This window comes from Trichosurus vulpecula, chromosome 4 (genome assembly GCF_011100635.1).
Source record: "Trichosurus vulpecula isolate mTriVul1 chromosome 4, mTriVul1.pri, whole genome shotgun sequence".
NCBI classification, from domain to species: domain Eukaryota; kingdom Metazoa; phylum Chordata; class Mammalia; order Diprotodontia; family Phalangeridae; genus Trichosurus; species Trichosurus vulpecula.
The window spans coordinates 112,041,637-112,185,815 of NC_050576.1; the positions used below are offsets into that span (position 1 = coordinate 112,041,637).

The following is a 144,179-nucleotide window of genomic DNA, read 5'->3' on the forward strand; positions in this document are numbered from 1 at the left end:
GACTGATTCAGGAAAAAAAAAATGTGGCTAATGGTAGAAGATACTTTGAAATGCACAATCCTGGATAATCTTGAGGAATAGGGTAGAGGCAGCTAGGTAAAGCAGCGGGTAGAGCACTGACCCTGAGGTCAGGAAGACCTGAGTTCAGATCTAGTCTAAGACATTTACTAGCTGTGTGACCCTGGGCAAGTCACTTAACTCCTCTCTGCCTCAGTTTCCACATCTCTTAAGTGGAGATAATAATAAACCCTGCCTCACAGGGTTGTTGTGAGAACCAAATGAGGTAATATTAGTAAAGCACTCAGCACAGTATCTGGCACATAGTAGGTGCTTAGTAAATGTTTGTTGTTGTTGCTTAGTCATGTCTATCTCCTCATGACCCCATGGACTATATATAGCATGCTAGGCCCTTCTGTCCTCCACATAAATATATAATAAACAAGTTAATTAATAAATACATTACTGTATAATGAATGCTTATTTCCTTCCACTTAAGAAAGTTCAAGAAGGGGAAAAGGAGTAAGATTCAGAATGCAAATCATCTCTACCTTATACCTTAGGCCATGGAGTCCTATGATGAACAGAGCATAGTTAAAGCCTTTGTTTCCTTTATATATAAGTGGTTTGCATATTTCCATGATGTGATATGCCCTGGTCTTGTGGCAAAGGATGCATTTTATTAAAGATCACCTGAAGGATAACCTTTATCCCATGACCCTCATGAGCTGGTCACATCTGGCTCATGAAGAGTTTAAAACCCTAACAGCAGATACCCTCGAGATATTGGGCATTCCTTTTTGGATCAAGGTTACAAGTAATTTGTTTGACCACTGAGGGAGCTTTCTTAAAGCCTACTTGTACATGCTATCAAGTTAATGCTTCTCATCCCAGAAATACCAATGGGAGTGACCCATGCAAGACCTCAGCTCTGCGAGGCCATGTTAAATATCCATCCGAATTTTATACCGTTCTGGTGATTCTTTATATCTTCATGAAGTGCCCACTAAAATATAAAATCATCCCTGAAGGGCAAAGTATACCTTAAAGTAACCTAGACAAAAGTATTAACAGGTTATCAGATTTGCATGTTTTCACACGACACAGAGAAGGAACTAAAGGATGGGACACAGGATAGGTAAGTTTTGATGGACTTGGAAGGGGGTCAGTGTCTACAATGTTAACTTGGTTCAACAGATAATAGGGAAATGCTCGTATCCTGTACAAATTGGACATCTGACAGTAAGCAAACACAAACATGTTTGAATGCCATGTCCCTTATATAGTTTAACTAGCAGAGTCAGCTGTCAAATATACTGAATCTAATGACTGGGTGATGATGGAAGAGTAGCAATCTCTTTACAATTAGAAAGGAACAGATGTAAATACACGAGATGGTGTGTAGGATCATCCAGTGCCTAGGAAGGGAATAAATGACCCCCCTGATAACTAGTTATGCCAAGGGCCTGCTTTAATCTAAGGCATGAGTGAAGACCCCTTTCTCTCTCAAGAGGTATTGAGTTTGAAGTCTCCCCTCCTCTTTTTTCCTTCTATTCATCCTTAACTGACATCTTCCAGGCCCCAGCTCCCCAGCTATGACAGGACTTGTTTCTTTAGGTCTTCACTTTCCCTGGCTAATGGAGCACAAGGAGATGGAGTCTTTCCCCAGTTCCTGGGTCTCAGACTCCCCAGTTGGAAGGTCAGCACTCTGGAAGGTTAACATCCTACTAGAGTTTGAGGAAGTCTTGTTTCCTTTCACCCTGGTTTCTTAAATTTTTCTAGTTGTCATGTGCCAGATGCATTGTGGGAAAGTTGACATAGCTAAGTTTTTTTAAACCTCAATGTTTTATCTAAGGACTCAGGAAGGTTTGCACTTAATAAATACGTGAATTGAGATTATTTGCTGTGGTGAAGAAAACGTTGGGTATTAGTACGATAATCTTTAGAGCAGCTCGGCAGTGGAAAATTCTCATCTATTCTCCAGCTCCAATGAAGAAGATACTCCATAAATATTTGTAGAATTATCTTGCATTGGGCTTATCACTCTAGAAATAGGGACTGATGTTAGACTTTTTAGAAGAAGCTTATGGAAGAGAGTGTTTAGAGTCTGAAAGAAGTTGCCGGAAATATTCTATTCCTCAGCATTTCAAAGAATGAGAATAGACCTATATGGCAGGAAGAGTTTTTAGATACAGCATGTACTGGAACAAAAGAAGAGAGAGTATATATGACTTCTACGTTCCTCTTGTAGCTCAAAGGTTTCGAAACTCTTTGGGGCCCTTGGCCCTGGATCAATGACTTTTAACCTAATAAATACAACAAACACTTACTGAGGCCCTACTATGTGCATCCTTCTCTGCAGTCATCTGACTCTCCTTTATTTTGTAGTTCTGTGGAGATACGCCTTTCCTCTCATTAGACTATACACTCCTAAAGGTCAGAGTTTGATCAGCTTGCATGTGTTGTTGTTCAGTCACGTCCAACTCTTCATGACTCCATTTGGGGTTTTCTTGGCAAAGATACTGGAGTGTTCTGCCATTTTCTTCTCCAGCTCATTTTACAGATGAGGAAGCTGAGGTAAACAGGGTTAAGTGACTTGCCTAGGGTCACCCAGCTAGTAAGTGTCTGAGGCTGGATTTGAACACAGGAAGATGAGTCTTCCTGATTCCAGGCCTGGCACTCCATCCACTGCAACATCTAGCTGCCTCTTATTGAATTTTGATGGTTTGAATGTGCTGGGAAGGTTACAAAGATAAATGAAACACCCTCTTTGTCCTCAAAGAGCTAACATTCTACTAAGGAAGCTAAAACATGTACACAAATGGCTACAAGAAGAGCAAACAATCAGCAAGCATTTACCAAGTGCCTACTGTGTGCTAGGGATTATGCTAAGGCTACACAAACAACAATGAAACAGGCCCTGCCCTCAAGGATCTTAGAGTCTATTGGGAAAGAAAACATGCATATAACTAAGTAGATATAAGATATATTTTTTGTTGGAGAAGACACTAGCACCTGGAGGAAATCAGGAAAGGCTTCCTGGAGATTCTAGAAGGCATCACTTAAATGGAATTTTGAAGGAAATGGGGCTTTCTGAAAGGTGGGAATGGGGTGGGAGTATGTTCCAGGGGGACAGTGGAGAGGTGCGGAATATTATTAACACTGGAGCAAAAGCAAGTTTGGCTGGACTATAGAATATAGTAAAGGGAATAATATCGAGTAAGGTAGATAGGTAGTTTGGGACGCATTGTGAAAGGTTTTTGAAGATAAACAGAAGAGTGTATATCTGAGGCATTTGGCATAGAGCAGCATCATACTGAAATAGAAATAGATCTCTGCAGGGTGCATTTTGACTTAGAAAACCACAAATTTACATTATCTGTGTTGTATTGCATTTTTATTTATTTTGTTAAATGTCCCAGTTACATCTTAATCTGCATCTAGGAGTTTAGTATGGTAGAGAGAATACTGGAGTCAGGAAGATCTTAGCTTCAAAACCCCGTTCAGATACTTACTAGCTATGTGACACTGGACAAGTCATTTAACCTAATTCTTCATCTGTAAAGTGAAGGGGCTGGACTAGATAACCTCTAAGTTCTCTTCCAGCCTGAATTCCTCTGGTATGTTCCCAGGTATCCCCAAAATAGCAGTGAGGTGGTGCAGTAGATAGAATGTAAGGCCATGGAGTCAAGAAGACTCATCTTGAGTTCAAATCCTGCCTCAGACACTTACTAGTTATATGATGCTGGGCAAGTCACTTAACACTGTTTGCCTCAGTTTCCTCATCTGTAGAACAAGCTGGGGAGGAAATGGCAAAACACCCTAGTATTTTTACTAAGAAAACCCCAGATGGGGTCGCAAAGAGTCGGACAGTACTGAAAACAACCGAACAACAACATCCTTAGCATGGAAAGTCATATCCCTGGGCCTTCTTTTCAGTCTTCTCCAGACTTCCCTCCTGGCTCTCTGAACCTTCTCTCTCATGCATGCCACAGAAACCTCGTCACCCTGGAAGTTCACATCTCTCCTAGACTTCTCACACTGGAGTTACCCTCTGCCTCGGTGCCTTCTTCCTCTGATTGACTGGTTCTTTTCCAGACCTTCTGTTTTAAGGAGAACACTCTGGCTAGCCATGTCTTCATTCCTCTCCACATTCCACTGCAGACTTTCTCTTCCATGCCCCCCTGGATATTCCTCTCTCTCTCCCTTCTTTTTTTGTGTTGTTTTTCCCTATTAGAATGTAAGCTTCTTGACGGCAGAGACTGTCTTTCTGCCTCTATTTGTATGTCTAAAGTTCAGCACGGTAACTGACAAATAGTAATCACTTAGTAAATACCTGTGACTTATTGACTCCCCTCAGTATACCTAGCCTCCGCAATGGGAGATGCAGGAATCTAAGAGGGTGTTTGTTCTGTGTTTGGATCCAGAAAGGCCTCCTTTGGCGGAGGGGGGAGGAGCAGAGTTGAAGAAAGGAGGGTTATGAAAGGCTGCTTCTGCATCTAAGCTCCTTGAAGAGGACAAATCAAGGGCTCTATCCCTCAGGCCATCGGCCAGTGCTTCTTTCACCAGCACCCAATAAATAAGTACATGAGACAGCTGGTCAGAGAGGAGAGCTGCTGTCAGCTCTGTCCCTACAAGAGCAGAGCCTTGACTGCCTCATCTGAGCCTTGAACAGTGTTCTCCCATTCAAAGCCAGTATCATCCCCCCAAGGGAATATCCGAGGTACTTTTTAGGAAAGTTCCTTTTCCCTAAATAGCATAACTCCTCTGGAACAGATGATGTCACCACCAAAGAATCAAAAGGCTTATTCACAGGGAAGGGACTTTGGGGATCACCTAGTCCAAGCCCTTCCTTTTAGACAGGGAAAATGAGGCACAGACAAGATCACACAGAAAATAGAAGAGTCTGGATTTGAACCCAGGCACTCTGACTCCCAATCCAGGAAACTTTCGTATCCAAGAACAAGCCTCATCTGGCAACTCCAATTTCTAGTCCCAAGTGGTCTCGTTTGGAAGGAAGCCTCCGTTTCTCAGTGGCAATTCTTTCTCTACTCCTGCCTCTTACCAACTTACTATTCCCTCAAAATGGATCAGAAAAAAAATTCTTAGAGACTCTCATAGGAAACATGACAATTTCGGTTATACTTTGCTTGGGTTTGAGAAACCTGGGTCTGAGCTAGGTCTTCTTCTTTTTTTAAAATTAAGGTTTTTTATTTTTAGTTTACAACACTCAGTTCTGCATGTTTTTGAGTTTCAGATTTTCTTCCCCTCCCTCCTCCCCTCCCGCCCCAAGATGGCATGGAGTCTGATATATCTTCTACATATAGCTTCATATTAAACTTATTTACACAATAGTCAAGTTTTAAAAAAGAATTATGACCAATGGAATGAATCATGAGAAAGAAGAAACAAAACCAAAAAAAAAAAAAGAGAGAGCAAATAGTTTGCCTCAATCTGCATTCAGACTCCATAGTTCTTTCTCTGGATATAGATAGCTCTGTCCATCATGAGTCCTTTGGAGTTGTCTTTGAACCTTGTATTGCTGAGAAGAGCCAAGTCTATCAAAATTAGTCATCACAGAATCAATAAATCTATAGTTGTGTACAATGTTCTCCTGGTTCTGCTCCTGAGCTAGATCTTCTTACAGAAGTTTCCTCTTCTATTAAAAATCCTACTTTCTTTGAAGCCTTCTTTGGACACTCCCGGTCTACAATGGCCTCACCCTCTCTTGAATTCTATATGCTTCTTGTCCAGGTTGTTCATTTGGTGCTTAGAATAGAGTCAAGTATTTTTAGTAGCTGTTCATATCTCCCACAAATAGATTATAAGATCCTAAAGGATTATATATCTTTGGAATCTCTATAGGACCTATATCACAGTGCCTCAACTCATAGGTAATCAGGAAATAATCCTTGGTTAATAGGTAGTTACATAAGAAATATCCCTATGCATCAATTACTCAGTCACTAGTCATTTATTAAGCACCTACTATGTGTCAGGCACTTATAAGTAGACACTAAGTATCCTTAGTGCCTGTTTAAGAATTACTAACTATATTTCCCAGATGGAGAAACTGAGGTTCAGGCAGAGTAATGTACCATAATCACATAGCTTGTTAATCAGAGGTTCTTAATCTAGAGTTCATGGATATATATCTTTTAAACATTTTGATAACTGTGTTTCAATGTAATTGGTTCCTTTGTAATTTTGTATATCTTATTGTAAGCATTTAAAAAACATTATATTGAAAAGGAGTCTATAGGCTTCACTTGTCTGCGAAAGGGGTCCATGATATGAAAAAAAAAGATTAAAAAGTCTTGTAAATGGTGGGGCTAACTAAATCTTCTCTCTCTAGGTCCAATGCTTTTTCCCATTTTAATATAATTAGTTCCTTTCCCAGGAGACCTGTCTCAAGAGGTTTGTTCCCTGAGAGTCTGGCCTCTTCCTAGCTAGCACTGCACTCTTGTTTGCTCCACCGATACCAGAGATGGTAGCTCCTGTCATCCCTGTCCTGGGCTATAAATGCAGGCTCCTAAACCCAAGACAGGCTGCAGCTGCTGTTCCTAAGCTTGGAGACCAAATCAAAGTTGTTCTAGAAATAGAGTGAGGTGCAAGAAGTACATTGGAAAGAGAAAATGAGATTTGTATTTAAGTTTCATCATTCTTTGAAATTGTCTGTTGGGGTTAAGGAGGAGGAATGGGAAAATGTCACCAGCATCAGAGAGAAAAGAAGGTGGCCCAAAGCATTAGATGGGAATGGAATCCAGTGTCAGGGCTGATGGGAACAAGCCCCAGCTCAAGACTTTCCATGTAAATAAGCCAGATTGAGCCATTAGGAGAGGTTTCTCAGAAGCACGTGGAGATCTCAGATATGGGTCCCTTAAATCTCAAAACTTCATTGAAAGAGATAGCATCTTCCTTCATAGGTCCTTTGTAGTTAATTTGGGGATTTATGATAGTAAAAATTACTGATTTACTCAATGTTGTTCTTAAAATAATATTGCTGTTACTGTATACAGTGTTCTCTTGGTTCTGCTCATTTCACTCTTCATTATTTCATGCAAGTCCATCTAAGATCATAAAGTTCATCATTTCCTATGGCACAGTAGTATTCTATCACAATCATATACCACAACTTGTTTAGACATTCCCCAGTTAGTGGGCATCCCTGCGATTTCTAGTTCTTTGCCCCCACAAAGAGAGAACATATAACTTTTTTTTCCTTTTTCCCTAGTCACCTTTGGAAATAGACCTAGTTGTGGCATTGCTGAATCAGAGGATATAAATCCTCGGAACCATCCAAACTGGATTAATAGCTAATCCTATAATTATGAAGTCCCTGAGCAAATGGGTCAGATGGCCAGAAAATATTCAAACATGATTATTGAGGGACCTTTTTGTATTTTTTATGGGTTGTCATTCTCAACAGCATGAGGCTAACCTTGATCTATCCCCCAAAGATTTTAGAGGGTTTCAGATTTCAGAGAAGCTAGTTATTTTAAGGGAGGCTTTCGTCAGAGATGTTTCTAGGTTTCTGCACCCGGAGAGAGAGAGTGGGATAATTATTGGTAATGGCGGCAATGGTTCCTCACCTATCATTCCTTCCCTTCTGTCCATTGTCTAAGCAGAGGAGGTGGCAACTGGGAGACCAGCCAGAAGAACAGAGGGAGGCAATGGCAGCACCTCCTGATCCCTGATCTACAGCCAGGACTTAATTCAATTAATTATTTATTGGGCAATGGCTGTGTGCCCAGTACTTTGCCATACTTCGTATGATGGAGGATACAAAAGTATATTACATGTGAAATAATTAGAAAATAGTACAAGACAGCATGATCTGGGTGAAACAATAGGGGACTAAGTTCAGAAAAGTCTAAGTTCTAGTCCAAGGTCTGCCAAACTGTGTGAGTTTGGTCAAGTTGCCTCGGTTTCCTCATCTGTCAAATATATGGATAATAATGGTTTTCCTACCTACCCACTGCATTATTATGAAGCTTTAATAAGAAAAGGTATGCACAAGAGCTTTGAAAAGTATAAAGGACTATGCAAATGCAGGCAATTATAAAGTATTAAATTGACTATGACTAAGTATCTTAAGCTGCCTTAGCATCAGCACCCAGAAGAGGAAGGTGATATTGCCTCTATACTCTGCCTTGGTAAGACACTATCTGGAGCATTATGCCCAGTTATGGGCACCTCATTTTAAGGAGAACATTGATACACTGAAAGGCATTTCCAAAATGGTGACCAAGATGACGAAGAAATGGGACAAGCAAGGATTGTTCTGAAGGAACTGGGTTAGCCTGGAGAAGAGAAGGTTTGGGGCGAGAGAGGAACATAGATTTAGAGCTGGAATGGACCTCAGAGGTCATCTGGCCAAATTCCTTCCTTTTACAGATGAGGAAACTCAGTCCCATAAAGATTAAGTGATTTGCCCAAAGTCACCCATCTAGTAAATATCAGAGCCAGAATTTGAACTCCAGATCTATTTTCTTCTCTCTTCTGCCTTAACTTATCTCCATACCCAGACCAGATCTGGGATTTTAATCTTTGAATCCCTGGCTACCCTAATCTTCTGATGTTACTGGCCCATAAATACTCATCTCTAGGTAACTCTCATCATATAATTTCTCTGCTTTCGCTCCGGAGCTGCTGAATGTTGCTAGAGAAAATTAGGAAATTTACCTGCTACAAATTTATGATATGTGAATTCAACTGAGCCCTCACAGTCCTCCAGGTGTCCTGCTACTCTACTTTTACTCATTCCCACAGGGACTGTTCCAACCATTTTCTTCATTCCTTCTCAGTCCCCAACTGTCCTCACTCCCTCCCATCACATCCCATAATCAACACTCCACCACCCTCCCATAGTGACAGTTTTCATTTGAAAGGGTATCACATGCCAGTAGAAGCTGGTTGACCATTTATGAGTGAAGTTCTAGAGGGCAGTCTTGTTCAGGTAGAGGTTGAACCAGATGTTCTCTGAGTTACGGTCTGATTCTGTGATTTTTATAGTACTAAATAACTGCAAATAAAGCACATGTCTACCAATCAGGGAATGGCTAAAAAAAGTATGGTACGTGAATATGATGGAATGTCAAACACAAAGAATATAAAGAAACATTGGAAGACTTACAAGAGCTGATACAAAGTGAATTAAGTAGAACCAAGAAAACAATATACACAATGACTACAAAAAAAGTAAATGGAAAGAACAACAAAATCGAAATGTCTTTATAGAGGTTGAAGACCAGGTTTGTAGAAGAGTGCAATATAATATGTATAATGTGATATAATATCATATAATATGTGTAGATAAGACCGCAATATAATATGTATAATATGATGCAACATTGCAATGGAATATATGATAGAATATGATATAAAATAATGTAACAAAACATAATATAACATAACATGATATAGTATAGAATAGAATAGAATATACCATACCTGTTGATTTGTTTGTGATTTTTTTCTTGTTTATTTTTTGTTACAAAGAACAGCACTTGCAGAGAGGAGAGAATATAGCAGGGAATGAATGTGAAGCAAAACCAAGATGTTTGAAGACATATTTTTAAAAAATAATAATTGCTTTGTTGTTGTTTAGTCATTTCAGTTGTGTCTAACTCTTCACAACCCCATTTGGGTTGTTTTTTTTTTCTTTTTGGAGGCAATTGAGATTAAGTGACTTGTTCAGGGTCACACAGCTAGTAAGGGTCTGAGGTCAGATTTTAATTCAAGTCCTCCTAACTCCAGGGCTAGTACTCTATCTACTGTGCTGCCTTGCTGCCCCCACATCCCAATTTGGGGTCTTCTTGGCAAAGATATTGGAGTGGTTTGCCATTCCTTCTCCAGCTCATTTTACAGATGAGGAAACTGAGGCAAACAGGGTGAAGTGACTTGCCCAGAGTCACACAGCTAGTAAATGTCTGAGGCCATAATTGAATTCAGGAAGATGAGTCTTCCTGACTCCAGTCCTGGTACTCTATCTGCTGTGCCACCTCAATACCCAATAATTGCTTTAAGAAGTCATAAAGGGGCATGCATAATATAAGCTAGAAAGACTTCATGGAGAATGAGATTTGAATAGGATTTTAACTATGGGAGAGGATTTGGGAGAATAGGGGGTCAACAGGGCATGAGTAAGGGCAAAAAGATAGGCATGAGTATGATGTATGTGAGGAAAAGGAGTAGAAACCAGAAACCAGCCTGGCTAACACTCCAGCCTAAATGAAGCAATAATAAAAAAAATATAATAATCATAATAAGGCAACTACCTGGGTAATTTGGGAATGAGGGACTTTTTGCTTGTTTCATTTCTGTCTAATCCAGAGAGCGCCCCTGATAATAACAACTCTCATTTTGCCTTGCTTTCCAATTTACAAAGCTCTTACCTCACCACAACCCAGGGTACAAGTATTTTTGTCTCAATTTTGCAAATGAAAAAGTGAGCCTCAAAGGAGTTGAGTGATTTACCCACAGGCACACAGCTCATAAGTTTGAAGAGTTAGAATGCAAAGCCAGGTTTTCAGCCCAATGTTCAGTCCACCACAACACATTGCCTCTCTTTGTTCCTAACTGTTGGCTACAAACACCCTCAAGAGCAAGAGGTGAGTGTCATTTGGCCATTTGGGAAGGCCACCGAGTGAACTCTCTTCTTCCCTTTCTTCTCATTTTCCCCACCCTTCCCATCCTCTCCAGAATCCCAAGCTTCAACTCTGGAGGCAATGGGCCGAAAAGAAGAGGATGACTGCAGTTCTTGGAAGAAGCAGACGACCAACATCCGGAAAACTTTCATCTTCATGGAAGCACTTGGATCGTAAGTCCAAGAAAGATGGAATCATGAGGTTGGGCCAATCCAGTTAGGAGAGGGCAGGCACCATTCTGGGTCTGGCTGTGACTCTTTAGCAATTGGCAGGTACCCTATGGAACCTCAGGACTCAGAAAACTAAAGAAAACTCTCCCAATGAGCAAAATAGTCTTTGAAAGGGATTGGAAGGTTGGGATTATGGAGGAGGGGTGCCTTTGATGTCCCAAAGCAGTCCTTTCACTTGTTCTTTCTCTGATCCACTTCCCTAAATACCAGTCTTTCTTCCTGTATCACTATCTATCCCAGCCCTCTTATCTACACAGACAAAAGGAGTTGTCTATCAGCAAATGTAAGCTGGCCCAAATACAACCTTCAGATTGGGTTAAACCAAGCCTGATGATGGTTGAATGGTGGTATGTTTGAATTAATTTCCAAGTGGCTTAAATGAATTCCAAGGATGATTGTCATTAATGTAGATATGACCTTGTTCTATACCTACCATTGCATTATGCCATGGATTCAGTAATTGGGGTTATTTCAGGGGATATATCAGAACATTTTTAAGGTCTGAGTGTCAAACAGGGGGAGGAGGGACAGGCAAGGAGTTGGCAGATAAATGGGACAAGTGGGTAGGGAGAAAACAAGGGTAGTATCAGAAGGCACCAGGGTCTTCTCATCTATCCTTTCCTCCTCCTGCCCCCTGAATCTTCCAGTGAAACTCTCAGCTAAGAGAGATGAATCCTGTGAAGTTTCCTAAAATCTCCCAGGAATGTCCTCTAGGACTTCGTCAGAAGGCCACTGGCACTGAACAAGTTAACCCCTCAGCTACAGAAAGGGACTCCTGCAGGCACTCAAGCTGTCAGATTACTCACAGATCTGAATCAGCTCCCCTCCACCACCTCCACTCTCTCCCCTCATAGTGCTCTGGCTCAGTTGGAAAAAGATAAGACATCACGTGGGAGTCCAGGCTTGTTCCCCTTGATGATAATTGCTGGGCTGGGTGAGCCAGAGACAGTTCCTGTTCCCAGAGTCCTCACTTAAGTCAATCTGCTTCCTCCTCTGGGGAATCCAGCATGTACCTGACTGAGGCTGGTTCACACACTCCCCAGCCCTGCTTCCTATTGATGCCTCATGACTCCCTCTGGTCAGTCATTGGTTGGGGTAGCGGAGAACAGTAACAGGACTGCCTCTTCAGATAAGGCCTTTGGGGGTCACTCTCACCTAAGTATAGTTCTCCTCTGTCTCCTATCAGTGAGCCCCTTCCCTTTGACTATAGTGGGTAGCCATATACTTATTTCTGACAGAGAGGGATGAGGTACTATCCCCAAGATTAGATCTCTGCTTTCTTTTTTTTCTAAATAAATTTATTTTTTATTTTTAATTTACAACACTCAGTTCCACAAGTTTTTGCATTCCAAATTTTCTCTCCCTCCCTCTCCTCCTCCCTCCCTTCCAAGATGGCATGTAATCTACTGTAGGTTCTACATATACCTTCACATTGAACTTATTTACATAATAGTCCAGTTGTAAAGAAGAATTATAACCAATGGAATGAAGATCTCTGCTTTCCTGAGTTGTGTGGCTCCAAATTTAGGGCTCTGTATACAGAGTCTACAGGCAGTCGCTGGTGCAGGTTAACCTGGCATCTGTCCTCTGTCTAATAGCCAGTCTCCCCAGAGTGACATCAAAGTGAGGACCTCTTACTGGGAAGGAGAAAGAATAGGAGGCTAGATGGTCACAAGTGGATCCTAGAGGATTTGTTGATTTATTAAACCAAGAGAATGGGGGAGGGTAGATCCCATGGAGGCTTGCTCATCCCACCTGTTCTGAGCTCAGAATTAAGGTATTTGCTGAGGAGAGGCTGAGATCTCTGCTTGGCTTCCCCCACTCCGCCAGCTCACATCAGGAGCACAAGCTGGTCGATAAATGCGCTCCATTGCCTTCTGCATTAGACTGCAGACACCACAATGTTGCCGTGGAGAGAGGACTCAGAGAACTGTGATGCATGTAAAACAGGTGCCCTGATCAGGGATGGTAACAAAAGCTACTTCTGATCCAAAGGCTCTTCCCGAATTTCCCAACAAGGGATTGGTAAATAACCCTGGTCTCACATTTCATTCTCCTACAAAAATGGTGGCCAGAGACATGAAGGCCCTCAACTGGGCAATCCCATCCCTAGATTTTGGGGCCCAGCCCTGCCACTACCCTGTAGAAGGCCCTTCTTTTGGCACTTCAACCAAGAATGAGGAAAGAAAAGAGACTGCGGGTGGCGGGGTGTGGGGAGAAAGGGAAGGGGGAGGGGTAGCTCTGGAAGACTGGTCATGTGGAGAATTCCAGCCGGGGCTTTTCACTCACCACAGCCATTTAATCATGGCTTGTACATGACTTTGGCAGCTGAAACATGAGCGAGAGTCCCTAGCTTCATGGTCATACACAGCTCCTGCTTCCAAATCCAGAAGTCATTCATATCACCTGTACACACACATACACACACACACACACACACACACACACACACACAGACGCACACACGCATGCACGCACATGCACATGCACACTGAAAGCAGCCATGTGACAACTGAAGCTGAGACCAGAGGAGGGGAGTGGGGAGAATGCAGGGCAATGCAATGCTTAGACCCACTGGACCCACACAGCAGGCTCAGCGAGAAGAGCCAGAGACATCAGCAGCTGGCCATGCATCCAGAGAATCATCTTGGCTCCTGGATCACACAAGCAGGAGGAAGCCATGGCCTTCTGTCAGAGCAAAGGATTCAGCTCTGTATCCAGGGACCCATTCCTAAGAGAGTTTCAGTGAAACAAGCGACAAAAGCAGTTTTATTCTCCCTTGTCTTATCTCAGAAAGAAGCCATTTGCAGTGGATGAAGTACCAGCCCTGGAATCAGGAAGTCCTGAGTTCAAATCTGGCCTCAGACACTTACTAGCTATGTGACCCTGGGCAAGTCACTTAACCTCAATAGAAAGGAGGGAAGGAAACGAGAGAGAGAGAGAGAGAGAGAGAGAGAGAGAAGGAAGGAAGGAAGGAGGGAGGGAGGGAAGGAAGGAACTGTTTGCTATTATTGGCAGTGTGGTACAATGTGAAAAGAATGATGGTCTGTGCAGTCAGAAGACCTGAATTCAAATCCTGCCTCTTTCACTTACTTCCTCCTCCATATCTTTGTCTTTGTAATAAGGACATTGGACTAATGGGCCTTTCTAGCTCTAAACTTATAGTCCTATAAACACGTCAAGATCACAGAATCTAAAATTGGAAAGGATGTTAAAGGTCATACAATCCAACTACTTTGTTTTATTGTTGAAGACATAAAGGCCCAGAGAAGCCAATGGTTTGCCCAGGGTCATGGGGGATAACAAGCAGAAAAGTCAGGATTTGAACTCAGGTCTTCTGACTCCCAACCCAGTGGTCTTTCTACCATGCCGTACTAGCTTTCACATACACATCAGATCATCCCTGAGCAGGACAGACATTCTCTCAGCAAACACTGCAGAGGGAAATAGTCTACGCATCTACTGTATGATAACATTTACAGGAAGCAGTATATTAACTGCTGCTGCATTTATAATAGTTCCTGTAGGAAGGAAGCGTGGGGGTGGTATTTTGCATTCTGCATTCTCCCATAGCCTAATCAAATCTCCTTCAGAGAACTGAAGCCGGTGTTTTCCAGATCAGTGTCTTCCAAGGGCAGCTGAGGTTTGGCTTTAGGACATTTCCCAATGTGCTCCTAGAACTCAATCCCATGTTAGGGCATTTTCTGTGTGGAGAAGAGAATAGACCAACTCTTTGTGCACCAATAGGGAAGAAGTAAGACCAATGGCCAGAAGTCACAGAGGCGCAGCTTTAGATCAGAGGGTCATAGATCTGAAGCTGGAGCCATCTAGTTCAGGTTGCCTCCTTTTCTTTTCTTTTTTTTTAAACAGGTGAGAAAGCAGTTAAAGAGATTAAGTGACTTGCCCACAGTCCCAGTGGTAGGGAGCATTAAAGGCAAGATTTTAACCTAGGGCCTCTGAATGCAGAGTCACTTGGCTCTTTCTACTATACCACAAATGGACTCCCTTGTGAAGTAGTGAGTTCCCTCCGTGTCAGTGGGAGTATTCAAGCAGAAACTGGTTGACCATCCCTTAATAATTCTGTAGAGGGGATTTCCAAATTGGATATGAGGCTAGAGTAGCTTTTAAAGGTACCTTCCAAATGATGATTTTATAATTATATAAAAATATTTGCTAACAAAGCCACAGTTTTAACATGTTAATACAAAAAGAAAGAACACAATGGAACCCCTCGTCCCTCCTCATCCCAGCTTCCCAGCGGAGTAAAATGCCTATTTCCTAAACTTGACCTGGACCAGTTCAAGGCTGACATGAGTGCCTGCCTACTCTTGCTGGGTGACTGGAACTACTTCTAATGCTTTGTGACCTCTTAAGAACCAGACCTCAGTGAGATGTATGAGAATACAGCATTTCAAGTTTGGAAAGCCTCCTCCTGGCTTAGAAGTATTTGCTAATGGAGCCCAGTGGCTCTTCATTTACGTTTATGAATTAGTGTGTCAAAACACATTGTATACACACCTTTGTGGGTCCATTTCTCCCTTTTTCTTCGGGACTTGTTGATTCCCTCCCTGGGCTGCTTCAATTCTTTGCTTGCTTGGAAGTGGAAAGGACCTTTGTCCAACCTCTCCCCAAATCATAACCCTGTCTGCAATACCACCAGAGACAGGCAACACACACCCCTTTAAAGTAGCCCATTACATTTTTGAACAACTCCAATGGTTTGGAAGCATTTCCTTTGAAACAGAAAATCTCAGAATGGCAAGAGTCTTCAGATGCTATGAAGCCAACCTCCCACCCAATGTAAGAATCCCTTCTACGCCATCTCTGACATGTAGTCATCCAGACTCAACCTGAATACCTCCAACAAAGAGGAGTTCACCACTTCACAAGGCAGAATGTTCTATTTTCAAACAGTTGTAATAGTCAGAATGTTCTCCTTATGGTGAATCAAAAGCTGCCTTCCTATAAGTTAGATGGGTTAGAAGAATAACTGAGTATTAGCCTAAATTGAGTCTAATTGGTAACTGTGATTTCATTGGTCTGAGTATTCCTTTCATTGGTGCTGGTGACAACCCCACACACACACATCTTCTGATGCCATGCAACTAACTCTTTTCATGTTTTCCCATAAACCACTTAGAAAAGAACCTTACCCAATGTGCTGGAGGGCCTCCTCTTGTTTGTTTTTTTTTTTTTTTTTTTAGTATCACGCAGACCATCCATCTGTTTTCCATAATTCTTACTACATGACTAGTCTGCCTCCTTTTTCTGGTCATTCCAATCCTTGATAACAGCGCATATACCACTTTGGCACATGGCTGATTCTTGCATACACCCACCATGTTCCTTTCCATTGAACTTTTGGTTATTTGTAATTTTAGTTCTCCTAGGTTCATATTGTTCCATGATTGGCAGCCACATCACTGAAAGAATATTGGTATTAAAGAGAGGGGCAGTCTATGAAAGAGAACAACATTAGAACCAAAAATGAAAGAGGGATGGAGAAGGAAGGAAAATCTTCTAATGCTTTGCAAGGCCTGAATTAAGCTAAATGATTTTTTTAAGACTTTTGTTGTTTGAGATGATATCCACCCCATTAGCACAGGCATGTAGAACTAGCAACTGACCTGTAGTGGTCAGTCAACAAACATTTATTAATTGCTAACTATGGATCAGCCACTATGCTAAGTGCTAAGGACACAGCAAAAGATAAATGGTAGTCCCTGCCCTCAAGGAGCTTGGAGTCCAATGGAAAAGACAATATGAAAATTATTGCATATACAAGATACATATAGTGAAAATGGAAAGTAGCAAGCTCCCACTACCAATGCTCTATAACTTAGAGTCTCAGAGAGTTGCCTGAACACTAAGAAGTTAGTTGATTTTCCCATGATCATTCAACCAGGATGTGTCTGTGGCAGGACTTGAACCCAGATCTTCCTCTGAGATAAGATCTCTAACACCCATATAATGATGCTTCTGCCAGCCTGGCATAAATAACTATATATGATATTATATATAATATATCTTAATAAATATTAATAAATACTTATTGATTGGTTAATGTATAATCAAGAGGTATCTCTGTACCAAGTCATGGAAAGGGTACCACACTTGAAGAGCTTACCTGAAAGGAGAAATAAGCAGGGAGTAAAAAAGCGGGGGGGAGGCATTTACATGATAACTTTATTCTGTATTTAAAAGGAATAGCAAATTGCACATAATAGATTGGCAGTTTCATGTGCAATCATCTTTTTAGTATATTGTTATAGAAATGCTTATTTTATCCTATAAATTAAAAACAAAATTTAAAAATTAAAAAAAAGGAGGGGGATAGGGAAGGATGGAGCAAATCCTGGAGAAAGATCTGGGCACTTTCTATCTATTCAGCCCCGTGATATATTCTAAGGCATTCTTCTGGGTCAGAGACAAAACCCTTCTGTCCCACCTGGCAGCATCAGAGCCCTGTGGCCAGCCCTCCCACCCACCAATTATAGCCAGATTGCCTCCCAATTACTTTCTGAAAGTTGGAGGAGCAAAAGCGAGTCCCTGGCATTCATTCTGGACACAGGGGATGGTGTTTGTGGGTAGTGGTAATTAGAGCTGGAGTGAGCTGTTCAGTTTTGAGTGGAATGAAATGACAGCAAGGGGCACCCTGGGGGGTGCTAAGCACTCCAGATCTAATGGAACCACCTACGCAGTGGTAAACAAAGAGAAAGGCACTTTTGAAAAAGATTAAATCCCCAAACCAGCCCCCAAAGGAGGCTGAGGGCTAAACCCTAAGTCCCTAACAAAGGTACAGGTTTAAGAGCTTTCCCTTCTGGATACAATCCTGGATTTGCAGTCGGAAAGACCTGAGTTCAAATCTTGGGGCAGGGGGAGGTGGAAGGGGGAGACACTTATGGCTGTGTGACCCAAGCCAAATCACTTAAGATCTCTGTGCCTAAATCATAATTATCTTGTATTCATTTATCTATTTACATTTAGTTTCCCCCAGTAGGATGAGGGTAAGAGATCATTTGTTTGGTTTTAATTTTTGTATCCCTCTCACAGTGCCTGGCACCTAGTAAGTATATATAAATGCTTGTTGAATTAAATTCAATCGAATCATAGAGTCCTGGATTGTAAGAACCAGAAGGAACCCTAGAGATTATCTGGTTTAACCGCTTCCTTTTTTAGAGGAGGAAACTGACACTTTGATAGGGAGCAAGGAATTAACTCACCCACACAGCTAGCAAACAGCAAAAATAATGAAAGTCCAAACACAGGTGTTTATGTGAGTGTTAGAAAAGTACAAGAGTAAAACCACAGGACCCATCCAAGGCATCCCTGGGGTCAGGAGGGCCCCGTGTTCAAATCTGGCCTCAGACACTTCCTAGCCCTGTGACCCTGGGCGGGTCACTTAAGCCTGTTGGCCTCAGTTTTCTCATCTGTAAAATGAGCTGGAGAAGGAAATGGCAAAGCACGCCAGTATCTAGGCCAAGAAAACCCCAAATGGGGTCACAAAGAGTCAGACAGGATTGAAAAAGAAACTGCATAAATACCCTCCATTCATCCCTTGATGTCTCAGCTTTGATCCACCCCCAACACACACACACACACCCCAAAATGTAAACATTCTCCAGTCTCAATTCTTAGTCATCTGGGCTATCAAGCAATCATCACGCATTTATGCAGCCCTACTATGTGCTGGGATACAATGGCAGAAGTGAAATATTCCCCGCCCCCAAGGAACTTACTTTCTCCTGGAGGAGACAACATGTGCATATAATAATAGCAGCTCTCCTTTGTTTTACACTTTAAGGTTTGCAAAGCACTTAACACTTATCCTTGAAAACCCTAAAACAACCTTATGAGGTAAGTACTATTATTATCCCCGTTTTATAAGTGAGGAAACTAAGTCTGAGTGATTTTCCCAGGATCACATAGCTAATAAGTATCTGAGGTGGGATTCAAACTCAGATCTTCCTAACTCCAAACCTAATGCTCTATCAATCTTGTCACGTGGGTGCCACTGTTCATACAAATCACATACAAAACAGGCAAGAGGTAACCTCTCGGTAAATGGTCTTAAAGAGTTGTTATGGTGGGAAAATTCACACAGCCAACCTGGCAGCGATGAGCCTGTGACATCAGAGGACCTCAGATCAAATCCTGGCTCTGCCACTTGCTACCTGTGTGACCCTGGCTGAGCCATTTAATTTCTCTCACTTTCACTCAGTTTCTTCATCTGCAAGATGTGGGCGCTGGGCTTGGCAACCTCTGAGCTGGTCCTGCTTTCAATCTAGACTAGGGATTGTTTGGGGCGTTTTTGGTCCTTCAATTCCCAGTGCCTAACACACACAGTGCCTGGTACCGTAATAGGCACTTAATAGATGCTTGTTGACTGATTAATTGATTGGAAGACTTTGCACTATGGGAGGATCTATTAGAGTTTGTAATCCACTAGCATACATAGCCTAGAGAATTCAGGGTCCCCCTCCGACTCATGCCTTAGGTTTCTAAGAAGGAAATGCTTTATATAATGAAGAAATCACCCACCTCCATCCCAATGAGCCTTTTTTTTCTCGCCTTAGATTCTTTGTGTGGAGAAAGGAACACAATGGCTATAATAAATATGGCACAATTCAAGTCCAATTCTTTGGCTAATTATAGGTGGCTTACAGTGATAATAGAAGCTAATTATCAGCCAAATGTTTGTCTATCTTTGTATTTTGCCCCCAGCAATGTTCTCCACTGGTGCAAGCTAAGTTTTTCTTGGTATTTTTTCTTCCTTTCAGAGGAGCTTTTTCAGAAGTTTTCCTGGTGAAGCAAAGGGTATCTGGGAAGCTGTTTGCTCTGAAATGTATCAAAAAATCTCCTGCCTTCCGGGATAGCAGCCTGGAAAATGAAATTGCAGTATTGAAAAAGTAAGTCTGCCAGATAGTTGATTGGGTACATCCAACTGATTACAAATATTTACCCTCAGACACCTTCAGCAGAAAAGACCAGGGTGGAACTATAATCCAAGCAGTCATGATCAGTAAGATCATTGAACACTTGTATCAATAGAACAGCTGTTCTATTCTATGAAAGGGTCAAATCAGTCTAGACGATAGAATCACAGAATTTATTGGGTGGACTGGAAGTGACCCCAGACCACCTAGTCCAACCTATAATTGAAGCATGAATATTTTTTTCCATAAGTGGTCATCCAGAATCTGCTTAAACACCTCCACAGCTAACTCACTATCTAATAAGGGTAAATTATTGTATCTGGTGATAGATCTAATTGTCAGGACGTCTTCCTTATATTAAGTTGAACTCTGCTACCTTAAAATTTTCACCTAGGAGTGAAAAAACTTTTTTTTTTCCTCTCTCATGGATATTTGAATCACTTTTTTTAAAAAAAAAAATTTATTTGGTGGGGAGGGGAAGAAAGATTAGCCACCATTGACCATTCAAGGGCTAGTCACTCATTTATCAAAGGGGCAGTGGTGATGGATGTCACACACTAAAGATGTCATTTAAAAGAATTGGAAGTATTCTTGAGATTGGTCTGGTTTGTTTTAGGAATTCTTGATGTAGACCAGACTGAACTGTCAATGGGTCAGATCCGGACCTCGAGTTCCCCCTCAGACTTAAGCAGAGTTCTTGACTCTTGAAGCTAGAAAGAGAGGGATTCACAGACTTTTAAAACTGGGATCCTGTGCCCCTGTGCTAAAGTAATTATTCTGTTGCATCTGCTTTGGGGTAACTTTCAGGTCTAGAGCATCTAGACCCTCACCTAGCCTATAGGCAGTAGAATTATGGAAGGCACTATATAGAATGGTGGAAAGAGCCATGGTTTGAGAAACAAGTAACCTGGGTTTTAATCTTGGCTCTGCTACTTATTAACTGTGTGACCCTGGACAAGTCATTATTCCTATGTCTATGTTTCCTTACTTGTAAAATGAGATTCAAAGGGCTAAGAATTTATATAACTGTAAATTTATAATAACAGCTAAAAAAAGTTATAATCCTGTGAAATATGAGGTTCTGGCTTATTCTCCATGATCTCTAAAAAGGAACATGGTATAGTTTCCTCCCCATTCACCTAATCAATGCCCCAGCCCCTCCCGATGGGACCCCCTTGTCTATCCCCACTACTCTAGTATGAGCCCCTTCCTTTTTGCCCTGGTTTTTGTGGGCAATGGGGGATACATGGCTCCTATGCTCTACAAAATCACCCACAGATGATTCATCCCTCAGCTTTTCCCCAAGACTAGATCATAGATCGTAAAATTTGAAAGAATTTTCCAGAGAATCTAGTCCAATCTTCTTATTATGCAAATGAAGAAACTGAGGCCCAGAGAGACTAAACACTTAGCACAGTGCAGAGCACTTAGTAGATGTGTTGAGGATTGAGGGAGACGAGATCCAGGAACCCAAAGACTGGAGTTCCCAGACAGGTTCATTGAGAGGGAGTGCCCCTCAAGAACCCAAGTACTGGAGAGGGTAGGAGCTGTCTGGAATGAATTGATGATTTCAAGCATTCTTTAAGTCAAGGTGGCAAAGATTTATTGTGCTTTACAGCAGGCAAGAGTTTTTAGGGAATCTGCAACCTTACAGGGGTGCAGGAAAAGTTTTTATAATTAGGTGTTTTGGGGTGGGATTAGGGAGTGATTAAGGGGTGGTCAGTTCTTAAAGGAGCATGTACTTTTTGTATCTACTGCACAGGTGTCTTACCCAGAGTTCACTGGGAAACAGCCCAAGGGGGAGATGACCTGGAGGTATGGTTTTGACCATGAAATGTCACTAAGTCAACTAACAGTCAGGGCTGACTGGAAATATCCAGGTGGCTCTCATCAAATGTCTTGTTAGACAAGATGAATATAAGGGAGTATACATTTGACTATGTCTAGGATACATATCAGTAAGGTCAGTAAGTAGTAAATATCATTATGGCCCAGTGTACAGTCAATTAGCATGTACACAGAGAGTCTAATAATTCTATAGGTGCAGCTAGCTGCAGTATCAGGAGGAGAGATAAGTGTTTTACTAAGGCATGCTGCCCTTGAACTGGAGAGGAACTCCTGAGACAGTATTTTGAGGTTAGGGAGAGATGTGATTTTAGAACTGGATGTGGTTTTGGAATTGGGGTCCAGGCATAGGCACCCAAGCAGAGGCTAAGGAGAAATGTTAGAATTAGGTCCAAGCACAAACACCCAAGCACCGCCATCAGATGCTGTATAATTGCTTATTCACTTCCCTTCTCCCTTCCCCCCTGAGGTCATATAAAGCGTAATTGACAGGGCTAGAATGTAGAGCTTGGGACTTGTACTAAAAATCCAGTTTTCTTCCATTTGATTTTAGGGTAAAAGAGACTTCCATGGTCTTAGTGTAAGAAAAGCTTCCCAAAAGGGGAAGGGGAGAATCATGCCATGTGGACATTTTGTGTAGACACCCGACCTGTTATGAAAAGTACATAAATATTTTGTTGTCAGAGCCATAACTAGGGTGGGGTTATGGGGACTTTATCCCTGGGGATTGACATCTTAGGGGGCTTGCTTCTTGCCTGTGGCAGTTCTCCAGACCAGATTCTTGTCTCTATAGTTTGTGATCTCTGCCAGCCCTGTGCACCTGTGCCACCCTGTGCCACCCCTGAAGGTCCTACTTGTCTCCTCATTTACCTTTCCTTATCTTCTGATCCATCCCTCTCTACCTCTTACTGGGCATTTAAGGGGTTAAGAGTTATCCGCATCACTGAGTGAAGTGAGCAGAACCAGGAGAGAACATTGTACACAGTAACAGCCACAGTGTGCGAAGACTGACTTTGATAGACTTAGCTTTTCTCAGCAATGCAAGGACCTAAAACAATTCCAAAAGACTCATGATGGAAAATGCCATCCATATCCAGAAAAAGAAATATGGAGTCTGAATGCAGATAAAAGCAGACTATTTTCTTTTTTTGTTTTGTTTTGTTTTATGTTTTTTCTTTCTCATGGTTACACCCATTCATTCTAATTCTTCTATACAAAATAACTAATTGTGAAAATGTTTAATAGGAATGTATATGTAGAGCCTATTTCAGTTTGCATGCCGTCTTGGGGAGGGGGAGGGGAAGGAGGGGGAGAAAACTTAAAACTTATGGAAGTGAATGTTGAAAACTAAAAATAAATAAATAAACTTATTCTTTTTTTAAAAAAAGAGCTATGCACATCATCACCCTGGCTAAGGTCAAACTTCCTGGGAGACAGGCCTCTCCTTGTGCCTGAGTGACTTACCTGACCAGAATGGACTGCCCTCTATCCTCCATCTCTCACTCCCCCACCCCCACCCCCGCAACTCCCAACTTTCAGCTAAATTTGCTATAGGAACTCTATGGTGGTATGTCTGTAATTCCCTGGAGAACATAACAGACTAGTTGAATTGGGTCTATTTTTTTTCCTATGGACAATATAAATCATTTTCCATCTGAACTGACCTGTTTTTCGCTTCTCAGGATCAAGCATGAAAACATCGTAACCCTAGAAGATATCTACGAGAGTTCCACTCACTACTACCTGGTCATGCAATTGTGAGTGAGTGGGACCCCAGATCCTCTGCAGAGCCCTCGAGTGGGATGAGGGGAAGGGGGTCTGGCACTGTAAGGCATCATGGGATATGGGAGGGGGTGGAAGAAGACAAGAAGATTCTGTAGTTAGAACAAGGAGACTCAGCTCTGCAGAGTGATTCACTGATCTGCATCTGTGGCTGTTTCTCTCAATCTATAAAGTGAAAATAACACCCCATTAGAAAGGTCCTCATGTCATTGGCCCATCTAAATGCCAGTTGAGTGGTGCCTGCTAGGGTTTGGACTGTACCCAGCCCTCGATCTGATCAGAAGACAGAGATATCCTTCTATTTATAAAACTCTCTTTTTTTCCCTTGTCCTGTTCCCATCCTGATTTCACCATCCCAGCATGGCTGAGTATAATGTGTGTCTTTGACTGATGATACAGCTCCCTCTACCCTCCCTGATGCCTGGCAACTTTAATGAGCCAGCTCAGGCCCGAGTAGCCTATTAAATCCTGGACTCACTAGGGGCTCAGCAAAAAAGAAGGGAGCAGGTATCCGAGGGAGCGGAAAGGGCTGGCAAAAGGCCGGGAGCAGTCCTAATAAGCAAACTCACGGAGGAGCCTAGCTCGTCTTTAATGAGGCTCATTCCCCAGGATTAACTCACAGTCCATCAGGGCAGGTAAGCGGAGGCCTGCCTGAGAGTCCTCCGGGAATGGGGTCACGTCTCCCGGGGCTCCCCCCGGCAAGAAGCCACACTGCACAGGGTCAGACAGCATGGATTTATTTCCAAAGGGTTGTCTTTCCTTTTACTCCTCCACCTGCCACAGGAGAGCCCGAGTACGGTGAGAGAGACACAGAAGAAACGATTGGAGAACTTGGGAATTAATCCTCTATTACCCCCTGCCCAAGGCTTTAAAAGTGCTCTTGTATGCCTTCCTTCATTCAGTCTTTACATTAGCCTGTGAAGCAGGCGCAACGGTACTATCCTTGCTTTGCTTTACAGCTGGATGTTATTGGAGATATAGATATAGATATAGATATAGATATAGATATAGATATAGATATAGATATAGATATAGATATAGATATAGATATAGGTATAGGTATAGGTATAGGTATAGATATAGATATAGATATAGACATAGATATAGATATAGACATAGATATAGATATAGATATAGACATAGATATAGATATAGACATAGACATAGATATAGATATAGGATATTAGATATAGATATGGGATAAAGATATAAATGTTATATATCTAGATATAGATTATATGATTTATATGACACAGCTATGTTATACATGGATATAATATAGCTATATCATATATATAATACATATATAATATACTATATTATTTAGTATGTAATATCCATATGTAATTAGGTATAATATCTATATATGATTAGGCATAATATATTATATCGATATATAACTAGGTAGAATATATTACACAATCTATAAAATATAATTTACATACCTAGATAGAATATATAATTTGTATAATTATATACCATATAATTATTATGGTAAAAATGTAATAAATATATAACACAATTCTATTACATCTAGACTATATTATATATATCTAGATCTAGTTATAGAATATATCCATATCTTGTATATATTATCTATATATTATAATATAGCATAGTATAACATATCTCTTTACCTCGCCCCAATAATAGCTATTTCATATATCTACATCTAGATACATGATATATATCTAGAAATAATCTATATACATACATATATGTATTATATATAGTGATTCTTTACATTTTTTAATTTTTAAGCATAACTGACCCTTACATAGCACTTTAGAGCTAAAGGTAATAAAAGCATTATCTCTGTTTTATAGATGAGGAAACTGAGACTCAGAGCAGTTAGGTGACTTTACCTTAGTTTAACTTCATAGTCACACAGGGGTATCTAGGTGGCACAGTGGATAGAGCACCAGGATTAGAGTCAGGAGGATCTGGGTTCAAATCCAGCATCAGACACTTACTTGCTGTGTAACCCTGGGCAATCACTTAACCCTAATTGTTTTCCCTCAGTTTCTCCATCTGTAAAATACGCTGGAGAAGAAAATGACAAACCACTCCAATAGCATTGCCAAGAAACAGATCACAAAGAGTTGGACACAACTGAAAAAAAAAGACTCAGCAGCAAAATAGTCACATAGCCAGTAAATCTCAGAGGTTGGGAGCAAGGCAGACAGGGGAGAAGAAGGGAAAAGAGGTGCAACGTTACAATTTCAGAAGGTTCTCCCCTCTATTGAAAAGTATTCTCCCACCCCCCTTCCCTGATAGACAATCTCTGCAGCCAATCTTCGTAGCCTTCCAGAAGGAGGGCTGGCCCAGGCAAGATTGTGAAGTCTGTCTGTCTTTCTTGGTTGTTAAAGAGGAGACATTTCTATAGTCTGAAGATCAGGTTTGACTTCCAGCTCTGACAGTGATAGTAACAAAGGATATGGAGATCATCTGAGTCTGACCACCTCATTTTACAGATGAAGCAAATGAGGCTCAAAAAGATTAAATGGCTTGGCCAAGGCCACATAGTGTTAAGTAGCAGGGCTAGAAGTGAGGAGAGGAGATAAGAAAGGAGAGGAAAAAACAGGAAAGTTTAAATCAAAGGAATTGTACAATTTGATGTATCAATGAGGTATCCCCAGCATCCCTCAGATCACACCAGGTAAGTGCCCAGTTACTCTGCTGGGCCCTCTGAGACCCAAAGTCCCTGTTGTACCATTAACCTGCTCTTTATAATTCAGACCCCTTTCTCCACCACAAGACTATCTGTTCCTGAAATTGTGGGCTATTCAGCATCTGGCTAATTCCCTTGCATTCCTTCTCTCCACTCTCCCACCCCACCCCATCTACCCATCTTCCCTACAGAGTTTCTGGGGGAGAGCTGTTCGACCGGATTCTGGAGCGAGGAGTTTACACTGAGAAGGATGCCAGCCTGGTGATTCAGCAGGTCCTATCAGCAGTGAAATACCTCCATGAGAATGGCATTGTACACAGAGACTTAAAGGTACTAAGGCGAGTAACTTCTTAGAAAAAGGGAGTTATTGCCCAGTATGATGGCACATTCCTGTAATCTGTGCTACCGAGGAGGTTAAGACCAGTAGATCACTTGAGTTCAGGAGTTCTAAACTGCAGTGGGCTAAACCTATTTGGTGACCACGCTGCCTAACACAAAAATGGTGAGTCCTCAGGAACAAGGAGTAGGGGGGTGGGTGCTGCCTTAGGAGGGGCGAACTGCCTGGGTCAGAAACAGAGAGTCTTGACCAGTCATGGCTCTCAGAGATGGGAGGGACAGGGTGTGGCAGTGGATAATGGCCTCATCCCAAAGACACCATGACAGTGGCTGCCAAGCTGTAGGAAATACTCCTGGATTAGGAGATGGGAGATTTGGCTTATAGTTCTGACTCTATCACAAACTAAATGTGCAACTAGTTATTTAAAAGACTGTATCTCTTTTTTCCTCATCTGTAAAATGGAAGTGAAAGAAATAGTCATCTCTGCCCTACCTTACCCCAGAGAGTTATTTCAAGAATCAATTAGATAGTACTCTTCTAAAGGCCTAGATCTGGCTGTTGGTTCTAGAATAATGGTTCTAGAATAAAGAATCAATTCTTCGACCTGGTATTTAAGACCCTCCATTATCTGGACCCAAACTTCTATCACATCACTCTCCATCATGCCATCTATGTTCTAGCCAAGCCAGGCTTCTAGATGTCACCTGAACTGGACATTTTATTTCCAATCTCTCATCATTTGAGCATTCCCAAAGGCCATTCCCCCATACTTCTCCCCTCTATCCTTCAGAGTTCTTCTTCTCCTCCAGCTCAGATATTACCTCCTCCTTAAGGTTCATAGGATCTTCAAAGTATTATAGGTCTAGATCTGAAAGAGACCTTAGAAATCACTGATTTCACTGATAGGGAAACTGAGGCATAGAGTTTAAATGACTTTTCTATAATTGCACTGCCAATAAGGATAAGTACGCTTTGCCCTCAGGTCTTCCTGCCTCCAAGGCCATCACTCTATCCACTCACAGCAATCCATTGACTACACCATGCTGCTTCTCATTCCTTCATCCCACCCCACCCCGCCCCTCATCCCCCACTAGCTATGGGTGCTTTTTCCCTCCTCAGATTTTCCTAGAGTACTTTTATTTGATTTTTCCCCATGTCATTCTATCTTAATTGCGTTTAGGCTTTATCCACCCTCAGTCGAATGTAAACTCCTTGAGGGCTGTGACTTTCTTGTTCTTGTCTTCGAATGCTCTGGCCCTTAGCTCAAGGCCTCACACATAATGTGGTGCTTTGGAAGCAAGATATCCAAGTTCAAACCGTGCCTTGGATACTTAACCTCTATGACCTTCAGTTTCCTCTTCTATAAAATGGGGACCATCTTCAGGGATTGTGTTGGGGACCCCCTTCTTACAAGCTTAAAAGTGACCTAGAAATGTGATTTATTTGGTGGTTAATCAATATTTAATTGATGAGGCTTGTAAGAATGCTTTGAAAAATTTAAAGTGAAGACGAAACTCAAAGTCACATAAGAACAACAGCTAGCTAATCTATAAGCATTTATTAAGTGCCTACTGTGTGCCAGGAACTGTGTTAGGCACTTTACAGATATTATCTCGTTTGATCATCGTAACAATCCTGGACGACAGATGTTAACATTCCTCCCATTTCACAGTTGAGGAAGACAGAGGTTAAGTGATTTGCCCAGGGTCACACAGCTAATATCTGAGGCTGGATCTGAACTCAGGTTTTCTTGACTCCATGCCAAGCGTTGTATACACTGCTTTACCTACTAGTCTAGAAGCTCACATTCAAATAGAGGAAACACCATGCAAACAGTGATCTACATACAAGATATATACAGAGTAGAGGGAAGGTAGTCTTAGTGGGAAAGCTCTAGCAGTAAGGGGGAAGGAGCCTGGAAAGGCCTCTTAGAGAAGGCAGCATCTGAGCTAAGTACAAAGGGGATGGAGTGTCGTGTTTAAGATGGCCAGTGTTGTTGGATCGTAAAGAATGAGGAGAGGAGAATGTGTCATAGAATCAAAGTTCGGGGACTAGAAGGGACTACAGAGGCCATTTAGTCCCACTCTTTCATTTTCCGGATGAAGAAATTGAGGACCAAAGAGGCGCAGTGATTGCCCGTGATAACACAACAGATTTGAACGAAAGCCCTTTGATTCCAAATCCAGCCCTCTTTCAATTAACTGTACAATTCTGCAAGTCATCCAATCCATTCCCGTGCCACTGGGCAAAATTCATCTTGACCTCATTTCCACAACTAATGCCTTAAAGCTAATGATAACCACCTCTAGAGAGAAAAATTCCATAGCCTTTCTCAGGTCCCTGACATGAGGGTTTTATAACTTTCCCTCCCTTCTGGTTTGATAATTCAGTCTCATGTCTACCTTAATTCCCTCCAAGTTAAATCCAGGGCCATAAGTTTAGATTCTGGACACCTAAGAAAAAATGTATAGCCCTCCAATGTACCATAGATTGAGGATCCTCTGGAAATCTGGTGCTTCCTATATGTTTCATGAGGATGGAGAATAGCTCTTTAACCACCCTCCCCCCAAAGGAGAAGGTCTAAAGGTCATTGTTCAAGAACTCTTCAGCCTTTTTCTGGAATTTCCTCTAAACATTGATCTGTTGGGGTATTGGGATAATTATCATGTTTCTAGTTGTGGAGGAAGTGAAGAAGGCAAGCTCAGGTCTAGGAACTCAGCTTTCCAGCAGATTTGCCTCCCTGCGAGATGCTGAGCCAAGGGAAGGAAGGAGAGGCATTTGACTAAGATCGATTTGGATCGTATGACATGTGATATTTCTCTCTTGCTTCCCCCCCAATCCGCTCCCATAGCCTGAAAACCTGCTCTACCTCACCCCTGATGAGAACTCCAAGATCATGATCACAGACTTTGGTCTATCCAAGATGGAGCAGAGCGGTGTGATGTCCACAGCCTGCGGGACTCCTGGCTATGTGGGTGAGTCAGGATTAATGGGGAGGCAAAGAAGGAGGGGAATCAGTCAGCTAGCTAGCTGTGCCCAACCATGGGCATATAACAAATGTTCATTGCGTTGTATTGTACTATACTGTACTGTGTTGTGTTGTGTTGTGTTGTATTGCATTGCATTATATTGTCTTGGTCCAGCACAGCTGACCTGAAAGAGTTAATGCCTAGCTCCCCAAAAAGTTCAATTTAGTCATTTGGCTTTGGAGAATCAAGCCTGCAGCCAGACAGCCAGCCCATGCTTCTCTAGACCTTGCCACATTATTCCAAAACTCCGAATCTTTGGTTACCCTCTCCCAGAGTACAATTAGGGTGACTCACAGCCTGCTAGGGGCTTGTCAAACCTAGCCCTGCGCGATTGTGTTCAAAGAGCTGAGTTATTCTGCAGTTCTCTCTTAAGCCTTCACACCAGTTTCTAGGTTCATGCCTCCCTTCCTCTCCCCATGTGGAATTGGGGGCGGGGCAAGGGGGATCATGAAAAAAGGCTGCAGTCTCTGAGACCATGAAAGAGTTTTGAATCTCCACTTTCCTTTCCTGTCTTCCTCCTTAGAGGAAGGATCGCCCTGATTATCAGAAGATGAAGAATCATAGTGATAGCTGGCCTTTATATCAGCTTTAGGGTTGGCAAACTACTCTCATATACATTATCTCATTTGAGAATTCTCCAGAGGAATAGACATAGGCTCCTGACCTGAGGAAATTGGAGAAGTGCTCATAGGCTCTTAGAGTTGAAAGCTGTTCCCTTAGAGATCAACTAGTCCAAAGACCTTCTTTCAGCAAATGGAGAAACAGACCCAGGGATGGGTATCTGACTTACCCAAGGTCACATGGTGAGTAATTATCAGGGTCAGGATTTGAACCCAGGTTTTCTAATTCTATATCCAATGGGAGTATCTTAGAGTATGGAGACTAGGAAACCATCAAAGATGGTCTCTCCCAGGAGCCTTTATATGGTTTAGGGTAAGTTTTCTGAGGACAGTCGGTGGGAAAAGTCTCCATAGTTAAAATTTATACCTTGTGTTACCATCTAACTCTTGCTGTTTTCCTTTAAGCCTAGGGTCACCTGGCAGAGCCGGGTGTAGGTTTGGGGGAGGAGGAAGAGTTGGTAGGAGGATTGACGATAGGAAGCTTCGCTATGGAGTATTGATAAAGAGTCCTGGTCCAGGAGAAGGGTCCCTCAGAGAGAGCAGATACTCAGTAACCAATACACACACACACACACACACACACACACACACACACACACACGACAGAAGACCCGGCCCCTGCTCCCAAGGGGCTCCTTGTCTGATGAAGGAACCACATCCCCTTCTCAAGGTAGTCTTATTGTCCGATCACGTGAAAGCCAAGTCCCACAAGGATATAACGTATGAACGCTTAGAAAACAACCTAGTGATGAGTATGAATGAATACTGAGAAACAGAGCATGTTTATGTTTAGTGAATGCAATGTGAAGAAACAAATGCTCCATCAAGCAAGGTTAACTGGACTCCTGGGAACTCTTTCCCTAAACCCAGGGAAATTTAGAATTTGTGTGTGTGTGTGTGTGTGTATGTATGTATGTATGTATATGTGTGTATGATTATTAATGCATATATATGTATATAATGCATATGTTTATATGTGGATGTGCATGTGCATATATGTGCATATGTATGTATGTATATGTGTATATATGTGTGTGTACATATGTGTGTATGATTATGAATGCATATGTATATGTATATAAAGTTTAAAATAAATCTCAGTCCATTTCCCTAACTGAGTGCTTGCTTTGCCATAGCTCCTGAGGTATTAGCTCAGAAGCCATACAGCAAGGCTGTGGATTGCTGGTCCATCGGCGTCATCACCTACATTTTGTGAGTAGAAGCTGTGGTCTGCTTGGTTCCCCCACAGTCCCCAGAGCCTGATACCCAGCTCCATTCCAGCCTCCCTCCCCCCAAGGCTTCTCTGTTCAGGGCTCACCTAGGTTTAAAAAAACAAATCAAGATCCTTTTTAGCTCCTTAGTTTAAATGCCTTCCTCTTGCTCCTGAGAGCGCAGAAGAATCTGCTCAGCGGAATAGCAGTGAGAGCAGGACCTGGCTAGCTGAGCTCCATCTCCTTATTTACTGCTACCCTGTTTAATTCCAGCCAAGGGTATCCCAAGAAAAGAAAATGGTGAGGAGAAAACATTGCCCAGGGTATGTTTCCTCCTGTGAACGTTTATCTTTCTGGTTCCCCAATAAACACACAACACACACACACACACACACACACACACACACACTTCTTTTCAGGTGGCCATGGGTCATTATACTCTCCTGTCTTCCCTCATCAAAATATGATCTCAGATCCGTCTTATATCCCTTCGCATGAATTTTTCACATGACGTCCCTCTCCCTTGGCTAATAGGATTATATAAAAATATTTAGAACTGAACAAAAGATGTTAGGGGCTAGCTAGTCCAGTGCCTTCAGCTTACAGATGAGGGAAGTGAGGCTCATGGAGCTTGTGACTTGCCCAAGGTCACACAGATGGTATATAGTTGTACTTTAGTCCTGATCTCTCATTATTGCATGAAAGATTTCCCCCTGCTAGAGAGATTTCAGTCACATCAGGTAGGGAGACTGGGAGAGGTAGAGACTGTCCCGGGCTGACCATGCCAGCTATCTCTGGTTCCAGTTAGTAAACCTCCTATGGCACTTATTCTCAGATTAGAAGCAGATGTCGCTTTGTGCTGCCCAGCCCCATGGCCCTCTACCCCGCATCTAATAGTGCAAGTAAAAGGTGGACATAGGATTGGTCACAAGGAGATGACCAAGGATTAAGCTGCCTTTTTTCCTGGTGCATGTTGCAGGCTGTGCGGCTACCCCCCTTTCTACGAGGAAACAGAATCCAAGTTGTTTGAGAAGATCAAGGAAGGTTATTATGAGTTTGAGTCTCCGTTCTGGGATGACATTTCTGAGTCTGGTAAGGTGCTGCCTGGGTACATCAGTCAGAGGAAATAGAAGTGCCAGTTCTTCTTCCTCCTTGTACCCCCAGGGTCCATGCAACACAGAGGGACACTGGGGACTAGACTAGGAAATAGGACAAAGGAGCAAAAGTAACCAAGTGAAGCAACATTTTGGGATCAGAGTTCCCCCTCTTTCCTCACAAAGATCCCTGGACATTTTGCAATGCTCTAACTGCTTTAAAAACAGGGTAAATTCTCACCATCTTGAGTTTGGTCTGCTGCGGCTCTCTGCTACTAGTCTATGCCCCCAAAAAATGGGGAGGGAGAGAAGGAGGGGGAGAGAGACAGGATGAGATGATGTCAAGAGAGCAAAACTATGCAAGGGACAGTGTCCTGGGCAAGTCGGGTACAATTAAGGCCCTGGATGCCAAGAAAGAAGTATGCTGCAGTGCCAGGAGAAGCTCTGGCTATAGCAAAGGCATTGCAGTGTGGTGGAAATAGCCCTGCCCTGGGAGAATGAGCCCCTGCTTGCCCATTATTTGACCTTATGAATAATTCACTTTCCCTCTGCAGATCTCAGTTTCCATATCTGTAAAATGAGAGGGTTAGGTTGGCCAACATCCGTGGTTCTTGCCAGTTCTGACATCCTCTGACTCAGTAGTCATTTAAGAAATGTTTGTTGAGTTGAAAAAGCGAAGGATCAGACCTGAAAAGCACCCAGTGTTCATGTGGGCGTCCATGTGCACACGTGTACTTAGGCATATGTTTGGACACGTGTGTGTGTGTGTGTGTGTGTATGTGTCAGCGGAGCTGTGTGTGGGTGAGGTTCCTTGAAACCTCTCCTCTTTGAGTAGTTGATGGTAGGTTGGGTTGGGTTTTTTTCCCCCTTTAGATATTTGAAATTGCCACTTTAGAAGATTAGCTGGCTATGCATTTGCTCCCACTCACCAGCCTGGGGATTCATTTCCATCAGTCATGAAGCCTGCTTATGCTTTGTTGCATCTTTGATTTCTCCCCACAGCCAAAGATTTCATTTGTCACTTGCTGGAAAAGGATCCCAATGAGAGATACAGCTGTGAGAAGGCCCTGAGTCACCCCTGGTGAGTGGGGTATAGTGCGGGCCTTTCCTTTGAGCCCCAGGTCAGAAGCTCAGCTTTCAGAACGCTTCCCAGCCAGTATCAAGTTTCTCACTATGTCCTAGGACCATAGACTGAGAACATCAGAGCTGGAAAGGACCTCAGCCGTCATTTAGTCTGACTTCTACCTACATAGGAATCCTTTCTATGACAGCTGATAACAGTCATCTGGCATCTTTGGGAAGACCTCTAGTCTTGGTGATCTTGATGATACAGTGAAACTGTATCTGGAGTCAAAGGACCTGAGTTCAGTTTCCGCCTCTGATGTTTATTAGTTATTCGATCACAGAAAAGTTGCTTACTGTCTTTGGCCTCAGTTTCTTCATCTGTAAAATGAGGAGTCTGGGCTAAATGATCTCTGAGGTCCCTTCTGCTTCTAAATCTAAGATCCTAAATTGATTTCGTCCCGAGGCAGCCCATTCTTCATTTGGGCAACTCTGGTTTTTAAAAAGTTTTTCTTTATGTGAAACTAAAATCTGCCTCTGTACAGCTTTTACCCACTGTTCCTAGTTAGACGCTCCTGGGGTCAAGTCAAACCATTTTTTTCCCACATGCCAGCCTTTTGGATACTTGCTTACAGCTATCATATCCCTCAACTTCATCTTTCTAGTTATTTCAACTAATCCTCCAGTAGCATGCCCCGCCATCCTCTCGCCATCTTGGCCTGGCACATAGTAGACCCTTAATATATATTTGTTGACTTGACTTGGTCACCCTTGTCTGGATGCTCTGTTAGTCAATCAATGTTCCCTCAAAACTTGAGGGAGACTCGAACACAGTACTCCAGAAAGGATAAACCAGCACTGAATGTGATGGGACCTTCAGAACATTATCTTTCTATTCACTGATGTGCTGGGAGGCCTCTTCCCTCATTGAATCTACATCTATATGCAGTTAAACCTTCTGCAGCACCAGTGCCATTCTACAGGGCACCAAGGGATGTGGAAAGTTGGCAATCATACCTCATTTTAATTCAGTGGATTGGAAAAAGACAGACCCCTCTAGGATGGCTGCTTCCAACCAACAAATAAAGGATACGTTGCCAAGTGCATGCGTCAGAAAGCAGTGTTATTGAACTCCCATTGGGAGTTTTGTGTTTGGTGCAGTGGGGGAGGTGAGGGAAGTGGCAAAGAGACAGAAAAATCAAGAAATGATAATCTCTAGTCCTTGCCCTCTGGGAGATTTTACTCTAATTGAAAATAGGGTGGGGAGGGAAGTGGTCAGAACAGGAATGTATGAAATAACTTAACACTTACAAAACCACATTTATAAAGGCTGATGAATACAAACAGTCCTTAGACATTTGTCTGTTCCTCTTTTGCTAAAGAACACAGGATAGGGGCAGCTAGGTGGCACAGTGAGCAGAGCACCGGCCCCTTTAATCAGGAGGACCTGAGTTCAAATCTGGCCTCAGACACTTGACACACTAGCTGTGTGACCTTGGCAAGTCACTTAACCCCAATTGCCCTGCCCCAAAAAATAAACGAATAAAGATTAAAAAAATTAAAAGAAATCAGGATAGTTCCCTATGGCCTGTCACATCAGCCAAATCCCCTATACTTGGATTTCAAGAAAATCTATAATACGGTTACACCCTTCCTCAACCAACATTATTTACTATTGCTCCCCCACCCAAAGACATCTGGGCAACACAAAGCTAGCTAGGTGGTACTTTAACTGGGCTTAGAATCAGAAAGACCTGCATTCAAAAGCTGCCTCATTCACATGCTAACTGCATGACCTGGAGAAGTCAGTTAACTTCTGTCTCAGTTTCTGTAAAATAAGAGGACTGGCCAATATGGGAGATTTGCTGATTTGCTTGGCTGTGAATTCTTGTTATAAACCCCTCCCCAAGGAATAAGATTTTGTTGATTTTTAAAAATAAATTTTAATTTAAAAACGGTTGGAGAGAGAGACAGAGACAGAGACAGAGGAGAGAGAGAGAGAGAAGGAGAGAGAGAGGAGAGAGAGAAAGAAGGAAAGAGAGAGAGAGAGAACTTGATAGTGTCTAAGGCCTCTTCTGTCCCTAAATCTGTGATCCTACAGCATCTTCAGCTTTGGTCAAGCTGGTCAACTCATTGTGCTTCCCTAAACATGCCATGTTCATTCCTGCCACCATGACTTCACTTATCCCATGGTTCCCAGTCTTGAATTAAATGCCCACCTATCAGCTCTCTGCCTGTCCAAATCCCTCAGGGCCTAGCTAAGTCCCACCTCAGGATGTTAGAGCAAGAAGAGGTCTTAAAGAACATCTAGTCTAACCCTTTCATTTTATAGGCAAAGAAACTGAGGCCCAGAAAGGAGAAATGATTTGGCTTGGGTTACATAGCTAACAAGTGGTTGAGGTGGGACTACAAGTTCAGCCCCTCCCCCAAAGTCTTCCCACTCACTCCAGCCAACACTAATCTGCCTCTTCTCTGACCTTTTATAGCACATTCTGCCAATTTTTCTGTTTCATATGTATGTCATCTCTCCAATTAGACCATAAACTCTTTGAAGGAAGGGTTCTCATCTTATCCTTCTTAGTCCTCCTTAGCACCAAGTACAGGACTGGACATATAGTGGGCATAATAAATACCTGTTGGTTGACTGGTAAAGGCAGAGATGTCATATAAGAAATTACATATCACATAACCTCTTCCGTTAATAAGAGATTAGTGAGGAAGGCATGGCTGAGCTTTGAACGTGGGAGCAGGGGGATGTAGAAGCAATGTAAGTGTTCCTTAAGACCCATTCTTGGGCAGCTAGGTGGCCCAGTGAATAGAGCACCAGCCCTGGAGTCAGGAGGACCTGAGTTCAAATCCGGCCTCAGACCCTTGATACATTTAAACTGTGGGACTTTGGGCAAGTCACTTAACCCCAATTGCCCTGCCCCCCAAAAAACCCTAAAAAAAGACCCATTCTTGACTTCTTCTGTTCTCCTGGAACTGTAGGTCACAGTTCTTCCAGAATAGGAGAGCTTTGTGCTGGACTTACCCATGCGAGGGAGCCATAACCTCCAACCTATTTACAAGCTACCACTTCAGCCAGTATTATAGGCCAGGCTCTCTCCTATGGTCACCTGATACCGGTTTCTGCTCTAGCTCTGGTGGAATTGTCCTTCTCCCCCAATTCCATCCAAGTAAGAGAAACACCCACCAACTTATCTCCATTTCTCCCTTCCTATAGGATTGATGGCAACACCGCCCTTCACCGGGACATCTACCCATCTGTCAGCCTCCAGATCCAGAAAAATTTCGCCAAGAGCAAATGGAGGGTAAGCTGTCCCCTTCGGGTGGTGGGCAAGGCTCTTCCTTTCCCAAACAGGTAGAGAGGGGACGCTTTCATACTCAAAGAAGGCTCTGGGGGCGAGAATCCTTCCTGCCTTGAGGCTTCAGAGAATCACAAAATCCCAGAATTTGAATAAATTGTAGAGGTCATCTAGTTCAATCCCTACCCTAAGCATCAGTTCCTTCTATATCGCCCTCAACAAATGGCTGCCCATCTTCCATTTCAATGCTTCTCTTTGTGGGTACAGCTTGTCCTCCTGATCAGTCCATTCCATTATTAGGTAGTCTTAATTATGTAGAAGGTTTTCCTAATATTGAGCCAAATCGGCCTTTTTGCCACCGTCAGCTATTACTCTTACTTCTGCCCACTTGTGCCAAGCACAACAAGCCTCGTCCCTCTGCCAGAGGACAACCTGTCATGTACTGAAGCCATCATGTCCACAAACAGTTGATTCAACAAGCATTTATTAAACACATGTTTAAATCACTCTGCTAAGTACTGGGGCTACAGAGACAAAGATGGAAGACTCCCTGCCTTCAAGGGGTTTACATTCTGTTGTCCCTACCAAGTCTTTCTCAGGTTCTGTATAGGTTTCACTATTTGGCGAGGCATTTAAAGCCCTTCCTGACATGGCCTCTTCCAGTCTTGTTATACATGACTCCCCTCTGTCCGTGATGTTGTTGAGTCGTTTCAGTCACATCTGACTCTTTGTGACCCAATTTGGAGTTTTCTTGGCAAAGATACTGGAGTGGTTTGCAATTTCCTTCTCCAGTTCATTTTACAGGTGAGGAAACTGAGGCAGACAGGGTTGAGTGACTTGCCCAAGGTTACACAGCAAGTAAGTGTCTGAGGTCACATTTGAACTCATCTTCCTGGCTCCAGGCCCCTGGATGCCATGATGCAGCTAAATTTGCTGCTCCACACACTAAGCCCCATCTCCTGACACTGTATTTTTGCACTGACTGTCCCCCATGCCCAGAATGCTCTGCTTCCCCACCTCAATCTCTTAGCTCCCCTGGCTTCCTTCCAGACTCCACTCCAATCCCACCTTCTATGAAAGGCCTTTCCCCACCCCCAACCTGATAATTGCCTTCCTCCTGAGATCACATTCCATCCATCCAGTGCATCCCTTTCACGTACATGTATTTACATGCTTTCGTGCTTATCTGGATGCAAGCTCCACAATAGCCATGACAGTGTTTTTGCTTTTCTTTGTAACCCAACATCTAGCACAGTGCTTGGCATGAAATAAGAGATAAATAAATGTTTGTGGACCGTCTGAACTAAAAGTTAGGTGTAAATCCAGGAAGGAGTCTTGAGCCAGGAGATAGAGTCCCTGATTTCTCTTGCTAGCCCTGTATCTGCGGGTCCTCCTTTAAGACAGGAATTGGCATATGCCAAGGACTATGGTGGCAAAAGCAAGGGGGAAGCCCAAGCTCCCATAGGCCCCCAAGATGCATGGGAGATGGGTGTCATATCTTCCTTCAGCAAGCCTTCAATGCTGCCGCAGTGGTACATCACATGAGAAAACTACACATGAGCCAGCACGCCTCGGAGGCCCGCCGAGAGTCAGAGGGAGTCCGACCCAGCCCCATGCAGGCATCGGAGCTCTCCAGGTCCAGCACCCCTGTGATCAGCATCCCCAAGGCCCCTCCTGTGGAAGAGAAGCTGGCAGCTCCCATACCCAACTGGCTCCCCTGCCAGCACGGCCCCTATCACCCCACCCTAGACAGCACTGTTTCTGAGAGCAGATCCGTCAATTGCCTGATCAGTGGCTCCCTACAGATCAGCAGCAGCCTGGTTCCCATGCACCAGGGGTCCCTGAGCAGAGGGCCCTGTGGCTGCTGCTCCAGCTGCCTAAACAGTGGGGAGAAAGGAAAGGCATCCTTTGGCTCAGAACCAGCACTCCTCAAAAAGGCCAACAAAAAACAGTGAGTAGAAATGGGAGGAAGCAGGGATTCGTAACCTGGGGTCCACAGACACCCGAGAGATTCAGGGTTAGATTTCAGGGAGTCCATGAACATGGATGGGGGAAACAAATACATCTTTGTTTCGATAGAATTGATTTCCTTTGTAATCCTGTGTTATTTTATGCATTTAAAACCTGAGAAGGGATCCATAGGCATCACTAGCCTGCCAAAGGGGCCCATGACTCCCCAAAAGGTTAAGGACCCTGGTGTGGAGGGAGGAAAGGAAACCCTGCCTGTGCCTGCTGTGGATGGTTGTTTGCCTCTGAGCTCAGGGAAGGGACAATAGCAGCAGCAAGAGGGAGTGACAGGAGTATCTCTGTCTGTCTGGAGGCATCTCTGACTCTCCCCCTGCCTTATACCCACTCCTCTTCCTAAAAGCTCTTGCTGTGTTGTTTCTTCATCAGGCATTTCAAATCAGAGGTCATGGTCCCCGTTAAAACCAGTAACCACTCTCACTGCCGTTCTGGGCAGACTGGAGTCTGTCTGATCATGTGATCCATGGTGCCACTGTCTCGTGTCTCACTTTTTTTTCTGTAAGTATGCCCATGGCTGGAGATTCCCTCCCAGGTAGCAATTTCATATGAGGTGAATAGGATTGGGTCAGAAGCAAAGGTCTAACAAGGATAGGGCAAATAAGGCAGTTGCCCTGGGTGCATTAAACTAATGGGTGCATAAAAACATGTGATATACGTGATTATCATCCCAAGCACACATGCCGTTGGGATGAGGAAGTAGGTCATTTTTCCATTCATAATTCAAGTACAAAATTAGACAGTTCTGATCAGAGAGGTTCTCATTCCTCCTGGACCAGAGATGCACAAGCTCCCTTTAATGATGCAAGTGAGTCAGGGAAAGCTGAGAAGGATGGAGAGAATATTCCCTGTAGCACCTCCAAGAGCACTAAGAAAAATGTGATCTGGAAAATTCAAGGGTGAGAGCCAGGCCTCCTGACTGACTAGGGAGGATTTGAATTAAATGCACCCTTAGGACTCCACTAACCCCACCCCCGCCTAAGAGGTGTCCCAATGGCAGCTGAGAATGGATGTCTTAGAAGCAGTGCATCCTAGGGATGAATGCCTTGGCCTTGGCCTCAGAAGACTTGGGTTCTAGTTTCAGCTCCTGCCCTGAGTATCTGTGTGCTTTGGGGACACTAGAAACAGATTTATATAAAACTTTTCCATTTACAAAGCATTTTCCTTGTAACAACTCTGTGAGTCAAATGTTACAATGTTAGTATCCCCATCTTACAGATGGAGAAAGTGAGGCCCAGAAAAGGGAAGGGATGTCCAAGGGTTGCACAGCGAGGAAGGGGCAGAGCTGGGACTTGACCACTGGGGGCTCTTTACCAGACGTAAAAGGAAGTTTAGGTGGTGCAGCGGATAGAGTGATAGCCTTGGAGTCAGGAAGAACTATCTTAACCAGCTTTGATTCTGAATGCCAAGAATGGCAAGGCACACGTAAATATGGGACATATCAGAAAAGGCAATGGTTTTGCCAGAATGGCAAGCCTCCTCTACTGTAGTGTCCCACATGGATCAGCTGTTGGGAACCAAGACAGGGAAGATATAGAGAGGAAGCCTGAGGAAAATGCTTGGGGTGGCAGCCTCTCTCTCCTTCCTGCCCTGATCCTCCCCCACCCCTTCCTTCTGCAGGAAAGATATGGGACTGTCCTCTGCACCTCCAGACCAGAAAACCACCCTGCAGAGGAAGGGAGGGGGAGCAAGCCCAAAGGGCCCTCAGGAAAACAGCAGCAGGGCCTGGCAGGAGGCATTTTCTGGTGACAAAGCAGCAGACTGGGTGGTCAGGAGCCGAGGGCCGCCACGAGCAAGCTGCACAGAGGAAAGGTCTCTGGTGAGGTGATGGGCAGGTGAAGAGGATCCTCTGACTTCCAGATCTCCCTAATGTGATTGCCCCCTGCGCCTCCAGCCTCCACCGCCTATCACTCTCTCTTCGGTGTACATAGATTGCTCTTCTCACAGCTCCATGTGAAAAGCTGAACCGGTTGGCTGAGTTCTGGCATCTCTCTTGACAAAGCCATAAGGACCATCCATCCCCCTGTGCTCCCCTGATGCCACCCACATGCTCCCAATACGACCTCCTGGGCCTTCACCCTGGTGAGCTCCATTCTGCTGACCCTTGTTACATAACTGTGTGCAAGCATGAATGTTCTTCTTCCTGTCTCCCTAGCAGATTTTTAGAACAGGCCAACTTTCTCCCAGGATTATTTCAGAAGTATTTCCTTTCCCCACCCCCACTCAGTAATGAATGTGATACGACACACTCCAAAGCCTGAGATGAATTACTAATTAACCTCTGTGTGAGGATTACCTTCCCAATTCCCCCCCCACCCCCATTAATACATAAAACTGAGAACTATTTTTTCGTTTCAGCCAATAAAGATCTAGCCCCTCTCTCCCTGAAAGTTCCTCTCCAATTCTCATTCCTCCTCCAGGTTATAGCTCCACCCTTTCAGTCTTCTCTCTGTGCTGTGCTTAATAAAATGGACATATTTTCTCTACCAGCCTCCTTTGTTTCTTTCCACGAGTTCCTTGGGTTCTCAAGCAAGCCAAGTAACCTCATTCTTTCTGAAGCAAACCCCACTGGGGCCCATTCCCTTACGTCACAGATTCTGCCAGATCTCTGTCTCTGACATCCAGAATCTCCCCACTGGACTCCCTCACCAACTCCCCTATCCCCAACCAAGGAGAAGATTGCAGGCAGTGTAATACAGGGTTACCCCCAGGCAGTCCCCCACATCCTTTACAAAGGGAAGGACTGGAGTCATTGGCTTCCCACAAATACATCATTGTTGGACTTGCTCATCATTCTCCATGTCCTTTCTGGGGAACAGAGTGGACACAGAGACAGCAAGGGGCCATTCCCAGCTAGCCTTCCTAGTTGACTGCCTCAACAATGACCTTTGCCCTGAAGAAGGAAGGTCTCTGGGGAAGATGGCCCCAGGATTCTAGTCCTTACTCTGTCATTTAGAAGAAGAGATTTAGAGGTACAAGGGACCCTTGATATCATCTAATCCAATGGCCTCATTTTGCAGGTGAGAAAATTGATGGTGGAGGAGATTAAGAATCTTGCTCAAGTCATAGAGGCAATCATATTGCCCAGGTGCTCTGAGTCCAAGGCCGGTGCTGTTTTCACGATGCCACTGCCCTGCTCATCTTACCGGTTTTGTGACCTTAGATGAGCCCCTTAGTCTGGTCTGAGCCTGTTTCCTCAAATTACCATGTGTTTTCTCATTTGTCTAGAAGTCAACATCCCTCAGTGTCTGGTAGGATGTAAACATCTTGAAGGCAGAGATTGGTTTATTTGGGGTGTTTTGTCTTTGTATCCCCAGCACTTAGCCCAGTTGGTGCCTAGTGAATCCTTGATGAAGGATCAGGTGACCCCCAAAGCACTTTCCAGCCTGAACATTCTAGGGGTCTAGTAATTTGTCCCCTTGTGGTCTCTTTGGGATCTGTACAAGTCATCATCTGACAAAGGGATCTTGTCAGTCAGCCAGTCAGTGTGGGGAAGGAAGGGGAGAGGGAAAGGCTGGCCAATCTGTCCCCATGGATGAGGGAGACTAATTCGGTCTACTTGCCTGCTTCACACAGACCCTTTAGAGGATCCATGTAACTAACTGTGCCAAAAAGGAAGCAGGTGCAAATAACAAAGGCAGAGGGAAGAAAAAAAACATTCAAATGTCTCACAGTCAGCAACAGGCTCCTTTACAAAACAAAGATTTTTATTAGGCTGATGACTGCTTCACATTCATTTATCACTTAAGAGTTGGGTGTTTGGTGCATCAACAATCCACTCTATCCATCTGAGATGCCCTTAATCATGCACGCACCTTTGCCAGCTTCAAAGACAAGCCCCCAGTGGTCCAGCCCCTTCCTCTTGTCTGCCACTGCCAGTAACCCAACCAGCTGCTTACACAGACCCAGGGCTTCTAGGCTGTTCTTGGAAAGTAAGAGAGGCAACGTGGAGCTAAAAGCTGATTCCTACTCTCCAAGGAAAAGCAAAAACTGGCAGGGCCCAGGGCTTGAGGATAACAGGGATCACTGACAGGTGGCATAGTAGAGCACCCGCTCATTAATGTGGTCCCGGATTTTCTCCACATGCTTTTCCAAACCGGTCAGGTCTGCTGAGCGCTGGATGATGGCCTGGTTTCCGAGCAGCAGCTCTGCTTCCATATCTGAGGAAAGAAAGAGGATCCAAGGGTAGACGATGGATGATGGAGCGCTCTCTCTCTCTCTCTCTCTCTCTCTCTCTCTCTCTCTCTCTCTCTCTCTCTCTCTCTGTCCATCTCTCTCTCCTCTCCCTTTCCCTCTCCCTCTCTCCCCCTCCCTCCCTCTCCCTGTCTATTACACACACACACACCACACATTCCCCAGCCTCTCCGCTCTACCAAGGCAGATGGGCTTGGAGGCAGAGGCAAAGACGAAATGATCCTGGAATCTCACCCCTTCATCACTTTAGTCACAAGGATCTAGAAAGAAAGGAGTCTTTTCCATACTTAGATTCCTTTTTCTCCTCCCCATCCCCTTCCACCTTCCCTTGACCACCACAGACAAGCTCAGAAGATGATCTCCAGTCCTCTTTTAATTCAGCCAGTTTATAGATTCCAGACCACATTTCCTTTAAAATTCTCCTTTCAAAATGCTCTAAATCACTATTGATTAGAGAAATACAAATCAAAACAACTCTGAGGTACCACATCATACCTATCAGATTGGCTAACATGACAAAACAGGAAAATGATGAATGTTGGAGATGTGGGGAAACTTGGAACACTGATGCATTATCGGTGGAGTTGTGAATGGATCCAGCCATTCTGGAGAGCCATTTGGAACTATGCCCAAAGGTCTATAAAACTGCATACCCTTTGACCTAGCAATACCACTTCTAGGTCTGTATCCCAAAGAGATCATAAAAATGGAAAAAGGACCCACATGTACAAAAGTGTTTATAGCAGCTGTTTTTGTGGTGGCAAAGAATTGGAAATTGAGGGGATGCCCATCAACTGGGGAATGTCTGAACAAGTTGTGGTATATGAATGTAATGGAATACTATTGTGCTATAAAAAATGATGAGCAGGCAGACCAGAAAAACCTGGAAAGACTTATATGAACTGATGCTGAGTGAAGTGAGCAGAACCGGGAGAACATTGTGCACGGTAACAGCCACAGTGTGCTATGACTGACTTTGATAGACTTAGCTCTTCTCAGCAATTCAAGGAGCTAAGACAACTCCAAAAGAATCACAATGGAAAATGCAATCCACATCCAGAGAAAGAACTATGGAGTCCGAATGCAGATGGAAGCATACTATTTGTTCTCTTTTTCTTGTGCTGTTTTGTTTTGTTTCGTCTTTCTCACGGTTCCTCCCATTAGTTCTAATTCTTTACATCATGACTAATATGAAAATATGTTTAATATGAATGTACAGGTAGAGCCTATATCAGATTGCACACCGTCTTGGGGAGGGGGAGGATGGGGAGGGGGAGAAAATTGAAAACTCAAAACCTTATGGAAGAGAATGTTGAAAATGAAAAATAAATTAATTATATTTAAAAATTCTCCTTTCATCCTGGCTTACCCCTGCTAAAAAGAAAAAATTTATGGCTCCCTATTGCCTATAGAATGATATCTAACCTCATTAACTTGGCATCCTTACTCCTTAGAGAGCCATAATCTGAAGCCCTGAATATACTTCCCTCTGCCCCCTTAGTCTTTCCCCCCAAGAACACTCTACTGACTCCTAATTTGCCCTTAGATGTCCAACTCTAACTTCTCATGAAGCCTTACCTCATCACTCCAGTTCATGGGGCTTCTCTCTTTCTCCTCAACCTCAGTGGTAAACACTTTCTATAACACTTACTTGGCATTAGAGAGGAAGCAGTAGCCCAAGGGATAAAATGCTGAGTTTGGAGTTAGGAAAAACTGGGTTCAGATCCTACCTCAAGCAATTACTAGCTACGGGCCACTGGGCAAGCCACTTAGCCCCTCTGTGCCTCTGGCCAACAAGCTAGGACTCAATCACTAAGTCAAAGACAGACTGGTTCTGATCTGTTAGTGGAGGCAGTGCCTAGTGCAGGATATTTATCTGGCATTTATACCACATTACTCTTCATTGCCAGTAGTCTTAACAAGAGGTTTACATAAGCTATGGATCATAGCACCTAAGGGAAATATCAGATCCTATCCAGGAGGGATGCTCTTTTCTGTGCTCCACAATATCTAGTAAAGTGCTTGGCATACAGTAGGCACTTAGTAACTATATGTTTCTTAATTGTGCATCCTCAGTACTGCTGATTCCAGAAGAGGGGTCTCTGGATTGGCAGGCAACCTCTGGTTTGAGGTTCAGCCTTTATTAAAGACACTAAGATTAGTCTAGCAGTGATGGAGAGAATAAGAGGGGATGGAGGGGATGGAAAGAAGGGGTGAGGAAGTCTACTGACTCCACCTCCATACTCCTCTCCCCACTTCCCTTGAGGGGGTAAATGGCTCTCACCTTTCATCCTGTCCATAATAGACATGGTCTCCTCAAAGAGCTCTTCTGCCTCAGACTTGACGCTCAGGATCCGGTCCCCTTGCTCCCCCAGCATGGGGCTCTGACCCATCCGGTCCTTCAGTTCTGCATACTTTTGTTTGACTCTCTCAAATCCCTGGAGGAAATCAAAAGGAATAATCTTATTGCAATGATATGGGACTACTGCCACCACCTCCCTCTTCAACCTTACATTAAAGAATGAAGCTCTTCATGGTGCATAGGTACTTTAAAAAAGTCTCTGGTTGTTTCCCCTGGATTATTTTTATTTCCCCTGAGAAAGCTGCCCCAAAATGAAATGGGCTACCTGATGATGTAATGAACTTCCCATCACTGGAAGTGTTCAAACAGAAGGTGTCCAGAGAGATTGCCAAGGAGGTTCCTGTTCAGATACAGTCTGACTAGATGGGCAGAGAGGTCCCTTCCTCTTCTGAGTCTATAATTCTAAAGTCTAGAAGTATAGTTCTAATCTAGAATTATAAGCTCAAATTATAGTTCTAGTCTAGAATTATAGTTCCCTTCTTGAATCTAGACTGTCAACCCCTTGAAGGCATGGGCCATGCCTTACATACACTTTTGGGTTCAACACAGCAGCTCGATGATGTGACAATGATAACTCACATTTCTAAGGGACTTCACAGTTTCTGAAGCACCTTCCTCATATCAGCCTGCCAAGGCAGGCAGTGTAGGGATCATTAATGTAAGTGTCCCAATGGCTGGTACCTCCACAGTATTAAAGCTTCCTGGAGGGTTAAGCCCTGGCATCAAAAAAAGCGCTGTTGGTTGTGACTTAAATCTGTGAGTGCCCAAGTCTCTGTCCTTCACGTCTGGGTCAGGGGCTACACTTCTCCCATGGCCTCCTGCCCTACCCTCACTCATACTCTGAAGCAAGCAATATCTTGGCTCGTTTTTTTGGGCTTCACCCACTAGCAGTGACTTGTGTCTGCTGATCACCAGCTAACAACCAACAGTCTTGTGCCTGCTTCCCCATCAGCTTCCAACTGCTCTGAGTGTCTGTTTCCTCAGGCCCTACCCTCCAAGGACCCATGAGAGACACGATCATCCCCATTTTACAAATGAGGAAATTAAGACATAGAGAGTTGAAATGGTAAATGGTAAATGGTGGTATAGGGCCTGGTGGGGCACATCTATGCCGTTCCCCCAAAGGCAGATCTGCTGCACAGAGCTCACCAAGATTGGCAGCAGAGAATAAAGAAAAGAGCACCGGATTTAAAGCCAGAGAATTAGTTCAGATCCTGGTTCTGCTACCTACTTAACCTCTGCGACCTTGAACAAATTATTTAACATCTCTAACCCTTAGTTTTCTCATTTAAAAATGAGAGAATTAAACTAAATGATTGCAAAAGTCTCTTCTTTAAAATAAAAAAACCTGTGGTCCAAAGAACTGCCCTCTAGGACCAGGGTGGGGAGCACAAGGCAATAAGGGGACAAAAAGCTAACAAAAGGGCTACTCACTGGCTTTTTTTCTGAGCTGACAGGAGAAAATGGATTATATAACTTGGCCCTTTTAGCTTCAGTTCTACAAACATTTCTGCTTTTGTCTTATTTGGTGACTAAAGCTGTTTCTCATTTAGGCTGGTGATGCTTTTGTAAATCATTTAAGGCCAGATGAAGAAAGCCTCCCTGCTCTCCAGATTCCCAAGGTTAACAATCATAGCTTTCTTTGTCTCTCCTACATAGCTCAGCATGGCTCTGGGCCTATGAGAAGCGCCCAGCAAACACCGAATGAATAAGCCAAATGAATGGAGTTCCAAGAGGACCTTCTGAAGGACATATCTGAATCCTGAATCCTAATTCCTTATCAGAAAAGCTTTGGACTGCAGAGAGTTTCATGCCTTCTGGTCCCAAAGAGGAAAGGGAGAGTGGAACTCATATTTTGAAGGTAACCTATTTTCTAAACTAATGAGTATCAGAGTTTGAATTGGGGGAATGCAAGACAGAGTCCCAGATAGACAGTCAAAAACAGTCCGAAAGCTCCATCATATCCCATCTCCATACTTTTGTACTATCTGTTCCTCATGCTTGGAAAGCTCTCTAGACTCACTTGGACTCACTCTTAGAATCCTGGCCTCTTGAAGAATACTTTCTTCTACAGTAGGGAACCTGTGGCCTCAAGGACACATGTGCCCTCTAGGTCCTCAAGTGCAGACTGAATCCAAACTTCACAGAACAAATCCCCTTACTAAAAGGATTTGTTTTGTAAAACTTGGACTCAGTCAAAAGTCTGTACCCAAGGACCTAGAAGGCCACATGTGGCCTTGAGGTCACAGGTTCCTCACCCCTGTATCTAGACTCATCTCTCAAGGGCTCTTCAAGGTCTTCCCCAGTCCCCTAAGGAGCCATTAGTTACTATCTTCCTTTTTAGGATTACCTTGTATCCACTTTGAATGCATTGTGTATATAACCTCACATATATATGTTATCTCCCCCATTAGAATATAAGTTCCATGAGGGCAGAGGCTGTTTTAACTTCTTATTTGTATTCCTAGAACTTAATTAACAACATTTGTTAATTGATTGAGTGATTCGAGCTCTTAGGTTCATTATATGTCCTTAGACATATGTAATAAACTAGAACTCTGTTTCCTTCTCTGTGAAGTGAGGAAGGTAGGACTAGATAAATTTTAAGATCCTCTGCAGCTCAAACATTCTATAATTAGATCTAGACACTGGTCTTCCATTTCCCAGCCTGTAAAAGAGACATTCCCATTCCTTTCCTTCCCCGAGGGGCATCAGGGATGTTACCAAGAGGGAACCAAATCCACAGTGGTTGGGGCTGACTCTGCTATCTTCTCATACCTGCTGAGCACTGAGAGCATGCTCATTGGCCTCCTGGGCAATCCGCTGGGCTTGGGCAGACTCTGCTCTCTGCTCCCCAACCTTGTTACGGAGCTGCTCAATCCGGTCCCTGAAGCTGGTCAGCTGCTCTGTCATACCTGTCACCATCCTTTCTGTTGGACCGAGAACCTGCTGGACCTAGGGAGGGGAAAAGGGGGAAAAGTGAGAAAAAGAAAGAGTTTGTGGGTTACCATGGCATCCTGTGGGTGACATTTTTGTCCCAAAAAAAGACTCCCCCTGAAATCAGCAGCTACAAAAGTTTACTCTAACCTAGAAAATCCACATTGTTCCTGCCCCAGATCTCCCCCTCCTTCTCCTGCTCCCCTAAGACTTGGCTTAGAGTGAATGAGCATCTTTCCCATCGATGCCCTTCAAGAAGAGGCCAGGTAAGCATTTGTCAGTGCCCGCCATAGTGAACGGCACAATTTGGTAGATGGTTGGGAGGGGTGGTAGGGACTGAAACTGTGATTTCATTGTTATGAGGAATTCCCAGCAGGGAAGCTCCCTCCATCTGCTCTGCAACCTATTGCCTTAGAGAACTGCCTGGGACTCAGAGGTTAAGTGACTTGCCCAGGGTCACACAGTATGCATCAGAGGCAAAATCTGAACCCAGATCTTCCTGACCCTAAGACCTACTCTTTATCCATGATACTACTCTAGCTGACACTATTGGAAAAAATATGAATGAATGAATATTGTAGAAGAGATTTCTCACTGGGTGCAGGTTTTTAGAGGTACTGGGTACTTCAATGGCTCTCCCATCTCTGAGAGCCTGTGACTTCCTAAGGCAGTTTCTGACACAATGATAACAGTATTCATGTGCCTCTCCTCCCCTTTCCCCCAGAGACACAGAGCCCCAGAAAGACCCCAACTATAAAGGAAGCTGGCCTCCCTACTTTCGCTAGACTTGCAGCCTCCTTTTTAGAAGGCCTCACCTCTTTGTAGCCCTGTGAGCCAACAGTCACTTTTCTAACTTTTCCAATTTGAAGGAGCTGAAGGAGGAGGAGAAGCCATCAAACACTGGCTCACCTCAGTGATCCGGTCCTGCAGGAGTCCCAGGGAGCGACTGGTACCTTGCATGGTGTCCTCCGCCTCCTGAAGTGCCACCGTGCCCTGGCGCAGGTTCTCTACCACATCCTCCACCTGACTCTCCACAGTAATGGCACGGCCCCTTACATGTTAGGAGAAGGGCAAGGGAGAGAAGAGAGAAAGGGGAGAATATGGGCTCCCATCCCCACCAGCCCCGGGGGCACCACTTCTCAAACCAAGCAAGAGGCTAGGACAACTGAATCAGCTGATTTATTTTTCTGGATGCCCCCACTCAAGGGCAAATATTACACCACAAAAAACATTAGAACCCCCCACCAAAAAAATTAGACACCTTAGACCACCACCTTCTATATTCCAGAACCTGGGCTTTGAAGGACATGGGTCCTTAATGCGAATAATGATGATAATAGCTAATAGTAACTAAGATTTATATAGTGCTTTAAGGTTTGTAAAGTGCTATGCATATGTCACATCATTTGATAGAAAAAATTATGAAACTGACCAAAAATTAAAACTCTAACTTATTCAAATATTCCTATATATCATTTTGCATGAAAAGAGCAGTCAACAAAATTTCCTATTAGTAGAAACAGAACTTGACTTGGGAATCAAAAGATCTGGGTTTAAATCTCAGCTTTCCTACTTCCTAGTTGTGTGACCTTCAGCAAATTACTTAAATCTCCCTTGCGTAAGGTTCTCCACCTGTAAGATAACCAGATGATTCCAAATTTCCACCTATAAAGTAACTAGATGATTCCAAATTTCCCTTTGCAATGTTGATATTATCATACTACAAAAAGTGTCAGATGGAGACTGGGCAGATGTAGGTAGGGGCAGGTACATTTCACATGTTTATGTTTGGTTTGGTTTTAAACAAGGTTTCCAGCCAGGAATACAGAGTAATGGGTATATTCACGTGCATTTGCAATGCATAGGTGTCATTAAGCCTGCTGCTGACCTTGAATTCCTGGTGGCACCACTAATCTACCCTCACCCAGGAATATTCAGGGCACTCAGTTTGTGGCAAAATCCATACTCATCATCCTCCATTAAAGTCCCTGATAGGCAAAGGCTCATCGTTATCATCACCATCACTAGCATTTATATAGCACTTTAAGGTTTGCAAAGTATTTAACATTTATAATCTTTTCTGGTCCTCACAGCAACCCTGGGAGGTAAGAGTTGGTATTACTTCCATGTTACAGCTGAAGAGAGCGAGGCTGAGAGAAATTAAATGACTCCTGTAAGGTCACGCAGCTAGCAAATTTCATAGGATTACAGCATTTAGGGCTAGAAGGAAATAAGGGATAATCTTGTACACTCCCTGCCTCCCAGCCTAGGTCCTAAAGTCACTGTTTCCCTGGAACAAATTGGGAGGTTATAAGCGACAAGGAAGAAGCCAAAAGAGTCAAGCCTTACCTGGACAATTCTGCCTCCTCCTGCAGCTTCCGAGCCCGAGCGATGTCCTGCCTAGTCTGAGACAGAATCAGGTCCACATTAGGCAACCTGGCTGCGATGGCCTGGATCTCATTCATCTTCCGGAGGACTGTCGCTGAGTCCGTGGGCAGCCATAGAGCCAGAACTGACTCACTGATCTCCTGGATGGTGGCTGCATCTGTGCTGGGGTCTGAAAGGCAGATGTGGGCCAGGTGTGAGGGACCTTCTCTCCACCCTCTTCCCAAAGGGTCAGACAGCCCTTGGATCTAAGGAAGAAGCACATACTACCCCCCAACTACCTGCCAACCACAAGGAAGTATACTGATTCTACTGTGTTAGGGAGGGAGACCAGAACTCCTAGGCTTTAGGCAGGGAAGACCTTACTTATCTGGAAGGCTGTATCCTGACTCTTAAAGCTTGCTTGACTAGGTTAGCACACCTAGCTATTACAAAAATAATATTAACAACAAGAATATAATGGATGCTACTCACAATGATGCAGTGCTTTAATTTTTATAAAGCACTTTCCTCACCCCACCGCTGTGAGGTCACACATGTTTTTTTATCCCTATTTTACAGACTAGGAAACCGAGGTTCACCAGAGGCTGTGACTTGCTCAAAGTCACACAACTAGTGTAAGAGATAGCACTAGAACCCAGGTCCTGCTGGGGTTGCCTTCCCAAGTACCTTACTACCTGTACAGACAGGAGGGGAGCTCCTTCTAGGCCTCTCCTAGAGGGTTTGGTCATGCTTACTATATCCTACCCTTCAGGCCACAAAGTCCAAAAGCCCTAGTTTAAGAATCTGTTTGGCCCTGGCCTTTCAGCACATTACTGAATCTCTGTGAGACTCAGTTTGCCCGTTTGTAAGAGAAAGAGAGGGAGCAGATCAGTGGCACAATGGATAGAGGGCTGGGCCTGGAGTCAAGAAGACTTATCTTCCCAAGTTCAAATCTGGCCTCAGACACTGACTAGCTGCGTGACACTTAACCATTTTGGACTCATTTTCCTCATCTGCAAATGAGCTAGAGGAGGAAATGGCAATCCACTCCAGCATCTTGCCAAGAAAACCTCAAATGACGTAATGAAGAGTCAGACATGACTGAAACGACCGCACAACAACAACACATAACAACAACACAGAGAGGAAATGTCTTCTGCCTGCCTCCTCCTGCTTGCCAGTGACGTTTGTGGACATTAGTAATAGACAGGATGGTGCTTTGAGCTCTTTGGAATGATGCTATATAGAACGAAGAACTGTAATAATAGCCATGTTTTTCCTCCAGATGGTAGTAATTGGGCCCGTGGCCAAGACAATTTCCCGAAAGGGACCAGGAAATATTGTTACTAATAACCATAATAACAGAAATAGTAATAATGCATTTGTTTGGCATCTTTAACTTTTCACATCCACATCTCACTTGATCCTCATAACAGCTCCGTGAGGCAGGTATTATCATCCTCATTTTACAGATAGGGAAACTGAGGTAGAGAGAGCAAAAGGCCTTGCCCACCCAAGGTCACACAGCAGGTCAATAGCAGAACTGGGACATCAGAATCCAATGATCTCTTGACTAACACCAACCTGCCTCATGACCCATCAGCAAAACTCAGGTCAGGATCCTAATGGGAAATGGGATGGGGAAGGCACTCACTCACCAGTGAGAAAGTCTCGGACCTGTTGGATGAGGAGGCGGGTGCGTCGGACATCCTCTTCCATCTGAGAACGGCTGTTGCTCACCTGGATCTCTAGGCGCTGGGCATCTGTCTGGATCTGGGTGGCAGCTTCCTCTGCTTCCCTGATCTAATAATGGACATGGAAATAAGACAGACAAGGGCTCACATCTGAAGAGATCCTCTGTTCATCCTTCTAATTGCCCCCCCAAAGAAAAAATCTGGGAAATCCCCTTTCTCCTTACTCCTACCCAGGTAGCATTTGGAATTGCCAGATAGCTATGGCCCTGAAGGAGATTAGTGTTAACAGGGGGCACTGAACAACATACCAAAAACAAAGGCTAGGAATTCTCACCCTTCATATGATACGTGACCTTTCTAAAGCTACCTGAAATCATGTCATATCAGGACAGGTTAAAGAGACAGAGGCTGTTTAGCCTAAAGAAGGAAAAAAACCCTAGGATAGGGGTAGGGGAAGCAGGAACATGATAATTGTTTTCAAGTACTTGAGCGGCTTTGCTGTAGAAGAATTAGGCCTTTGTTCTGCTTGGCCTCAGAGAGCAAAACTAGGAACAATCAGGTGGAAATTCCAGAGAAGCAGATTTATGACCCAAAAAGGAACATCTTCCTAATAATTATAGCTATTCCAAAAAAAAGGAATGGGCTACTTCAGGAGGTCATCACAGGAGGGTTTCAACTGTAGGCTGAAAGATCATTTTGCATGTATGAATTAGGTCAGATGGTCCCTTCCAATCCTAAGATTCTACACTCTCCTGTCTACAGGATGGTCCCTTCCAATCCTAAGAGTCTACACTCTTCCTTGGCTGTAAAACAGAGATGAGAATAAGCCTGATCTCCTTTTGATGGGTTACAGGAAGTATACGCAGGATGCCTGGGCTTTTCTGTCCATCTCTCTCTTTTCTGTACAACTTATACCTACCCTCTGCTTGGTTTGTTGGAGCTGAGCATTGAAGTTCTGGAGCTGTTGGGACACCTGCTTGGCAGTCCTGAAGGCACTGCCTGCCTGCCGGAGGATGCCTCTACAGTCAGCATCACAGACTGTGCCATTGTCTCGGGGACACAGCACCCCTTGGCATTGCCCCGGGGTACAGGTCTCCTGCCTTGTAGTCCCGCAAATCTGCCATGGGAAAGAGGGAGAATCAAGAAGACCTCCTACCCACCACCTTTGCTGAAACCCACCCACTCAAAGACTGCCCCATCCCACTCCCAGAAAACAAATGGCTGACCATCACCATGGCAACAATGGACCAGTAATTTGTCTCCATAGCAACCACTGAGCATATGGGGGATAGGGGTTTATGGTAGTTGACAGGAGGAGAAGAAAGTACAAAGAAAAGGGAGAATCTGGAGGGAAATGCGAGTCAGCAATGGGGGTGCCCAAAGCACAAGGTGGGTGGGGGGAGGTTCTTGGTAATGAGGAATGCTCTTCTTAGAATCCCTCCCAAGAACTGAGGGACTCACCTGGTTGATGGTGGGCGTCAGATTGGGAAAGGAAGCCATTTGTTGCCTCAGGGTCTGGAGCTGTGGCCCCCCAGAACTTCCACTTCCTTCTACCTGCCTCTCCAGCCTCTCAGCTTCTCTCCGGCTGTTACGGGCCTGGAGCAGCAGGTCTGAGCTGCTAGCAATACGTTGAGCAGCTTGGGAAGACGTCTGGTAGGCAGAGCTCAGCATCCGGAAGGAACCTGCAGGATGAGGAAGGGGATTAGCTACCTACGGGACCGGGGGGCTGAGAGGAAGATGGAAACATCAGAGACGGCATCCTGGGCCACATAAAGAAGATGTGTAGGATCCCCAAAGGTGGCCTGTGCACCTTTACCTGATGGGTCTGTGCTACTAATTCTCTCAAATTGTTCTCTCTTGTTCTGATATTGGATGAGGAGAAGCTTAAGACTTCTGTCCAGATTCTCCAGCTCTCTCAAAACAGAATCTGTCTCCTCTTCTAAGGGCAGATCGGTCCGCAGACTCTGGAGGGTCCTCCTGTGGGGAGAGAGGGGCAGTTAATTAGGGGCAGAGTATGGGCTTCTGCCTGCCTTCCTTACTCTGGCCAGCCACCTCCTATCCTAAGAGGAAGTTTCAGCTGAGTCAGAGAAAGCAGGAACCAAGGAAAAGTCAAGGGTCCTACATCATCTATAGGCTAGAAATTCACACTCTAGCTAATCAAAAGTTGCCAGTAGAAGCAAAGATGTCTCCCAAAGCAGTGGCCATCCCCAGATAGTCTTTGTGACTTCTTTCTTTCATTTGATACCATGACCTCCTCATAGATAAGTCTCATGATCTCGTGATCTCGTGATCGTTTCAACAAATTCAAATCGACATTTATTAAGTATCTACTTCATGCAAATCTCAGTGCTAGGTCCTAGGAATACAAAGACAAACATGGAACAGTCCCTGCCCTCATAGAGGGGTTGGGCAATGATAATAACATATTTACCATCCACCTCACTTTAATTGTTTAGCATAGTGCCTGGAACATAGTAAGCATTTAATAAATGCTTGTTGACCAACTGACTGTTATAAGACAATTTTAAATCAGAGCAGATGGATGGTGCGGTGGATAGACAGAGTATGGGCCTTGAGTCAGGAAGACCTAAGTTCAAATCCAACCTCAGACACTTACTAGCTGTGTGACCCTGAGCAACTCACCTAATTTCTGCTTGCCTCGGTTTCCTCGTCTGTAAAATAGGGATAATAACAGCTCCTACCTCCCAGGTTGGTGTGAGATGCTAATTGTAAAGCACTTAGCACAGGGCCTAGCACACAGTAAGCACTTCAGAAGTGTTAGTTGTTATTATTATTATTATTATATTGGCTCCTCTGCTTGTCCTCTTACTTTGCCAGTTGCTTCTTCTCTCTCTCTTTCCACCCATCTCCTAACTGTAGGCCTTCCCCAAGGCTCAGCCCTTGACCCTCTGTTTCCATTTCTCTACACTCTCTCTCAGCCAATCCGCCGCTCCTCCAACAGCATCCAGCTCGACCACCATTTGAACTGACAAGGGATCATCCAGCCTGTGCCTGAAGACCTTTGCTGATTACTTCCGGAGAAGAGCTGACCCCAAATGCAAGGCCTTCCATCAAGTGGTCCAACCTTACCAAGCCGATCGTTTATCTCATCATCGCTCAATGTGGTAGCTGTGGTGTAGTGAACTGGACCGGACTTGAAATCTGGGAGAGATGGGTGTGAGTCCCTGCTTGGCCACATACCCCCTGTGTGACCTTGGACCAGTCACTCCCTTACTTAGACCTTTAGTGTCCTTATATTTAAAGTGGAAATAATAATACTTTTACCACGTCCTTCTCAGAGGGTTGTTGTGAGGACCAAATGAGAAGAAAGATGTCCATAAGGGACACCCTGAACGTCAGTAAGTTAAGTGACTCGCTCCCCATCACATAGTGTCAGAGATAGGATTTGAAACTCAGTCTTCCTGGCTCTCGGTTCAGCATTCCTACTAGGCCATCCTAGTGGCTTAGCGGTACTAATAACTGCCCTAACTTACGGGGCATGTACTATAAGGTTTATGTTTTAAAATGGAAAAAAAAAGATGTAGGCAATTTATAAGCAACTCTCAATCATCCTAATCACACATATATGGTCATATTTTATATTTTTATATATTTATATATATGCATATGTATATATACGTACATAGATATACACAGGTGTGCATATGTGTACCTACAGGTTTTACAGACACAAGATGCTTATATTTTTACATAGATTACCCCATTTGAGTCTCACACGAGCCCCATAACTTAAATAGGGAAAACAGTATTATTTCCATTTTATGGATGAAGAAACTAAGGCCCAGAGAAGTTTTAACCTTTTTTGTATCATGGAGCCCTTCAGCAATCTTTTGAAGCCTATGGATCCCTCCACAGAAAAATGTTTTTAAATGCATGAAATAAAACATGTAAGATTACCAAGGAAACAAGTTTTATTGAAATTATGATGTAAATTGTTTTCCAATTCAAGTTCACAGACCCCTGAAATCAATCGTTGGTGCGGCACAGGGGAGGGAGGTCTACAGGTAAAGAATCCCTGCTCCAGAGCACAGGGTCATCACATGCTAACTCTTGCCTCTGTCTAGGGTCACAGAACTAGTCAGTGGCCACAACAATACTGAATGCCAGGCCGCCTTCTCCCTGATCACACGCATAGCTGCTTTCACTGACTCTCAGTCTGTGTGGGCTCAAAAAAAGCAAACTAATTTTAGTATCACCTGAGGCAAACAGAAAGCTAAATGGGGCGTGGGGTTTGTCATTTATTCTAAAGCCAAATACAAAATTATTTTTAGATAACTTATTCTAAGATAAGATTTTTTCCTCTGGGACACCAGCAAATCCACAGTTTCCCTTGGGACCACAGATCACGACTGGGTTGATCTCAACAGAGATGGCAGTCCCAGCTGCTTCATCTCTACCACCTTAAAGACTTGGTCTGTCTTAAGCCTGATGCCTGCCACATTCTAGTCAAATAAAAAGAAGACTGGACAAAGTCTGGGGAGAAATCCTACCCTATGCTATAGTCTCCTGTCCCTAAATTAATGTCCCCAGGCAGAGCCGCAGGCATCCATTCTCTTCCCTCCTTTTATATCCTCAGTCATTTTTAGATTAAGCCAAGATGTTTATTCACAGAGGAAAGAGTAGATTCATAAATTGTACTCTCTAACCCATGAGCTTGTTTTGAGAAAAGAGCTTTGTAAACCTTAAAGGGGAGGCAACTAGAGAGTACAGTGAATAGAGCACTGGGCCTAGGGTCAGGAAGACTCATTTTCCTGAGTTCAAATCTTGCCTCAGACACTTACTAGTTGTGTGACCCTGGGCAAGTCACTTAATCCTGTTTGCCTCAGTTTCTTCATCTGTAAAATAAAATCTGGCAAACCACTCCAGTATCTTTGCCAAGAAATCCCCACATGGGGTCTTGAAGAATTGGACTAAGCAACAACAAACAAATCTTAAAGGCCTAGTGAAATGTGAATTCCTATTAACAGTCAGAGAAACAATGGACTATCAAAGAATCTATCCAATGTCTAACTGGACAGTTCTCATCTAGCTGATTTCTTTGAACCATATTCCACAGTCCAGCATCTTATGGTGTCCACCATGTTCTAGAATCTCTGGAGCCAACCTCAGAAATTTTGCTTCTCCTTCCCTGTGCCCAGACCTGGGCTCTGCCCAGCTTTTGGCTGCTTGTGTTTCACCTACTGGTAAATTTAAAAACCTTACTTCACTCCCGAGTTGTTAGAATACCCCGCTGGCTCTCAGTGCTTCTCCCATATACACCTGTGCCTCCTAACTCTGATATCTCATTGTCTTCTCCCTCTTCTCTTGACCCAAGGGGCCACAAAGGACATGTATGCAACAAATAAATTATATTTCAACATCAAAAACATCCTCCAAATTCATAAAGATACCCTATTCTTTCACATCTAGTTCCCTCCACTAGGATGACTAATCGAAAGTTGTTTATTTTATGTACCTTTTTGTTGAATTTCAACTGAGTAGGAGGGAGAATGAGGGAGAAGAGTACCTGACAGAGAAGATGACATTTGCCACCTCAGTTATCTCTTGCTCTGTGACTGAGGGCATTCGGAGGATCGCCTGGATCTGTCGGATGCTGTTCTCTGCCTCCGCTATGCGGGGACCCAGCCTATGTTCCTCTAGGCCAGACCCTGGCCGGAGCCCAGCTGTGCTGTTGAGCAGGGCCCTAAGACGCGGGACTTCCTCTCGGATGTTCCTATCATATGTCTGGAAGCAGGGGTGGCAGGCCACACAGATGGGGTAGTTGTCACAGAAGCCCCTCTGGCACTGGTCACAACGGGGACCAGCAAAGCCCGGGCGACACAAGCATCGACCTGTAGCCTTGTCGCAGCCTGGACCTTCTGTCCCCCGGAAGTCACAGTCACAGCCTGCAGAGGGGGCAAGAAGAGACAGAGTAGTGAGCCCTGAGGGCAGAGGCTGAGGATTTCCCCTGGTTTGGGAGAAAGAGCACCATGATCAGAAGCGCCTTCAGCACAGGGGCTGTTTTTACCTCTCTTTGTATCCCCAGACAGTGCCTGCCACAAAGGATGCATTTCATAAGTGCTTGTTGACTTGACCATGATGGAACCCTAAATTCTGAGCCTTTGCTAACTTGGTGTAGGTAGCTGTAGCATAATGGAAAGAATACAGCCTCTGGAGCCAACAGAACTGGATTCAAATCCTTCCTTGACTTTCTACTACTGAGGTGACCATGAGTAAGTCACTTAACCTCTATAAACCTCAGTTTCCCTATCTGTCAAATATGAATAACATTATCTACCATGTCTACATGCAAGGATCAAATGGACATCTTCATAAATGTCATCTATTGGATTTTTCTTGGACTAAATCTCTTTGCTCATTGACCTAAAGAACTCCCAGTAAGGAAATTCCTTCTACCAATGCCAATGGGTACCTTATCATCTTAGTTGTTTTGAGCTCTGGGAGGTTAAGGGTCTTACAGAGGATCACATAGGCAGTGTATATCAGTGGTAGGACTTGAACCCAGGTCTTCTGACTGCAAGGCTGGCTGCCTCTCATCTCACAGGGTTACTGTAAGGGAAGCACTTTGTAGATCGTAAAAGCACTCTATTGGTATGGTGCAAAGAGCGATGGATTCGGAGTAAAAGGATCGAAATTGAAATCCTGGCTCTGCCAGTTACTGAATGGCTTTGGGCCTCAGTTTCCTCATCTGCAAAACAAAGGGGTTGGACTAGATAATAATAATAATAATAATAATAACATGTTAAGGTTTAGAAAACACATTATACTTATTATCTCACATGATCCTTACAACAACCCTATAAAGAAGATGCTAATATTATCTCTATTTTACAGATGAGCATTTAGGGATAGAAAACATATTAGGGTTAGAATTATGGTTAAATAGCATCTAAGATCCCTTCCAGCCCTAAATCTATGGTCTTGTTTTTATAATCTTTGGGCTCTTGTTTCTTTTTCTTTCCAATGGGGGAAAAAATATCCTCCTCTCTGCCCGACAGACACAATGGAGATCAACTCCAGGAAATTTGGTTTCTCTCTGGAAAAGATAAAGAAATATAACACCCTCAAAGTACCAGGACACATCTGGGACATTTGCTGAATTGCCAGCAGGGAACTGACTTTTAGGGCAGGTGAACAGATGGGAGATCATTCATTCTAATGATCTTCTGCATTCACTAGGACTGGTGAAGTTTATCCTCCAGTTACAATGAATGAACACAGCACAAGTGCCAGCAAAGAGAGGTGAGCATGCACCTATTACATAAACTTATCTGTGCATAATCACACCCACACACACATGCATTGACCCCCACACACCACGATGCACTCCACTCTCACCAATTCAGCTCTGAATCACTAATTTCTTTCAAAGGTGACCTCAAGCAGCACTTGCTATGTAAGATCATTCTTCTAGCTTCTAGTGTCTTCCCTCTCATGTTACCTGGATTTTTAATATATATTTTGTACATGCTTATATAGGTGCATGCTGTCTGCACCAACACTTTGCACTTTTGTCTCTGTATCCCCAGCTCCTAGCACAGTGACACACAGTTTATGTATCATAGCACATGGCACATAGAAGAATTTTGTTGTTTAGTCATTTTTCAATCATGTCTAACTCTTTGTGACCCCATTTGGGGCTTTCTTGACAAAAGATCCTGGAGTGCTTGGCCATTTCCTTCTCCAATTCATTTTACAGATGAGGAAATCGAGGCAAACAAGGTTAAGTGACTTGCTCAGGGTCACACAGCTAGTAAGTATCTGAGGCTGGATTTGAATTCCAGTCTTCCTGACTCTACCCCCTAAACCACTTAGCTGCTCCCAATCAAAAAGGACTTATCTATCAACTGGTAGATGTGTGAACAGTCTTGCATCCATGTTCACACAGACACAATAATAATAACGGACGTTTACACAGCATTTTATAGTTTGCAAAGTGCTTTACATAGATTGGTATTTAAACCTCTCAAAAACCCTGTGAGATAAGAATTAGAGGTGCTGCTGCATAGACAAGGACATTATATCAAGTCTCACTGAGACCAAGTGACTCGTCCATGCTTAGACAACTAGTAAGGGTCCTGACTCCAATTCCAATACTCTATCTGCTGCATCACCCTGCCTGTCTGGCTCACAGACACCCCCCACCCCACTCCGTAGATACCTTCTGCTCTGGATAGAACGTACCTCGACATCCTGAACCAGTATCTCCATAAGACCGATCAGGACACAGGCGGATGGATGCAGCACTGCACGTGGGGCCATCAAATCCTTCCCGGCATGGACACTGACCTGTGAACTATGCCAAGAGGAGAGTGCCATCAGGAGGCACTATCCCTGCCCAGTGCCCCATCCCTGAGATGGGGGCCTACAATACCCCGGCTCGGTGAATGGTAAAGCTAGGAAGCTTTAGGTAAAGCCAGGCAGCTCCACCCCTACCTCTGCGTTAGACTCCAACCTAAGATGTACACGTTTTCCGCTGTGATTGCCCCATACAACAAGGCAGGGCCCTGAAGAAATCATGGCAAGTCTGGGCTTTGCCACAGGTTAGACTCCTTAGAGAGGGGTTTTGGTAGTATTGTTCTAACAAGTGTTGAGATGGTAGAGGGTCTAAGAAGCAAATCAGGTGTAGTGGAAAGAATACTGATTTGGGAAGCAAGAGACTTTAGTTCTAATCTTATCTCTATCCTTAACTAGTTCTGTGGCCCTAAACCAGGAGTGGGGAACCTTTGGCCTCAAGGCCACCTGTGGCCCTCTAGGTCTTCAAGTGTGGCCCTTTGACGATTAGGGCCTCACTTGGGGGCCACATGTCCCCACCCTTGCCCTCCTTAGGTCTCAATTTCTCATGTGTTGAATGAAGGGGTGAGACTAGCTGACCCCTAGGGTCCACCCAAGTTGTGGTATTTATATTATTCTATTATTGTAAAACTCAAGAACCAGTAGACATTTTTCCTTGTGTTGCTTCTAGAAAAGCTGGGTATAAGAAAAGGAAAAGCTCTATGAAGTTTTGAGGTAACCTGCATGTTGGGCTAAATTATTATTTTTTTTGTTTGGTTGCTTTTTTAGGTAACACCTGTATAGGTTTGGAATATCTCTGTTTGTCTCATCATTGTGCAGAAAGGAAGTGAACTCTCTCCCAAGCTCATCCCAAATCACTAACTACCTATTAGACATTTAAAACTGGATGCCCCAGAAGGCATCTCAAACTCAACATGACCAAAACAGGATTAATCAACTCTCCCCCCAGACCCTCCCCTCTTCTCAAGTTCTCTATTTCTGTCAAGGATACCACCATCACCACGTTTCTTGAGTCTGTACTCTTCTCACTACTCACACAGCCACCACCTTAGCAAAAGCTCCCATCACCATTCAACCAGACTACTGCATCGGCCTCCCATTTGGTCACCCCTCTTGTCTTTCCCTACTCTAAAACGTCCTCCATACTGTGCCCAAAGTGATTTTTCCTTCAGCACAGGTTTGATCATGCCATTCCCAGATTCAATAAACTGCAGTGATTCCCTGTTGCCTCTGGAATGAAATACAGCCTTCTCTGTTTGGCTTTGAAAGTTCTCCACAACCTGGCCCCTCTTCATTGTACCTTCCTCCTCTTTCCAAATTCTATGGTATAGCCAAACTGTCCTCTTTGCTCTTCCTCACATCTGTCACCCCATCTTCTACCCCCATGTCGTTCCACTGGCAATCTTCCATAACTGGAATATACTTTCACTTCCTCCCCATGGGATCCATTACCTCCTTCCAGACTCAGATCAAGCCCCACCTTTTGTTCCCCACTCCCACTATTGCTAGTGCCCTTTGTCTCAGTTACTTTGGGTTTATCTTTCATTTATTTTGTATATAATTATAAATGTACACATTGTCTATCCTGAAAGCCTATAAGCTCCTTGAAAGCAGGAACTGGTCAATTGTTGTCTGTATCTCTAGAGCTTGCCAGGCAGTAGATACTTAATAAATGCATGTTGATTGGTTGATTAATTAAATAGAAATTTAGGCCAAATATCCTAAATCCTGATGTTCGATTAGGAGGCTTCCTGACTGACTGGGAGAAGGCCTGGGATTGTAGAATGGACCAATGAGTTTGATTTGGGGGTTCAGTCTCAACTCCCCTGGGGTTGCTCTGGAGTGGAAGGCTTCATTCTCTTTAGAAGACACAAGGGGGGCTCCCTGGCTATGGGGATCCAACAGCTAAGCTAAGTCCAGGAATTTGGAGAGCAATTAGAAGTTAAGTATCCTCCAGTCTCTACCTAAGTAATATTCTTTTTTTTCCCCCACTTTTAATTCCCATGCCTGGGTGTATTATTTGTGAGTTTCCGTATTCTATTTTCTTTACAAATAAACCCTAAAAAACCTATTTATGCTGTAGAATACATGGTAGACAAGTGGAAGAATAAAAACAGAGGGTGAGTAAATACCAGATTTGGGTGTCCAGTTATGGTGGCAGGAGAAGGGGAAAAGTAATCAGGGATTGGGGAGAGCAGATCTCCGAAGCCAGGGATGTAAGTCAGCTCAGGAAATAAGAAGGCCAAGGGAGTTAGTGCTTCACACAGTATTTGTGACCAGGGAAAGTTTAGAAAGCTTTGAAGAAGGGCTTTAAAATGAAATACAAAGATCCCTTGGGTTGGTTCCAAAGATGAGCTAAGAAATTGGAATTCTTCTGACCAGAGAGAATCTTAGATTTAGAAAACCTCAATTTTTCAGATGAGGAAATGGAGATCCAAAGAGCTTAATTTCAACACAGCTAAAGCCCCATCTTCTGCATGAAGGCTTTCCCCTTTCCTCTCTCCCCCCACACCACCCCACCAACGTCAGTGACTGCCCTCCCAAACTGCATTGTACTTTGCCATATATATTCATCTTTATTCACTCTACTTATACCGTATTTATTTTCAAATGTTGTTTTCCCAGTTAGGATAGGGAGTAGATTGCCTGTGAGCAGGGATTGTTTCATTCTTCGTGCTAGCATCCCCAGCATCTAGCACCGTACCTGACACCTAGTAGGCATTTAATAAAGACTTGTTGATTAATTATCAATTGTTGATTTAATTGTTCATTGATTGAGCAACTTGCCCAAGCGACTTGCCCAGAGGTAGTAAGTGGCAGAGCTGGGATTTAGACTCCAGGTCTCCTAATTCCTTTCAATTGCACCTCCCTAGAGAAGCTGACCATAACTGAGCAAAGACTTAGGCTCAGTGCATCATTCCTCAGTGGGGAGGACAACTCTCCCAAAGGCACTCCTGCCGCTTGCAGCTCCATCACCTGGTGCTACAAGCTAATCTTCCCTTCTCCACTGAGCATACCCCCCGCCCAGTCCCTTGGGGCTTCTTTCAGCTCCTTACCTGATTACACTGTAGGCTGTAGGAGTTGTGAGGGTCACAGTTACATGGCTCACAGCCCCTGCCACTGGCCACTTTCCAGTAATGGGGAGCACATTGATCACACTTGGGACCAACAACATTGGGCAGGCATAGGCAACGCCCAGTCTCCTCATCACAGGGCATGTCTCGCCGGGATCCCAGGATGCTACAGTCACAGCCTGCAGGACAAGAGGTGGTACCATGCCTGGGACCCCCGAGGAATGATTCCACCCCCCAGCCCATCCCTAGAGACACCCCCAGAGATGCCCTAGATGGAGACATCCACCAAAATAGACAACATACACACTGTGGGTGCCAGGAATGGGCTGAACATGGATTGCTTTCATGCCACTCCCCAACTGGATAGCTCCAGCCAGCCCTGCTCTGACCCACCATCATCTCTTGTCTCCCACTCCTCCCTTATCTGTACAAAGAAACCTAAGCCTGTGCTGCCACCTGCTGGAATGAAGTGGCACAGCCTCTCCATTTTATAGGGAGGTGATGAGGAAGCAAATAACTAGTTAAGAGGGTGGAAGGTGACAAGGCACCAGGAGGGCAAGAAGCCTCAGTGCTGGGGAGTTATAGAAAGTAGAGCTCCAACTTTTCAGCCTATACCGTCATCAGATGTCCTGAGTCAGGCTGGAGTAGGCCCATGGGGGTGGTGGGGAGAAGGGGGAGAACAGGGAGGGGAGGAGGATGAGGAGGATGGGGAAGAGGATGGGGAGGGGGAGGAGGGGAGGGGGAGGGGGAGGGGAGTAGGAAGAGGGAGGGGGGGGAGGAGGGGAGGAGAACAGGGAGGGAAGGAGGGGGAGGAGGGGAGGAGGGAAGAGGGGGAGGAAGGAGGGGGGAGGAGGGGAAGAGGAAGAGGGGGAGGGGGAGGGGGAGAAGAGGAGAAGGGGGAGTGGGAGGAGGGAGGAGGGGGAGGGCAGGAGGGGAGGGGGAGGAGGGGAGGAGAACAGGGAGGGAAGGAGGGGGAGGAGGGGAGGAGAACAGGGAGGGGAGGAGGATGGGGAGGGGAGGAGGAAGAGGTAGAGGAGGGGAGGAGGAGGAGGCAGAGAAGGAGGAAGAGGAAGAGAAGGAGAAGAAGAAGGAAAAGGAGAAAGAAGGAGGAAGGAGAGAAGGAGGAGGAGGAGAAATAAAAGAAGAAGAAAAAGAAGAAAGGAGGAGGAAGAGAAGAAGAAAAAGGAGAAGGAAGAGAGGAAGAAGAAAAAGAAGTAGTAGTAGTTGTTGTCGTTGTACTAGTAGTAGTAGTAGCAGTAGTAGTAGTAGTAAAGTGACTTGCCCAAGGTTATACAGTAAGTACCTGGTCCTAGGCTCTTTCCACTGTGCCACCTAGCTGATATGAGGTCCCCCAACCCCAGAGGCAACCACCTCCTCCTCCACCTCCGGTGAGACATGTCTTCTCCCCAATGCCCTCCTCCCTCATGCCCTAGCCCCCAACTTACGACTGCAGCCCTGTGGGTTGGCATAGGTGAGTCCAGTGAAACCTGGCTTGCACAGGTCACAGCGTTCCCCCTTCACGTTCTCTTTGCACACACACTGCCCAGTCAGTGGGTCACAGGGGGCCCCCTGCACTGCCCCATCTGGGTCACACTCACAAGCTGGGGAGAGGGTGCAGAAGCAGTATCCACAATAAGAGGGAGACAGAGAGACAGAAAGTAGATCGCCCCCCCCACGTCCCTTCCCCACCTCCCTTCCTCTCGGCCAATCTACAGCCATCACTTCCTTCCAGACCCCGCTGAAAACTACACTTCCTCTAAAATGAAGCCCAGATAAGCAGAACAGCCTTGAAAGTTTTATGTTGGACTTACACGCCTAGAAGGAAAAGCAAATTGTACCTAACAGTTCTGCAGATTTGTGTACAATCCGCTCTTCTAGTACATATATGGAAATGCCCGTTTAATTTGGTGTTTAAGTTCAGAATTCAAAAAAACAAAACAAATTACCCTTCAAGAAGCCATCACTGACTCTACGCAGCATATTCAGGTTACTCCTTCATGGGGGCTCTTTTGGCAATAACTACATTGTTTGTACTTATATGGAAGCCCTGGCTACTTTTTGGGCAGCTAGGTGGAGCAGTGGAGTCAAGAAGATTCACCTTCCTGAGTTCAAATCTGGCCTCAGACCCTTACTAGCTGTGTGACCTTGGGCAAGTCACTTAACCCTGTTGGCCTCAGTTTCCTCATCTGTATAATGAGCTGGAGAAGGAAATAGCAAACTACTCCAGTATCTTTGCCAAGAAAACCCCAAATGGGGTCATGGAGAGTCTGACATGACTAAAGGACAGTTACTAAAGCTACTTTTTACATGTGGTTTTATTGGTCACTTTCATAAGGCCCCATTTTTGCGCAGAGGATCATGACAATGCTAAGTAAATACTTATTGAATTATTATCATTGTTATTATTATTATTAGAAGCTAGCATTTATATAGCCTTTTAAGATTTACAAAGCACTTTTACATATGGCCTCTCATTTGATCCCCATAACAATGCTGTGAGCTAAGTCCTATTATTATCCCTACTTTTCTGATGAGGAAACTAAGGTCAGATGACTTGCCTAGGCTCACCCAGCTAGTAAATGTCTGAGGCAGGATTCAAACCCTAGGCTTCCTGACTCCAAGGCCAACACTTAATCCATTGCACCAATTGGTTGAGCCTATCACCAGGCAGACTGAGCAGAGATGGCATGGTTCAGGCCCCCGCTTTTCCTAGGGACCTGCTGCCTTTGTGCCAAAGGGAAGTGGTTAGACCCAACATGAGGACCCCTGAGGAAAGAGAGAAGCAGAGAGAGCAGGGCAATCACTCACGGATACAGGTCTCCTGAATGGGAGCACCCGGACGGCGGTTCCGAAAGTAGTGCAGCTGACACCTCTCACAATTCTTCCCTTCTGTGTGGTCCCGGCAGCTGTCACATACACCTCCACTCACCCCCTGACTGGCAGCAAACACGGCTGGGTCAAAGTGGCACGTCTCTGAATGCCCATTACAGTCACACCCTGGAACAGGGAAAGAGGCGTGAGCAGGAGCCAGTGGAACCAAGGCAGTGGCTCTCAGATGCTTGTTGCTTATGGCACAGTATCATGCTTTGCCATAAAGAAGTATGGCACACTATAAGAGAGAGAGGAAATCTGCATGTGCACACAGAATTAATTCCAAGTCTAAGTGTCACACCATTAGGACATCCCTGGAGAAACTCACACTGCCCTGTCATGCCATAGCATGCCTTTTGAGGACTGCTAGACTGTGGGATCTTGATGTCACTAAGCCTGCTTGTGGGATCCCCCAGGGAGTCATTCAATCTATGTCACTTTGCTATAGTCATACACACACACACACACACACATGCACACTGTTCAGTCTAAGCTTTCACAATGGGGAGAATCTGGAATGGAAAGAATGAGAAGCAAGAGGAACAGAAAGTGTTTTAATCAAGAGCTAGGCACCTAAAGAGACATGAAGGGCAAACACTAGAGAATGATTTGAAGACTCCTTGGTGACATCAGAGTGGACTATTTGACCTCTCAGTTCTGGTCTAGCACTAGCCAAGGGGCAATGAAAGAAGGAAGGAAGAGAGAAAGGAAGGGAGGAAAGATGGAAGGAAGGAAGGAAGGAAGAAACTATGATTCAAGAACTTTCCCCCATCCCCCAGAATAAAGCTGACTCAGGTTGCAGCCACAATGGTATGGGTTTGAGATGAAAAAATGCTGCCAAGAATGATTCTCTCTCCTGCATCTGATGGGACCACTGAGGCTCAGAGAAGATCAGTGACTTCGCCAAGGGCACATAATTCCTCCAAGGAAATAAGGGCTATCCAGGCCCATGTCATACTCTGGCATTCATGAGGATTCTGGTCATCAGCAGGTTTCCAGGGCCGGTTGTTGTAGAAAGGAGCGCAGCGGTCACAGTTGGGACCAGCAGTATTATGCTGGCAGACGCAGACATCATGGACCTTGGAATAATTATTTCAGTCAGCGACAATAATAATTGCCCGTCTCCTTCCTATTGTCTAAATCCCACCCACCCTTTAAGGCCCAGCACAAACCATGCCACCTCCATAAAGTTCTCCATGACTACCCCCAACCCACACTGACTGCATTTCTCTGAACTCTAATGGAACTCCTAAGTCTGTTTAAGCATTTCCCAAACTCATTTGGCCAAGGACACTTGGGGATTTGAAATATTTGAATGGAATTCTCAAATGCTGGTCTCACAGGTTTAAGTGCAAGAGGGTATCTATGAAAAAAATGGGAGGAAATTAAGCCAATTTCCAAACAAAAGCATTTATCTAGGCTGTGGTAATTTCATAGTTTATATTTTAGAGGGAAATGTCAACAGTATCACAGTTTTTCCAATATTCGTTTCATGCAACACATTACACTTCCATGGCCCATGGTTTGTGAAATGGCAGTCGACAGATAGTTTAGTATTTAATCACCCATTGCCTTGTGTAGTTTGTTATCATTTATTTAGTGGGTGTAACTCTTATCTCCCCAACCAGATAATAAACCCTTTGAGGGTATGGATCCCACATGTCACCTAGCTCAGTGCTAGGTGCATGCCAAGCCTCAGTAAATGAATCATGGAATCCTGTTGTTGGAAGGGACAAAAGAGGTTAAGATATAATCCCTCATCTGATGCAGGAATCCCCTCTAGAACCGTCTGGAAAAGTGACTATTCAACCTATGCTCAAAAACCTGCTAGGATTAGGAGCTAACCGCTCCTGAGGCAGCCCATTCCTTCCAGGAGCAACTCTCATTTTGGAAAGTTATTCCTCACAGCGAGCCAAAATATGTGCTGATTGAATGATTCTATACGCTTGTCTTATGATGCTCCCTCTCTCCATATTTCTATCCCAGCAACAGATTGATATATCTGGCCAACAGTGTTGCTATAGTTACAATGAATTTACACACCAGATTCAGCTGGATGCTCTTTGTGCTCATATCATCCAATTTTACAACTAAAAACCCTCTCACAGTTTTAATTCCTGTCCCTTTCAACCCCCTTCTAAATTAGGGAAGGGAAAGCTGTGCCCCTATTTTATCATTGGGAAAACAAAAACATGGAGGAGTGAGTTGCCCAAAGCATACAATGGGTCAAACTAAACCAGGACTATATGCTTTCTCCACTAGATCCTGCCTCCCTTGCCCCCTCCCCTGCCTCCTCTCATGAAATGCCAGTCCTCCTCCCTCCCCAGGACTGTCACCTGCACTCTAGCTGAGGGGTCAGCAGGGGTGCCAGGGAGAGGAGCGCAGCGGTCAGCATGGCCATGGCAGAGGCAGCTCCCCTGCAACCGCAACTGGGACACAGCAAAGTAGGCACTGGGTGGGCGGTAACCTCTCTGGGGCACTGGAGCCAGTCTGGTGAAGTTGACTCTCAGGTTGGTAATTTCCCCCAGCTCTGTGTGAAACAAACATGGAGGGGAAGATAGAAGGAAGGAAGAAGAAAGGAAAGGATGGAGGAGGAGGAAGAAGAAGGAAGGAAGGAAGGGAGGGAGGGAGGGAGGCAGAGAGAAAGGAAAGAAGGAAGGAAGGAAAGAAGGAAAGAAGGAAAGAAGGGAGGGTGGGAGGAAGGGAGGGAGGGAAGGTAGGAAGGTAGAAAAGGAGGTAAGGAAGGAGGGAAGAAAGGAGAAAAGAAAGGGAGGGAAGGAGGGTAGGAAGAAAGGAAGGAACAAGGCAGAAACAAAAGAAGAAAAGGGGAAAAATAAGGAAGAAGCAAAAGGAAACATGAAAGATAAAGGACCATGGAAGAACAAAACGTTAATCTCTTTGAGCAAGAAGCTCATAGGGACCAAGTCACTCGCCCCTCCTTTGGCTTCACATCACTGGTACCAGGATCCTTCTGATCTCCCTTCTGGGATCTCACAGAGCATTTGCTTTCTGGTGCTTTTATCGTGTTATTTCGCATGTGTCATCTGTGTATGTGTCATAGCCATCAAAATGCAAAAGAAAGAACAACCACTTCGGAGTCAGAGAAGGGGGTGGGGGGAAGGGTACACTTACTACCTCTGTGACCCTGAGCTAGTCATTCCACCTTGATGAGTCTCACTTCCCTCACCTCTAAAATGAAGGATTTAGACTCGATATTCTTCCGAGCTCCCTTCTAGCTCCAAGTCTGTGATGCTATGACCCCTTCCACTGGAATGAAAGCTACATGATAAATTGTCTCATTTCTGCTGCGTGATGAACACCCTTCCCCTATCTCTCTCAGGGCCTAGCATCACGGTCTTTATCATTTGGGGGAGGGAGCGTGGCTAGCATGAAGGACAGGGTGAAGGAAGGTCTAGACCTCTGCACATATGGAGTTCCTGGCACAGAAAATTCCTCCATTGATGCAACTGTTCTGTAAATTATAGCCCTAGGCAGTTGCCTAGGGAGGCATTGTCAAACTCAGGGCCACAAAATTCTGTCCAAATAAGATTAAAATGGGATTGGGAAATGTTTAACAAAATAAATAAAAATGCAATGTAACAAACATTATGTTAATTTGTGGTATTAATTTTGGCCCACGGGGATCTGTTTCTATTTGAATTGGACACCACTAGCCTAAGGCACTGAGATTTGTCCTTGGTCACTCAGCTAAGTATGGATCAGAGGCAAAACCAAAACCCAGATCATCCTGACTCCAAAACCCAAAACTGGCTCTTTGTTCACTATGTCATACCATCTCCCTCTCTGTTAAGTTACATAATAAATGGGCTGAATTTTAATTCTAATGTTCCCAAACTCCCTTCAAAGGCCATCCCTACCCACCAGTAGCCTAAGGGTGACAGACAGTACAATACTTAGATTTTGTAGGTCCCTGGGACTTCCATCTCCCTTTTCCATCTCCCTCCTCCCTTCCAGTGTGAGGTGGCAAAATACAGTCTCCTCCACCCCACCTAACCAGACCCCATTCCCCAGAAGAAATGGCTTCACTGACCATGAATCTTCTGACTCTGAGTGGCCTGAATCCCAGATGCTAAGTCCATAAGGTTGAGGTGCACCTATACAGAAAAAAGGAAAATGTATTCGTGGGGTAGGAATTTGTTTTGCTTGAAGATGTATATGTCTTACAAGAATTTTTTTTCTTTTTCCAGTGGTGGGCAGAGGAGGAGAAGTGGGGCTAGACATGGGATTCTCCAACAAAAAAGAAAGGAAAGAAAGAAGAGATAGCCAATGAAGCATTTTCTTTTAATGCAGAGAAGAAAACAGACTCTCAGCCAGAAAGAATCAAAGACAGGAAGGACCACTCTGGAAACTACAGGTTGGATTTATTGTATACTTAAAAAAGAAAAGCAAGCCATACACAATAGAGACAATTTCATGCACAATTTTCTTTTCTCTGTTATGTCATGTACATGGAAATAATCATTTTATTTAGTGTTTGCTTAATTCAAAAGAAAAACTTTTTAAAAGGCAGAGAAAGAATAGGAAGAAAAAACTGACCTTCCATTCAAACGCCACCAAGCCCTCCCTGTCCTACTTTAAAAATCCTCCCTTGGAACCTGGGATAGGGAGTCAGCACTCCCAGAAGGCTGGGGCCAGAAAGGAATAAGGACAGTATCCTGAGTGAGAATATAAAATGAATAATCTCCTTTCCCCACGCGACACAAGAGTTATAGCATAAAGCATGCACGGAGCTTGGGAGAGGCTAATTTTGTCAGTGACTGGTAAGTGACAGGACGTGGAGGAGGTGAGGTAAATGAGGAGAACGTGATTGAGGAAGAGGAAGGATAAGAGAACCTAATTTTAAAACCTAGGGGGAAGCAACGGGTTGAATGAAGAGATGGACCTTCGGGGGACAGCCAGGAGCACAGTTATTAGAAGTTACAAAGACATAGTCTGAAGGAAATAGAGAAAGGGGGGTAGTGTGCCTTCTAAAAACAAGTGTTCATTTGCATATATTGTGTATGGGGGGGAGGTTCTGACATATTGATCAGTTTTATCAAGTCATCCTCCCCCCCAGCTTCTTCTACTTTTTCTTTTAAAAAATTCTTCTTTATACAGGCTGGCACAGGCCTGGAGGGATGCTCTGGAGCCAGCTCCAGAGAAAGAGATGATTATTAAAAGTTCAACGTGAAGATTTATACCTTGGAAATCTGCAAATGCTACTAACCAAGTTTCCCTTTACTGTTTTGTTGGTTGTCTAGACTCAAGAAAGTGAGGGAGAAAATGCTAATAGTACAGATTAAACTCACAAGTGCCTCCAGTGTACGTTTTTTCCCCCTTGAAAGCCAGTTATTAAACATTTAGCAGCCTACCACTGGATGGCTCCCTGGGATGAGAGAGGGGGAAGGACACAGGGGGACACTTAGGTGATGTAAAAACAAAGATATCAATAAGTTTTTAAAGGCAAATTCAGAAGATTTGACAGCATTTGACTCCAGGATTAGGGAAAGCTAGGGAGAGAGATTCAGGAAAGCGTTTCTAGACACAAAGGTATAACCAAGCACTCAGGGGCTACAGAGAATGTCTTTTTTGATCTGGATAGAGAATATAACTGGAGCCTTTGCAGGGGAAAGGAAGGGGGACACTACCAAATAACTTGCAAGGACTGGGGCTAAGTAAGTTATCCATTCTAGAAATGATTTCTTTTCTTTCTTTCTTTTTCTTCCTTTCTTCCTTCCTTTTCTTCCTTTCTTCTTTCCTTTCTTTCTTTCTTCCTTTCTTTTTTTTTCTTCCTTCCTTCCTACTTTTCTTTCTTTCTTCCTTCCTTCCTACTTTTCTTTCTTTGTTTCTTTCTTTCTTTCTGTCTGTCTGTCTTCCTTTTTTCCTTCCTTTCTTTTTGAGAGGGAAGGGAACCAACTCTGTTATTTTATTGATATAGGAAATTACCAGGGAGGGAAATGCACAAATGTTATAAATTCCTCACAAAGAGATTTTGACCTCAGAATAGCCAGAGTGTGTGATAAATTGTTTGCTATGGAGCAGGGGAGGACAAAAGAATGAGAGGCTGGGCTTTAGCCCCAAGATAAATCTGCTGTTTCAGTACCATTCAATTCTTCATGACCCCATTTGGGGTTTTCTTGGCAAAAATACTGAAGTAGTTTGCCATTTCTTTCTCCAGCCCAGTTTACAGATGAGGAGACTGAGGCAAACAGGGTTAAGTGACTTGCCCAGGATCACACAGCTAGTAAGTGTCTGAGGCCAGATTTGAACTCAGGTCTTCCTGACTCCAGGCCCAGCACTCTATCCACTGAGCCACCTAGCTGTTCTTTGGATGAATCTAAAGAACAGATGCTCTGCAATTTAGAGTCACCTGGGACACTAAGTGTTTAAGTGGCTTAGCCAGGATCACACAGCCTTCAGATGTCAGAGGAAAAATTTGAACCTGTTTTCCAACGTCCAAGCCCAGTTCTCTATCCACTGCTGCGTCCTTAACACAATAATTTGTTAAAGTCAGTCTTCTGTGTTAAGCCTTGTCAAGCTGGATTTGGGGATTAAAGGACCTCTAATTTGCTTATCTATATGAAGCTCATACCCTGAAATTCCTTATAAGGAGATTTTGACCTGAGAACAGCTTGAGTCTGTGATGAACTGCTATAGGGTAGCAGGAGGACAGAAGAGCGGGAGGTTGGGCTTCAGTCCCAAGATCAATCTAAAGAACAGAAAGCACTACAAACCCCACACCATGCTCAAGGGGATGGGGGGGTGGAGGTGCAGGAGTTAACAGAAGTTACCAGTGGCAAGTACAAGGAGCCCTCTACTGAAGACTCTGCATGGTTTCATCTCAAGGTGGGTTAGAAAGAGGGAAGGTCTCCTCTTAGCATCATAGATCAAGAGCTAGAAAAGACCTCAGAGGATATCCAGTCTGATCCTCCTCATTTTACAGATGAAGAAATTGAGGCCAAGAAAAGCAAAGTGACTTTCCCATAGTCACACAGGTAATAAGAGTCAGAGGGAGTTTTCTTATCTGGGAGTTCCTTATATCAGCGAAATCATAGGTTCAATTCCCATCCATCATCACATAACTATCTGTATGTGTCCAATTCCCTCTATTAAACTCTAAGCTTCTGTAAGGCAGTGTTGTGTATTCCCAATACCTAGCACAGAAGAGACACTTAATAAATGTTTACTAAATGTCTGTTTGCTTTCTCCTCGTGGGTCACACCCAATTACTGTACCTTTCCCCCACGGTTAGGCCCAGTGTGCTGGGCTGACAGTGGCTGGCACCGAACATCTTGCCAGCTCTGAGGTCGGCCCTGGCGGAGCTGGGGGAAGGCAGTAGCACAGTTGGGAGCCAGGTATTGATAGACCTTCCAAGTCTTGCCAAAGTCTGGAGAATGTTCAATCAGCATGCCTGCTGGTAGTGGCCCCTGTGGGAAAAGCATGGCAGGAGAGGAGAGGATGAGTGAATAAGCTACTGTAGTTCAAGCCAAGGAGATGAGAGGGAGCCATAACTGAGCCTCAGAAGCATAGACTCAAAGAGAAAGCAGTTATTCCCTGGCCACATACTTCAACAGGCCACATCCAAAGGAATATGAAAGACTGATTCAGTCCACAGAAACAGCACCCCTCATCAAGAGTGGGGAACATGACTGGGCTAGGTTAACAGACTGCTGCCTGGGCTATAAAGAGAATTTGAGCCAAGCCTGAACTAGGGAATGTGCTTAGCCATGCTAGCACCATTAGGAGCTCCTGGGAGCTATGGGGACTATACTGGAACAAGGGTAGCAACAGCCAAGAGAAGTACTTGAAGCAAGTGGCCATATAGAAGTGCATCTGCCATAGGACCATTCAAGAGCACACTCAGGCCCCTGAGACTTTCCTAGTCGATGTTATGAGTTTACAGAGACTAAATCTAAGCCATATAAACAGCACTTAGCAGAACCACTGGCTGATTCCCTATTGCATTCAGGGAGAGCTAGTATACCAAGCCCTCCTATGTCTTACATGCTTTTAAGTGACTTTACTATGTACTTTGTTGTCCTAAATACTCAATGTTTAAATCCCTTCCACGCACACCCCAAAAAAACCCACAGTTCATTAATCCACATATGATTTTCTGCAGAGGGACATAAACAGTGAAGGGAAAGGAAGAGGAGAATGATTGATCAGGTATTCAACAATGTTTTAAGCAAACTATGCCAGCCCTGCTTTAGCCAAATGAATATTCTCTTTCAAAGTTAGAAAGTTGTACATGCTTATTTCAATGATGCATGAATTGCACAAAACATTTTGGTAAGTCTTGAGAAAAGCCCACTAAGCCAGTTTGTGAGCCACAAAAGAGAATTAGACTCATTACTTTAAATAGTCAAGCATCATCAGCTCATTCACTCACCTTAATTAGTGAATCACTGGACTTGACTCTGAATGATTCTTTAATTGTTTCCAAAAAATCAAATTTATCCTCTGAGGGTGGTCATAAGAATGTCTTCAGAGAAGTAGACCACAAGGTATATCAGAAAGGGAGTTGGATTTGGAGTCCAGAGTATCATCTCTGATACACACTGTCTATATAACTCTAGGCAACTCACTTCAGCTTTCTGAGACCATTTCCTTACCTATAATGATGATAATAATACTTATACTAGCTAATTATAGGATCGTTTTGAGGAAAGAGCTTTGCAAATTTCAAAATACTATGTAAAAGCTGCAGCTAGTGCCTGTAGTAAGTAGCACAAAATACTTCTAAGACAAGAAGCCAGAAAAGGGCCCTTATTTGAGTGGTGGGACAGGGGGGATCATGGTCAGGTGGAGTGGAGCGGAGCTTAACTGAGATGAGGCCACCAGAGGAGGAAACTTACTACTAGGTACTAGTATCAGTAGTTTGTTTTCTGCTGAAGGACTACAAGTGCTGAAAGCATCCTCTAAATTTCAGCACTCTGGGTCAAAGTCCTAGTCACCCCACCCTAGTTATGGATCTAGTCATTATTAACTGTTTTTGAAATCTGCAACAGATTCTGGAATCTATTCCCAAATAGTTGAACAATGACAACATCTTTAGCCTGAGTGTATAACTGTCCAGGGTTACTCCTTCAAAGGGGATGAGGCTAATTTTGATATAAATTTTCTGCATTGGTCATAGTCAAACTTTGTGTATAATTCCCCCAAGACCAGTGGTTATCTGCAGACTAGCTACATACCAACTCTGCATTTCAAACAACAGTGTACAATAAGACTGAACCCATAGCACTGCTGCTAAATTAGAAAGATCTATGTGGTAGAATTCACCAAAGTTCATCTACACAGGAGATCTGGAAAGTGACAGGCCCTACTGCTTCCAAGACTATCTCCATAAGCCACATGGCCATCATCACATTTACATCTTCCTCTCCATCTCATCCTATAAATCAGGGGGTGTTATAGTCCCAGGGTATGTAAAGTTGGAACTCCCAACATGTAATACCATCTCCCCAAGCTTGGGAAAACAACATGATTCTCTATGGCCCATCACTAAGCCATACCTACCTAGACCCTTGGGGACTACACTCTCCTACTCTGCGCTCATCATCACACAGCTATAAGCTCACCTGTAAGTCCAATGTAATATCCTGGAGCTGGAATTTCCTGTCCAGATCCAGCTGCAGAGAAACAGGGCTCACATCTGTCAGGACACAAAAAATAGGTTCTCAGATGGAATGCATTTCTCCCTTCCCAGCCCCTGAGAACACTTCAAATAAGACGCACTTCTGTGAGGTCTACTTTTTATCTTTAATCTTTCTCTTGAAGGGCAGCCCCATGACAGCTAGCCCAATATGTGTCCACCCACATCTTCTATGATCCATGACAAGGTGAAAAATAGGATAGACTTGTGAGTTAACCAATGAACTCTTGATCAGGTTTGCAAATTTCTCCCCCACTCCCCAAGCTGGTTCTAACAGTACCCCTTACAGCATCTCCATTCCAGATTCCTTTCTAAAGCTACCTCTTCCAACAAGTTCACATTGATGGAGAGGAATGAAGCAAACCTTTCTGTTACCTCCAGGAAACCCTGCTACAAGCCTCCTCTCCCACCATCCCTTAATACAGAGAGAGGGGAAAAAGTTTGCTGGTACAGACATCTCATTTCCAAAGCCAGAGGGATGCATTGTAATCTAGGTTATATGCTCTTGGGTATGTTGACTCATTCCCACTTGGAGAAGAACTGGTAGCTTAGTGGTCCAGGGCTCTCACCATTTTGGGACTGCCACCAGCGCATGGGGCCAGAGGAGGAGACCACATTCTCCACTCGGTGGCTGTTGTAACCATGAGGCAGCCGGGAATCGCACTTACAACATTTCAATTGCCACTGTGAGAAAAAAAGAGAAGGAAAGGGAGAGTCAGAGCTGGGTACCTAGAATAAAGACACTGATAAAATTCCAGGCCCTAGAAAGCCAAGGCCAGTGAAATCCTGCCCCTGGAAACTACCCATTTGGATTAAGGAAACTCCTTGGCAAAAATAAATACATTTTGGCAGATTGACTAATTAATCTGGGGCTTTCAGCCATTAACACCTTGGTGTGAAATTGTTCCATCAACTTGTTTTCCTCTTAACACCTAGTGGAAAACTGCAGTACTAAGAGAATGGGGAGGGGGGGAGTTAATTGAGGGTGTGAGGAACTGAACCTTGGAGGAGGAGATGTTAGTAATTTTGGAAGACTGGCCGCTTCAGGGTAAGGACTATTCCATTCTTCGTATTTGTATCATCAGCAGCTGGCCCAGTGCCTAACACAGAGTACACACTTAATAGATGCTTGTTGATTGAGTAGGGCATCTATGTGGGGCCCCGGCAGCTAGAAGGCACTGAGTATGAACGCAATCCCACGGATAGAAGAAAGAATGGCAGAAACGGAGGTGGAAGGCTACTAAATACAGTATGCCAGTGGTGTTAATTGGTTCTGGTGTAAACCTGGGAAGGTCCCGTCTTTGATTCTATGATTTAGTCAAAGTCAGGCCCTGCTGGCACATATTAAGGGCAGTTTCCTTGAAAAAATTATTAAGACCCCATGGCAGGGATGCAAACAAGAATAGTAAAACAGTCGCTGCCTACAAAGACTTTACTGTCAAAGAGAAGAAAGGGGAATATAAACACAGTATATTTAATTAAGCTCTAATTAGTGCTAATAATGAATCCAGAAGTAGTTGGCTGGTTTGTTGTTGTTGTTGAGTCATTTCAGTCATGTCCGACTCTTCATGACCGCATTTGGGGTTTTCTTGGCAAAGATACTGGCGTGCTTTGCCATTTCCTTCTCCAGCTCATTTTACAGATGAGGAAACTGAGGCAAACAGGGGTAAGTGACTTGCCCAGGGTCACACGACTAGTAAGTATCTGAGGCCAGATTTGAACTCAGGAAGATGAGTCTTTCTGATCCCAAGCCCAGCATTCTATCCACTGCATGACCTAGCCGTCCCCCAGAAGCCATGGCATTATTCAATTCACACTATTCAGTTACAATTGTATGTAAAATATATTCATTGGTTCACTCCCAATGGATGACACAATGAATTTTTTTAAAATTTGTTATATCATAATATAACAGCAAAGGATATCAAAATTGCATTTCTGTTTCAAGTTCATTACAAAATAATAGAATAGCTACAGAAAGCAGTTAGATGTGGGGTGGGGGTGTGTTGGAGTTAGGAAGATCTGTGTTCAAATCCAACCTCAGACACTTACTATCTTTGTGACCCTAGGCAGGTCACTGAACCCCAATTTGCCTCATTTTCTTCATCCGTAAAATGGAGTTAATAATAGCACCTAATTTCCAAGTTGCTGTGAGGATCCAATGAGATAATAATTGTAAAGGGTTAGTGCAGAGCCTGGCACGGGCTATATAAAAATATCAGCTATTTTAATTTTTAAATGACTAGATGTCATGCCTAAAGATAAGCCTATGATGACAGTACGACAGAAACACTGTTTTTGTCATTTAAAATATTTTGGCAGCATAGACTGAATCATCTTCTCTTTCTTTGAATCTACGTACATATGCTGCAGAGAGGTTTAACCTCATACAGGTAAATGCGCATGCTTCCATCCTTGTTACAGTCAGTATCTATCATTCTTCTCTCCTCGACTATCAGAGTTTGAAAGGTATCCACATATCCTGTGAGAGTGAATGCCTTTATTTGCACATGATCTGCTTTTTCAGCATTATTGTAGGTTTCTTCAAACGTTCATTTGATCTAAATGAAGAAGATTGTTCTCAGTCAACAATTCTGAATACAAGTTGAGCAATTCCTGGACATCCCGTTCATCAAAACAAAGCCTTCTTCCAATGTTTGTCATTTCTTCTATCACAGTCTGCTTTATAAAGCGAAAACCTTCAAATTTACTATCTGTGCAATGTGGCAAAATGTGCTTCCACTCTGCAGGCATATTGCTGGCATTTATTTCTTGCCAAGCATAGTGGATATTTTCAATAGCATCTTTTGATGGTATAATTTTTCCAGAATTCAGTTAAGGAAATTGAATTATTGTCTCTTGTTTTAGCAATTGTCTGTTCAAAAGTTTTTTCTTAGGCCATAGGCCTTCTATGTTGTAGTGATTCCTTGGGTCATGGGCTACAATAAAGATGTTGTGTTTGGTGGCAAAGAGAAAAAAGAAAGAAAAGAAAAGAAAAAGACTTATATTCTCACACATTGAACCAAGTGTAGCTGTATGATTTGAGGTATGATCTAAAATCAGTAACACTTTAAATCCAATATTTTTGTCCTTGAAATATTTTTCAACAATTGGCCTAAAATAACTTGAAAATCAGTCTTCAAAAACAGCTTTAGGAACTCATCCTTTCTTATTTAACCACCAAAGAAATAGATCAATGATTGAGCCCATTATAGCCTGAAGATTTCGAGACCAATATACAAGCATTGGTTTTAATTTAAAATCCCATTCTGCATTATCTCTCAATAAAAGTATTGGGCAATCCTTTTGCTCAGTTTTGTCTAATTCTTTGTGACTAGAGCGGTTTGCCATTTCCTTCCCCTTCCTCTTATAGTTTCAGAGCTGAGGCAAACAGGGTTAAGTGATTTGCTCAGGGTCACACAGCTAGTATGTGTCTGAAGCTGGATTTGAACTCAGGAAGAAGAGTCTTCCTGAATCCAGGGCCCAGCACTCTAGGCACTGAGCCACGTAGCTGCCCAGGTAATGCTTAGACATTTCAAATACAGGTTGAGTTTTTTCTTTCTTAGAAATATCATTTCTGAAAGACATGCTTTTCCAGAATAAGCCTGTTTCATCCATATTAAAAACTTATTGATTGAAGTATACAGTTTTTTCAATTATTTTCTTCAAAACATCAGGATTTTTATCTGCTACATCCTAATATACACTGGCTGCCTCTCCAGTAACTTTAACATTACACAATTGAATTCAATTTTTAAATCAATCAAACCAACTGTGCAGTAAAAGTTTCTTCACTATTCATTTTATTTCCATTTTCTTTCACTGACAGGAATAGACTTGAAGCTTTTCTCTGAATGGCTGCTCTTCTAAGAGGAAGGAGTTGTTGATTGCAGCCTTTAGTTCATACAGCTAAAAGACTCTCCGTTCCTATCACTGGAATACTTCCATTCCTTGTGATTGTTTGACAACCACCACACACATCAAAAAAAAGAAAAAGAAAAAGAAAAGAAATCTGATATAAATTCACTTCTTTCTTTTACATTGCCTGAATGTTTTATAATATTCCATACCATAGATTCAGGCATTCCAACATATAATTCTGTCTTAGAGTTGCTATTACTACTATTATCATGCCATTCAATTACACCAAATCTTTGTTCTAGTGTAATAACAAGCCTCTTCCTTTTTTTTCTCTTTCATCCATTTTGTTTTCAAAAAATTAACACAACTACTGGTAATATGGTACAAAGCAACCCATCACATGCACAGGCAACAATAGACAAGTACAGACTGATGAGTAGTAGCATGCTATAACTCTTGACTAGCTCACACATGCTGTATTAGTTGGATACTGGCTCACATTAAATATGACCTGACATCATTTTATAATTAGGTGGTACAGTGGATAGAGTGCTGGACCTAGAGTCAGGAAGACTCATCTTCCTGAGTTCAAATCCAGCCTCTGACATTTACTAACTGTGTGACCCTAGACAACTCACTTAACCCTGCCGGCCTCAGTTTCCTTATCTGTGAAATGAGAAGGAAGTGATAAACCACTTCAGTATCTTTCTGACTCAACAACAAAATTTTATAAAACACACAAAATCGAATTTTGCATTACTTAAAGTCACATTAATCACAACCTAGCTATACATGCATTGCACATACACACAGCGTCACACCTACAGGTCTATGCAAGATAGAGAATGAGTTGATGAGGAAGGCAAGAGAATCATCTTCTCCTTTTCCCAGAGAATCAGTCAAAGAAGGGACATGCCCCCAACAAACCCACTTTGGCGATGAAGAAGACAGAACTGAACCCGACCCCAAGCCAACATAAATGGAGACCGGATACACAGACTCCAGAGTGGGAAGGGAGCTCAGTGGCCACCCTAAAAACAATGATACCTAGCCTTCTCATATACTTTAAGGTTTACAAAGCATTTTACACATGGTAGCCCATTTAGTCCTCATAACAACCTATAAGATCAGTGCTATTATTATCCATTTTACGTTTGATGATACAGAGGCTTAGAAACTTGACCAGGGTCAATGTACCACTATTCAATGTACCATTTAGCTTCCCCTTGTATAACCAGAATCACAAAGGGAAAAGGCACATCTCAGGAATTTACCTGGGTATTTGAGCCCTTGGCAGAGCCTTCTCAACCTCTGGTAGAATAAAGAACAGGACAGTATGTGTATCTGGGAAGATTCTATTATATAAAATTCACACTTCATTATGGCTTCTACAAAGCCCAGGTCCAGGGGCCTACTGAGCCTAGAGGCAGAGAGAGAAGGGAGAGGGGAAGGAGGAAAGGGAGAGCATGGTAACAGGAAAGGCATAGAACCTGAACAAAAGCCTCTTTGCATAGCTGGTCCAGTGTGGGAAAGGAATAGGTTCCCAAAGTGGGGACAAAATGACCCATTAGGGGAACATCTGTAGCTACAACAAAGCAAAGCCCCTTATCCCCAAGCCTCTTCCTGACCCAAACTAGCTCACTGGAGAGAGGTTATTGAGTGAGAGGCTAAGTCTTTCTGCATGGCTTCAGGACTCCTGACCTTCTGACTTGGCTGGATAAATCAAGGAAGCTAATCACCACAGATTTAAAAATGCTTAAGCTGAGTACACATAGAATTACATTCAATTTCAGACAGGATAAAATATATAGAAAATAGACCTGTTAACAACTGTAAAGAGAAGAAGAAACTTTTCTCTCCTTTCTTTTCCCTACATCCCTCCCTCAGGACTCCCCCATCTCGCCCCCAACAATAAGAAGACGGGGTATACAGGGAGCCTATTTAATTTAGAAGAAAAAAATGGGGCCTAGTGAAAGGCCTAAGTTAAAATCCCACTTCTGGTACTACCAGCTGTGGAACCCTGGACAGTGCACTTAATCTCTCAGGGCTCCACTCAATTCTCTAAGACTGTAAGGTGCAGAGAAGGTGATAAACTGCTTTGGTAAAGGTAGCCTCTTCCTCTGGGAGTTCCCTATACTAGTGAAATGACAGGTCCAGGCTCAGTCTCTATCCCATGTATCTAGGTAACTCAGTGGATAGAGCACTGGGCCTAGAGTCAGAAAGACTTGAGTTCAAATCAGCCTCAGACACTTACTAGGTGTGTGACCCTGGGCAAGTCACTTAACCCTGTTTGCCTCAGTTGCCCCATATGTAAAATAGGGATAATAATAGCACCTACCTCCCAGGGTTGTCATGAAGATTAAATAAGATAATAATTGTAAAGCACTCAACCTAGGGCCTGGCACATAGTAGGTGCTTAATAAATGCTTATTCCCTTTCCAGAAGAGCAAGCAGGATGAATCCTCAGAAACCAGGTCAACTGAGCTTCCAAAACAGGAATAGTTTGCCAAATGTTCTGACTCCTTTAGTATTTATAATATTACTCACTATTAATGCTTCCCCCTCCTAGGAGTTTCTCCTTTTCAGCAATGCAGTTTACAGAATGTTCAATTTGAAGTAGGAAGACGTGGGTTCAAATCTCACCTCTCATGCTTATTAGCTTTGTGACCCTGGGCAAGTCACTTACACTCTCAGTGACTGGGTTTCCTGATCTATAAAAGAGGGGTAACAATTGCTACAGGACCTACCTCACAGGATTATTATAGGCCTCTCATTTTCAGTCATGTCCAACTGTCCATGACTCCATTTGGGGTTTTCTTGGCAAAGACTCTAGAGTGGCTTACCATTTCCTTCTCCAGCTCCTTTTACAGATGAGGAAACTGAGGCAAACAGGGTGAAGTGACTTGCCCAGGATCACACAGCCGGTAAGAGTCTGAGGCCAGATTTGAGCTCAGAGAGCTGAATCTTCCTGACTTCAAGCCCAATGCTTGCTACCCTGTGCCACCTAGATGCCCAGGCCTCTCATAAGGTAATATATGTAAAGGGCTTTACCAACACAAACACACTATAGAAGCAACTATTATTGGTAGTATTCCACAGCCACCTTGAAGCAAAAATCAGCTCCTATCAAATGGTGTGTGGTGGAAAGGGAGCGAGAAGTTTAAACAAGCTGGGAAAGGGACCTGCCTTACTCACAGCACAATGAGATGGGATGGGGGAGAGGAAAGAGGTCATCATTTTAATTAGCTGTCATTCATGTGGTTCATACATTATCACATTTGATCCTTAAGACAACCCTTCCAAATAGGTACTTCCCCTTATGATTCCCAGCATATAGTATGCGTGAGTGTAAGTACACACATTTGTACATATACTGTGTGTACATGTATTATGTATCAAGCGTACATATAAATATATGTGCATATTAAGTATGTATGTCTATGTGTGCATATACATATGTGCATGCAGAACTGGCATGCTTCTTTGTTATGATCAAGGAGACTTTGTTAAGCCCTTAATTACTCTGACTATTATACTGGACTCTGACCTTCTGGTGATGAATTCTTTCAACATATCAGTAAGAGAGGTGATCTAGAAGGGAAGCCCCACCCAATGACATCACCAATCACAGGAACATAAAGGAAAAAATGCACAGGAAGTATGTTGGTAAGACAACCCTACTCCTGACTAAGACAGCCCAGTTACCAAAGCGACTTAGAATGTGTCAGCTGCTAAACATACCTGAGCACTTAAAATAACCTCCACCAGGCAAAAGAAGGATTCGAGCTGGAAATTGTTTCCAATCCTGATTCTGTTTTGGGCCCCAAGGAAGAAGGCCTCCTTTCTCCCTACCCTGCCCAGCCAAAAGGGGCTGAGGCTGGAGAAGGGAGCTCTCCTCCTTCAATCCCCTGTCCTCATTGAACAAAGACCTGATGAAGGATGAGATCCAGTTGCCCCTCCCACTCACTGCCTGTCAACAGAACCTCTCCCCTCTGGTGCTCTCAGAGCTGGCGGCAGGCCCTGGCACATCCCCCTGCCAAATGGGATGCCAGAAGCTCTTGGTTTCCCTGGTCTGCGAAGGGGGGTAGAGGGTGGGGTGGGGTGGGGGTGGAACACTATGGGGTGGGGGAGACAGAATGTTGAAATTCCCTTTTAGGGAGGCAAAGGGAGTGAAACTGAATACAGGGGAAGACATTCTCCAGATATAGGCCAAAGCTGAGCAAAGTGCTCTACCATGTAGAGGTCAGATGGCTACCTCCCCATTCCAGCTCCTGCCTTACTTCATTTAAGACATGGGTTCTGAAGCAATAAAACCCTCTGCTCTTCCAACTTAATAATAATAAAGATTTAATAATAATAGCATTGACATAGTGCTTTAAAGTTTGCAAAGCACTTTACAAACGTTTATGTTCTCCTCAGAACCGTCCTGGGAGGTAGATGCTACTGTTATCCCCATTTTACATATAAGGAAACTGAGACAGATAGAGGTTAAGTGACTTGCCTGGGGTCACACAGCTAGTAAGCATCTGCAGCTGGATTTGACCTTAGGTCTTCCTCACTGCAGGTCCAGCTAAAGGGCTTCCATGCCCTGTAGCTGCCTAATTTAGCCAGCACCCTGCCTCCAGGAAGGTTCACCCTGCATCTTCCCATAGGGATAAACATAAGATTCTAAAATCATAGATTTAGTATTGGAAGGGGCCATCTAGTCCAACTCAATCATGCATACACACACACACACCCCTTACATTTTAGCGATGAAGAAACCGCAGCCCAGAGAGTTTGAGTTTGAGTGATGGAAGGGGGAAGCCCCACACTCTTTACACATTCCCTTCACATGCACCCTAGACATGTCCCCAGACAGATCATATAACCCAAAGAGATCGCCAATTATGCACCTCTTAAGATAGTAACAGGGATGAGAAGGGGTCACTTCAGCCTTTGGCTAACAGGCTTGGAACTGGTATTTTAAGTAGCTCTGGTTGACAATTGGATAACAGGTTAGAGGCCCCAAAATAGATTCACTTAAGAACATCAGTTCACATGAACCCCAGATGCTAACTCTCTTTGCTTTCCCTCTGCCTCTGTTTCTCTCTCTGGTTGGTTTCTACTCCTTGGGTCATAGATTCAGAGCTCAATAATACCTTTTTTTGTTGTTCAGTTGTTTCAGTTGTGTCTGACTCTGTGACCCTATTTGCAGTTTTCTTGGCAAAGATACTAGAGAGGTTTGCCATTTCCTCCTCCAGCTCATTTGACGGATGAGGAAACTGAGGCAAACAGGGTTAAGTGACCTGCCCAGGATCACACAGCTAGTAAGTGTCTAAGGTCAGATTTTAATTTGGGTCTTCCTGATTCCAGGGCCATCCACTGTACCATCTAACTGCCCCACTAGCAGAAGACTTTAGAGGCCATTGGGTTGAATCCCTCCTTTTAGAGATGAGGGTACTGAAGCCCAGAGAATTTAAGTTTGCTCAAGGTCATAGGGATAGAGGGACAGGATTGGATCTTTTGGCATGTACATATCTAACACAGAGCTCTCAATAAATGTTTGCTAGATTCATGAAAGAACCAATGCATGTGTGAGCATACCTACCATGGACTATGTATACCAGCTCTCCACGTGGATGTCACATGCACGCACGTTCCTCCCTGCTCTCTTCCTCCAGAGACTCCAACATGGAAACTGTCCCTTAGCATACTGCAGATGCTTCCCTTCTCCATGGCCCGTTGGCCAGCTCCCTTCCTGGCAGGACTGCAGTGCCCCCACCCCCATGCCTTTCACCAGCACATCATTATTACTGATTTCACATACAGAGGCCCAGAGCCAGTTGGGCCCTAACTGGCCTCCAGCTGGAAGGGCTCTGGCTGCTCCCTCACCTAGGAGCTTTCTGGAAGCTCAGTGGGCTGGCCAGGTACCAAGTCCACAGCAGGAGCTGGGGAGAAGAGAGGGGTGAGGAAATGAAGAAAAATTGCCCAATGGAGACTCAATTCTTTCACACTTAATGTTAAGCACTAGACTGGACTAGGAAAAGTTAAGGGAAGCAGTTCCTGTCTGTGTTTAGCCTTGCCCCCTTCTGAAGACAAGCTAGGGACCTAAGTTACTAACCGCCCCTACCCCAGGGGTTTTTAACGTTTTGTGAGCCGTGCACCCCTTTGGCAATCTGGTGAAACCTAACGACACCCTTCTCAGATTAATGATTTGTTGCCTACATTCACAATAGAAAAAAAGCTAAATTTTAGTTAGAGTTTAGTGAAAATAAATGCCATTTTCCCCCTGTGCAAGTTCAGAGAGTCCATGAAATCAACCCATAGATACCTTGAGGTTCTGTAGACCCCAAGTTAAGAACCCCTGATCTACCCACAGAAAGGGCACTGATAATCTGGAAAATAAATCAGTACGCTAGTGTCCCAAGGCTGTAAAGAAATGAAGGCTTTAAAGAAATCTGGTCGTCATAGAAACGAAACATGAGCTTCCACCCTCAAGGTCTCCATCGTCAAATGAAAAGCAGAGCTAGAACCAGATTCTTTGTAAGATCTCTTCCAGCAACATTTTAGGACTTGCCCCATTCCAATCCCAACAATGAGAGTCTCAGGCACTCTCAGCAATATAGCAAAATAATTATTAAGATAAAAATGGAGGACTGATGGACCAGATCCTTGATGGGAGGGGAGGAGAAGGGCAGAGTATGGCATTTGAAGAACGGTGCCTGGGACAAAGAGAGAATGCCCCTGTGAAGGGAGTCCACAACCGTGGCATAGAATCAACATTACAACCAAGTCACACTATCAAGGGCAGTTCAGAATGAGTTGTATGCTACTTTACTTTTTTAAAAACAGCATTATCGCAATGCACTTCAACTTTATCTTCTTCCTTTCAAAGACAGTTAAATATCTGAATAAGCCCTTGTCTCAAACCACCCTTCTGCCCTCTTCCCTCTCAGCTCTCAGGCAGCTCACATTCTGGGGCCAGCTAGGGTGATAGTTAGCACTCAGACAGTCCCAGCCCAGCTTCTCTCTAGGACATACAATCTGTGGGGAGTAATCCTAGAATCACAGGCCCCAGGGCTAGCAGGATTCTTCCACCCTGGAGCTGGACTGTCCCACCTCTCAGTCCAGACAGAGGAAAAAAGGGGAGAGGGAGAGAGGTCTCTAACGCTTGTCATTTAAAATCTCCAAGGGGCCTTCTTGAGTGATACACAGCAAGGCCTCAAGGACCTCACAGAATCATAGACATGAGGTATCCTCCTAGGACAATGTGAGATTAAGAGAATAAGAAAAGAGAAGTAAGAGGGCAGGGACTTTTCATCATTTTGTCTTTACATCTCCAACACCCAACACCATGCCAATACGTCATTGATTTAAGCAGCATTTACTAAACGCTTGCAATTTGCCAGGCGTTGTCCTAAGCACTGGGGTACAAAGGAAAAACAGGAAACGGTTCACTGAATAAATGCTTGTTGGATTCAATTGGATTGGAACTGGGAGGGATCTTAGAGGTCATCTAGTCCAATCTTCTCATTTTACAGGGGAGGAAACTGAGTCTCAGAAAAGTAGAATGACTTGCTTAAAGTCACACTCCTGGTAAATGGCAGACTTAAATTGGGATTCAAATCCAGACCTTCTGACTTATGAGTAAGATGTTCTTTCCATTAAACCATCATAACCCATTGTGGAAGACACGGAAGACCAAACAACCAGTGGCCCAGAGGGGCAGTCACTGGATAGGAAGGAACTGATGTTGGTCCTTCAGAGTCCCTTGGCTTACTTACTAGGAAGTAGATTTGGGTTTGTCACCTGTGATCTCCCACCTCCCAATACTTGCCGTTTTTCCTGATTTAGTACCATCACCCAGGGTTATCCTTCAAGAGCAACACCTATTCTCCAAAATTATCTTTCCCTAACCAATATCAAAATTTAACTATCTTGTGTCCCATTTTCTGAGCAACATTTCCATAGTGGCAGCAGGTTAGTTTGTTTAATCCTTATTAGACTATAAAAAGACAGGTTACTTCTGTTTGCCTCAGTTTCCTCAACCATAAATAGTACAGCACCTACTTTGCAGGGTTGTTGTGAGGATCAAAGGAAATAATGTTTGTAAAGCACTTAACACAGTATTATTCAGTCATTTCAGTCATGTTCAATTCTTTGTGACCCCATTTGGCAAAAATACTGAGTAGTTTGCCATTTCCTTCTCTGGCTCATTTTACAGATGAGGAAACTGAGGCAAACAGGGTTAAGTGACTTGGCCTGGGTCACACAGCTAGGAAGTGTCTGAGGCCAGATTTGAACTCAGGAAGATAAGTCTTCCTGACTCTAGGACCAGCACTCTATGCACTGTGCCATCTTGCTGCCAACTGGCACATAGTAAGCACTATATGAATGCTAGCGATAATGATGATGATGATATAAAGTGTCCCAAAAGTCTTAGTATAGTTTTAGCTTTAATGACTTCAGAAGTATAAATGCTACAAATTTATAAAAAACAACATTTGAAAGGTTAATTATTTAAAACTTTCAAATATTGATATGTTTTTATTATACTTCAACCTAACCACTGTCTTGTGCTATATACATTGCTCTAGTCAATTCTTGAACTTGTAAAAACTTTCATTGGCTGTTGTTCAATGACTGATAGGATTGGATTTGTAATTCTAGCCTCAAGATCATCCGAAAAAAAAAAAGGTTTTGATGCGATTCTATAAATTCTATAAGGGAGATAGATCAGGTGGCTGAGGTGGCCAAACAAAAGAACCTTCTCTACCGATTCATAAAGTGTCATCCATAAACTGTCACACGTACAATACATAATGACAGTGTGTCCCATCTTATTATTCAAAATTCATTTTTTCAAATTGAGAAAGCTAAATAAATGTAAAAGAAATTTAAATAACTAAGCTTTAAAATGATAGGTTTGTAAGGTTTTTTTTTTAAAAGCATTTCCACTCCTGAAGCTTAAAACTGCACTAAGACTTTTGGGACCCCATATTATCTTTCCTGGGGTGTTCCTATTTTTAACAAGACATTTCTGAAGAAATATAATCCCCTAAAACTAATGGATACATTTCTAATGTTGGGGACTTCAGGTCATTTGGCAAGAGGCAAGAGATGGGGGTGGGGGCACGGAGCAGGGAGGAATATTTTTGGACAGGCTATATTCTCTTGCAGGTCATGCTATAAATAACCACCTACTCAATGTACATGTAAGGTCAGCTCTGGAATGAAGATACCTCATTGAGTAAGAAGTAGAAGGCGAGAGAAAAGGAGAAAAGGAGAAGGCAGGATTAGATCAGAGTCTTTCTTTAAAAGTCCTTCATTTACCCTTCTACCTGATCCAGCTACTTACTGCTCTTCTCCTTTCTTCCCCTAAACTGTCAAACTTCTGGAAAACGTTGTCTATGAGGATACATTTTCAGACATAGCCAGCCATTTGTTGATCTGTTAGGTGGCTGTTGGAAGGCAGAAATAGGGAAGAAAAAGAAATGTGCCAATGACACATTTTTTCAAAAAAATGCGCAAAGAGGCATTTTAAAATGTCCCTTTTGTGGCCCCTTCTAAAATGTTCAGAAGGGACCACAGACAATCAGGGTAATTTGATTACTACCATGTTACAGTTAATATAAACTGATAAAATAAAACTATGTAAGTTCACAGTTTCAGGTGCAATCCTCTCTTTTTGTTCTCCATATATTAAAATCGTTTGTATTGTTAAGTTCATAATAAAAAAGGACTTTTTCCCCCAAAACTTGCTATATGTAATGATTTCCTCACAACCACAGCCTCTTGAGATATGATTGCTGCCCCAAAACACTTCTCTCTCAAAGGACACTAACAGCCACCTACTAGTCAGATTCAATGATCTTTTTTTTTTTTTTAACATTTCATCCTACTTGATTTTTCTGTAGGAATCCATACTTTTGAACTTCCTCCCAAATATTTTCTCCTCTCTTGGATTCAAAGACACCAAATTTCCCTGTTTAACCTCCTAATTCTCTAACTATTCCTTCGGTGTCTCAGTTACTGTTTCCTCATCCTTTTTCCCCAGACCCTGAAGGTAGGTATCCTCCAATGTTCTGATTCTAAGCTTTTTTCCCCACTCTCTACTCACGGTAATCCCTTTCACTCCAGTCACTAAAGCTAGCACCTCCAAGCAAATGATTCCCAAAGTTTTCATTGCTATCTTTGACTTCTCTTACAAAGCTCCAGAACTATGTATCCAACTTCCCTCAAGACATATATAGGAACACAAATACAAAATTGAAAGGGACCTTAGAGGTGATGTAGAGAGTAGTAACTTACCCAAAGTCACAGGAAGCAAGGCTGGGATTTGAACCTGAGACTTCTGACTCCATAGGCAGTATGCTTTCCACTGTACCACATGCTACCTCCCATCTAAATACCTAGCCAGCACCTCATACCCCTCAGCATTTCCAAAGTCAAACTTAGGTCTTTCCCCTTAAAATGTTTTCCTTTTTGACTTATCTATTCCTGTTAGTGGTCTCACCATTCTTCCAGGCTCTCATGTACTGTAAACCTTGGCATTACATTTGAATTTTCTTTCATTTCTTATATCCAGTCACTTATCAAGTCCTGTTGATTCTGCCTCTGTCATTATACTTCATCAGATCCTTCCTCTCTTCCCTAATCCCACTTCTACCATCCTGGTATGGGACTTCATTATTCAGGTGGTTTTTTTCAGTTATGCCTGACTCTTGGTGACCCCATTTGGGGTTTTCTTGGCAAAGATACTGCCATTTCCTTCATTTTACAGACGAGGAAATTGAGGCAAATGGGGTTAAGTGACTTGCCCAGGGTCACACAGTTAGTAAGTGTCTGAAGCCAGTTTTGAACTTGGAAAGATTAGTACTCCTGACTCTAGGCCCAGAGCTCTATCCACTGGGCCACCTAGCTACCCACAGGACTTCATTACCTCCTGCCTAAATAACTACAATAGGCTCCCATAGGGCCTTCCTATCTTCATTCCCTCTCCTCTTCAATCCATCCTTCATAACTATGCCCAAACAATCTTTCCTATGGGTACATAGGATCATGTAATTCCTCTGCAAAAATCTTCAGTGGTTTCCTGTTGGTTACTGAATAATATGGGGCAACTAAGTGGCATAGTGGATAGAGTGCCAGGCCTGGAGTCAGGAAGACCTCAGACGCTTACTAGCTGTGTGACCCTGGGCAAGTTACCTAACCCTCTTTGCCTCAGTTTCTTCATCTGTAAAATGACCTGGAGAAGGAAATGGCAAAACGTTCCAGTATCTTTTCCAAGAAAACCCCAAACGGAGTCACAGAGAGTCAGACATGTCTGACCAGCAACAGAATAATGTGTAAGATTCTCTGTCCCTCATTCAAGGCCTTCCAGAGTCTGCTGCCAGCTTAGTCTTCAAGCCTTATTTCATGCCCTGGGCTCCAGAAAAACTGGCTTATTCACTGGCCCCAAATACATCAGATGCTTTCACACTTCTATATATTTCCTTATCTTACATCTTATGCCTATGGTGACCTGGGTTCAAATTCTATTTCAGACACTAGTTATATGACCATGAGTAAATCATGTCACCACTCTGTCTCTCAGTTTCCCCATCTGTAAAATGAGCACCATAACAACTGTTGCTGTGAGGATCAAAGTGGATAATGTATATAAAGTATTTTATAAACCTCAAAACACTATATAAATATCAGCTGTCACGGTTACCAGGGCAGCCAGGTGGCATGGTAGGCAGAGTACTAGACCTGGAGTCAGGAAGTTTCATCTTCCTGAGTTCAATTTGGCCTCACACACCAGCTATGTGACCCTGGGCAATTCACTTGACCCTGTTTGCCTCATCTGTTCCTCATCTGTAAAATGAGAGAAGGAAATGGCAAACCACTCCAGCATCCCTGCCAAGAACACCCCAAATGGGGTCAGAAAGAGTTGGACATGACTAAAAAGTGACTGAAAATGAGAGGTCTATAATAGTCCCTGTGAGGTGGGTCCTACAGGAATTGTGACCCCTGTTTTACAGATCAGGAAACCTAGTCACTAAGAAATGGCAGACTACTCCAGCATCTCTGCCAAGAACACCCCAAATGGGGTCAGGAAGAGTCGGACAAGACTGAAACAACTGAACGTTATCGTTATCGTGTGTGGTTTTGTATTAACATTATCTATGTGGTTCTTAAACCTAGGGAAAAGCTTCCTTTCATCACAAGAATAATCCTCTACAGAAGGTTAATGGAAAGACATGGACAAGATTCCCTCTGGGCAAGAAGGTGTGGATGGGTTGCCCTCTGCATCTTTACCCACATTAGGTATATGGATAGGGAAGGACTCAAGAATCCTAAGCTACACAAATAATCTCCTCCCCCTAAGAGACTAAGTTCCATGAGGGTTTAGTCAAACTTTGTTTCCCGCTATAAACACAAATATACATAAATACCTACTATAGGTATTTAGTGAATATTTGCTGAATTAAATGGAATTCTGTTCAAATTGTAGATTGGATGGACCTTCCCAAATCTTTGACATCCACAGTCCCTGTCAGCCTGCTGCCAAGAGATAAAGGGAAAGGACAGCTGTTTTATTTACACACCATCTCATTAGGCTGCTCAGAATCCCTGCCTCAGCCTGTTAAGGCAAATGGATAATTAAGTTCCCTTCACCACAAAACACAGCACTGGGGGAAGAAACACAGCACGGTTAAAGGGGCACTTTGTGGAGCAGAAATTATCTGAGCGAGCTCTCAAGGACCTTGCTCTGATCCCCAGAGGAGAGCTGTGCATTCGGCTTGTACCATTCCTACACATAGCAGGGCGCAAACCACAAAATCTCACACGAGCAGGACATCAGAGCCCATCTGACCCAATCCATCTCTGAATAACAGACTTCCCTGGTCATCCAGTTTCTGTTGAGTAGGGACCACTGGCCTCTTAAACCATCCCATTCCACTTCTGGCTAGCTGTAATTGTTAGAAAGATGCAGAAATACAAGAAACAGAAAAATTACAAGAAACAAAAGTATGATTATCCACAACTTGCCCCACCCATTGCTCCTCCTTCCATGATCTGGAACAGATCTAGCCCCTCCCATATGATAGGCCTTCAGTTATTTAAAGGCATCTATCCTGCTCTCCCTCAGCCTTCTCTAGGGTGGGCATCCCCAGTGCTTCAACTAAGGATCTAAGAGGAGCTGACTGCTGACTGATGCACCAGATAATGGGTAGGACAAGAAAACTGGAAATTGTCTTCTCAGAAATCTTTTAATAATAAGTACAGACAAAGAAATATTAGGCCTCTATCATAACTCTATGCATGGACAGGTGGGATAAAGCAAGTAGTATGCTGGGTCCCATTGATCCCCTTCAAATAGCTCACAGAGAATTTGAATTTTCCACTATTAGAATCATTCCTTTCAGTGAAAATATCTGGGCGTTGTCTCTAGAAGAATCCTGTTAAAATGCACTGCTCAGGTGGTAGATACAGTGGAGAGCCCAGGCCCTGGAGTCAGGAGGACCCAAGTTCAAATCCAGCCTCAGACACTTACTAGACATGTGACCCTGGGCAAGTCTCTTAACCTCAATTGCCTCCCCCCGCCAAAATAAAGGCACCACTATTTTGGGAAGGGGAAAGGGACTGCTAGAATATTGAACCCAAATAACATGCCAGTAGAGTCATTCTATCACCTTAGCTAGCTATTACCTTAAAATGAAAATAACAAGGTCCTAAAGAAATGAGGTAAATAATGAGGAGGAACTTAGAAAAGGGTGAGAACAGGAGTATTATTCAAGGACACATGAGGAAAAGATGCCACCCACTGCAGGTGAACTGGTGTATCCCAGGACCTTGAACATAAACACTTAAGAAATTCTGCTGGGATTAGCTGTGAGTTGGGTGTTTGTTTTGTTTTGTTTTGTTTTTTATAGAAATGGCTGTTCTAAATATAAAATTCTATGCTGATGCTGGGGCAGGGAAGGAAGGGGAGGGGGAGAGGAGGGTATTAAAAAAACCAACTCATCCAGTGCTGTGGCTTTAGGAAAGATGCTTCAAAGGTTCCCTGCTCCTTGTGCCCTTGCAGGTGACAGGGAGAAAATAATGAACTAAACGGAGGTGCATGCCTAAGAGCTAAGCCTTGTGGGAATTGCAGCTGCCTGGGTACTTTGGCTTGAAGCAGACTGGCCCCAAACCCAGACAGCTACAGACAGCCAAGGATAGACAGTGCCCAGGAGGGTGGAGGTCTTTCAACATGAACCGAGAGGCACAGAGGCAAATTCTCCATTGAATTACAGACTGATGGGCTTTTAATCAGCATAGAAGATCTGCCAGGAAAAGTAAGGGCTCTAGGGAGATGCCATGCAAGACTTAGGATTCAGAGAATTTGAAGCCATGGGGGAACTCCAACTCCTGAGGCTACTGTCTCCCTAGAGTGCAACTGTTCCTCCCACACACACCCAGGGCACAGAGATGCAGAGTCCCCAAGAGACATTTTCTTCTTTCCTTCTTGCCTCATTCTGCACAGCCCTCCACCAAGGAGAAGAATGGGCAGAACCAGTAACACTTAGCAGTTTTACACTAGGCTTGAGATTAGTACACTTATTCATGTTGGCATGCAAAATATATGTTGCTGAGAAACCATCAAGAATGGCCTATACAGGGTTAAGGGGGAGTTTGCATTGGGGGATGTTTCTGTTTCCAAGATTGGCCCCATTCAAAGTCAGCATTAGATAACATTCAGTTAATGGGGAGTGGGGAGGAAAGGAAGGGAAAGGAAAGGAAGAGAAGGCAAGGAAGTATCTCTCTTATAAGTATGTATATGTTTCAGACATACGCTAAGGACTTTTTACAAATATAGTTATCCCTTCCACATCCCAACTTTCCCCATTGGGGTTTTGATATATTCCAGGTCAGCATAAGAGATTAAATGGAATTTTTCGGGAGTTTTGTGGAAGCCATAGACAACATGCAAAGGCCAGCAGACAACACAGAAAAAGTTTATACACTCAGAAATGCATAAAATATATGTGTTGTATTGTATTATATCACCCCAAATTTTATAGTAAGGTACTCTAAACACCCCATAAAAGAAAAAGAAAAAATTCAGACTTCTTCTCTGGTATGAAGGAAGAGCCAAAAATTTTATGTGGATTTTCCAAATCACAGGGGTGGACACCCCTAACCCCTTCAATGTGGAGAGGATAAGTGTATTATCTCATTTGTTTCCCACAACAGCCCTAAGATGTAGATGCTAGGGGTGGGAGGTGGGGGCAAGGAGAAAGAGAGAAAAGCAGCTAAAGGATAATTCAAGATGAAGAGAGAGGCAATGGAGAGAAGGAAGGAAATTAGATATTATTCGATCTTCGGTTCTTAAAAACACTAGGTTTTAGAGCCGGAAGACCTCGTGGAGATCATCCAGGGGTTCTTCATCTTTTTTTGTTATAGTCCCCTTTGGCGATACAAGGGAGCCTTTGGACCCCTTCTAAGAATAATGTTTTTAAATGCACAAAATAAAATACAAAGGATTACAAAGAAAACCAGTTTTAGTAAAATGCAGTTATCAATATAAAAAAAAAACCAAGCATGTTCAGGGACCCAGGCTTAAGAACCCCTGACCTTAAGAACTCCTTCATTTTATAAAAGAGGAAGCCAAGACCCAGAAAGGCTAAGGAACTTGTCCCGAGTCACAAAGCAAGTGAGCAGAAAAGCTGGGACCCCATAACATGTCTTAAGAAAGAATCATGGGAAGTTAAATCTGGAAGAGATCTGAGATCAAATTGTCTGATCCCCTCATTTTGTCCATGAGGAAACCGAGTCTTAGACAGAGAAAGTGACTAGCTCAGAGTCATAGAGCTAACAAATGGGCAGCATTTGGATCCAAGGTCTTCTGATTCTAATTCCAGAATGCTCCTCCCACTACATACCACATACCACCTATTCCCCCATGTTCATTGTAGTAAATAAATTCAATGTCTCTCAGCCATGCAAGGAGAGAGTTGAGATTTAGCCATCCCCTTAGTTATAAAAGTCTAGAATCTTGCAAGTACTAAGTTTGTCTCCCAAGGGGGCAATGTGGAGGCCATGTGGGCAGAGGGCAATTTCCCTGGCCGGCTAGCAGAGGCAGAGGTCAGTCTGGGCGTGAAGCAAAAGGCATCAGGTCTGCAGGAAGAGAAAGGTCCATCCATAGAGAAGAAGACGTGAGGGAAAGGGGAAGAAGGGCAAGAATACAACCCAGGCTTGCAGGATCTTTGACCTCCTCACATTTCCTCACCCCTTCCCAAATGGGGCAGCCAAAATAAAGAGGGTGAAAAGGCAACAATTTCCTCGAGTCTCACACAATTCTCAGGGGGCAGCAGGAGGACTGGAGAGGCTGTTGCCTGGGGGAGAGTGTGGGGAGGGGAAGCAGCTGATCTGTCTTGCTAGAAAGCCAAATGCACTGTATGAATTATGAACTTATGAAGTAATCTACTCCCTAAAGAAAAATTTCACCTGATATCTGCTACAGCCAGCTAAGCGCCCAGAGACTTGCTCCCTTACCCAACTCTATCCTTCCCCCAGCCAAATGGGAGCCTCCAAAATCGCCAGCCAAAAGGCAGAGGGGTAGTGTCCATAAATAAAAATAACTAGGGTGTTCCCAGGGGCCATGAGAAGCAGTTGGGTATATAGGCGTCTATAAGGTTTGGTCCCTGGGATAGAAAAGAGTCTAATATGAATAGCTTGAAGAATATAAGATGTAGAGTCCAGTGACCCGGATTTGGAATTCTACTTGTTAATTATACGCTGTTCTCTGTGCCTCAGTTTCCTTCTCTGTAAAATGAACAAGTTGCACAGGATGACCTTCCAGATCCCTTCCAGCTCTAAATCTATGACCTCCTGTATAACACAAATCCATAGAAGATCTAAGTCCTCATTTGAGGCAACAACTCCATCAGACTTTTCACCAGGACTTGGCAAGAGAACAAAGTCAACTGATTGGGGCTCTTCCTCCTCCTCTCCCTGTCCTTGCCCATGTTGGGCGTGCAGGGATACGGTCACCAGCAGCTAGGGAGAGAAAGCTGCCGTTGAATGGCTCCAACCGTTGATGAGCCAAGTATCATTTGTAGTTGGGAAAGACGACTAAAGCTACAGCCAAGATAATTTTGTGAACGTTATAGGAGAAAACGCACAAGGACCAATATCAGAAAACATTCTCCAAGAAGCCTTCTTTCCGCTTCCAGAAATCCCTGTCTTCCTTCAAAACAAAGCAGCTGCCACCTCCTACAAGAAGCCTCACCCGAACCTCCAAGTGTTAGTACTGCCTACCTTTAGAAACGATGTTGTATTTACTTGAGCGTGGGAGCAGATTTAGAATTGGAAGGGACCTCATGAGATGACCTAGTTCAACCTCTTCATTTACAGATGCGGAAACTGAGGTACAGAAAGATGAAGTGACTTGCCCAAGGTCACTTGGGCAGTAGAGGCACTATTTGAACCCATGTCCTCTGACTCCAAATTCAGCACTCTTTCCCCTGGACCAAGCTAAAACGTAAGCTGCTTCAGGGCAGAAACTGCTTCTTTCTAACCCCAGAGCCTCACATCGTGCTTTGCTCCTAGTAGGAACTCACTAGGCACCACTAGGTGGTTCAGTGAGTGGACAGAGTGCTGGTCCTGGAATCAGGGAAACCTGAATTCAAATCCAGACTCAGATCCTTATCAGCCAAGTGACCCTGGCTAAGTCACTTTGTTTGCTCATCTGTTTAAAAAAAAAAAAGGCAGCTAAGCTAGATGGTGCAATGTATAGAGCACTGGGCCTAGAGTCAGGAAGGTCTAAATTTATAATCCTAGGACTAAATTTCTTAGGGCAGGAACTGTGCATGAACACCTATCTGCTGTATCTTCCAGGAATTCAAGACTTTGCCTAGCCCAGAGTTACAGAGCAGCAGAGGACAGATAATAACTGTTTCACTGACACATATCTTATCTCTGTGAACTAGATTATAAGCACCCAGAAGGCAGGAACTCTCAAGTTCTCCAAAATAGAAGGGGCTCAATAATTAAATTAGCAAATTATCATGATACAAAATAATATTATATAATCTAATCAGATAAATTATATTAATTGTATGTTACATATTAATGGATTATATAGTACTGTGTTATGTTATATATTATGTAAGTATATATTGTAAAAAAATATATTTGTAATATGATAAAGACTGGACCTGTGATTTCAGTGATATAGGACAGTCACAGCTGAGTTAACTCTGTCTACCAAAGAAAGTCAGCATCTTCAATGAAATGTATAGTCTCAGAGAACAGTAGAGAAGTTAAATGTCTTTCCTAGGGTCGCACAACCAGTATGTGCCAGACATAGGACTTGAACCCACTTCTTCTGAGCTCCAGGCTCTAATTCTCTATCGACTATGCCATGCTGCTTCTGGATAGGATAAGTCATACATACGATATCATATCATCTTTTTTTTTTGGAGGCAATTAGGGTTAAGTGACTTGCCCAGTGTCATACAGTTAGTACGTGTTTGAGGCAGGTCCTTCTGACTCCAGGACCAGTACTCTATTCACTGCACTACCTAGCTGCCCCCATATCATATCATATCATATATCTTAAAAGAATGGCATACTCTCCCCTCTCCACCTCTTGACTCCTGCTCCTTGAAAACCAGGGAATGTATGTATTACTAGGGCCTACCTCGCCATACGGGGTGCAGTAGGTCTCAGGCTTCGTCATTCCACAGGTAGAGGACGCTTTAAGGAACCGAGTCCTTCCAACCAACAGGTCGCCAACAGGAGGGTAGCAGGCCCCCCGAGAACAGGCCTGCTGAGCATGAAGGAGTCCTGGCAATGCTAAAATCACAAAATTAAAAAAAAAAAAGGAAGTTGTGAGGGTAGTAAGGTGAAGCCCCACCAGACTCTGGAATATCCTTCCAATATTCTAGGTTCCTCCTATATGCAGGTCAGGCCAGCTGTGAGGACTTCCTGCCCACCTGCCTGAAGAGGAATAATGACTTCAGCCCAGATGCCTTTCAATAGAATATGAATTTCAAAAATTGTCAGTTGTCAATCATCTGTGTAAATGGAGTCAAGCAGATCCATAGATAACCAAAAACCACAAATCAGCTAAAAATCTCTCCTTTGCTTTTGGAATACCCTCAGGCACACACATTGAATCACACAAACTCAATAGCCCTGTCTATTCCCAGCCCTAACTCTCATCTAGCTTTAGCCTTTATCAGCAGGCCCTTGGATTCCTAGAAAATTGGGCGAGACCTATAGTTTGTTCTCTTGTTTGAAACAATAACCACGACCTACTAACTATATCAACTAATAATACCAAAGCAGACCTTATAAATAAGGGTTTCTGACTACTACTAGTTAAAAATCAAAATAATGCAAAGGACCTAAACAAAAATGGTCCTAGAGCTGAGTAATAGAGAATATATTTTTTCTGGGCACTGGGCAAATCAGGAATTACCAACGAGCAAGAATAAAATGACACTTGAGCGCCATTAAAGGGAAATAGAGATTTATACTTTTTTTCCTTACGGAGTAAAGGACAAGGAAATTGGCACAAATATCATCATCAAAAAGGTCACCAGTAAGTCATGATTCTCCACCCAAACAGCATCAGAGCTGATATCCACACTCTGGTCCTGGAGCTTCAGTCATTGGCCGTCCGCTCTCCCCCATCACCCTATCCATCCCCTCTGGAGAGCTCACACAGGGCCCAAGAAGAAAAGAGACAGTACTTACCTATCAACATAAGGAGTGGCCACATCTTCCACTAATGGAGAGATCTCCAAGGGATGCAACTCACCTGGGACAGAATGAGGTAGTGTGTGAGTCAAAACCCAGGAAACCCCCAGAATGGACTGGCCCCTTCTCCCTAGCTTCCAGGCTCAATTCTCAGCAGAAGATGTAATCCAGAATTCACTTAGGTCATACAGGACTCTAATTTAGATCTCTTAAACAAGTGTGCTTTAGGCAGAACCCTGAAAGGTAGCATAATCTAGCAGAAAGAACCATGGACTGGGAGAAGTCTTTGAGTGTCCTGCACTCACTCACGGTATGACCAGGGAGAAGCTATTTTCCTCTCTAGGTAGCAATTTCCCCACTTAAAAGAGATCACCCCTTCCCAGGGATTGGGTGAAGTTTACTCCCTTGTTTGAAACAATAACCCAGCTAACTCTACCACCTAACCAATAACCAACAACACAATACCAATACAATAACCAACTAACTAAAACACCAATATGTGTGACAAAGTAAACGTCACTCCTCCCTGCATGCCCACTGCCTCAGTCACCTGAACTTGCTGCCAGGATGGGGGCAGGCCGGGTGGGGGTGGGTTCCAAATAAAATCTTAGGATCTCCTCCCTACCTCTGTCTTTAGTGTTTTGAGATCTATTTAAAAAAAAAAAAGAAAAAGAAAAAAAAGCAGCTGTGGGGAATTCCAAGGGATTGTTACCATTCTGATAAAAGGAAACTGAAAGCTCTTTGGAGGGGCCTCTAAGAAATCAGACTCCTCTATCTTCCTTTTGTCTATGAGTGCTAACTCCTCAGGCCCCAGGTTTGAGGCCAGTAAGAGGATGGGCAAAAGTCATAGAATCATAGAATGCACGGTTTATAAAAATTTAGAACTCATCTGGTAGAATATGTAAAGCGCTTTGGAAACCTTAAAGTAGTTATAATTATTATCATTATTTTACAGATAAGGAAACTGAGGCACACAGGTAAACTGAAGCAGCAGTTGTTAGAGGAGCTGGTGACTGTCCCTTTCATTCCTATCATTAGTGGCCACAGCCTAAGGCCAAGTGTATGGTCACTGTGGGCTAGCAGCTTTTGAAATAGCAGTGAAGATATCTAATGCACTCTCTCTATGGGTCAATTGGAAGCATCTTAAAATGTCTCTAGCTATGGGGTAAGGGCTACATGAGTAGGGATATGGAGAATGTGGTGGGGAAAAGAGTAAGACAGACTTGTAGGGAAGAGGGTGATAAGGCATCTTACCTTGGAGTAGAGGACTGAATGCTAGGGTGGGAGTTCTAATTCTGCTCCCTGCCCTGTGGAAATAGCCCTGGGCTCCAGTCCAGCCTTGCTACTTACTAGCTGTGTGTCTTTTCACCCTAGCCTGTTTCTTTCTCAGTGAAATGAGAATTGGACTAGATCAATCATGAAGTCCCTTTTAGTGCTAAAAATTTACAAATTGCCTAGGCATCCCTCAGAATTCGTTAATGCTAGGGAAGGCTGGCCTTAGAGTTTATAAGATTTATAGATGGGACCTTAGACATCAATTGGTCCATTTTACAGCTGAAGAAACTGAGATCCAGAGAAAGGCATTTAAAAGCCACAGAAGTAGCAAACATTAGAACTGGGATTTGAGCATAGATTCTTTCATCCTAAAGCTGGTACCTCTGCCCTTACAATGGGCTTCTATCTGAGGAAGGATCCCTTTTTGGGGAGGGGAGGTTGCAGGTGAGATGCCCTCTAACGCCACCTGCTCCTGGCATCTGTAAGTTACCTCATAGCACTGAAATGGATAATTCTGTTTATCTGTTCCAATTCCTTCACCCACCCATTATGCCAATGAAGAAACTAAGATTAAGTCAAGTGACTTGTCTAAGGTTGCCCAGCTAGAGTGGCACAGCTCAGATCAGAATCCTGGCCTCCTAAATGCCAGTCTCTTGCTCTTTCCTTAACAGCCTGCTCAACAACAAGAAGAAAAAGCTTGAAAATCACCCCCAGACCAGAGCAGCATTCTGAGAGGCAGTGAGAGAAGCTCTAGGTCTCCCCAGCTGATGCCTTCCTAGCTCACCCCATCTCTGATTGATACCACATCTCACACCAGAGTTCTGGTCAGTTTGAAATCTACTAAGGATCTTCTCGGGTATAAAAAGAAACTTTCAAAATGTTGGGACTGCAGACATCTTATCTTACAGTTTGGAGGTGAGTCCCATCAGGTGAGTTCATTTAGGCAAGAGCCCAAGTGGAAGGATCGGTGTCTGGAGTCAGGCCAGGTTGGCAGAAGGTGAAGGGGAAGAGGAGGAACAGAAAGGGCTTTCTTCCCCAAGCCCGGGTGAGCTCACGTACCTCATTCAGCGTGCCTCTGGCTCTCCTGGCCTTCCCGTGGACCACTGGCCAGCCCCACTCTCAGGGGTCTCTCTTGGCTCCAGGTTTTTAAACATCAGCCTCACCTCCAGAGAGTCCCAGGCTGGGTGGAACCCCGCTTCAGGGCGTGTCTCAGGAATCTGTGAGCTGGCACGCCCATCGGCCGTCAGTCACCCGAACCCGCTGCCAGGACGGGACCAGGCAAGTGGGGTGGGTTCCACAGGCCTTCCAACAAGCCTAGAGGTGCTCACCTCCCTGCTTTCTGCAATCTCCTCCCCCAACAGGGGCCAGAAAGAGCTGCAAAGCCAAGGAACCACCCATTTCAGTACTGGTTTTGGTGGATAAAAGGGAAATGGGGTTACCCAGGGCAGGTGTGTCCACTCAGCCATGGACCAAGCTCAACAAATAACCAGACAGGGATGCGAAGAGGAGCCCCTGGTAACTTTATGATTCAGAACTTGCTCACCAGGCTGGAAAGGAGACATGGCCTAAAGCAGAAATTTCATAGCACCACCCTGTCCAATTTTATTTTTATTTTATTCCATTTTATTTTATTGAATTAGAAAAAATCTATTTTCTCTCCCTCCAACCTGTCCTACCCTAAAATTTTATTTTTACAAAATTAAATATAAAAAATTTTTAAACTTGAAATACATACATAGCCGGCTCCCCACATACCAGGACACAGACACAAAGAGCTGCACAGCCTTTGTAAAGTCCCTGAGGATCTGGGAGATTTGAGGAGAATTTTAAAGGGATCAACATTCAGTGACACAGAGGGGTAGAAACAGAAAACTAAGCAAGGGTTAAGAAAAATAAATAGTGAATCTAAATGCTTCCCCTCAGGCTCCCTCTTGGAGGTTGGCAGGGAGCCCATGGGCAGGTAACACTCAGGGTGAGTCATTCCCCCAGCTCCAGCTCCAGGGAGGGTCTGCAGGCCCCACCTTCTCAACTGAGGAATGTCAGCCCTGGAGCAGGAAAACAGAGCTGACAACCAGCCTTAGAAGAAGGGATAAGACCAATAAAGCCCTCTCTAGCTAAGGGGAGAGGACACTTCCTCTGGCCCTGGGCCAAGGCTCCTGAACACCACTTCCTCAGAGGGATATTGCACAAGCCCTGGCAATCAGCTCCTTCCCAGGCTGCATTAAGTGTCAGGAGCTCCTGGCTCCCAGGGACAAGTCCTCCTTGAGAGGGTCTGTGGGACAATGGATAAGAATGCTGGACCTGGGTTCAAGTCCCACTCCACTCAGACCTTTAATAAATTTGAGGCATGCAAACCACTTACCTTCTCTGCCTCAGTTTCCTCATCTATGAAAATGGAATAATGATAATAGCTAGAGTACTTACCTGACTTGATTATTGTAAGGATCAAATATAAAAATATAGACAAAACACTTGGAAATCTTAAAGTGCATTTACAATGCTTTTTGTGTTGTTCAGTCTTTTCAGTCATATCTGATTCTTCTTGACCCCATTTGGGGTTTTCAAAGATACTGAAGGGGTTTGCCATTTCCTTCTCCAGCTCACTTTACAAATGAGGAAACTGAGGCAAACGGGGTGAAGTGACTTGCCCAAGGTCACACAGCCAGTAAGTGTCTGAAGCCAGATTTGGCTTGAGGAAGATGAATCTTGCTGACTTCAAGCCCAACGCTCTATCCAGTGCCCCACTTATAGAGCTGTCCTTATATAAAGCCAGTTATTATTAATAAGAAGGAGACAAGATAACATGGCATGGTAGATTGCAGACTGATCTTAAGGTCAGAAAGACCCGAGTTCAAGTCTCGCTTCTAACACAAAGGAACATAGGTTTAGAACCCAAAAGGGCCCTCAGGTGGGGAGAGCCTTGGAAGATCACCTTGTCCTTTCCTATACATCTGGGTAGCCCTGAATTTGAACTTTGGTTCAGTCATCTCAGAAAGAGAATTACCTTTCCTTTAAATAAAAAGAAGGCTCTTTGGATCACTGTTTAGGTCAAGCGTCCCATGATCCTTCATAACAGAGGTCTGGAGTCAGGAAGTGAAGTGTTGAAATACAGCCTCCTAAACCCTTCTAGCTGTGTGACCCTGGGCAAGTCACTTAACCTCTGTCTGCCTCCGTATTCTCATCTGTGAAATGGGAGTAATGGTAGCACCTACCTCCTAAGGTTGTTATTTGTAAAGGTCTTTGCAAACTTTAAAGAGCTACATAAATGTTAATTATTATTATTAATAGGTAATCTCTGTCTTATATCTAACAGAAATCTCTCCAGTTCCCCTGGAGATTAGAATAAGAACAACCAAGGAAGAAATTTTAGATTTTGTCTTTGGAGAAGGAATGGGATTTCTCACCCGTGGGCCTCATTTAAGAAGACACAACCAAGCAGCCTGCAGAATACTGTAATTACTGGATGGGTAATGCTGACCTCAGAAATGTCTCCATGAGATCATGTCTTCTTTCAAGCAAACCAAATTTCAGTCTTCTTGACGTCTAATGATTACCTTTGTCTGGAAAAAGAGCTGTTCCCTTTTCTGTCAAAACAGGATCCAGAATCTACATCACACCGCCAGGTGGGCCTCATTTAAATGTCAAGTCAGCTTGTCAATCATGGAACAAGCAATGGCGAGCCACTCCCTAACGCACTGTGTGATCTTAGTTGTTTCCCTCTCAGGCCCTTAGTTTCTCCATCTGTAACATTGGTAGGGTGGACTAGATGGATCCTACAGGGTCACAGATTTAGAGCTTAAGGAGACTATAGAGGTCAACTCCATCATTTCACAAATGAGTAAACTGAGGCCCAAAGAGGTTATAGGATTTGCCCAGAGTCACACAGCTGTTCAATATCTGAAGTGGGATTTGAATCCAGGTCTTTCTCTCTCCTGGACCACCACTCTATCTATTCCACCACATCGCCTCTCTAAAGTTCTTTCCACCTCTGACATTCTACAATTCTGTGAAAATAAATTATGAGCTCTGCCCACTCACTTGGGCCCTGCTTTTATTTTCTCAATTTCAATTAACAGAATTTTAACCAGAACCCCGGAGAGTGGGGCTGTGATCTGGGGTACAAACAAGGATGAGGTATGCTTCATCTAGGCAAAGGTCCTCTGCCCCAATATCTCACAGTCCTCTGGACTTACCCCACACAACAGTGCAAGGCTACCTCCAATCTTCTTCCCCCATCACTGTGGCATTAGCCTGCTTTATGCCTCATCCCTACCTATACCTCCTCCCTGCAGGACTGGGTCAAGATCAGCCATCAACTACACCATGGGGTCATGGGCCAGAAGCTCTGGATGACTAGCTGCCCATTCTTTTGATGCATCTGTGCTAGACTGGTTAGACTATCCTTTCCACCCTTTCCCCCACATCCTATACTTTTGTGATACCTGAGTAGCCAGCTATTGCTAAAAACCCTGCCCCCAGCCCCTAATCGCAAACTCCAGAGTGCTATAAAAGAACAGGCTGAGTTCCTGCCTTTTGGCGAGTTCCCTGGGCCCCTAAGAATATTCCCATGGAATGTAAGCTAGTTACCAGGAAAGCCTAACGATCTTCCTTTATCTAACTGAGTTGGCTTGGAGACAACTTTATCTCTTGTCTCAACAAAACCCAGCTGGACTATTTGTCCCGGTCTGCCTATGGCCTTGAAGGATGAGGGCCTCAGCCCCGGATATTCCTTTTCTTATGTGATTGCTCCTAGCTCTTATCTCATGCTCCCGTGGGATGTATGGCAGATTGGACGAAGAGATACTGGGTTGTAATTCAGTCAACACTTAAGTCAGCTATCTGATATATTGTATTTACAATCTATTTAGGGGGTTCCTTTCTTTCTGTAAAGTTAACAAAGGCTTATTGAGCCTGCTAAAAATAACATGTGAGTTTCAAGAGATAACTAACATCTGTACTTAGATTTTTGTATAAATACTGCTTCTTCACTGGCATCGTGGCCGTTTTGATTTGGGAGACTCTATTTCCCCGAACGGTCGCTGGCTAATAAACTTCTCCATTTAAAACTTAAACTCTTGTCGTGTGTCTCACTCGCTTCTGGTATAACACTTTGCTCACAGAAAGGAAGCCTGGGAACTCTGGCATCCCCACCAAAGTTCTGACCCATGACCCTGCCACTAAGTTTGCCCCAGAAATGATTCCTAGCCACAGCTCTTTTTGATAGACATGAATACTTCCACAGAACCAAGAACAGTAATTTCTAATCCTCTGTCTGATCACGGGGAATGAGGATGTGACAAGGAACTTTAATCTTTAACTGGACGCTGCTGATAAGATGCCAGACCCCAAAGAGACCAAAATGGTGCAATCCTTGCTCTCCAGACAAGGTGGAGCAGGCTAGGATAGATCTCATGATGAGCAAGACAGAGCTTCTTAACCTCCCCTATCCCTTAGCATTCCCCTTTAAAACCTGGGTTCTCTGGTAAATAAATACTTGATGTCTCAGACTCCGCAAGCTAGAACAAGCCCTGGGAGTGGTTTGGTTCTGGAGAAGAGGAAACTGCCCCTGAGGCTCTCGTTAGAGCACCCCTTCCCCAACACTTACCTGCACACACGCACACACATATACACCCCTCCCTACCCACTCAGGTTAGAAGAAGCCAGGTAGTACGGTGGAGAGAGTGCTGGATTTGGAGAAAAGGAAGCCAACTCACATATTCAATAGCTGTGTGACCCTTGATAATTCACTTAAAATCTCTGAGCTTCAATTTCCCCCACAAGAATGGAAAATTATAAAAATACCTACTTCAAAGGGTTTTCATGAGGGTGAAATGAGACTATGCAAAGTCCTTTGTAAACCTTAATGCATCATGTAAATACCATTATTATCATTTTACAAAAAATCCAAAAATATGCTTTAGTATCTGCCCTCTAAAAGGAGCCTGCCATGATAGAATAGGAGAAATAAGAACTATTAGGGCCATTACATAGGAGGAAACTGACACCTGAAGAGAGAAAGTAAGAGGCGTGGCCTATTGGATAGAGTGCTGGACCTCGAGTCAGAAAGACCTGGGTTCGAATGCTGCCTAATACAGTTATCCCTTCCACAGTTTCAATATATCACGGGTTGGCATAAGAAATTAAATGGGACTATGAGAGGAGTTTTTGTGGAAGGAATAGATAACACTCACAGGCCAGCAGATAACACAGGGCCTATGACCAAATACTTAACCTAAATTTTACAAATAAGTTACTGTGAACACCCCTGGGATGCTTATGCCAGTACAGAAAAACATGTGAATTCAAATTCAAATTGAATAAGCATGCATTCCAGACCCACCAGGTGCAGAATACTATGCTAGCCCCTGGTTTAGAAATGCTTAGTACCAGGGCCTCAGGGAGGATAGCGAAAGAGACAAAGAGGAGGCCAAGAAGAAAGGAAAGGAGGAAGAAGGAAAAGAGAATCCCATGGATGGCCCTTGCTTGCCCTGGACCATAAACCCGAGAATCTCAGATGCTGAAGGAATTGGTAATAGGTGACTCAATCTTCTCACCTTTGTGGTGAGTCAGGTCTGAGTGTCCCTGTATCAAGGACTTAGCAAACTCCAGGAATGACACTTGAAATTTGCCAAGTGACTAAATCTGTCGTGTTCCCATCACCCCGACACAATAGCTAAGCTCCCCAGACAGTTACTCATTCTTTCTCAAGCCGTCTGGAGCTATCATACCCATTTTGAGGAGGAGAACTGAGGCACAGTCTGGGCACAGGCCTCCGAGAGCCGCTAGAAGGGCTTGACCAGGGACAGAAGGCAGGTTGGAGGACTGCTCTCTCTTTCATTCTCTTCTTTCCCCCTTCTTTCTACCCTGATATACATCCACTGAAAGCAGTCAGGTAAGTGAAACCCCAGCAAGGGCCCACTGAGCAATTATTACATTAGCATGGACCTGAGATGGAAAAGAAATGCAGGCCTAAAATAAAATGATTCCCCTCTGCGTCTCCTTTAGTGTGTCTTGGTGTGGAGCTTATACCCAAGTCTGGATTTCATATGCCCAGTCAAAACAAAAACCTTCAGGAGCAATGAACTACCCCTGCTCTCGGGGACTGCCCCTCCCTCTCAGAGCACTAACATCACTGATGATGTGGCAGAAATGACCAGTTCTGATCCTAGCAACAGATCCCACCAGAGGTTTAGATCTGTGGCCTCTTCTTTCTTATTTTCCCTAAATTGTGAGTTTTTCTTTTGCAGGTAATGGTAAAAGAAACAACCTGAGCTTCAAGACTGTCCATTTCCTCCTCTCCAATCAATATCTTAGAGGGCAGCTAGGTGGCATAGTGGATAGGGTACCAGGCCTGCAGTCAGGAAGAGTTCAAATCTGGCCTCTGACACTGCCTAGCTGTGTGACCCTGGGCAAGTCACTTAACTCTGTTTGCTTCAGTTTCCTCATCTGTAAGACGAGCTGGTAAAGGAAATGACAAACCTAGTATCTTTGCCAAGAAAACCCCAAATGAGCTCACAAAAAAGTCAGATATGCCGGAAAACACCTAAACAATCAATATCTTTCCTCTAAAGAAAGATAACAATGAAGGAATGGGCATCTCATGTGGATAGATAGGGTAGAGATGGGACAGACTAGTTACTTAGTAAATCCATTAAACAGGATCACATGAAAGCATAAGATGACCTTTATAGGACACTCTGAATGAACCCCGAAGAGGCCAAGCCTCTAGCCTGGGTTTCTTGGAACCTTAACCCCTATTGGTCCCTTCCCTACAAGAAAAAAAAAATTAAAATACAGGTTTTCCCCCACATAGGCTACCAGGAAGATGACCAATTTCCCCAAGGAAAGTAGTTCCACACTTCCTAGAAATTATACAGTGAAGAACGCGCTGCAACTTGATTGATTTGTACTCAGTGGCATCTCTCTGCTGAGAAGGGAAGAGCCTCTCAGGCTTTCTCCTCCATAGTCTAAGCACTTTCTTCTCCAGGCACCACAACTAACTGCCCCTTCTCTTTGTCATGCTCATTTTTCCCTTCCTCCTCCCCGTCCCCTCCCCCCTCCCCCCCCCCGCCCCCATCCAACTGTCAACCTGGATAGTCCAGACCAAAGTTCAGTCATTGTGAACCTTGGTACAGGAATTTCTATGGGGAGCTGTAATATGCGGCAATGGCCACGGCTCACCTGATCTGCCAACACAGACCCATCTGTGGGGAGCAAAATGCTAGATAGTGGCAAAAATTGAGAGCTCTGAGGAAGGCCAGGGAAGGGAGGAGAAGACAAAGGAAGTGAAGGGAAGACAAAGCAAGGCAAAGCAAGGGAAGAAAATGAAAAACAAGGGGAGAGCAGAAGATGTTAGAATCATTTCATCAGAAACAGGACTGAAATCTAATCCAACAAGCATTTTTTAAGCATCTATTATGTGCCAGACACTATGCTGGGTACTAGAGACGAAGACAAAAGAAACAGAATGTTCCTTCAAGGATCTTAAATTATACTGGGGGATTCGACATGTAGGGAGAGATAAAAGCAAAGTAATTTGGGCAGGGAGAAAACACTCAGTAGTCAAGTCACATGGAGGTGGTTAGCATAAGAGCTGAGCCTTCAAGATAGACAAGGATTATAAGAGGCAGAGGTAAGGAAGTTGCCTCTTCTAGGCATGGGGGACAACCAGGGAAAATAGGGAGACAAGAGTTCAGGGAAACATTAGGAAGCCCATTTGGCTAGAAAGGAAAGTGTGTTAAGGGGACAATATGAAACAAGATGGGAAAGAAAGGTTAGAGACAGATTGGGAAAGGAGTTTAAATCCCAGACTGAGGATTTTTTAAATTCATGCAAGAAGTAACAGGAAATGACTAAATGTTTTTTAGCAAGCATAGACATAGCTGGACCTGTCCTTTAGGAAGAGGATTTTAGGAACTTTATTGAAAATGGATTAGAGTAAGGAGAGGACAATTTGGAAGCATATTCCTGTCATAGTCCAGATGAGAAGTGATGAGGGGTTGAACCTCTTGTGAGTGGGGAGAAGGAGACAAGTATAAAAGAAGGGGAACTGACAAGACTTGGCAACTCTTGGATATGAGGGATGATGGAGTAGGAAGAATCAGGAATGGAAGTGAGGCTGGGAACTTGGGTGACCAGAAGGACCAGAAGTGCCCTTCATAGAAAGACTTGGCTTCTCATGGTTTAAGGAAACCTCAGGGAGCTGGGTCACTTCTAACTTCCTTTACAGATAAAAAAAACAAGTCCTGAGAGTTGTGGTTCTTTTATTAGAATTTCAGATCTGAAGGAGTCCGTGCTCAGAGTATTACAGGAAGGTGGCACCACTCTCAAAAATAAACTCATGGGCGTGTAGAACACCGACTGTTGATGACTTAGTTTTGCTTAACTGCTTCCTACTCTTTTTTGTTTTATTCTTTGTTAAGGAAAGCTCCCTAGATTTAAACAAAAAGATAGAAGGGATATATTCAGAAGTGAAAGTAGTATAAAAATAAATAATATCAATAAAAATTAATTTTCAAGATAAACTCAGTTGGAATATTTGCATGACCCAATAGGAATAGAGACAACACTTGTGATTTCATTGATAAAGGAAACTCACAAATTAGAAAGCTCCTACCAGTGCAGGTCAGCACCTTTTCTACACCCTATATTTTTAGACAGTTGCCTGGACCACTGAGAAGTTAAGGGACTAGCCCAGGCTCACATGGCTTGTATTCTAAATTGACAAAAAATAAAACAAAGCCTTCAAAATTATAATCAGGCAGCGTAGAATTATCACTAGTGCCTCAGGAAGGAATTTGCTTTTTAAATGATATGATGGGCATTTCAAGGCCAACCACTGAGAAATAGGTAGGTATGGTGTATGTTTTTATTTAGGGAGTAGTATGCATGGGTGACCGGGTGTGTCTGAGTATGTCTGCAATCATTCTCAAAAAAGAATCCATTTCTACAGATGGCACTGTGACAGGGTCAGGGTCTGGTCTCAGTTTTGTGGTTGTATATGTCCTTGAAAGCATCTATGCATGTATGTGTCTATATCCAAATACGCATGTATGTTCATGGATGTGTACATTTTAGAACCTGGGATAAGGGAATCTTTGGGTTATACTCTTAGGAAACATTTTTTTGTTCTCTTATGCCAGAGTCCTCTCTGGTACAAAGGCAGGAGTTACTTTGGGGCGATATTTCTCTTATTACTGGTACAGATCTGCATCCAGAATCCTGGGAAGGGGATTAGAGAATCTCTGTGTTACCAAAATACAGAATCTCAGAACTGGAAAGGGGTTCAAATGCTATCTAAGTCCAGTTTGGATCCATGCTTTCCTTCTTCTCATGCTGCCTTGAATTTATTTGTCTACATACCTATTATATTTCCCCAGAAGGTAAGCTCTTTGGAGTCAAGAACTATTTCATTTTTAAAAGTCTTCTACTTACAGCATCAAACACTTAATAAAATGAATCACACTTAATAAATTTATATTTATAATTTATATATAAATAAAATAATAAGTTTACTGAATTGAATTCAATATGGATCAGAGTTTTAGCTAAGAGTTTTGCCCTTCAGAGGAATGTCTCTGCCTTACATGACTTGCAAGCATTGCCCCAACTTCCATGATCTCACTCTACCCTCTCTTCTGTCTTGCCTTCCATAAATATGTGATCTCATCCATAGGGGTACTCCTTTCACCAAAGACATATTGCAACCCCTCCTTGTCTTCCCATCCTGTGTAATTCTTGTCTTTGTTCTCCCATAAATCTGCCACCAGAAGTCAGTTTGACCTGCTGGGAGCCTTCCTCTAAATCTCTTGACAGTTGTATGGCTATCAATGGAACACATGGGCTTCCCAACCTTTTCCACTGCATTACTGGCCTATATTTTCCCCCTGCCATGCATTTTTCCTAACGACATGTTTTTCCCCTGCTTCTCTTGTACAATTACTCATTTATAATTTATTGCAGCCTGTTTATATCCACCAAAGGGCCTCTTTGTTACCCATCTCCAGCTCCAGTTTTTTCAAGATTGTGGCAGTCCAGGGCTCACCCTACCCTAGGGAGCTGCTGCTTACATCTGCCATAAAGTAGGTAATAGGTGAAAACCATGCTGCCCCTGCTGAGTAAGGGCTCCGGGGGAGAAAGATGAAAGCTCCGTCTTCCTAAACAAGAGGGATGTTTACAAACAAAGAAGAGGGAGGGCAGGAGCAATGCAATCCTGACAGACCTCTGGTTTTATGGCCTTGAGAGGTTAATGAAACTAGAGGCCACTGTCTGGAAAAGCCAGCCAGGATTATAATCTGGTCTAGACAACAGGTTAGTAGTTCTGCATGAGGCAACTGGCTCCAGAAAGGAGCCCCCACTTCCCAGCAGAAGATGGATGGTGACTGATCTAGCTCTGATGATGACTGATCTCATTCAGATCAATCCTTCCCCTTTCAGGAAGCCTTCCCTGGTTAATCCCAAATGGTTTTGATGTTCCCTCACTTCATGTCACCTTAGCACTTGAGTCCTGGAGCTCTGCCGGGCATTTACTGGTGTGCTATAATTGCCTTTAAGGACCTCCTAGAGGCAGTGTGTCTAGTGGATAGAGAGTTGGCTTTTTGAAGCCAGGAAGACCTGAATTCAAGTCCCTTCTTTGACACATAACTCATTGTGTGGTCCTAGGCAAGTCATTTAACTTTTCAGTGTTTGAGGCAGCTCTTTAAGATTATAAATTGCTGAGAAGATGCCAACCTGCACTACGTTGGGAGGAAGTCTCCTCATCTAAGTTTATTGTTGTTCAGTTATTTCACTCATGTCCAACTCATCATGACCCTATTTGGGGTTTTCTTGGCCAAGATAATGGAGTGGTTTGCCATTAACTTCTCCAACTCATTGGACAGATGACGAAACTGAGGCAAACAAGGTTAAGTTATTTGCCCAGGGTCACACAGCTAGTAAGTATCTGAGGCTAGATTTGAACTCAGATCTTCCTGACTCCAGGCCTAGTGCTCTAACCACTGGGCTACCTGTCTGCCTTTCCTCATCCAGGAGTTCCCTATACAGATAAAATCACAGATCCAGGCTTTACCCCTAGATCCCTCATAGTATAGAGGTACATTCTGTCCCTTCAACTAGATCATCAGCTCATAGAAGAAGGAATTACATACATTTTTCCAGTCTTATCTCTCCCCTTTCATAACTCCTAGCACATGGCTATGCATACAAATGGTATCTCTACCGATATCTCTAACCCACGTGGATGAGATCACTCTCCATCATATATAAGCAATAAAAAAATAAGACAAAGTGTTTTCATTCTTTCAGTGGAAGGGGTGGGGCTGCCTCTATAATGATTTTTTTAAGACATTCTATAACCCACTTTGTAACTATTTCCATTTCTAACCCTGATTGTGAAGTTTATCTTTAGTTCTAACCTAAATCCTTCCACAGGCTGCCGTAGAAGCCCATCTCTGGATGGAGACAGGAACCAGAAAGTCAGCATCCTCTCTGTCACCATTGCTAAGGACCCTGATTTTACCTTCCCTTGGCTCCAGGAGTGATCTTAGTTGTTTCATTATTCGAAGGTCTGTCATGTCAAGCCAGAGAGAGACTCCTCAGAAGTGAGGGCTGAGGAGGAAGTGAAGGAGACGGCCCCTAAAGTTAGCATCCGCCTCATTATTCCTTCTAGGTGCAGCTGGCCGCAGTTTTGTCAGCTGCTTTGCCTTGTCTAATTGCTATTGTTAATTAGCAAAAAATTACATCAGGGAGAAGAAGATAGTATCTGCTAAGTCATTGTGCAGGAAGTCCATTCACAACAGGACTTGGAGATCAAGGAACCAATACATAAACACAGGCAGCTTTTCACAATAAGCATTTGTGGCAGAGGACCCGGAGTCATGAAGGCCTGAGTTCAAATCTGATCTCAGACACTTACTACCTGTGTGACCCTGGGCAAATCACTTGCCCTCTCTGCCTCCACTATAAAATAGGCATAATGATAGCTCCTACCTTGCAGGGTCAAATAAGGATCAAACGAGGTAATCTCTGTAAAGTGCTTAGCACAGTGCCTGGCACCTGGTTGGCACTAACTTTCCTTCCTTTTCCCTGTTTATCTCTGCACAGATGTGTCTAGATATTTATGTCTCTGTGTTTTATGTGGGGTTTTTTATCACATGATTGTACTGGTTCTCTTTTCAGAGGGTCATCGGCTTGAGGGAAGTGACCACTGCTCTTCCTTTTAGTCAGTCAGAATTCTCTGATGCCTGCTATACACAGAAGGTGTAAAAGGTAAAAATGCTGGCCTTGGAGTTAGAAGACATGGAGAAAAAAAGGCTTAGCAGAGACATGATATCTGTCTTTGAGTATTTGGAGAGTAGTCAGTCATGTGAAAGATTAGTCAGTCAATCAATAAAGATTTACTAAGCATCTACTATGAGCCGGGCATTGTGTTATGTGCCCAGATTACTCTAGTTCAGTTTGGTCCTAGAAGACCAAACTAGAAGTAAAAGGTAGAAACTGCCTAGAGTCAGTTTTGCTATATGGCAGGAAAACATAGAACATCGCTGCCTCCCTAGGGCATCATAAGCATCATACACAGAGCAAATGAAAAAAGAGCCTAGCTACTGGGGCAAGAACTCATTATCTGATAAAAATTACTGAGAAAACCAGATAGCAATCTGGCAAAAACTAAGTATAGACCAACATCTCACACCATATTCTAAGACAAGATCCAAATGGGTACATGACGTAGACTGAAAGGGCGAAATCATAAACAAATTAGAGACATGTGAAAGAAATTATCCATTGGATCTATAGATAAGGGAAGAATTCATGACCAAATAGGTCCTCCCTGAGCCTCCCTGGGATTCAGGTTCTTTACCAGTAAAATAAAGGAATTGAATTAGATGACTTCTAACACTTCTGACTCCAGATAGAGACAGAAAGATTGACAGAAGGTAAAATGGACAATTTTGATTACATAAAATTAAAAAGGCTTTACAAAAACAAAACCAATGCAGTTAAAATTAAAAGAGAAGCAGGGAACTGGGGGGAATCTTGGCAATAAGTTTCTCTAATCAAGGTCTTGTTTCTAGAATATATAGAGAACTGATTCAAATTTATATGAATAAGAGCCATTCTCCAATTGATAAATGGTTAAAGGATATGAAAGGCAATTTTCAGAAGAAGAAATCTAACAATAGCCATATGAGAACAAATGAAGAGATACAAGGTGAGTGTGAGTGGGCTGTAACACACAATCAAGGAAAAACTTGAAAAAGAAAACAGGCAAAGGACTTCATCAAGGAATTGTATCATAGGAAGAGACTATGGCATGATCCAGGATGACATGTGGATATCCAGAATCCTCTACTGGTGCTCTTGCAATGTCATGGAGTGAGGTTTGGCACCTTGGGTAGATTATCTGTGTTTGGATTTTCAGGAGGACACGGATAAGAGTCACACAGGATGGGCAGTCTTGAATGGGTTGTTTTCTGTATTGTCAGAGGGAACTCTTAAATCATTGAGATCACAGAACTCTTCCTCTCTACATAGATCTGACAGGTAATTTCTTCCATGCTCCTCTAACTTGTTTATGATGTCATTCTTTTAGTCTAAATCATGTACCCATTTGGAGCTTGTCTTGATATATGTATGGTATGAGGTGCTGGTCTATACCTAATTACTGCCAGATTGCTTTCAGTTTAGGTAAAATATTTGCTAGTGAAGAGAGCTATCCAAAAGATGAAACAGAGTCAGTGAGTTCCCCAAACCCCTCATCAAGTCACTGCTTGATCAAGCCACTTGCTGCGGATGATGCAGAGAGAGTTCCTATTCAGGTAGGCACTGGATTAGATGGCCTCTTCAGTCTCTTCCAATGCAAAGATGCCATTTCTTAACCTGGCTTCAAATCCAGGTTCTGGTACTAACAAATTGCATGCCAATTCCCCCAAACCCAGTTTCCTTGGGGAATGAAAGAACCAAATTAAATGACATCCAATTTCTCTTCCAACTCTTGTGGTGCTTACCTATACTGTCTACCTCACAGAGTTGTAACAAATGATATTGTCTGTAAGACATTTTGTAGCCATAATTAACAATAGCGATAGGACCTATAACTTCACTGGTCTGGAGAACCCCCAGAAGAAGAAACCCCTTCCACCAACTCAGTTTGGCTCTTCCTCAGCAATGTACAGTTGTAGAGAGAATTGTCTAGGATGCAACAGCTGAAGGGACTCTCCAAAGATCACATAGCCAGTCTATATCGGAGGAGTTGAACCTAAGGCTTCCTGAATCCAAAGTCAACCTCTCATCCTTACATCTTCTTATAACTGTACAACACCATGTAAACATAAGTTACTATTGTCAACACAAAAGAATAGCATCCAGTCCATACTGGGAGAATTCATGACTGACTTGAGGAGACCAGACACATTGACAGCTCACATATCAACAAATGCAACAATCTGAGTTTGAAAGAACCTGATCCTAGCCTTCAGAGCTAGAAAGGACCTCATTGTGTTTTGCACCAGCTACGTGGCTCAGTGGACCTGGAGTCAGGAAGACCTGAGTTCAAATTTGACCACAGACACTTACCAGGTATGTGACCCTGTTTGCTTCAGTTTCCTCAACTATAAAATCAAGATAATCAGCAGGGTGGTTGTGATATTCAAATAAGATAAAATTTATAAAGTGGGAGTTTGAAACGGTCTGTGTTCCTGGCTGCAAAATGAGCTCCCCACAGCTACCCTCGACGTGGCAGCTCTACCAGCTCGATACCCGCATCTCTACCTTCCAGAACTGGCCTTTCACAGAGGATTGCACCTGCACCCCAAACCGGATGGCTGAAGCTGTGTTCATCCATTGCCCAAGTGAAAATGAGCCTGATTTAGCCCAGTGCTTCTTCTGTTTCAAGGAACTAGAGGGCTGGGAGTCAGAGGATGATCCTATGTTGGAACATAAAAAGCACTCACCTAGCTGTGCCTTCATCAGCATTAAGAAGAAAATTGAAGATTTAACACTCGAGGAGTTCCTGAAACTGGACAAAGAAAGAGCCAAAAACATGATTGTAAAGGAAACCTCCCGGAAAAGAACTGAATTTGAACAGTGTGCAAAGGAAGTACAGCGTGCCATTGAGCAACTGGCTGCATTGGAATGACTCCTCTCTCCTTAATATCTTATCCCACAGCTTAATCAGTATTTCGTAGGCCTGTTCTCCAAATATTCATGTGGAACTGCTTAATGATGCCTTACAACAGAAGAGAACTTTGGAAATTTGAGCTAGATTTCATCAGCTATTTTTTGCTTGAAGATGGTGCCAGATGCAACCTGATTTCATCTTGTCCAGCTAGTGTCTATGGCGTTGGTGACTTCTATCTTTTTCTGAGCTATTTTTGTATTTTTATATTGCTCCCCCCTGGCCTTGCCAGGTACTAGATAGAAACCTGGTGAGAGGTAGAAGGGACTAAAGGCACTGAATCCATTCTTATATTGCTATTCATGACTGACAAACTTTCTCATAGCTAGTACTGTTATAGTAACCATTTGTTGTCTGATTTTCTATCTCTAGATCCTGGGATTTGAGAGTAAAAATGTTCAGTTTGTGGGTGAATTTATAATCCCATAGTAAATATACAATTGGTTAATTAAGGATGCAATATGTTTATACTTTGGATAATACTACTTTGGATTTATATTGTACCACTTTTACATTGTACATGAAGCAATTTGAATATTAGTTCATTTATCAATGACCTTTTGAAGGTACTGTTGCCTTTGTTTTATCCTATCAGGAATATGAACGCTTCCCACACAAGACCTGAACAAAATCGCATCACTTAACAAAACCTTTGAATGATGCCATGTGTTTTATAGATTAGCAGTCTGCCTATTTGTAGCCATACCCATTTTTTGTATTAGTACTAGTCAATACATTTTATGATTCAACAATCTCAAATACAGAGAAATGATAACTTAAAAAAACCCAGCACTCATCCTCTTAGTTGATGTTTGTAATTGAATCTCTTTCCAACAGCTGCAGCATTGTAAAAGGTATGAAGAGTGCTCTCCTGCTTTGATTTCATTTGTTAAAAGAAGCTAATTACAATGGAAAAGTTGCACAACCTCTACAAAATCAAATTCCCATAATGCCAAACAAGCCTTTTCCAAGGTCTGGGCACACTGCTGTTCTTTCCCCCCAGAAGAATTCCCAAAGTACATAATACTTTACATGGGAATATGTCTGTGGATAATGGTGGTGATGGATGGTATGGAATATTTGAAATGTGTCTAGTGAGGACTGCTTTATGTTATTGTTTCTATTACTTTTTTAGTAATGATTAAAAAACTAAGCAGGTCAGTATTCACCTGTCTTTCAAATGCAAAAAAAAAAATTATAAAGTGCTTAGCACAATGCCTAGCATATAGTAGGAGCTATTTAAATGCTTATTCCCTCCTTCCCTTCCCCTCCCTCTAGGATAAAATACTAACTCTTCAGTCTGGCATTCAAGGCTACCCATGACAATCCCAACTCACTTTTCCAGACTTATTTCCCATTATTCCACTTCCTACATTGCACATTTCGGCCCAGCTAAACTACTAGTCATTTCTCACATTTCACAAGCCTTCTCCTATGCCTAGAATGGTACTCCCTCCTGAGCACTATCCCTCGGTAGCCTTTTCTCCTTCAGCTCAGATGCCTCTAGTCTCTGAAGCCTTTCCTTCTCTCCAGTTATGAGCACTCTCTCCTGTCTCAAATAATCTTGGGTTTATTTACTTATTCTAGTACATTTTGTATGCTTATCAAGGGCCCCATAAAATTTAAGCTCCTTGAGGGCAAGAAGTGTTCCAATGTTATCTTTGTATCTCCAGTGCCTAACATGGCATCAAGCAAATGATGGGTTGAATAATTGATTTCCTGGTGGCCAAATTTTAGGTACTTCATAATATTTGTTCAATTGAATTAAATTGAAGACTATCCATAATCTAGCCTCACTTACTTGTTTAGACCTATTTTCTACTACTCTCCCACACGAACCCTCTGCTATGGCCAAGCATCTTGTGTTTTCCCTCCTTCTGTTCTTTTCACACGATTTTCTCCACCTTGAATGCCTCTTCCTTTTGCTTTACTTCTATGCAAATATTACTCAACCTTCAAGGCCCAACTGAAATCTGTCTGTCTTTTCAGTACAGTCTCTGTTGGCCATCCTAGTCTGGACCAGTGCCAAACAGCTAGAGGCCAGGGCTGAGAGGCATGCCTAAAGTCCTAACTCAAGTGCCTAGGGACAGACAGACTCAGATATCAGCTTCTGACATGGCCAAGGCAGGAAAGAGGCCAAGAACTTAACCTAGCTAAATTCTTTGTATCTGAGCCTGATGGTGCCAGGGCCCTAAGGGCATGACCCTCTCTCAGCACCCAGGGCATTGAAGAAGCAACTTTTAGAGCCTTTGGGGAAGAAGGAACCATAAAGGGAGGCAGATGTTTGGCTGAGGGAAGGAACATCATGGGAAGGGTAGGATTTTCCAGAACTGTATAAAGGGGAAAAGTGTGGAAGATGGGGGCAGGCCAAGATAAGATGTTTACTTGACCTGTTCTTTAGTTGAGAAATGCAAGATTCCTTCTGCTTTAGCTACCAAGGAAACTAAGCCAGCCCCCTGGAAAGCTGGTGCCCTCTGTTTGAGCAGAGTCCTAGGGACATAGGCTTAGAGATATGGGGGGTGGGACCTCAAACTTGGAACACACTGGGGTGAATGGAACCTGAAAAAGGAAGGAACAGATTCCTTCTGCAAATGTAAAATGTCTAACATCTTCAGAGTCCCCACGAGAGCCCCAGGCCCAGGTTAGGGGAATTCCCTTTTCTATATACATTTCCTGATTTCTAAATGCTCATAGCATCTAGGTCTAGAGCTAAGAGGGCTGTACCTGGAATCAGGAAGGCTTGAGTTCAAATCCTACCTCAAACACTTACCAACTGTATGACCCTGGGCAAGTCACTTAATATCTGTCTACCTCAGTTACTTCATCTGTGAAATTGGAATAACTTCTACCTCCTAGGGTTGTCGTGAGGATAAAATAAAGCTCTTTGCAAACCTTAAGACACCAAATAAATCCTGGTAGTTATTTTTATTATCATTATTATCACCATCATCATTATTATTATTTACAATAGGGAAATTAGGCCCTGAAACTGGTCAATGAGTAATAAGTAGCAAAGCTGGGGTTTAGACTCAAATTTTCTGACTTCAGAACCACTGAACCACACTGCCGCTCTGAACCCCAGTGCCCTTGAAAGAGGCAGTACGGTACAAAGGAAAGAGTACTGGATTATAAGAGGCCCTGGGTTCAAATCCTACCTCTGATACTTAATATCTATGTGACCTTGGGTAAGTTACAATCCCCTAACGTCAGCTCCTTATCAATAAAATAAGAGAGTTGAACCTGTTGGCTCTAAGAACCCTTCAAGCTCTAAAATCTACGACCCTATGAAAAGGATCAACCCCCATTTTCAGGTAGCTAGGTGGCACCATAGTGCATAGAGTGCCAGGCCTAGAGTCAGGAAGACTAATATCCCTGAGTTCAAATCTGCCCTCAGACACTTATTAGCTGTGTGACCCTGGGCAAGTCACATAACCTTGTTTGCTTCAGTCTCCCCATCCATAAAATGAACTGGAGAAGGAAATGGTAAACCACTCCAGTATCTTTGCCAAGGAAACACCAAATGAGGTCATGAAAAGTCAGGTACGATAGAAAACAACTGAACAACATAACATGAAAAGGGAGGTATGATAATACTTAATTCAGAGAGTTATTGTGAAACTCAGCCTCTAAGATTGTTTAGCAAATTTTAAAACAAATCAGATTTTACCTTCCTTACCTATAAATATCTCACATTTCTATAACATTTTCACATTTAAAAAGTGTTTTTTTTTCTTTTTTAACAGCTCTATCAGGTAAGTAACACAAAAATTATGATCTCTATTTTATAAAATGGGAAAATGAAATCTCAGCAGGTGAATGCCTTGCTCAAGGTCACTCAGCCAGCAAATGGCCGAGCTCCAGCTCCAGGAGATTAGATGATATCTAAGGCCTCCTTCCAACTCTGACATTCTAGATGCTTAGGCTATTATAATGACCATTCCATAGTAACCTAAGTAAGGTTATTAAATTAGTAACCAGCCCAGTTAGTTACCGAAGTTATGGCTTAATCCTGGGGTTTCTCTTTCCTTCTCTGATGGCTGGTGGATCTCACTGGCTAATAGTTCAAGGGGGGAAATCAAATGGCGAGATGATAGAGACAACCCCACCCAATGCCCCTGGATCCAGTCAGGGAGGAGCGATGCCTTGGGAAAACCAAACACCAACAAGGTGGATGTGGAAGAGAATAGAGAGGAGGCCAGAGTGCAGGGAACAATATCAGGCTGCTAGCTCTTGAGCAATTTCATGGGCAAAGCTCAGAGCCAAGGGTGGGCCACTCTCCCTAAAATAATCATACCATAATTCCTCACTTAGTGATATCTATGACTGCATGGATCTTTACTTGGATTCAACAAATATGTGCCTAATGTTGTGAAAGATAAGAGATGACCCCTACTCTCCAGGAATGTACACTCTCATGGCAAAGATGAAGCATGCTCACATGTCACAACTAAAGGACCATAAATGCAAGCAAACATGATTTCATCCCACCACGCACATCACAACCCCCTCCAAATCTTTGTATATACGTCTTTATGAGTTTCTGTTGCCAAAATAAAAGTGTCATCTAGTAGTCAACCTTCTAATGGCAAGCATCTCTAAAATTGACTGGGCTGGTCCACAGGCTATAGACACAGGCCATTACCAAGGCTGTACTTGAGGCTGTTATTGTTGTAGGAACCTCTGCCACATCCTTCAAGAAACCAAAGTCACCTATACACCATGAAAAGATATCCACAGAGAATTTCTTTTTCTAAAATCATATAATGTAAATATGTTTTGCATGACTTCATGTGTATAATCTATATCAAATTGCTTGCCCTCTCAAGGGGTCAACCATCTCTAAGCCTTTTAGTTTATGTGCATTAAATCCAATAGGTTGCCACGTTTTATCATTTATTTCTACCTTCTATGACTCTCTCCCTTAATCTCTATCCCTACTAATATTGCCCTGTTACAGGCCCTCATCACCACCTGCCTGGAATGTTACAAAAGCTTCCTGGTGAGTCTTCCTAACTCATTCTCTCCCCTTTCAATTGATCCTTTATCCTATTACCAGACTTTGACCTACTTTATTAAAAAAAAAAAAAGAGAACCAAACTTAGTGTCAAAGGGCTAGGTTTGAATTCCAGCTCTGTCATTTACTAACTATGTGACCTTTAGCAAGTCACTTAACTTTTCAAGGTTTCAATTTTCTCCTCTGAAAAATGAGGCTTTTGGACTGGATCAGGGCTTACCATCTGCAAGCTATAGACCTCTACATGGGGGTTGTGGGAGGGTACCATGGAAGAGAAAAAAACCGAAAAGAGTCCACAAATCCATGTGTACAATAAACATTGTCATTTTGAGCTTCATTTATCTCCCACAAAATATGCAGTGTGAAAGGAAATAAACATGTTTTCTGTAGACTAAAATTCACATACTTTATATTACTAATTTCTCACATATGCAGATGTTGTTTTCATTAATAAAATAGAAATCCCTTTAAATGTGCTATTGAATTCGTAGTAACTCTTTGTCATATATTTTCTTGATCAATGGATAAATATAGTACTACTGTTATCACATGGATGTCTATGAATTTTTTTGGCATTAAAAAGGGGTCATCACATTCAAAAAGGTCAGAAACCACTGAACTGGATGACACCTAAGATCCCCCCTTGCTCTAATACTCTATGATTCTGCAATCATTTTAACTGCAGACCTGATTCTGTCACTCTGCTCAAACTCTTCAAATTACTTTGCTCAAAATCCCCTCCACACACGCTGTACTCCAGACATGTTCCTAGAATAATCTTTGGGCTGGCAACATCACTACCTCCTCCACCACCACCGCCCTCTGAACATTCTGTGCTTTTATTCTCTCTGTTCCCTATGTTTAGAATGTTCTTTCCATTTCCCATCCCCTTCACCTCTTGGGCCTTTATTCATCCTATAAAGTATACCTCAAATATTATCTTCTCCAAGAAACTTTTCCATATCCCACAGGAGTTGAGTTGAATGGTCAGTAAATCAGTCGGTCAAGTAAACATTTATTGGGTACCACTATATGCCAGGCATTGCGCTAAATTCTAGGATACAAAAAGAGGCAAAAGTTCATGCTCTCACAATGTTCACCATCTAATGGGGGAGACAACAAGCAAACAAATATATACCAAAAAAGCTGTATACAGGAAAAATAGAAAATAATTAAGGGAGAGGCGAAGCTTTAGAATTAAGAAAAGTCAGAAGAGGTCTCCTGTAGAAGATGAGATATGATGTCGGGACTTAAAGGAGGCCAGGGAAGGCAACAGGCAGAGATAAGAAGGGAAAGCATTCCAGGCATGGGGAAGAGTCAGAAAAAATACCAGGAGCAGAGAGATGGAAGGTCTTGTTTGCGGAACAGCAGAGAGGCCAATGTTACTGGATCTAAGAGTACATGAGAGGGAGTAAGGTATAAGAAGACTGGAAAGGTAAGAGGGGACTAAGTTATGAAGGATTTTGTATTTGATCTTGGAGGTGATAGGGAACCACTGGAGTTTATCTAATAGAGGTTGGACCTGGTCAAACCTGCACTTTAAGAAAATCACTTCGGTGGCTGAATAGAGAATGGATTGGAAGGGAGAGACTTGAGACAGGCAGACCCACCATCAGGCTATTGCAATAGTCCAAGTATGAGGTGATGAGGGCCTGCACTGGAGGGATGGCAGTAAGAGAAGAGAGACGGGTGTATCTAAGAGATGTTGCAAAAGTAATATCAACAGGCCAGGGTGAGAGATGGTGAAGAGTGAAGGATGATACCTGGATTGGCAGCCTGAGAGACTGGGAGGATAGATAGTGTTGCCCTCTACAGTAATGGGGAAGGTAGGAAGCAGGGCAGGGTTTAGGGAGAAAATCACAAGTTTGGTTTTGGACATGGCTTGAAGATGTCCACTAGACATCCTGCTCAAGGTGTCTGAGAGGTAGTTGGAGATACAAGACAAGTAGGGAAGAAATAAATTTGAGTGTCGATTATGTGCCTGGCACTATGCTAAGCACTTCACAAATATTCTCTCACTTAATCCTCACAACAAGGAAAGAAGATGCTATTTTTATCCCCATTCAACATTAAAGGAAACAGACAAAAATCAATTAAGTGACTCTCTAAGGGTCACACACCTAGTAAATATGTGAGGCTGAATTTGAATTTGGGTCCTCCTGACTCTAAGTCTAGACTTCTACCCACTACCTAGCTACCTAGCTGCCTCTTGTCCAAATGGAGCAGAACTTCTTCCTTGAACATCCCCAACAGAGAGTCATCCAGTATCCATTTGAAGACCTCTCTTGGGCTCAGGCCTTCTGTCTATAAAATTAGCACTTGAACTATATGGCCTTGAAGGCCCCTATTTTCAAGGTGAGAACTAGGAAATAAGAGCCCAGTCCTTAGATGCCCTGCCTCCTGCCAAAGCACATGAAGAGGCCTGGTGAGCATATTTGATGACATGTAATAGAAGGGTCTTGCTCTCCACCCCAGCTCATGAGCAGGTATTCAGTGGTTGCCTCTGGTCTAATTATTGCCTGCCTTTTTGATCAATTAATTGAATGTCCAAAGTGACCTCTTTTCACTTGGTGACATTCAAGTGAGGTGTCAATAACTGGGTGGGGAATACACTGATGGCCTATTCTTGCCACCTGGGTTGACTGTGAAATTGTGAGCAGGTGGACCTTCTTTTGCTTTTGTCCCTCATGTCTGTATTTTTTCCTGCCTTAGGCAAAGAATTACTAGAGATGAACTAAATTAGGGTACAACCTCGTGAGCTTCAAAAAGTCAGAAAACCACCAGAAGTCCAGGAACTAGAATGTATCCCAGAGTTTGCAAACAACAGAGCCCCTTGAGGGAAGAAGCCCCTAAAGAGGTGGTTTCTTAAAACAAAGGAGTGACTTTGTCCATTGTCATGCATTGGGAAGTAAACTTGATGGGGGAGCTGCTTTGTAGCAATCATTTTAAGTTTGATCCCAGTTTCCCCAAGGATTAAGATAGTATAGGCAAGAATATTACCCTGTTCATGAGAGGGAGTAAATGTTTTTGTACTTCTGTTCTAGTTATATTTTCTCAGTAAATATCTCTTCATAAAAGCTAATTAATGCTGATCGATTAAATGAAAATAGGGTGCTAATCAATGACAATTGAGATAGGGGAAAACATACCAAAATGGGAACCAAAACCAATTTCTTTAGAGAAAGACACCCCCAAGCTCTCATAGGTGCCTCTAGACCTCTGAGAGAGAGTATGTACAAGTCTTACACTCAGGGTACTAAATTTTGAGTGGGAATGGGAGATAGGAAAAGGACTCCTAGAGAATATAATGGCTACACTACGAGCCCATGACTTCTGGTGAAGGGAAACCCTACTACCTACCAAAGCACCCCCATTATACTACTGGATAAACATTTTTGTTAGCATGTTTTTTTTCTTACATTCAATCAAAACCTACAACTGACACCTATTGCTCCTAGGTCTGCCTTTTGGGTCTAAACAGAACAAAACCTAATTAGAGTGGTAAGTAGGAATTCCAGCATACAAGATGGGGTAGCGAAACAAAGAGTGACCAGGAAGAGACCGCAAGACCAGCCATGAGAAGGAAGTAAGACTGGGACCAGGCCTGGGTGAGGATCTTACCAGACATACAACTCCTAGGAATACCACCATTCACTTTTTTGCCTACAGGTGGCTTTCCTATGACTCTATGGTGGTTGGATGTAGTCTGACCAGGAGAGGGAGTGCCTGTCTCCCAGGTAGTCTGGCCCATGTGTCCCACATGGTTAGGAAACTTAAGGAACCTTAACCTCTCCTCCCTAAAATCTCCCCCCAAGAAGGTGAAGGGGGGATGGGGGAGGTTACCCGGCAGTCACCTCCCTGGGCCCTGGAATCGTTAATTCATAGGATCATTAATCCAAGACTAAGAGGAACTATAGAGACTATCATAGCCAACCTACTCATCTTACAGGGACTGAGGAAAGGAAAGGTTACGTGACTAGTCTAGATCACAGAGTAAGTGTCTAGAGTAGAATTTGACTCCAGTCTAATGTGTGATCCACCACACCGCAGGGACCGTACCACCGTCGGATGGGTGGCCCCAGTACAGAGCTAATGGTGGCTGGGACAATGCACTTTTCAGTCTGTGTCTCAAGTCCATGTTCTACACCCTTTGGGTCACTATGGAAACCATACTTTTGCTGGGATGTCTTAGGCAAACAGTCGATACTGTAGCTTTTGTAGCTATTCTGAAAATATTCTCCACTCTGTCTGGAAGGACTGGTTTTTGTAGCAGAGGCCAATGTTTAGCCTAGAGTATACTGGGAACTTGGACAAAGAGTGTTTTATGATAATAGTGGTTTTCACAGCCTAGCTGATAAGGTAAATGTGGCTATAAACTTCAGAGCTGAATCTTTAGGGGCGTTACCTGTAATATATATATGTGAAGTGCTATTGTAATGAATTTGTTTTTGCCTTTACCTTTGCCCCCAAAAGTAAACTTTGCTGAAATTCTTTTGTAAGTGCGACTTTAAAAAGAAACGTTAGCACAGAGGAATAAAGAAAATAGTCTTCAGGGCATTTAGCATAGAAAAAGTTGGGACCAACAGGAGGATCTCATGGCCACATTAACTAGGTGGTTTGTGAAACAAAGGGAAAGTGTCCTTGGTGGTCTGATGTTTTAGCAATGGCTAAATTGTCTGTTACGGCCCCCAATGAGAGAAAATGGCAACCCTCTAAATTTCAGCACCTGAGTCAAAGCTTTGATTGCCCTGCCCTAGTTCCAGTTCTGAGTGTAACTTCTTTGACATGAGGATCCTTAAAATATTTGAAGATAGCTAGCTTGTTCTCCCAATCCCTTTTCTGAGTCTAAAGATCCCTGTGGCTGAACAACCCCCGTTCAATATGCTTTGTTATTGTCTGGATCACCCTCCTCCAAACACATTCTAGCTTGTCAGTGGTCTTCCTGAACTTGAGTCCCTCCAAAACTGAGTGTGAGGCTTGAAACGTGGTCTCAGCAGGATAGACCACAGCAGCAGGATGATCATCCCCCTCGTTCTGGGCCATGTGCTTTTCCTCATGCAGATTCAGTTCTCATTAGCTTTTCTTTACTCACAATCTTGTTGGCAATGATCCTGACTCCCTGACAATGCACCTTTTATGCAGTCATTCTACCTTAGAAACGCCTCCAGCACATGCCCCCTTCTCTCCTCTGACACTGCCACCCCACTGATGCAGACCCCCATCCCCTTGTACCTGGACCACTGCAACAGCCTTTAGCAGGTCTGCCTGTCTCCAGTCTCTCTTCACCCCAAGCCATCCTCCATTCGGCTGCCAAACTGATCTTCAGTTCTACACATATCATCCCCCGATTCAGTTATCTCCAATGGCTCACTATTGCTTCCTGGATCAAAAAAAGAAAAAGGTTTTAATCCTCTGTTTGGCTTTTAAAGCCATTTATAACCTGGCCTCTCTCTCCGTTTCCAGTATCCAGTCTCCTTACACTTTATTTCCCTCTGTTTACTGTGTTATTTAGTGACAGTCATTAACATTTATTATGTATGTGCCAGACACTACTGAGCAGTGAGGATACAAGGAAAGGAACTCGCAGTCTAATGCGGGAAGATGATACATAAAGAAATATATACAAAGAGGGTATACACAGGATAAATTGGAGCTAGTCTCAGAGGGAAGGCACTAAGACTAAGGAAGCCTGGGAAAGGCTTTTTGAAGGGGGCTTTAGCTGAGACTTGAAGCCAGGAAGCAGAGTTGAGGAGTGAGGACATTTCCAGGCATAAAAAACAGCCAGAGAAAACATTCAGATTTGAAGATGGAGGGTCATGTTCAAGCAACAGCAAGGAGGCCAGTCCCTGGACAGGGAGGCCAAGGAATCCCAGAACATCTCAGAAACTCAGAAGTGAGAAGGAACTCAGAGACCATAACAAGCGGTCATCTTTGTTGTTGTTGTTAGTCCTTTGTTCACAAGGAGGACCATGACATCAGGATGGGGATGTCTTGACTTGCAAGTGAATTGGATTTAAGAGAGGCAGAGCTGTGCAAAGTCATCAGCCTCACCCTCTCCTCCAGAATCATCAGGGTCCAGTGGCAAGACATAGGACAGGACAACTGGCGATGGCCCAGGATGCAATGGAACACCTTGGCCATCTAGTTCCATTTGAAGACCCTCCTCCAGAAAAGGGACTCACACCCTCCAGGACAGCCTACTGTATGTACTTTTATACAGACCACATTGCTAGCATATTTCTCCTAACCTTGACCTGTAAGCTATCTGCCTGCAACATCCACCCACTGCTCCCAGTTCTGCCCTTTGGGGTCAAGCCAACAAGTCTAAGTAACAACTCTTCAAGTATTTGAAGCTAGCACATCTCTCCTTCTCCAGATGAAGCACCTCCAATTCCCTTAATCAGTCCAAATCTGGCCCAGTCTCTAGCCTCTTTGCCATCCTGCTTGTCCTCCTTTATCAGTGTCCTTCCTCAAACACTAAACACAATCCTCTGGATAGGGTCTAAACAGGTCCAAGTGTGGTGGAACTATCACCTCTCTTCCCCGGACACTATCACTACAACTTTTTTTACCCCGGCCCTGTCATCTTGTTGACAGACACAGTTCACTAGGACTCATTCACACGAACTTCCATCTACTCACAACTGCCCCATCTGTGAAGCTGATTTTTTTTTTTAACCCAAGTGAGGAAACTAGGTGGCACAATGGTCAGAGCACTGGACCTAAAGACCTGAGTTCAAATTCCATCTCAAATGTTAGCTATGTGACTCTGGGCAAGTCACCTGATCCAGGTCTGCCTCAGTTTCTTATCTATAAAATTTAGATAACAAAAACACCCACCTCCCAAGGTAGCTGTTGAGGATCAAGTGAGATAATATTTGTGATGCACTTTGCAAACTTTAAAACACTATGTAAATGCTAATTATCTTTATTTTCCTTATTAAATTTTATCCCATTATATTTAGCTAATTATTCAATGTCATTTAGAGCTTTTTAAATCCTCACTCTATTATCCGAAGTGTTTATAGCCTTTCCAGCTTTGTGTCATTTGCAAATATGAAGGGCATGTGATCTATCCTTTGTCAAAGTCATTGATAAAAATGAAGATTAGTGCAGGAAGAGTTTCTGAGGCACTCCAGTAGAGACTTCAGTCTAGTTTGACATCAATCCAATCACCACTTTTATATGGATTGTTGTTGTTGTTCAGTCATTTCTAACTCTTTGTGAGCCCATTGGGGGCTTTCTTGGCGAAGATACTGGAGTGGTTTGCATTTCCTTTTCCAGTTCATTTAACAGATGAGGAAACTAAGGCAAACAGGTTAAATGGCTCGCCTAGTGTCACACAGCTAGTAAGTGTCTGGAGCTGGATTTGAACTCAGGTCTTCCTGAGGGCCCAGCACTCTATTCATCGTGCCACTTAGCTGGCCATACTTTATGGGTATGATTATCCAACTTGTCTGAATCATTCCAACTGTGTCCACATTTAGCCCAAAGCCTTAGCTCTTGTCCACAAAAATACATTGAAAGACTTGATCAGATCAATAATAATCAATCAATAAACATTTATTAAGCACCTACTATGTGCCAGGCACTCTGCTAAGTGCTGGATATCAGCAGCAAATACCAGGAGCACCAATGTTAACAGTAGTTCCCTGATCAACCAGTCTAGTAAACCTGTCAAAAAAAGGAAATGAATTTAGGATATTTGGCATGGCCTTTTCATTAAAAAAAAAATGAATGAATAAACAAAAAGTCATTTATTAAGTGCCTACTCTGTGCTAGGCATGGTGCTAGGTATAGAAATACAAAAATGAGACTTTCCCTAACCTCAAAGAGCTTATTTGCAAATGGACGGCGAGTAGGGCAGCTAGGTGGCACTTCAATGTGTGAGACCTGAAGTCAGGAAGACTCATCTTCCTAAGTTCAAATCTGGCCTCAGACACTTACTAGCATGGGTAAGCCACTTAACCCTGTTTGCCTCAGTTTCATCATCTGTAAAATGAGCTGAAGAAGGACATGGCAAACCACTTCAGTATCTTTGCCAAGGAAACCCCAAATGGGGTCACGAAGAGTCAGACACGACTGAAAACGACTGAACAATAAGCCACCGAAGGGAATCGTTGTAGTCTGAGGTGTCACAGGAATGATGAGTGAGACTACAGACATAGCTGATTTATCAAACTTTTCCCAGAAACAACTGTAGTATTTTGTTTTCATTGCTAGGGGGACAAACAGGGATGTTCACACTGAGGCAGGACAGATGGCAAAGTGTCTGGGATGAAGTGATGTGTAGCACGGTTTGGGGAGGGGTTCATATCCTGGGTTAGGTGAGGTTATCATCATTCATTTTCCAATCAAGACAGCTCAGCCCCTGGGTAGACTTACAAAATTGAGTGGATTAATTCCCAAAGATATCCTTAGGGACTTCATTGAATTCCAGGTCCATTATGTTTACAGCAATTCCCTGGATCAACCAGTCGAGTAAAGTTGTCAAGCCGCGAAATATAGTCAGTCTGATAGGACTGGTTTATTTTTTAAAATGACCCAAATCTGATCTGGATCTCACTGAAGAGATTGTAAATACATTCAGCCCACAACCACCATGTTGGCTTTTACTGATCCTCAGTTTTCTTTCTAAATGATCATAAAGCAACCCCTTATAAGAATTCTTTCTAGAATTTTCATAAATGAAATCCTATGCTACCTACTTCAAAGTTATCATAAAGAACAAAGCAGATAATGTATGTAAAACACTTTGTAAGCCTTAAATATGTGTCAGCTACAACCCCCATGATTTTTACTATTAAGTCAAGCTCATAAGCCTATAAAGAAGATTATGATGCTGGATAAACAGCTGCCCTTTTCCAGTCTGGTGGTACTTCTCCAGCTGTTGGAAGTAATTCAGAGGTCACAGGCAGTGGCTCAGAAATTAATTGTCCATTTCTTTGAGAATGGTAGGAGGTCATTTCTTCGGGTCTGGTAACTTGAACTCACTAAAGGTAGCAATGTGCCCCTTCTCCTCTTTTTACTTACCTTGGATCTTAACCATTTTTGTTCTGTTATTTCCTAGTCCAAAGATCATTGTTCCTGGCAGACAGGGGCTGGTAGATCCATAATCTCATTGAACTAAGTCCTCCCACAAGATGTTAACATGTTGAGCGGAAATGATACTAGATTCAGAATCAGAGGGACATGGTTAAAATCCTACTTTTGTCACTTCTTGCCTATGTCGCCTTATAAAACTCATTTAACCTCTCTGGGCTTCAGTTTCTTCATGTATAAAATGAGTGTATTGGAATAAATAACTTTGAGGGTCCATTCAAGCTCTAAGTCTATAATCCAATCTAAGATGCAGATCACTATCCATTTACAACTTTTCATCCTGTTCAGCTATTGTTCATATTCTCCCCCAAATTTTCCACAAGTGGTCCACCCAACATCCTAGAGGTCTTGTTAGAGGATCTTCTGTTAGATCTCTTGTCCCTGCATGGCTTCCAGTGGAGCACAATAGCTGTCTATGATTATCCCTACCTCTCACTATACAACATTCCAACCTCCTTTTCTGAGCATATATCTCTGTAATGATATCCTTGATGCCACTTCTCTTCTGCAATTCTTCACTATTATATAATGCAGTTTATTTAAGCCCACCATGTCTCTCTCCATTAATGACCCTTTTGGTAATCGACACCTTTAATTCTTTAAGTAGCAAAGGTCCATGACTTAAAGCCATATGGTAGCACCAGAAGAATGCTAATATTTAAAAATGTGCCTTATGCAAATTGGTAGAGCTGCGAATTATTCCAGCCATTCTAGATATCAATTTAGAATTATGTAAGGAAAGTTACTAACTTTTTCTACCCTTTGGTCCAGTGATCTCCTTACTAAGCACATAACCCAAGGACATAACCAACAGGGAAAAAAGATACACAAAATAGACCAAAATGTTCATTTGTTGTTCAGTCATTTTTTTAGTTTTTCTGATTCTTCATGGCCCCATTTGGGGTTTTCTTGGCAAAGATACTGGAGTGGTTTGCCATTTCCTTCTCTACCTCACTGTTTTATAGTTGAGGAAACTCAAGAAAACAGGATTAAATGACTCGCCCAGGGTCACACAGCACGTATATTGTTTGAGGCCAGATTTGAACTCAGGAAGGTGACGCTTCCTAATTCTAGGTCCAGTACTCTATCCACTGTGCCACCTAGCTGCCCCCAAAATGTTCACAGCAATACTTTTTCTGTGAGAGCAAAGAAATGGAAGCAAGGTGGGCGTCCATCAATTAGGGATTGGATGAACAAAATGTGGTAAAAGAATGTAGTGAAATATTAGGGTGCCGGTAATAAATGACCATATGGACAAATTAGAGAAACATGAGATTTGGAAGAACTTATGTAGAAATAAACAGAAGCAGAAAAACAATATACATGAATACAACCGTGTAAATTAAAAGATCACTAAAAAAAAAAAAAAGATGAAGTCCAAGCAACTGAAAAACCAGTAAAGCTTCTAAAGAACAGACAACGAAATGTGTGTGCCTTCTCATCAGAGAAGAAGGGTCTTCTAGAGCAGAAAGTTGTTCAGAAGCAGCAGCCAAATGAGGCATTTTTGTTTTATTTGTCTTTCTTTGTTAGGAAATGTAGTTCAGTGAGGGAGGAGAAGAGAAATTTTCAGAAACAACTGATGTAAAAAAACCAGAAGACATCGATATAGTTTTTTAAAATTAATAATAATAATAATAGCTAATATTTATATAGTGTTTACTATGTGCCAGGCACTGTGTTTGAGTACTTTACAATTATTCTTTCATTTGATTCTCACAATAACCCTGGGGCATTGTTGCTATTATTATCTCCAATATACAATTGAGGAAACTGAGGCAAACAGAGGTTAAATTACTTGCCCAGGGTCACACAGCTAGCAAGTGTCTGAGGCTGAATTTGAACCTAGATCTTCCTGACTCCAGGCCAGATTTTCTATCCACTGCACCACCTAGTTGCACCATAGTACATGCTTAGTAAATGTTAATTAGCTATGGACACAATAGTCACTTAAGACTTGTTTAATTTAATCAAATTGAATAAATGAACAGGGTACTCCATGCATAAGGAACACTGGTGAGCAAAGGTATGTAGATGATTTTTTGTCATCTACCTCCAAACGTTTCTGCCTTCCTGCATCATCCCAAGCCCCCACAAACATCACCTAAAACTGCTGAAAAGATGTCCAATGGATCACACAATCATCACAGTTTCCACACAAACTTGGCACAAACTCAGCTCTTCCATAGCCAAGTTTGTTGGTGGGACTTCATGGCCAACTCACATTGTGTGTGGTGGAAAGCAAAATTGTGTGAAGTGAAATGCTAAGGTTCCATGACATAGCAGGACAGAGAAAAGCAGAAGTGCAGATGACCCCATTTTCCTTAAGTTAGCTTGCTTCTTTGCAAGGAGGTGACGCAGAGGAAGTCTATGCAGATGGCATTCTTGAGGAAGTTTTGTAGTGCTGGCGTGGGCTAGATTGGCTCACCAATGAGAAAAGATTCTGAGTATGTACTGAGAAATGGAGGAATAAGTCATAATCTTCTTTGTAAACCATAAAATTGCAAAATGTTAGATGTGGAAGGAACCTTAGAAATCATCTACTCCAAATCTCTTCATTTTAAGATAGGGAAGCTGAGGCCCAGAAAGATGCCCTGTCCAAAGTCACATGGCAAGTTACCAGCAGTCTGGACTCATGTCCACATCTCCAGATATACAGTCCACTTCGCCACGTTGTTTTAAACCTGTTGACCCAGACTATAATCAATCAGTGCCCAGACTTTTGATCTTTGCTTTGGGAAAACACAAATATTACTTGTCAGTTCTCAAGGTCATATGTCTCTTTGATGATGAGGGAGAAAGAGGAGTGGGAATACTGGAAATGCTACCCATTTAATTACTAGTCACTGCATGAAAAAAAAATATCTGTTTCACTTCTGTCTTTGTTTTCCCAATGCCTAGCATAGTGCCTGGCACATAATAGGTGCCATAGGTAAGTGCAACACATATCATTAGAGGATACACCCAACAAATTTCATTTTTTAAGGTGAATGTTTACTGAGTATTCAGTCTATGTAGGGCAGAAGTGTCAAATTCCTGAATGGGCCCAAATCAGATGAAAATGTAATTGAGAAATGTTTTTCATAAATAAATAAAAATACAATAAAATATGAAAAATATTAATTTGTGGTTTTCTAAGTCATTATGTGACAGGTGGCTCAATGGATAGAGTTCTGGACCCAGAAACAGAAGACTCATCTTTCTGAATTCAAATCTGGCCTCAGACACTTACTATGTGACCCTAGTTAAGTCACTTAACTCTATTTGCCTCAGTTTCCTCATCTGTAAAATGAGCTGGAGAAGGAAATGACAAACCACTCTTGTTTGTTTGCCAAAAAAAAAAACCCAAATGGGGTCACCAACAGTCGGACATGACTGAAACTACTAAACAATTCATTATGCAGCCTGCAGGGATCTGTTTCTATTTGAGTTTGACACTACTGCTATATGAATACTAGTATATTGCATTATTTTTATTCATCAAACTAAAAAAACTGAAACTTAACCAAACTTAAAATTTTTAAATTTTATTTAAATACAACCACAAGAAAAGAAACACAAAACAAACTTTTTGAGACATTAAATTGCACATCCAGCATATGCCCTGTATATATGCATGTGGTAAATGCTTAATTAATTCTTGCTGATGTCTACTAATTACTTCCATTCTACACAGGCAAAGTGGAGAGTTGAGCCAACTCTCCATATAATTGGTCCCTCCCTTAAAACTATAATAATAATAATAACCCATTTGATTTTAAGCTCCTTGAGGGAGGAACTGTCTTTTGCCCCTTTTTGGGTGCTCCATACTTAGCACATAGTAGGCACTTAAATGTTTATTGATTATCAATGAATAGTATTAATTAATAGTAGCATTTATATAGCAATTTAAGGTTTAATATATGTCGTCGTTTGATCTCTTAACCTAACATCTCCAGACAACTAAAGCAAAGTGGATTTTGAAAGAACTGAATTGTCTGACCAGTCTGAAGACTGAATTGTCTGATTCAGTCACAAAGAGAGATTCCCATCCACATTTTAGATGACTAAAATCTTTGATCCCAGAAACACTTGCCCCCTGCCCTTGCTCTCAACGATCACAGTGACGGCTGTCAGTCTGTTGCAAGATTGCATCACCGACCTTTGCAATTTTCTGGCCAGCTCATCTCCCCCGCCCCCTTTTCCTCCCCTTTGCTCCCCACCACTGCCCAAAATAGATTGATCCCCTTTGCTCGAGTTACAGAATGTCGCTTACCAAATCATGATCAGGTCACTCGAAAGTGATTGTCTAATCCTCATCGAAAAGCTGGTCTTCCTCCTCCTCCTCCTCCTCCACCTCCTCCTCCTCCCAGCTCCACCCTTGCCCCCCCATAAGAAATCATTATCAATTTAGCATTCAAGAGGAATATTAGTTATCACTTAATCCAACCCCCTCATTGTACAGTTATTGAAGCTCAGAGACATGAAATGATTGCCCAAGGTGTCATAGGGGGTAAGCAACAGGATCAGGATTTGAACTCAGTTTGTTCTGAGAGTGCTGGGCAGGAAAGTATCCATGTGTCAAACGTGCACGCGTGCAGTCGGTCCGTAACAGTAAAAAGTCTAAGTATATCTCGGCGCCTGCCCTCACACACTTTTCCTCCTAGTTACAGCCTGGAGAACTCCTCCCTTACAACTCATCTCCGCAGCCCATTCCTTCTGTTTCAGGCCTTCTGGACGAAGTCTTGAGAAGGTGATGTAACTGAAACCGAACGAGTAGAGACTGGAAAACGCTAGTGGGTCAGCAAGCTCCCCACCGCCTTTTATTAAGGTCCCACTTGAATAGCTGCTGACAAAAGTGGGTGAGGAAGGCTGCGCACCCGCAAAAACGTGAAATAAAGTCATTATCGTTACATCCTGTGTACGTCTTTAAAGGCTCAGCAGCTCTCCACCTCGAGAGCCAGGTGCCGGAAGCTAAGGGCTAGAAGCCTGCCTGCCCGCCCTCTTTGGGTAGCCGTGCTCGCTATCCTCGGACCCCTACTCCCTGGACAACCCCTGCTCACACAACCAGGGCGTGCATAGCGCGTGAACACCTCCCCTGAGAGCCCTCCCAACACACACACACACACACACACACACACACACACACACACAGACTCTCACACTCTACATTCCAGAACTCCTCCTCCCGTCCCCCTTCCCCCCTCCTCCCTTCCCCTGCCCGGAGAGAACTTGCCCCAAGAGGGGGCGGGGCTGCGAGAAGGAATAAAAAGCCTGTCTTGGCTCCAGCCTCAGCACCAGCTGCAGTCTTCATCTGGAAGAGCTGCAACTGCCCAGGGGGAGGGGACATTCCACCACTGGACCAACGCACTGCCTCACTGACCACAGCTTCTCCGCCGCTGTCACATCCTCGTACCCACGTCAGGTAAGAGGGCTCCCTTCTTGGAATGTAGGAAGAGCCCTAGCACTCAGATGCCCCTCTGCCCACTAGGGCTAGAGGGAGCTGGGCATGGAGTGGAGAACCGCACTGTCGGAAGAGGCTAGAAGAAGAAGGGTACTTGGTTGGACTTCAGAGAATAGGAGTTGGTTTCAGTCTTTTGCCAGGGGAGCTCATGAAGTAATGAAAAGAGAATTGAAGCAGGTATTAGCAGACTTGGGTTCATGTTCCAGCTGTGTGACTATAGACAAGTCACTTGACCTCTCTGGGCCTCAGTTTTGCCATTTGTAAAATGATGGCGTTGGATTTAATGATGCCTGAAGTTCCCACCAATTTTGATGATTTCTCAAGTTTCCTCCAGTTCTAACAACCTGGGGGGATCCTTTCCCCAGTCTATCTCCCTCCACTTCCTACATCCTTCCTATCACTTGAAGTCACTAAGGGTTCCCCCTTTCCCTACCTTTGTGTCTTTGCAGGTCACCCCCTTATCCTAAAGGCCAAAAATGGAAACTGTCCAGGAGCTGGTCCCCTTGGCCAAGGAAATGATGGCCCAGAAACCAAATGGGAAGATGATGAAGCTATACGTGCTGGGCAGTGTGGTGGCCTTTTTCGGAGTCGTGATTGGCCTGGTGGAGACAGTATGCAGTCCCTTCTGTGCAAACAGATGTCTTCAGGAGGACGAGGCAGCTGTGGCAGCTGTGCAAGCTGCCAGGCTCCGGGAGTCCAGGAGAAGGGAAGCATTGCTGGAGAAAAGCAAGCAACAAGAAGCCCTGGGAGGTCGGAGCCTCTCCCATCGCCAACACGCCTCCTAAAAACAGTGCGCAGAATGGAGAGAAGCGAGCTGCCCCAAGAATGGGAGAGAGGGCCACTGAGAGGCAGAGAGTCCCAGCTGATGGCACAGGAGGTTCTGCACTTCGATTTGGGAAGCTTCCGATTTCTGAGAAAGGAATCCAGGACTAGACTGTGGCTGAGACTAAAAGCACCAGGGGTTCTACATAAATGTCAGGGGTAGGTTTTGCTGCTGTGCAGCAGTAGAGAGGGCTGATCTGTCCTAATAACCATATATATTATATACCTTTGTGGTATCTGAGTGCATGGAACACTCTGCACTCTGGAGAAAGGGTGGGGACATGCTTTTATATTATCATTAATATTATTACGATTATCACTTTTGCATTTTGAAATAAAATAATTTTATAATACTTGGTGGCATCTTGCTTATGTGGGTGGCTGGTGGTGGTAAGAGATGGGTTGTAGGATCCTATGAAGGATACTGGGATCTGGGGACTTGTATGGAGGGGAGAAAGCAGCTTCCTAAAGGCCAGCCCATGCCAGCTCTAGTACTTAGGAATCCAGTACCTTTAAGAACCCTCCTAGATTTGGAGAATGGGTCTCTTATAGGAGATGCCTTCTTATTCAATCCCATAAGACTAGTCTTATCCTATATAAACAAGACTAATGTCCCTTTCCTGAGGGCTCATAGTCCTTTTTAAATTGGATGAAAAGTTCCATATCAGGATGGTATAAGAAAAATGCACTGGATTTAAAGTCATAGGACCAGAATTCAAATGTTGACTCTGCTATTTACTACCTAACAGCACGTGACATGGGACTTGTCACTTTATCTCCTCCCTGACTTTCTCCACCTAGAAAATAAAGGGGTTAGAATTCTAGCTGTAAGTCTTAGGAACCAATAAATAGAGGAGAAAGCTTGGCCTTTTCCCTCCTAATTGCATTTTAGTATAAGTAAACTAAGAGAGAGAAAAAACTAACTCTTAACTTTTGCCTATTAACTTTTGTCTCCTGTCTCAGCTTCCCTTCTTCTGATTCATGTCATAGTAAGAATCAATCAATTAATCCATAAACATTTATTAAGCACCTACTATGTGCCAGGCAATGTGCTAAGCATTGGGGATACAAAAGTGGTAAAAGAAATGCGTTCTCTCCAGTCTAAAACTCAATGTATCTTTCCCAGGCCAGAGCTCACAGCATCCAATCACCCATGGGACATGTGGCACAGCCGAAGGCCAATGCATGGAACCTGTGCTATCTGTAGGGCCTCTAATTACACAGCAGGAGGCATGAGCACAGCCTCCTTACCATCTCCCTTAATATCAAGTCAAACTCTCTCAACAAGTGCAAACTGGGATACTGTCATTCCTCCAGCATTTATTATGACTCTATCGAAGGCAGGGCATGGGTACTAGGCACTGTGGCAGATAGAATAATGGATATCCTCTTGCTGATAATATGCACACCCTCGGTCTTGGCCTTTTAAAGAGTGAGGGGGAAAGCATCTAAACCCAGAGACCTGGACTTGTGCCCTTGAGGTTCTGCTCAGAGTACATTATAATTCAGTAAGGTGGATGAGACCTATATACAAATACCTGTAATAGAGGCAGAATACACTTCTTAGAATCATAGATTTAAAGCTGTAAGAGACCTTGAGGCCATCAGTTTCAAATACTTTATTTTTAATTTTTTAAAAATTTAATTTAACTTTTTCAATTAATAAAATTTATTTTCACTTCCTTCCATTACCTCCCCTACTGAAAAAAAAAAGAAAGAAAAGAAAAACCCTTGTAACAAATATACATATTCAAACAAAACAAATTCTTGAATTGGTGATGTCCAAAAAATGTCTCATTCTGAACGCTAAAATCCACCACCTTGCTCTCAGGAGATGGGTAGTGATGGGGTGCTTGGGTGCTTTTGCTTGGACCCCAAATTCAAGATCACATCTCTCCCTAGCTTCAAAACACTATCCCTGACAGTTTTCTCCCCAGCCCAAGGACACTATGCCTAGCAATAACTCATGAGCGGGCCCCAGTAAGACAAACTATCTTTCTCTGTTACAAGAACAAGCTGACTTCTGTAGAAATTCCCTTGTAAAAACAGAACTATCTTGTAACCACAGAATTATCATGTATTGATTTGCACAGTTACTGCATACAATCCAGAGATCAAGCTATAGACATCAACTCTCAAAGCTATCTTGCTACAGACATAATAATCAAAAATACACCCCTTAGAAAACCTTTCCCCAGGTTTCCAGTAGTGAATGATGCCAAAGGTTGTATGTTATCACCTAATTAGCATATCCGCCAGATAATCCACTACTTTTCCTATAAGCTTTAGTATCATTCCTGTTAGGTTGCAAGTTCCCTAAGGAGCTCTGCCCACCATATTGGCCTTACAATAAAAGTTTGCCAGCTTGACTTAAAGAATGTTTGAGTCTATGAATTCATTCCAGAGGACCTTTCCTCTACTTCAGTCTTTTATGGGTCCCTGAACCTCAAACCCCACCGAGTAGCATGCTTCATCAATGGTTCATTAGAATATTCAACTCCCACAAGTTACTGATGAAGAAACTGATGTACAAAGAGGTCGAGTGACTTGGACAGGGTCACACAGATAAGTGTGTGGCGGCAGGATTTGAAACCATATCTTCTTATCTCCAAGACCAATCTATTATGCCATGGTACCTTCTAAAACACTCACCACAAAGTTCTAAGGGAGCACAGAAAAGGGGGAGATTTCTTCCAGCTGAGAGTAATCAAGAAAGAGAGAAGTGGTTGAAGGAGAAACCTGATAGGAACTATGGATTAACAGGGAAAGATAGTCAACCTTCATGCACCTTTTCTCCCCTGCTGAAACTTCTAATGGGATCTTCATTCAGTAGGAAACTGACTCAAACTGTGGCAAAAGGTTTTAGCGACAAGAGGTTTTAGAATCATGCTCTAGAGAAGAATTTCTCAACAAGGAAGCCTATCAGGCATTGCTATAAGCTGAACAGTAGTCTGGCTGTAGTGATTCTCAAAGGAAAACTGCCTGCAATCCATACTGAAAAATAACCAAGAGCTTTAGTGTATTGGTCCTCCTTTCCGTTCCTGCTCTCACCACTGTGGTTCAGCTCAACATCACTTCTCGCTTTACTATTGTCCAGATTTCTTTCTCTTCTCCGCCCCCCTTCTTGGTACTTCCCCTCACCTCCATTTTTAGCTTTCTTTTACCGGGTGTCTTCCCCCATTTGAATGTAAGTGCCCAAAGGACAAATCTTGTCTTTCTTTTCACTTTGATTTGTGCTCCCAGAACTTAACACAGTACTTTGTGTTTGGCCCTTTGTAAGTGCTGAATAAGCGCTGACTCTGAGAGTCATTCAATATCTTTTAACAGAAGGAATCAAGGAAGGTTTCTTGGAGGACTGATCTATGAGTAGAGATTCTGTGTCTAGGGCAGGAGGCGGGGAAGGTCCTCTCATTCAGAGTCATAGGAAGACACAGAGACACTGAGGCACCACTTTGAGGAGCAGGGACTGAAAAGCACTTGGCTGGAGATCATCTAATCACTTCCAGTTCCATCCAACAGGCATTTGTCAAGCTCTTGTTGTGTCTAAGACACAGTGCTTGACACTGAGGTTATATGGACAAAATTTAAAACCGCCTCTGCCATCGAGGATCTTTTGCTTGGGGCAATTTGACATGTAAGCAGATATGTGTACATGTGTGATTTGAGGAAGGAAAGAACACTGACAACTAAGGGGATCAGGAAAGATTTCCTATAGAGTCACAAAGGCAGCTGTTGTTCGGTCATTTCAATCGTGTCTGACTTCTCATGACCCCATTTGGAGTTCTCTTGGCAAAGATACTAGAGTGGTTTGTCATTTCCTTCTCCAGCTCATTCTACAGATGAGGAAACTGAGGCAAACAGGGTAAAAGTAACTTGCCCAAGGTCACATGACTAGTAAGTGACTGAGGTCAGATCTAAACTCAGGTATTCCTGACGCCAGGCCCAGCACTCTATCCACAGCACCACTTAGTTGCCCTCAAAAGCAGCTAGGGATTCTAAAAGGCAGAGATGAGGAGGGAGTGTGTTTCTGACATGCTACAGCCCTTGCTGTTCCAAGTTTCAGTAAAAGTAAGTAGACCAGTTTGGCTAAACATAGAGAAGGGGAAAAACAACAATCTGGGAAATGTAGGCTAGAGACAGGTTGTAAAGAGCTTTAAATGTCAAGCTATGGCATTTACACACTATCCCAGAGGTAACAGACAGCCACGGGAGGTTCTTAGCATAGGAACAATGTGGTTAGCCTTGAGCTAACCGATGATTTTGGCCGCTCTGTGGAAGAAAGATTGGAGAGGGGAAGAGACCAAGAGTCCAATTAGAAAGCTACTACAACGATTCAGATAAGAGGTTATAAGGTCCAGATGAACTAGAGAGATGGCTTTGTACATTAAGAGAAAAAAATGAGTGGAAGAGATATTGCAAAGGTAGAGTAGGAAAGACTTGGCAACAGGATGGGATATATCAAACAAGGAAGAGGAAAGAATAGAGGAAGACTGAGAAGTTGTGAGTCTGGGTCACTGGAAAGAATGGGGATACTCCCAACAGAATTAAGAAGTCTAGAGGAGGACAGGAAGGTTTCAGAGGGAAGATGATGAGCTCTGTTTCAAATATAATGAGTTTAAGATACCTATGGGACACAGCAGGTGGAGATGTCTAACAGGCAGTTGGAGATAGGAGACTGGAGCTCAGGAGTGAGAGATAAAGGCTTTCTGTGTAGATTTGGGAATCTCCTTCATAGATATGATTGTTGAACACATGAGAGCCGATGAGATTATGGAGAAAGAGTATAGAGAGAAAAGAGATGAGGGCCCCTGACAGTGCTTTAGGAGACCCTCATGGTTAGCAGAGATGATGATCTAGCAAAACAGACTGAGAAAGAGTAAAAGGGAGAGGGCAGACAGGTAGAAGGAAAACCATGAGAGATCAGTGTCATGAAAGTTGAGAGTGGAGAATATATCCAGGAGTAATCAATTGTGTCAAAAACTACAGAGAAATTTTAAAAGGATGAAGCCTGGGAAAAGGCTGTTGGATTTAGCAATTTAGAGATACTCGTTGACCTTGGAGAATTCTGTTTCAGTCAAGCAGTGACATCAGAAGCCAGATTGTAAGGGTATGAGAAGTGAGGGGGAGGTGAGAAAGGAAAGCCAAAAACTAAAGAAAGCTTTTTCTCAGCATTTGACTCTGAAAGAGAGAATGGTTTCTTCTTTTAACTAAATATACTTTTTAACTATGTGCTAGGTGAGTATGTTCAGAATAGCAGGTATGAGAGGAGAGAGGACCCAGCACTCTACCTACCTGCCCTCACCACCAACACCTCTGCCCAAATGAAAATACAACAGAGGTACCTGTCTCTCCCTCTGTGCTGAGGGTGAGTGAGACTACTCCTAATCAGTGGCAAGGGATCAGGAGCCTCTGCCAAGAAGCAGTCAGTGGGAGAAGGAGTTTATTTGCCACCCAACTCAAGCTGAGCAGATGTATGTTCAAATGTTCTCATTGCTATCATGTGTGTGTATGTGTGTGTGTGTGTGTGTGTGTGTGTGTGTGTGTGTTAAGGCTGACTGCCATTCCCATCCCCGTGATCACATCACACTACCACTCCCAGCCTTTATTTGGGTAAGAGAAACCTAGAATATTGTAACTATTGAAGAAAAAATAAATATTTCTAATACTCTACAATTTTGGGTTTAAGTCTGCCAGAAGCAATTTTATTTAATTTATCATTACTCTGTATGCAAACCATATCTAGGCTGGAGAAAGAGATGTCCAAACTCGCATTCTCCATATCCTCCAACATGACCCTTTGTCCTGCCCCTTCCCATCTCCCCCCGTCCCACACCAAAATTTAAGTAACATTTGTAGGAGTCTGAGAAAGAATGCCAAGATATGTAACAACACAGTTCTACATTAACCTCCTAAACAGTTGAGCAATGATAGCTCTATCTCATTCCTCCTGGACCACCGTCCTAGTGGAGTCGATGGGGTCTCTTTCACAGATCCATATAGGGAACATAGGTAGGAAACAATGTGAATGTCCCCTTGACTTGTGTGGGTCATAGCACCATTGCTTCAGGAGTGGAGGAAGGCAATGATCATATCCAGACTAGAGGTACTCTGTCAAATTTCTGGTTATCACCCTTAATCTATTCACATATTGAAAGGCCTTTTTCCCTTTTTTCACTTTTTCAAAGTAGTTTTTCCAAGGATTTTAGAAAGGGTTTTAGAGGAAAATATTATTCTTAATATCCTTAGTTTTACGAAAAAGGAGATTTTAAATATGATAGTCTCACACAGCTAAAGCATCCCAAGGGAAGAAGTAGTGTCTGACTTCTCTAGCCCCTGGTGAATGAGACAAAGCCCAGAACGTTGGCATTCTTACCCATCCTGTGTTGCCTTCATTGGTGTCAATTGTAGAGACTTTAATGTCTGTAGCATTGATATGGTGCCCTCTAAATTCAACGAAGCCTGGGGAAAAGCCTCACTTATCTCTTCCTGGTTATAAGTCTCATGGA

General features: G+C 43.3%; 4 protein-coding genes across 5 annotated transcripts; 3 read left to right on the top strand and 1 right to left on the bottom strand.

Moving 5' to 3' along the window:
* The first annotated feature begins 10,707 nt into the window (after nt 1–10,707).
* On the top strand, nt 10,708–41,277 carry CAMK1G (calcium/calmodulin dependent protein kinase IG). The gene is made up of 12 exons (XM_036756023.1): nt 10,708–10,819; nt 19,657–19,785; nt 23,340–23,414; nt 26,302–26,440; nt 29,299–29,422; nt 31,233–31,308; nt 32,287–32,399; nt 33,404–33,482; nt 36,687–36,774; nt 38,277–38,719; nt 39,163–39,291; nt 40,411–41,277. The coding sequence occupies exons 1-11, from the start codon at nt 10,728–10,730 to the stop codon at nt 39,251–39,253; spliced, it is 1,449 nt and encodes a 482-aa protein (XP_036611918.1). The 5' UTR covers nt 10,708–10,727; the 3' UTR covers nt 39,254–39,291; nt 40,411–41,277.
* A 1,202-nt stretch (nt 41,278–42,479) lies between these two features.
* Nucleotides 42,480–102,244, bottom strand: LAMB3 (laminin subunit beta 3). Of its 2 annotated transcripts, XM_036753195.1 has the most exons (23): nt 102,181–102,244; nt 99,844–99,907; nt 98,783–98,937; nt 76,833–76,947; nt 76,190–76,263; nt 73,841–74,032; nt 70,657–70,720; nt 68,942–69,135; nt 67,564–67,684; nt 66,543–66,731; nt 65,180–65,335; nt 63,717–63,913; nt 60,550–60,661; nt 57,872–58,250; nt 54,161–54,321; nt 53,806–54,026; nt 53,264–53,461; nt 52,309–52,453; nt 50,633–50,840; nt 49,193–49,334; nt 48,125–48,301; nt 45,269–45,422; nt 42,480–42,950 (listed from the first exon to the last, which is right to left on the bottom strand). In XM_036753195.1, the coding sequence occupies exons 2-23, from the start codon at nt 99,866–99,868 to the stop codon at nt 42,814–42,816; spliced, it is 3,516 nt and encodes a 1,171-aa protein (XP_036609090.1). In that variant the 5' UTR covers nt 99,869–99,907; nt 102,181–102,244; the 3' UTR covers nt 42,480–42,813. The 2 variants fall into 2 exon arrangements, with proteins under 2 accessions (XP_036609090.1, XP_036609089.1); XM_036753194.1 differs by lacking the exon at nt 102,181–102,244 and having other exon boundaries at nt 99,844–100,006.
* Nucleotides 102,245–116,812: 14,568 nt separating this feature from the next.
* LOC118848525 (baculoviral IAP repeat-containing protein 5-like) lies at nt 116,813–117,256 on the top strand. The gene has a single exon (XM_036757443.1). It carries the CDS (start codon nt 116,828–116,830, stop codon nt 117,254–117,256), a length of 429 nt encoding a protein of 142 aa, XP_036613338.1. The 5' UTR covers nt 116,813–116,827.
* Nucleotides 117,257–136,691: 19,435 nt separating this feature from the next.
* On the top strand, nt 136,692–138,026 carry G0S2 (G0/G1 switch 2). Its single transcript, XM_036756195.1, has 2 exons — nt 136,692–136,812; nt 137,301–138,026. The coding sequence occupies exon 2, from the start codon at nt 137,328–137,330 to the stop codon at nt 137,634–137,636; it is 309 nt and encodes a 102-aa protein (XP_036612090.1). The 5' UTR covers nt 136,692–136,812; nt 137,301–137,327; the 3' UTR covers nt 137,637–138,026.
* Nucleotides 138,027–144,179: the final 6,153 nt, after the last annotated feature.

Bases quoted from the DNA above. Each gene is read 5' to 3' on its own strand.
- CAMK1G (XM_036756023.1), top strand. From the start codon at position 10,728: ATGGGCCGAAAAGAAGAGGATGACTGCAGTTCTTGGAAGAAGCAGACG. The intron at 26,441-29,298 runs GTACTAAGGCGA...CCGCTCCCATAG, and splicing joins TTGTACACAGAGACTTAAAG to CCTGAAAACCTGCTCTACCT. The intron at 29,423-31,232 runs GTGAGTCAGGAT...GCTTTGCCATAG, and splicing joins CGGGACTCCTGGCTATGTGG to CTCCTGAGGTATTAGCTCAG.
- G0S2 (XM_036756195.1), top strand. From the start codon at position 137,328: ATGGAAACTGTCCAGGAGCTGGTCCCCTTGGCCAAGGAAATGATGGCC.
- LAMB3 (XM_036753195.1), bottom strand. From the start codon at position 99,868: ATGTGGCCACTCCTTATGTTGATAG. The intron at 63,914-65,179 runs GTAAGTTGGGGG...CTTGTCCTGCAG, and splicing joins CAACCCACAGGGCTGCAGTC to GCTGTGACTGTAGCATCCTG. The intron at 53,462-53,805 runs GTGAGTCCCTCA...TTCCCATGGCAG, and splicing joins TGACGCCCACCATCAACCAG to ATTTGCGGGACTACAAGGCA.
- LOC118848525 (XM_036757443.1), top strand. From the start codon at position 116,828: ATGAGCTCCCCACAGCTACCCTCGACGTGGCAGCTCTACCAGCTCGAT.